This window comes from Strongylocentrotus purpuratus, unplaced genomic scaffold (assembly GCF_000002235.5).
Source record: "Strongylocentrotus purpuratus isolate Spur 01 unplaced genomic scaffold, Spur_5.0 spur5_scaffold_6, whole genome shotgun sequence".
Lineage (NCBI taxonomy): Eukaryota > Metazoa > Echinodermata > Echinoidea > Camarodonta > Strongylocentrotidae > Strongylocentrotus > Strongylocentrotus purpuratus.
This window is the reverse complement of record NW_022145612.1, coordinates 6,688,846-6,833,024: the sequence shown is the minus strand read 5'-3', so window position 1 is coordinate 6,833,024 and position 144,179 is coordinate 6,688,846. Positions and strand designations below refer to the sequence as shown.

General features: G+C 36.9%; 2 protein-coding genes and 1 long non-coding RNA gene across 4 annotated transcripts; 2 read left to right on the top strand and 1 right to left on the bottom strand.

Moving 5' to 3' along the window:
* The first annotated feature begins 64,087 nt into the window (after nt 1-64,087).
* LOC580620 (cytochrome P450 3A56) lies at nt 64,088-75,153 on the top strand. The gene is made up of 13 exons (XM_780668.5): nt 64,088-64,371; nt 66,405-66,498; nt 66,898-66,950; nt 67,428-67,524; nt 68,053-68,169; nt 68,638-68,726; nt 69,138-69,283; nt 69,958-70,088; nt 71,816-72,001; nt 72,690-72,910; nt 73,189-73,326; nt 74,006-74,168; nt 74,801-75,153. Exons 1-13 carry the CDS (start codon nt 64,301-64,303, stop codon nt 74,873-74,875), a joined length of 1,581 nt encoding a protein of 526 aa, XP_785761.4. The 5' UTR covers nt 64,088-64,300; the 3' UTR covers nt 74,876-75,153.
* Nucleotides 75,154-82,776: 7,623 nt separating this feature from the next.
* On the bottom strand, nt 82,777-143,755 carry LOC580556 (ETS translocation variant 1). Of its 2 annotated transcripts, none has more exons than XM_780608.5 (12): nt 143,229-143,755; nt 142,853-142,949; nt 134,605-134,652; nt 130,050-130,112; nt 100,773-100,994; nt 100,096-100,537; nt 99,427-99,662; nt 92,940-93,011; nt 91,060-91,131; nt 90,059-90,222; nt 89,233-89,493; nt 82,777-88,636 (listed from the first exon to the last, which is right to left on the bottom strand). In XM_780608.5, the coding sequence occupies exons 1-12, from the start codon at nt 143,301-143,303 to the stop codon at nt 88,481-88,483; spliced, it is 1,908 nt and encodes a 635-aa protein (XP_785701.4). In that variant the 5' UTR covers nt 143,304-143,755; the 3' UTR covers nt 82,777-88,480. The 2 variants fall into 2 exon arrangements, with proteins under 2 accessions (XP_785701.4, XP_030829346.1); XM_030973486.1 differs by having other exon boundaries at nt 99,427-99,665; nt 143,229-143,752.
* Nucleotides 126,919-129,489, top strand: LOC115919492. Its single transcript, XR_004061876.1, has 2 exons — nt 126,919-128,190; nt 129,168-129,489. It is a non-coding gene; the product is annotated as an uncharacterized LOC115919492 (long non-coding RNA).
* Nucleotides 143,756-144,179: the final 424 nt, after the last annotated feature.

Sequence of the window (144,179 nt, the reverse complement as noted above, 5' to 3'; positions counted from 1 at the left end):
CTGAAGAATCTTTCGAATCTTTTTCAGGAAGAGCTTTTAATTCAGAAATTCTTGTTTCATACTTTAATCATTAGCCTACATGTACATGAACTTCCTGAAACTAATTTTGCCACTATTTATTTATATGAAACACATGATTAATTTTGAGATCTACATTACAACATAAAAACCAAGGAAGGCATGCTTTTCATTTTCACCTGGTATTTTTAGAAAACTTCAGGAAATCAAAATGTTAGATTGAGCTTCAACAAATACCCTCACAGTAAATCACAGTACAGAAAATATGACAAATTAATGGTACTAATTAAAATTTGAAAACACGAATTTGCAGTGCCATAAATAAATTTCTTTCTTTGAAACATATGTTAATACTGTCTAGACAGATGACTAGATTTTTACATCTTTTATTTCCCAAATGTATACATAACTTTGTCATAATCCTAAATGTATTTTTGTTCCTCTGTAACATTGAAGCTTCTCTGTGATTGTGGTTGAGTGTGTGATTTTCTTTAACAAGGTTTCTAAAATCATCCCCAAACCTCAAGGAAAGAATAACCGAGGGAGGGGAAAAAAGGCAAGCATGAGAAAAAGTATGGAAGAAAAATTGTGGAGATTTTTGAAAGCATATAATCATCTTTCTCAATCAAGCCAGTGCCATAGTTCTGTAAGCACTAGCAGCCCGAGGCCTTACCTACTGTTAAGCATGCCACGGCGATCTCACTCTTTTTTACAAGAGACTTTGGTTTTGTTTGAGTTTCAATAGGCATTGTGTGTCTTGTGGTAGTCTTGAAAGAATCTATGGCTCTGTGTACTAAGGATATGCAGGGTTAAATGCTCACCTTTTTTTTTTATCCCCCTTGCTCGTTTTTTCCTTTCTCCCTTCTCTGTCTGTCTCTCTGTCTCTGTCTCTCTCTCTCTCTCTCTCTCACCTCTCTGCATTCCCATTTATTCTCATGTGTAGATTACATGAGATAAAAACTCAGTCATCTTCAACCCTTTTTCTTTTACAGAATAAGGCCAAAATGGATTGAGAAAATCACACAGACCTTAAAATTTTGTTGGTAAAGTTCTCACTGCATTGAAAAGACAATTGGAGATATTTTTCAACAATAACAGCATATGTTGAACTGTACAGAGTACCATTGAGCTGTGCCTCGCCATGGAGAAGAATATCAATTTTCTCATGGTATTTATTTCTGCCCCATCATGTTTAAAAACTTGAAAAAAACATGTAATACAATTAGGCCTACATATATGTGAAGTAGCCCAGGGTATTTTAGTACTGTTTACAACTAAATTGTAAATGCCTAAATTTGTGTAGGTGCCAATATTTACTAGTGCTGCATCAGTAGGTATACTGCACAACAGTGTCAAGTTCCATACAATACTTATGCAACACAGTACACATGTGTCTTTTGTAAACAAAACAGAGAATAGCACTGAATTCCAATATATTTCTATCTGTAGTTCAAAATCATATTCTGCATACAGGTGTAATTAGAACATTTTCAAAGAAAACTATTTACATGTATGTGCTGTCTGCTGTGTCTCAAAATGACTTGCATGTTTGGAGTTCAACTCACAAAAGTACTTCAGCGAGTGTTTGACAAAATCTATCAGCTAGTGCTACAGAAGTATATGTAATTACAGGAAATAGTTATGATTGTGTCTATCTGCCCAGTAATATTTTAAACATTGAAAAAAAAAAAAAACAATGATCAAACTTTTAAAAAGTATGCCTCCTGCACTACCTCTTGGATAGTGGTGGCAGAAATATCATGACATAATTATATTGTGCACTTACTGAAGATCTGTAGATATATCATAATATGTTCAGCTCACAAATTGGCAATTCCTTATTCTAATATTAAAGAGTATGAAATATGTTACTAATAAGGATATTTAGATAACATATCTTTTTTAAGAACAATTTTCTACACTGACTTGACCACTTTTGGAAATTTCCCACAAAATATCATGTAGGACTATAATTTTATGCTATCCTCTCATATGCCACATGAAGTCCTTCACAGCTATTTGAACATTTCAGGAGCCTTCAAACATACGTACTGCTGGCATGCATGTTTTCACTAATCCCTCTTTGAAGGAATGCATTAAATCTCAACACACCTTATGCTTATCTCTAGAACCAAGATGGGGTCTGAAGAAGAAAGGGAGATAGCTCAGTTGAAAACCTGCATGGAAAAGAATGAGCGAATCACCCCCCCCCCCCCCCCCCCCCCAATCTTCTCCCCTTCTCCCTTCTCTCTCTTTAACTTATATTTGAAAAGAGTGGTGTTTGAAAGGCTTCTGAATAGGAGAGAATACTCTTCAATGGATTGGTCTTTGTTGACATGCCCACAGGGTGTGAGTATACGGTTTTAGTAGTATGAACATCGTTCTACAGCCTTGCACTGCGTTTCGTTTCTTTTTTTAAAGAGGAAGAGAAGCCCCTTAAAAAGAAGGGGAAAGAATCCCGGCTATTGGACCTTGGGTGAGCTGAGCGGCTGCGCTGAGCTGCGGCTCGCTCGATAGGCCTACAAATCAGTGTCTGCGGCCGGTGTACTGAATCCGGCCGAGCTCCATTCGGTTGAAACTACTCCAGATTATTGAAAACCTACATGTATGAATTTAAACGATCACTGACGAAAATGTTTTCATCTTCTTCATTATTTGTGTTTTTGTTTTCCTAAACAAACTCACCTCGTGCGATGATACCGCTGATAGGACCTTCAATATTATCCATTCTGTCATTGGAATCGGTTACTCTCCTAGTGTCCGATTCTTCCCTCACAGGTGGCTCTTCAATTCCTACAAGAGTTCTTGTCGAATCCTCTGAATTATCACTTCTATGTCCTGTCCCGTCGAGTAGGGGGACTGGATCCTCGACGACATACACTCCTACAACGCTGAGCAAAATCTGCGACCAGATCATCCAAACTAACATCCATACTTCCAGTGGGTAACGCATTTTGAAAACGCGAACATTTGCGATTGTTCACGCACGGCGTGGCAACAAATTTTTCCAACTTTCAACGATCACACACATCGAAGTATAAACCGTCCACGGTAATCGACCATCCTCGATCAAAATTCTCCCAGATTTTTAATTTTCACAAGTAGTTCCAAGATAAAAGGCTTTACTCGCGAGCATAGATTCAGGAATCGTGTAATATACCTGTACCTCACAGCGCATTCAATGTGCAACTGCATGCGTATCGCTCCAGCAAATACAAATGGCAAAAAAAAAAAATCAGTGTTTGATGGGGGCGGGGCTACACCGACTTTTTACTATGCCGCTCACAGTGCCAATCAAAAAATTTCGCGCGGCTCCGCGAGCTTGAGAGACCACACCTCTTTCTACACGGTTGACCAATCAGGCATGCACTTCTATTCAGCTCTTGCAAAATAAACTTCAACGTAGTAGTAAACTTCTTTCTCGTAATTCTTCTGAATGTTGGTGATTTATAACGACAGTCATTTAAAAAAAAAATCTTATCTATATTCAGAATTTTGAAATAAAACTTACATCAACTTCGGTTGCACGTGTGAGCAATATCTTTGTTTAGAAATTTGTTATATTTGAGAGTCGTAACGTATCAATCATTATCATTGTAATTAGGATGCACTGAGTTTTCATCATCAAATTCATGGCTAAGTGAAACATTCAAATTGATCAATTTTTTTATTTTATAACGTATTATTCTTAATCTTCACAAACATGACTAGAAGAAACACTATGGAATATTGTAAATGGAGTGCCATACTTGTTAAAATATGCATTCTCTCACTCTTTCGTTATCTCTGTCTCTGTCTCTCTCTCTCTCTCTCATCTGTCTCTCGTTCCATATGTCCCCCCCCCCCCTCTCTTTGTTTTTCTTTCAATCTCTCTCTCCACCCCCCCCCCTCCCTCTCTCTCTCTCTCTCTCTCTCTTCCCTTTTTATTTCGTTACGTGCTAGAAACACAGTGGCATTATATGCAAATAAGTCTACCCTATAGGTATGGACATTTATTAATTATCATGATTATCATTCTCGTTCTTCTTCTTTTTCTTTCTTCTTCTTCTTCTTCTTCTTCTTCTTCTTCTTCTTCTTCTTCCTGTTCTTCTTCTAGTTCTTCTTGTTCTTCTTTTTCTTCTTTTTCATGATATTATTATTATTATCTTCATCATCATCAGTGTTATCATTAGTGCTAAATATTAATTGTTATGAGGGGCCAGAACAGTAGGCCTACGTTTCCAATTCTCTCTCTCTCTCTCTCTCTCTCTCTCTCTTTCTTTTTTTGGTTCTTTTCCATTCTTCTTTTTTTCTTCCTGGGGTTTCATTACTCGATCACTGTACATCACAGCAGATTTTAACATCTCCACACCACTAACCTTTCAATAATATAACACGTTACTTAATCACGGGGTGTCGAACTCACAATGGGACTTCTTCAGAAATAATCTGAACAGGAATTTAATCATCTCAAGATAAGGATTAAGCTTCTACTAGATAGGAGAAAAACTGAAAGATTGGTTGGATTTAAGTCTGATCTGTTTCTAAGAAGAATTTCCTCACCTTCTTATTGGTCAGTGACCCCCTTTCCACCCCGAAAAGCTGTTAAGTGACGTACCCACACGCCAGATTGCCGTATTGAAATTGGTTATTCAAAGACGACGTTGCGTATGGAATGCCATGATATTATTTAGGTGTATATTTTGGTCGGTATAAGGAAGGGGCAGCTCCCCCTTCCCTCAATCTTTCGTGAAGATTGGTCAATGATTCCATGACTATAATATTCTTTCTCATAATATTATCGCCGTTCCCAATGGACGACACGTTTTTGTAAGAAGTAAATGTGGTCATCGTGAAATTTCCCAACCGAATTTTATTGCGTACTTTTAAAAAGTAAAAAAATAAAAACAAACACACTTTTATTTTTTAGACATGTTTATTACTTTTATAAATCTTGTCCCCCAAAAAACACTTGACCGGGGTAGGGGGTATAAGCGACTATCAAACATAATTCTGATCTCAATATGAAATAAATCTGTCGAAAAAATAAAAGATAGTCTGTTCGTGATGGTTTTGTAATTCGATTGATTATATCCTGCTCTGTTGCCAGAGTCCCCCCAGGAAGCTAGTAACTAGCTTGAAGTTTTGTTAACCTGTTCGAGAAGAAAGGAAGAGAGGGGCAATGAAGTAGGATGGGGTCAATGTCGTGCCTTACATGTCGGTTTTAAGATATTACAAACAGGCCAACCGAGGGAGGGGTGTCTCGAATTATATCGAAATAAGTTAATAAGCTGTTTTTATTACTATAATCTGATAATAAATCGGGTGTCAACTTTTCTGTTCTTGTTGTCGTTGTTGTTCTTGGTTTTCTTAAGCTTACTTAAAGTTGCATGGGTCTATGTCAGTTTGTGCTCGTGGAATAAGCATGCCGACATCATGACTGTGTACGCGTCGAGAGGGCAACGCGCTTCAAATTAACGCGTGTATTTGTTTATAACCTAGATGTTTGAACTTCGCTCTTTTAAAGGGAAACACGAATCATTAAAACGAATCCTTAGTCATGTTATTCATGTTCACGATTCTAGTATATTTTATGCCACTGTCAGTCAGTAAGTTAGAAGAAGGACAAAAAAATAGATGAAGATAAAGAAGAAAAAGAAGAAAAATAAAACAAAAAGAACAAAAGAAAAAAAGAAAAGGAAGGTCCTCATTTTTTTGTCAACATGCAACCCTTTTTGCTCCTGATTAAATAAACTTGAGTTCTGGTAAATGTAGAAAACAATTTCTCACAGAATCCAACGAAAATTACACTGAATGTTCAAGATTATAAATAAATGACATGTGCCAAACAATATTTTTTTAGAAAATGTATAGTGGCTGAGTATGAGCTTAAGAAAAGGAAATCCGGGTAGGTAGGCTCGACACCATGTGCAAATGTGAGTTGTAGTTTTTATCGAAGATGATGCCCAGTAAGTTTCTGTGCGTTTGTTTTTATTTCACTGGTTCAAACAACAAATCTACTGCAAGATAAACAATCCAGAATAAATCATAGCAATTTTCTCTCATAAAATGATTCCCATGCCAGAGCTGATAATTGGTTAAAACATTGCAAGAGCTGATACGATCGCGATTTGATTATTCTTTGAATCTCAGGAGTACAAGGATAAATTAACTTTTTGAAAAATTAAAATTAATTTCAGAACCACGTAGGAACATACGAACGCCGAAAGTACCAATTTACCATGTCAAATCATGCACGCGTTGACATTCCTGTTAATTAATAATTTCCATTTAGGATGTTCATCGCTGGCATTGAAATAATGCTGCATCATCCCTGTGAGATGATTAGGAAACAATGTGGGAGCACCGGTAGATTGGTGAAGCCGTGAGGGGTAGTATTTCTCATAGAAAGAAAAGAAGAAAGGAAGGATAGGTAAGGCAATGTGAACAGAAGATGATAGAACCCTTTTTTCACAACCTTCCCCAACCCATGGACGTTTTTTAAATTTCATTCACCCGGTAAGGCAGGTGGCATACCCCCCCCCCCCCCCCCCCCCCCCCACCCCCATCACCAGTGCCGTTTCAAGATTCACGATATGCCATGAATTACTATACTTACAATCTATTCTATATACCGCGCTATGCCTCCATGATATGTCAGCATTCAGTGACCAGTGACGAAATACAAACATCCACTCTATATAGTTTATCACTTTGACAAGGCAAATGCAATGTTTCCTTTTTAATGTGCTTTACTATGGAAAATCCACTATTAGTTATTCAGGCTCATACAAGTGAATAAATCTTATTTGGTTAGCAAAGCCTAAAGCTTATAAACACTAAGTCCCTGGTAATGATTAATTATGACATGCCTTATGAATTAAAATCATCCTATAACCAGGGCCGTAGCCAGAGTTTGATGTTTGGGGGGGGGGGGGGCACATAATATGTAATTGATCGACGTCCTGGGGAGAGGTCTAAAAAAAATTAAATCGATCCTGGAAATTTTTTGGGGGGTACGTGCCCCCCCCCCCCCCCCCCCCCCCCCGTGGCTACGGGCCTGCCTATAACAAAACGGAATTATACAAGCGTTCAGATTACATACATCACACTGTCTAAATAACTGAAGCGGTAATGTCAACCAATCTATAAAGCTCGAGTTCTAAATAGTCGAATCAAGTCTAATATATAGGGATCGATTGCCCTGATTCCATCTTAGTTTTTTATTTTGAGTCGAGTCGAGTCAGCTAGAAAATTACTCGAGTCTGACTCTGAGCTTGCCGAATAACCGAGTCCAATGTCGAGTCATCTAGGATTGGGCCATGGGCTGAGTCCCTATAGTCTAGTCTATTAAAGTGCGTTACTGTGACTTGAACTGAGCCGACTTAGCCATGAAATGATGACTCCAGATCGACTCAAGTTGAGTCCCTGTCTTTTATGCAACGAATTCCCAATTCTAGTCAAACCATCAGGCAATGGCAGAGGTCGACTTGTGTCTCTTTGGTTGAGACTAAAGTCGAATCGGATTATAGATAAAATAAATTAATCGAGTTTGAATTTGACATATTCCTTTATCGAGTCATTAAAAAGTGTTGCATACAATAGAGTCCCGAGTCAAGTCAAGTCAAGTCAACATTTAGGGTGCCGAGTCCCGACTCCCGAATCCCGAGTCACCTCTCTCTTATGTCAATGACTCGAGTCAAGTGAACTCACAAATGACTCGATTCTGACACGAGTTGAGTCGCTGTCTCGGTCAGGATTTTATACAGTCGAGTCCTAAATCAAGGTATGTCAAAAATCTACTTCGAATTAAAAAAAAAAAGGACTTGAGTTTGACTCGACAAAGTCCTTGTTTCAAGTTAGGTCGACCCTGGACATCTACTACCCGGATAACCACCCCCAGTCAACTGCCCCCTAGGACAACTACCCCCTAGGGCAACAACCCTCTAGGACGACTACACCCGGGACAACTACCGCCAGACAACTACCCCTAGGACAACTACCCCCCGAACAATTACCCCCTAGGATCGTTGTCCGGGGGTAGTTGTCCTAGAGAATGATTGCCGTAGGGTGTAGTTGTTTGGGGTAATTGTCCGAGTGGTAGTTGTCCGGGGATAGTTGTCCGGGGGTAGTTGTCCTAGGGTAGTGTACTGGGGGGAGTTGTCCGGGGGAGTTGTCCCAGGGGTTAGTCGTCCTAGAGGGTGGTTGCCATAGGTGGGTAGGTGTCCTAGAACCGCCCCTTACACCTATTAAAGATTATAATACTGTTTTAAGTTATTACATTCCTATCTCAAGCCCCGCAGGAATAGGTGATAAACTGCGAAAATAATAATAGTGTGTATGACATTTTCTTTTTTTGATGTTATTCTTTGCATAAAATTAAAATACTTTCCTATATAAAGATACTCATGTTCACACTGAAAAATATAACCTTTGAAGAGAAGCAGCTTACTATAGTCAAGCTATTTATCAGCGGCTTCCACGAACACTGTGCTAATCACCTAACGGTCGCCCCACGTATGTCACAGAATCAAAGAAGTCAATGACCGTTCCCGTTATAATGCGTATAGCTGTCAAATGTAATCCTCAAGCATAATCATGTCAAATAAAACATCTATTATCTTCTTGGACCATTCTACATGTCATTCACCGAGATGGACTTTAACTCATAGGCGTAAGGGCATGGTTTTATGTTAAAAAAAGGGGGCGTATGTCTCCTGCCCAAATCTATTCACTTGCATTTTGTTTTAATGTGAGAAATTGAAGCGAGCGAGCACAACAATAAACGTAAGAGGGGATATTGTTGTTGTTTTTCCATCAAAATACACAGACAGATAAGATAATGAAAATACGGGCACCTTACTGCCCAATATATTGTTCCCTGTGGTTTTTCTCCCTTTTTTTTCACAAAACCATTATAAAATTATGAACACTAAAATTGAAGACAATGACTTATATATTTCATTTGTATCGAAGCTACTGTGTATTTTTTTAGATAGATTTCAATTTCATGTCCTGGGGAAATGTTAGCGTTACTAATGATGACTTGATAGTATGAGTTGCTTTTGCCATTAATCTAAAGTTCCCTCGCCTTTCAAACGTGAAAAGTGCTTCAAGTGCCCGGATCGATTATATGCGACTTTGTTTCATAATTACACTCTCAAAATAATATAATTTCACAGTGACGATGGCTCCAGATGGCTCTAAAATACTAATGAAACAACACTTCACTCTTAAACCTACAACTTCCTCTTATTTTATCGTAATTTGTATCTTTTTTTTCTATTTACTGCCGTGGGATTTTTGTTTAAGTGACGGAAAAGGGCCATTATTCAAAATGATATAACACTTCCAGCTAAATCTGCTCTGTCAAATAATTCCCTGTGAGATCTGTGTTGATTTTTCCGGTTTTTAACTGCTTCCAGTTACTGTACAAAGTCTTTGCTGACCTGTAAAATGTAGGCTGCATCGCGTGAAGTGGGCGTTGCCAACTTGCCAGTACCATGCGGTACTACATAGCTATACATATCATAACGAATTTTTACGAATTATGAATTATGGTAGTAGAGTATAATATAAGACTATACCTATACGCTTAAATAATCCTAATTTTTTATTTGATTTTGTAAGCAAACGATATGTCAGACAACGATTCGAATACTAAAGAATGACCTGTAATACTCTTCTTCCCCTTGTTATTATCTTTACTATTATCATTCTGACACTACTACTACTGCTAATCCGCATCCACGCTGTTCTTCTTCGTCTCCTTTTTTTTGGGGGGGGGGCATAGGAATGTAAAATGAATATTATACATATGAGAGAATAAAGAACATCAAGTAAAGGGAGAGTGGAGAAGAGGTTGCATCATTTTCATTTCATGTTGCGTTTCCCCATTCCCTTACTTTATTTCTCCCCCCCCCCCCCGTCCCCATTTTGTCTTTACCATTCGACATACCCTGGGGTGTGTCACAAAGATCCTAAGTTGAACTTATCTCTAAGTTGGACTTAATGATTATGGATAGCCGTTAGCATCTTTGAAAATATTTTGTAAAAGTTATTTTAAAAGGCATAAAATGTTGATTCAAATCACTCATACTTTCTATTATCAAGATGATTTCATGTTCTTGATGTGGAATTTATGAAAAGACTAAAATGCTTGAATTTTTGCTTTTGAATATATTTTATTTTAAGGCTACAAATGGCTCACCATAATTTTCAAGTCTAACTTGGAGTTAAGTTCGACTTAGAATCTTTATGAAACACCCCACAGGTGCATTTTGAGGCTACGGCATTGCTTCCAAGTTAATGCTTCTGGAAGAGACTCCTGGATATGTTTTAATTGAATACTTATTATAATAATTGTGTGGACTGCTTGCGTGGAAGCAGCGAAATTAGTTCTTTTCGTAATGTGTCAAGTATTTTGATTGACGGCTTGATCGGTATATGGAGAGGGACTACAAAGCGTTTCAACCTGCAGAGCACAGCTTGGCTTTGTTTGCACCGTTTCACAATCCTTTGTTTCATTATTTATCGAGCACCGTTATGGATGACATGTGGAGAGGAGAGAATAGACAGGGAGATCGAGACAGACAGGGAGAGAAAGAGAGAGAGAGAGAGAGAGAGAGAAGGTGTAGGAGGAAAGACAGAGACAGATATAGAGAGAGAAGAAAAAAGTAGAGAGAGAGTGTTGATTAGGGCGCGTTCATGCTTGATTTTGGGCGCGTTCATGCTTGATTTTGACGGCCAGAATCAGGCATCTGTTACGCGTTTAGTTTAAAACACGCTTGCGTTCATGCTCACTTTTGTAGAATCACCGAAAAACGGCGATCATGATCGCCGATCGTAAACTCACAAAAAGATGCGTTTACAATTTGTAAACGCGTTTAAATGGGGTCAACGCACTGACCTCTAGTGGGTCTACGTAGCATGCGCACACAGGTTTGCGAATCCAGCTGAAGGCCACCCAAGGAGAATTGCCTGGAGACATCGTGGAACTGCGATCACGATGAGCGTTTACGATGAGCGTTTCAGATCGCTCATTCTGCCTTCAAAATTTAAGCATGAACGCAGCCTATGACGGCCAGAATCAGGCATCTGTTACGCGTTTAGTTTAAAACACGCTTGCGTTCATGCTCACTTTTGTAGAATCACCGAAAAACGGCGATCACGATCGCCGATCGTAAACTCACAAAAAGATGCGTTTACAATTTGTAAACGCGTTTAAATGGGGTCAACGCACTGACCTCTAGTGGGTCTACGTAGCATGCACAGTGAAGGTTTGCGAATCCAGCTGGAAGACCAATTAAGGCCACACACTGAGAATTGCCTGGGGGAGCCAGAGAAGTAAGCATGAACAGTGCATCGTGGAACTGCGATCACGATGAGCGTTTACGATGAGCGTTTCAGATCGCTCAATCTGCCTTCAAAATTTAAGCATGAACGCAGCCTAAGATTACAGAGAGTGAGACAGAGGGAAACAGAGAGAGAGAGAGAAAGAGGGGGAAACAGAGAGTGAGAGAGAGAGAGAGAGAGAGAGAGAAGGGGGAGAGTAGAGTACAGAGAGATACCTGATGAGTTTAATTTTAATTTTTATGTCCTTGTTTTTCACTCCATGATCTACTTTTTCGGGCAAGCATCGCTAATCATTAAGAAAGAAAAGTTTATGATTAACAGAAAATTAATTCGATTGAAAAAAAATCCCGATTATTATGTCAAATTTAATGATGAGTATAAATTAGACGCTGTATAAAGAAGTTTATATCTCTCAACGAACTGTAAATGATAATGACAAAATTAAAATATGATGACTGTATGGAATAAGTTTTGTTCAAATCTGGTAGCAGTTTTAGGCACTCGTGGTCGCACTGACGATGAGGACTTGGATTTTCACTATCCACCGAATGGAGATGTCTTATCAACTTCAGCATCAATATTATCATCACTATCATCATCACAATCATTATCAGCATCACAATTATTAGGGCAGCATCATCACCATCACTGATCATTAGCAGCAGCCTTCATGTAGTCGCCGTCATTGTCAACATTGGCATCGAGTTTATCCGCGAAAAAATTGCTGTTCCTAACTTGGGCAGGTTTTGGTATTATCATTTTTTTTATAAATGTTTTTTGTTTATTGTATTTTATTTTAACTGTGCATCCTTTTTTCTGTATATGGAAGTAAGACATGACTTTAGCTCCTATATCAGCCAAACTCTGTGAACGATGTATTGTCCCTTGCCAGAACTACACACAGCCTTACATGGGAATTCATGGACTACGTCATAACTTGTGTTGTCTCGCCCGTCAAGGGGCATTTCCGTCACAAACTAACTTGAGACACAATGTGTGCATCCCCGATTCCCCTTCCAAGAACGGTCTCTAGTTAGTGGCGTAGCAGTATCCAGATATTATGGGGGCACTGATCTTACTAGGCTGATAAAACACGAATCAACGACGCTAATTAGGGCAGGGGGACATCTTCTTTTCACGTCACGTCTCTCCCTTCCCTTTCCTTTTTTTCAAATTTAATCCAATTTCTTTTCTTTTTTTAATATCCGATTGGCCTTGTGCCCCCGTGCCCCATGTAGCTACGCCATTTACTAAGTCACGATATTGTAGTGTTCTTTTATGCGTTCTCTTTTACGTCGAGATCTTGAAAAAGAGAAATATTATACACGTATAGGATGATGTACAAACATAATCATTTAAATGTGAGGACTCATATAAGAGAGCTTAATGGCACCCTTCCCCCATTGTATGGCAAAAGTGGAAGGGAGAGAGGGGGATGGGGAGAGATGGGGAGGGTAAGATGGGGAAAGGGAGATGGGGAGGGATAGAGTGTGAAGAAGGGGGTTGGGAAGAAGGGGGTATAACAAAGGACGGAAGAAGACGACACGAACACTCCAGGATCGACTCTCCCCTTCTCGGTAGCAACGTTCCTTCGCGTTTTAATTACCTATCGGTGCCCCTCCTAATAACTCTCTTTTCACATTTTTTAAATATTTTTTAAGTACGCTTTATAAAGGCTCTTGGCAGAAAGAAAAACGTATCAATACGATTTTAAAGAAATTGTTAACATGGTGTTTGTTTACATTGATTTTTTTGATATTCCAATTACTTTAGATGAACACCACGTCAGAGCCATATATATATTATGTTAACCAGTACCTCTGAAGTTGTGGAAGGTTCAGGAAATCGCAAACTTGTACAAAATTTCAGTCATGCTTACACGCACGTATGCATGGTGTAGTTCATCATGTCACATCAGCAATACAAATTAAAGTGGTTTCTCGAGTCTGTTGAAATGACGATCTGATTCGAAACCGGACTCCGACATACGTGGGGTATGTTGATTTATATTCCCTTCTTAATTTAGTTGATGATTACCTATCGAAAACTGAAAATAAAAGCAAAACTATATAGCTGCTAAATCACGATCGGTGTAGAATACACGTGCGACTTTGAACGAACACACGCATATACATCGTTGCTGTTTCCGTCAAGTAGGCATCATTTAAAAAAAAAACTTGTCTAAAAAGGAAGGCACGCATCGACACAAACATTAAAAGCATTGTATCTATCTTTTTTCGAGTCTTAGTACCAAAGAATTTATACTATAGATTGTTTTTACGGCGTTGCATCAGCAAGGAAAATTCATCCGAGAAAAAAAATGAAAATTGTTTGTGGCTTTTGTAATTATTGTCCAGTATATATTTACTTTGGCATTACATTGTGAATCGTTTTATTAAAACAAGTGTGTTTAATATCACGTTTATATGATGAAGGAGTAAAATGGGGATCTCCATCTTGAAATAATATTACTATTACTATAAGCAAAATTAATTTCCAATGAAATTGTACATTTTGCTTAGCCTAAATCAGTGTTTTTCAACCGGGGTGACGCAAGACATCTCTAGGGGTGCGAGAGAAATTTAGCTATACTTTTTTTTTCTCGTGAAAACCAAATATTAGAAACCACTAGACTATGTAATATCATGAAGAAATTACATTCATAGTGAAATAAAGTGTCTTTCTTCATCGTTTGCTTCTCTTTTTCTAAACAATTACAATGTAAAGCGCTTAAAAACTTAGTATTAAAGATAAACTTGAGTTCTGGTTTATATAGAAAATAAATTCTCACAGAATCCAACGAGACTTGCACTGAATGTTTAGATTACAAATAAATGACATGTGCTAAACAATTTTGGTAGAAACTGTAAAGTGGCTGAGTAATGAGCATAGAAAGATGAGGAAATCCGGATAAGTAGGCCCGACACACTGTGCTTATATTACACAGGTCAGTATGCGCATGCAAATTGTTTTTATCGAAGATATAATGCCCAGAATAAGTTTTTGTGCGTTCGTTTTTATTTCACTGGCTCAAACAACCAATCTACTGCAGGATTTATACGATGTACAATATATCTTATATATTTTATTTTGCCGTTCAACTTTAACCACGCTCGTTCTCTTCACTCACTTGTAACATTTAGAAACAGGGTAATTCTGTGCAACGAGATGCCTAATTATATCCTCATATTAGTGTATAATTATAGGTGACCGAATACATCAGGTATGATTTCAGCATTCATGTATATTCGGCGGCGAGGTGCCCTTTATTTGTTACTGTTAAATTTTAGAAAGAAATCCGTACGTGTGTACATGGCACTTGACGAATGCCAGAGTGATGATAAATGAATCTTCTATGATGTATTTGGGATTGGGGTGCCGCAAAACTGTATATTTCTAAAAGATGAAAACGCTGGACTCACTAACGTAAATGGCCATGCCGTTTTGCCCTTGTTTCATCAAAGTCCTTGATCATAATTTTAAATGTAAAAGATCACGATAGAACGCTGTCTTTTTGTCTTCGTTGAATGACATTCTAATAACCTTCATTACATCATCGAAGCGGTTGAAACGTCATGTTTATCCCTTGTTATAAGATGATACACGATGTATGATAACAGTAAGGATGTTACAAGGCTGTAGTAGATCACTTGTTATGACGATCATGCTTAAAGCTAAAATGCAAAGTGGTCAATTGATATTTTGTCCTACAAATTCATGTTAAATCATGTAAATGATAAATAAAGAAATTCGGGGAATAAGAGCAGAGTCATTTTCAAATTAAGGAAAATCAATAATTGATAACTCGGACAATCAGCAGAGTATATTATACAAGTGAAGAGAAAATACCTTGTCTTTGTTTGACCCTGATAGCCCTATATCACAATAAAATGCATTACACTTAGTGAAGTTATCAATTTAACATGTCTCCTAAAGGAATATCCGTTTATGGACTCCAGTCTGAGGGTCTATCATGCATACATGTTACCTCGCATGCAAATTAGCACATTGCCCTTGACACGTGACAGATATTCGTAAGAGTTTTTTTCTTATTATGTTGACACATTGACACATATTATTTTTCGACAGAAAGATAAATATTGACCAAATATCATAACATAATTACCAATACAGCGGATATGTCATAAGCTGCATGTAATAAAAGTAATTATAGGAATGAATCGGCTTTTTGGCACTCAATTTTTTACTGTTAATTGCTTTCGATAGGTTTGTTACTGGAACAAACAATTATTATAGTAGTAGTACAAGTCATGTACATGTGTAACTCTATATCATTTTTGGTTAATTTTAATGGTAACCTTTGCAAATAGCTGATTCTACCTTTATATTTCTGATGAGTGGTTGAGAGACATAGTTAACCATCCACAGGATGTTTCGAGTTATGATCGGGGTAGGGGTAGAAGGCCAATAAACCACCGGTCTTACTCCGCACCCTATAGAGGGGCGTAGCCCTAAAGGGAGAGGGGGCACTTCCGCTCCCCCTAGACACTGCCCCTCGGTTAATACCTATCGAGACATTCAGATTATGGAAGCACGTGTAACATGTGTGTGCCATTTTAATTAATCTGGAATTTGTGATGATTTCACGAGCACTTCACATCAATTTGCATACTGTTTCATAACATGTTGCATAAATCATTTTCATATCATGCGAATCCTTCAATATCAGCTTGCATGATTGTAATCAGGAAATAATCATTTTGAAGTGATATATGAACGAACGCATTGACTAATTTACCCTATTCCATTCAAATCAGGCCCTGATATTTGTGTGACTATAGTTCGTGATGCTAATATAACATTATGATACAATAAGTGTATTTTGAATCGTCATTTGCTCATAAAAACAAAAAATTAAGGGATCTTAATTGGTATCAATATCCTCATCAGGAAAATGCACTAATATCCTCCTCATTTTCTTTTTCGACGCTCCCTTGTTTCATAGTTCCTTCGCTATACCCCCACTTCATACCCCTCCGAGGATTTGGACAAAGTGATTTTCTCGCACTTGCATCCGGTCAAAATAACCTATTAGTGGGACTACATACATTACCTAATCGGGCAAGGAAAAACACGTGTAACACGTATGCCAAAATACGTCAGAACTTGTTATGATCACATTATTTTCTAAAGTCATTAACGTCAATGTCCAAGAGACCTTTCAACGTGTTTAATTCTTACTAAGAAATGTCTGAGTTAAATTATGTTGTTTTCTACATCTCTGTTTTCTTTCCCTAAGGATATAATTAAATTAAGTCAGTTCATTGGGTAATAGATACCTTCCTCTTTCGAATGTTACATTGGTACACCTTGTAACTTTTTCGAACAATCAATGTTGTTTGCAAAAACACGATTTCTCATTTTGTGAATTCAAAGAACGTGCGATACATTGATTTTTTTTTTTTTGGGGGGGGGGGGAGGAGGAAGCCATAGCAAATGTGCCCACAAAATTGAGTATAGGCCTACTTTGGGCCTCTGCAACATGAATACAAAATAATGGTCTCCCACGCTAACCTCTCTATTTAGTGCTGATATTTGGTCAAAATTTTGTGAAATTATGTGTCCTATGACTGTGCACAAAAACGTTAGGAGAAAAATTGTGAAATGTTACGTTGGAAAATGTCTTTATCATTCTTAATTACGTTTAAACAATAAGACAATAGGCCTGTACATCCCAACCAGTGCTTTAATTCACAAACAGTTTACTTAAGCAGATAGTCTTTTTCAACTTAATATTTGTTCTAATTCGTCACAATGTAAATTTCTCCGTAAAGGTTTCAATACTGTGACAACGTTGATTCACTTTCACGTCCTTGTTTTCTTCATATCCCAGACGGTTGCGCCTTGTGCATTTTTTGGTATATTAATCACGTCTTTCTGACTTACAATGAAATGATCCCTGTTTACCTAACTACGTGGACTATATGCAATAAACTGCAAAAAAGAAACCCTACAAGCAATCAACCCTTTCAAAGGGAATCGTCCGATCAATCCATAATTACCCAACCACGATACTTAATTAGTCTTATTTTATTTCAATGACATCTAGGCCTATATGAATACGCCTGAATTCCCTCTTTGCTCAGCATAAACCTAGTTTCTGTGGCACAGTTTTTAGCCACATGCGTATACCAGTACAAATTGGACAGTCAAGTTTTCATACGTCTCTAACATCGAATCTCAATTCACCATTTCTAAATGGTGAGCCTACTCTCCTACAAACGTGATGTACGCCTGTACCGAGTCTAGATGAAAAAGGCCAATTCTGTCTTTCCCGTGATTAGTTTACCTACTCAATACGACTTTACTTGAGTGTCAGCAGTGATGGTTCTCTTTAGGAGACAGTGGAGACATAAAATATCGTTTGCAACCTTGCAAAAGTGAAAGCGTGGAGTAATATTATGCCGTAGACCATCCAAGTATGATAAATCACGCATTGAATGGCAATATACTACGCATCACACTCAACCGTTTCCTCCTCTCACGCCGATCGATTAATTATTACATTTTTATAAAATATTATTTGACCTCAAAAATCCTACAAATCTTCTTCTAAGTAAGAGCTCCTTTCCTTCAACCACCATTAAAGTATAAAGAAAATATCATTAAAGAATGAAAAGTGACAGTAAGCAGCGTAAAAGCAACAAATTCATGATTAACTTTACCCCTGGTTTGTTTTGATATCTTTATATCACTATTAGTCTAGACCTTTATCACCCCCTAGCTCATCGTGATGATAAGAGTAACAAAACCGGATATTTCGTTTCCTCAATAAATATCTCATCGGATCCGGATCCCGGATATCCACTGGACATGATTAGGAAAGAGTTTTTCCGGTTTTGTTTTTCCCTCCCATAGTGAGTAAAAAAAAAACTTTCCTTTTTCTAGCAATAATAGAAGGAATTTTTTTTATTGAGAATTGTGGCCGAATAGAGGTAGGCCTAATTGAATTGGCAATGCAGTCGCGATATCAAACTGCAAGGTAATATGACATAAAGATGAAGGAGAAAGAAACGAAGTTGGAACCGACCAAACACTTTAAGAGAGAAGAAACGGAAACGTTGCCAACTGAAATATCAGTTTTTTTAAAAATCCACATTATCGAATGTTTAGGATCATGTCAATTTATCATATCATATTAAAATTGTGAAAATATTTTATCATAAATAAAGTCGACCTTACTTAAATTCACCTTCTGCTTTCAACCAATTATCCTTATCTAAGTTCATGGTATTGAATTTGGGGTATAATATGAATAGCTATTTAGAACAAAAAACATTTATTGCACTATAGTGAACACAGCATACGCTCAAACTTCTTAAAGGGTGCCGAGTTAAGGATAGGATTATGTAATACTCCCATTGTAATGCGTTTATTTAAATTGTATCATATAATTTATTTTTTTATACTCAATTTTCCTTTGTCATAGGCCTATGATTTCTTGGTAAATCAAAATAAAATTCCAAGTTCCAATTCAGTCAAAATCTCAGAAAGTAATTATTCGAAACGCAATATCGGGAGTAGAAATTCAACGTTATACTTTTCGGGCGGAAAAGCTGCTATATATAATTGCATGGTATCGGGTCATCACTGGAAACCTGTCTTTAGTACAAGCTATATACAGTCATGGACTGTAAATCACTAAATCTCCCTCTTTATGAAATCGGTTTAGGGAATTAGCTGTATTTGGGCCATTGTATAGCTGAGTCAAATCTACTTTTTCAGTGTGGATTGTGGAGGGAATAATCCCTCGAGATGTTCACAATACAACGTCAATGAAGAGACAAACCGATTAGCTTATTCTTGCACTATTTCGTAAAGGGGATCACCCTTGAGGGTCACAGAAGAAAGTGGGTCTGTAATAGTCTATGAGAGAAAAAAATCTTCTTTCATTTTCTTTCCCACAAAAAAATAAAAGATAATTAAGAGTTTTTATTCTATTGACCATCTTTCGAATTTAGGCGCCTAACATGCCGAATGTTATTACTTTCAATGTCTCTTTCTCCTTTTGTATGAGCTATGTTTCGTCAAGAAATGAAATAAAGAAAAGAAATATGTGTGCACGATTGTTGAAGACACCATCCACTTAAGGAATATAAATCACACAAATCTAAAACACGTGTAGATCGCAAGATTATCAGCATTAAGATCCTAATACTATTATCGCGAAAATGAAGGATAGAGAGAAGACAAAGAGAAAAAAAAGTATCAGATTTAATGCACAAGGATATCTCTAATGGTTTTGCTCTCCCAACACTCTTTATCTCCCTTCTTAACTCCATTAATCTCTAAAATCTTCCCATTATGTTGAAAATTAAATAATTTTATTCCGACAGTGTTGTTCGGAGAAAAGGTTTGGCCGTCAGTTTTTATCATGATATTATCGCTTTTGTTCAATTCCTCGAATTTAGCAATATCGATATAAGCTATTGAAAACCAAAAGAATCGCATTTTATTGATTGAAGTGTTAATCATTGAATTGTGATTTGTCACTCTTTGCCATGTTCTCTTGATTTTCCTCTTTGTTTGTGATAACTCTCATTTTGTTCATGTCTAATGTGTGTATTCCATTGTCTTCTCTCCCTCTTTCGTGATTATCGCTCTCTCTCTCTCTCTCTCTCTATTTATCTATCAATCTTACTCTCTTATCTCTCTATCTCTTTCACTCTCTCTCTCTTGCTTTCTATTTCTCTCTCTCTCTCTCTCTCTCTCTCCCCCTTTCTCTCATATTCATGTCAATCTTATCACTATAGAAGTGAATCTGAATTTATAGAGCTTCTGTCCACGAAACAATCCATTTCTTTCATAATCTTCAAGTCGGTGATGTTCGATTCTGTTTATCATATTTCAGGGTGCAAAAAAAAGTGTCGACATGTCCAAATGAACAAATATTAGAAAAATACATATTACAACAGAGAAATGGGAGAGGAGGAGCATCTATAGTAGGAGGGATGGAAGGAGGGGTGAAGGAGAAAGACATAGATAGGGGTTATTAAAAAAAAGCCCCTAGAATCGCGGTTTAGTGCCATAAACCCATCCTTGTCAAAAGAGAAAGTATGAGTGAGCAAAAGAATCGTGTAAACCGTGATCCGATTATTAGCTTGATCGGTTTATCATCCATATCCTTTGCTTATAGACCTTTCTTTGTTCCAATACAAGGGTCAAAGAAAGGTAGACAAAACCTAAATCCAGATTAGTAATATCAGATCAGTATTATCATCAATACAAGGAACAGCCTAAGTTCAGTCAGATTTTCTTTTACGATTTTGGCAGATTTGAGGAGAGTTAAACTTGTAAGCCGATCGGATAACCCTCGATATAATTATCTTCTGTTCTTACTTCTACGGTCTTTGTTCATATCATTTTCTTTGATATACTCCCTTTTCTCAATTCTCTTTTTTCTTTCAGTCTTTTCTCCCCCCCCCCCTTCTTTTCTTTCCTTTTTCAATACATTGCGTTTTAGGTAGAAATGGCATCTCGACGCCACGTAGCAGTTTGAAATCCTTCAAACTGCCTTCAAGATATTTTTCTCTTTTTATCATCTCTCTTCCTCCCCCTCCCCCTCCCCTCCCCTTTAAAGTTTTTTGAATTAATATAACGAAAATGATTCAATTTACATTACATTTGAGGTCAGTAACTATAAAGTAATATGGACAATATATCATTTCATTTCTTTTCTACAACAATTCCAAACCTATACAGTTTGAAGATGTATAGGTATAGATTGGTGTAAGTTTAGGCTTTGTGGACAGCCCAATAAACAGAACACCAAAATGTAACCTCTTTTGGGAGTGTATTTTAAGTGATTTTAAAGTACAGTGCCCTTTGAACTAGATTTAAACGTTATCGACACGTGCCTTCATTTAAACAAAAAAGGTACTCCTGTTCACGTTTTTATCTAACCTAAAAACCACCGGTTTATCACGCGACTGGAGTAACGTGATTCCACTTACCTCTGTAAATCAAGTGTTTATTACCAAATTACCACTTGACCAAGCAACGATTTTTTTGTCAGTTAACCGATGGTGGCGATAAATACGTAATTATTTGGTCTTGTAAGCACCTTTATTGATTGGTTTCACATGTTATCCAAGGTTGATGGTAATAATCACGGTACTTACACCGGCTAATCGTCTTATTGTTCTGTCCGTGAATCTCTGGTTATATTCAACTAGTAATTCTGAGGTGTCTTACACACCACTTTAAAAGGTTTCAAAGTTACCATAAATTTATTGGTTATGATCACGTGGCTCAAGCTGATTACTAATCTAAGCTGTGAAAACGTGATATGTAGGTGTGAAAATTAGTAATTATCAAGTGTTTTAAAACACCTTTTTAAATGGTAGTCAAAGTTGCCATAAGTTCCGCGGTGATGATCTCGTGACTCGAACGGATTATTGATCTAAGCTGGTCATACGTGACTTTTAGGTGTGAAAAATTAGTCATTATTAGGTGTCTTAAAACACCTATTTAAATGGTTTCAAAGTTACCATACTTTTCTTGGTGATGATCACGTAGTTAAAACTGATTACTTATCTAAGCTGTGATTCCGTGATATTTAGGTGTGAAAAATTAGTCATTATTAGGTGTCTTAAAACACCTATTTAAATGGTAGTCAAAGTTGCCAGCAGTTCCGCGGTCATGATCTCGTGACTCAAACGGAATCTTAATCTAAGCAGGGCATACGTGACTTTTAGGTGTGAAAAATTAGTCATTATAAGGTGTCTTAAAACACCTATTTAAATGGAAGTCAAAGTTGCCATAAGTTCCGCGGTGATGATCTCGTGACTCAAACGGATTATTAATCTAAGCTGGGTATTCCGTGTTTTTCATGTGTGAAAATGAGTTATTCTTGGGTGTCTTGATGGTTTCACAGTTACCATTTAAGTTCCGTGGTGATAATCCCGTGACTTTTGGCATATTTCTATTTTCACCAGTTGATAACTGACTGTTGGCATATTTTCATTGCACCAGTTGATAACTGGAGTGTGCATATTTCCAGTTGTACCAGTTGATGACTGAGCGTTGGCATATTTCGAGTTGACCCAGCTGACACCAATTCATTTGCACATTGAATATGGGGTGCGTGCAGATCTATGTTTTTTAAACAATTTATCTGAATTTACAGCATATTTGTTAATTACTGATGATTTAGTTATATGCAATTCATTTCGAAAATACTACAAATATAAATTACCAGTTATTAGGACATTTCGCTACTTCGTATAAATAGTTAAACATGAATAAGGGAAACATTAACTGTGAACTAAAATAATTTCAATAAAGTACAAGTATACGAAATTTTTTCGATTAATTCAATTACGTAAGTCTACCTATTACCAATGCCCTTACATTGGAAATACAGACGTACCAGTATTGAAGTATTGTTGCTGTTCAACTGGTTGGAAGTTTTACCAAATGGTTCTAATGGCTCAGCTAGATCAGTTGAATTATAACTGGCCTGGATCAACTGGATCATTTAGTCCATTTCAATTTCCAGGGTTACCAGTTGGCATTAAATGGTTCATCAACTGGACCAGTTGCAACTAGCTTTCTCTTCTGGGATGTTTGCACCCACCCCCCCCCCCCCACCCCCCCCCCCCCCCCCCCACCCAACCCCCTCTAATCCCAAACTGCTTCCGGCGCGCCTGGACGTAATTATGGAAGATCCAAGACACGATGTTCAGAAACGGGATGAGAACGTCATTATTTTGGTTCATTTATTGTGTAACATTTGCGTAATTATTGGGTTGAACGCGGGTTACAGTAACATACTTCCTCTTCGACGTAAATTTCACGTGAATGAAGAACATGATTCATCTCAAGTCAGCCTCGTAATATTCACGTGAATTTCACGCAGATATTTTGACTAAAACTATCACTAACGCTTCACGTGTTTCTGTGACGCGATAATTTCGTGTATGAAGATGTAATTTCATAACCAAACGAACACGGGAGTATTAGGTTTACAAACCATGGTCTCCAAGGTAGGGATAATCACGTTATTACAATGGTGATATTGCAGTGACAATTGCGTGATTTAGTGTACGTGTGTTTCAAGTTACCTAATGCAATAAACGTATTAACACATTTACGTAAATGTCCGGTGTTTGAAGAACGTAACTCTCCTCAAGTCGATACCTTGATATTGACGTGATTTTCACGTGATTTTGTTTATTGGGAGCGGAGCAATCGTCACCCGAGCATGTGTCTTCGAACCGATTGCGTAATCAAAGACGGATGCATGATACTGTACCGCTATATAAATCACATGAACGCACTTACATGACGGGTTCATCTTTAAACCCAAGTAATCAAGCATCAAATGGATTAAGTATATACGATCTCATTTTAGCTTATATTCTCTTTACCTTTGAATCCGGAGGAGGAAATTGGACACTAAGACCCATTGACTATATTTACGAAACCTCAATACCGCAAGGTTTAATCCAACGTCATCGGAAAACAATCGATCTGACGCGATGGATTAAAACCGACTAATTGACATCCGAATTATTGTGACTGAAAATGAAATGTACGAGTCTTGTCGACAATTTTTTTTTCTTTCTTTCTTTCTTCATTTTTGTTGTTGTAGTTGTCGTTATTTTTAATTAGGTGAACACTTTTTATAAAAATGTGGTCTAATGCCCCCTTGCCATATAGGCTGAATGGCGATTGCCGAAATATTCGCAATAATTTCCCGCCAAAATTTTGTGCCAATAAAATATCGACTTTGTCAATTTGGTGAACCTTTTCCTCTCACATGATGTGTTCATTCGATTTCATCTCCTCTCATTCGAATCATTGGTTTTCATGAGGACAGTTTAAAGGTGGGTGACGACATGCGAACTAGTACTGCATTACAAAACAAAATCTTCTTTATCGTGTTCGCTAAAGACATGGATGAAAGATATATCACCAAACATTGTGATGATGTAGGCGGATAGGTGTGTCCAAATTTCACTTGCCAAACCAAGGTGGCGTAGTTATTGTTGTTGTTTTTTTTATGGGTGGGGGCGGGGCTTGTGTCGTGAGGCGGTTTTATGAGAGGAGTGTAATGTGAGAGAACTAAATCAAGTAGGATGAGGGTTTGGGAAGGGATTTTCATGTTGCAGTTTCATCTCTTTCTTTCTCTTTATCATTTTCCGTCTTAAACGTTTCTGTTTTCTTTCTTTTGGTACCCATAGATGGCACTTAACCCTGGCTCCTCGTATCTGCAACACGGGCCATTTCCCTTTTCCATCCCTCCAAATGAGAAAAGGACATCTACATGTATATGTAAGGTATTGAAAGCGTAATGTTCATGCTTAATGATGTTATAATTACCTCCCCCCCCCCTTTCATCTGACACCATAATGATTTTACCGACGTTGGTATCTACAGACATTAGCTATTACCAGCGCTTTTCAACCCATGTGCCGCGGTACACTGAGGTACAGCAAGACATCTTTAAGGGTGCCGCGAGAGATTTGTGGTGATGTACATGTATAAAGAAAATTATTATTTTGGACAAACGTCGATTTCATGAAAGCCAATTATTAGAAACCGCTAGAGTATGTAATTTTATGAGGAATTAGCATTTTGAACATAATAAAGTGTCTTTTTTCATCGCTCGCTCGTATACTTTAGAACCATGATGATTTCTGGCAGCGTAGTGCTTGAATACCTCCATATTTGAGCAAAGAGGTGCCCGAATAGCCTTATATGTGTCTGTGTAAATAAATGTTATATCTTTTGTATCGAAATTACATTTCTTTTACCACGCTCGATCGCTTCACTTGCTCGCAACATTTCAAAACAGGATAATTCTGTGCAATGAGTTGGCCGAATATACATTCGTGCTTTGAATTAACCGCACAAAATGATTGTTGTACTCGTGTATTTGGCAGCGAGGTTCCCGTACACTCAATTTTATATTTTTATCTAGTGTGCTGATTCCTAGTATAAACTAAAATGTTATCATATTAAATGTGTCATTATTTTTTTGCTCGCTCGCAAAATTTAAAAACAAATGTTGTGTGTACATCGCACTTGACGAGTGCCAGAGTGATGTAAAATGAATATCCTGCTTATAAATTTGGGATTGGGGTAACACGGAACCTTCTATTACTTAAAAGGGTGCCGTGACTTAAAAAAGGTTGATCAAAGCTGGGCTAAACCATTTATTCTTTATTTCATTTGGGAAGCAGTACCAAATTAACATCAGTAGGTAAGTGTTACCATAAATATGTAATCATGGTTATGTCATTCAATTCATAACAAAACGTGGGAAAGCTATGGAACCATTTCATATAAGTATCGTATGAGGTTCTAACCACACAAGGCCAACAACGGCAACAGCAGCACCAACAATTCATTGAATTGTTATAATCCACCTGCAGACAACTTTACGATTCCTCCTCTATTTCAATGGTGTGTTTATAATGACATATCTGATGCATGCCATATAGAATCGCGCCAAATTCTCAGTCATGTGGATCGGTTTGGAACCCATATTAACATTGACATTGCACGTTTCATTCAGGATAAACCCAGTCGTATAACGCACTGATAAGCCAGTCACACCGCCAAACCGGCACCAAACCGAGTGGCAGTCGTTTTTCCGAAGTCTCATAATACCGAAACCAAATTGTCCATACCAAGAGGTTCATATTTCTGCAATGCTGCATTTTTCCGAAGGAACGTTTATCGGAAGGTTCATAATTCCGACAATTAAATAAGGCTTAATATTCCGAAGGTTTTTATTTTTGTTTTCATAGGTTTTTATTTTTGTTTTCATAGGTTTTTATTCATTTCTCTCATTAAGAAACTTGTACATAATTTATAACATTGTATACAAAATAACAAAATAATCTTCACATAGGTCTAAATAAGTTTGCAAGTGAACTTTTACATTTACATACAAGGTTACAAATAAAGTTACACATTTACAGATGAAAAATATACACATAAACAATATTATATTTTCACATTTAAAAAAAAATCGCAAATAAAGTTTGTACTATTTCCTAAACCTGTTTGCTAATGAATCTCAAATTATTTCTTTTCTTTTCTACAATATTTTGTTTTCCTCTTAAATTTTCTTCAGAGAGAGAAAAAAAGAAGGGTTATGATGAAAAACGATTCTTGTGTTGGAGACATAACATAGTCACAATGTCCTATTTTTGAAACCTTAGCCTTTCTTTTTTCATTATATCTAAATACAATTTGATGCACCTGTGTTTCTGGTATGTATGTTAAAGGTAAAGACCAGTATTGGAAACGCCCCAATTTCAAAAAATGAAATGGAAGCTCTCATTACCAATCATGTGAAAGAATATGTTTTGACTAATACATGATGATAACAAATTTGCCGGGAAACCGCCTACTAATTCATATATTTGGTAAATTTGTTTCTCTCATGGTCTGTGGGAGATATAGGGTAGTCCCATATACATCTTTCTGTGTATAGTGCTTGTAACTTTACGAAGAATGGGCCAAATTTCTTATCATTTTGATGATTCCAGAACCTTGCAGATGCTAGATGCTAGATGATCAACCTTTTCTGATCGATTCCACAACGTTTCTTTCACAATGCAATCGCATGACCATAACTGGTCTTTACCTTCAAAGGTAGTACAAAGTTTTGGGAAATTTTGAAAATTGGGTGGATAGTGATTTTTTACAATTTTGATATATTTGGATGCCCCCGTGGATATATTATAAGCGCTAGAAAATTTAGCCCCTAAAAGACTTCTGCTTTCGAGAAAAATAGAATATACAAATTTACCGGTGCTCCCGGTAAATTTTGATAAATTTCAAATAGCGCCTACGGCCGTACAATGGTAGCTGCGACCATGAAAATCTCAGAATATGTAGTTGTGATATATAATTTCCAAACGGGAATAGCTAATCGGTCGATTTTAGTCAAGAAACATTGTTTTATAGCTTAATTAATATCTTGACCTTGAGAGGGAGGTATACAACATAACGAGTTTATTATTAACAATTTCATAACTGTAGACTCGATTTCAACCGCGACAACGATCATTGAATATTGTAAGATCGTATATGCTTCCAATGTGTTCATTTGAACCAAATTCATGACCCCATACCAAAACTTTGTATTACCTTTAATGCAAGTGTATGATGTGACTTCAAAATCACAATTGTTGTTGAACGAGGTCGGGGTTACACTGTTGTGGCTCGATCGAATTCAAAGTGACATATTGGGAATAAGAAATTCAGATTTCTACGTGAGCTTATGCGAATTGAGTCTTCTTCTTTATTTTTGGTTCTTCTTTTTTGGTGGAGGGAGGGAAGGGCATCTATCAAAGATAGGGCACCGTTCCCGATATGTGACGACAGTGACGTATGGCGAGAGTTACTATATAGATATACTAATATGAGATAACTGGAGGGAGCGGGACCATGTAGTGAGGGAGGTTGGTGAAGGGGATCGTCACTGTGTAATGACGCAGATATGTTAAATCTTATGCATATTAGAACTGGATATTAATAAGGAAAAGAAGAAGAGAAATGGAAGATGTGGAGGTACCATGATGTAGTGATTCATTCACGTGACACTCAATCCATGGGTTTGAATTCCATCCCGGTACTAAAGTCATTTGGAGAAAAAAACAGTTATCCTCAATTTACCACTCTCCACCCAGATGCGAATGGGTACCTGGTCATTGCTAGGGTAATAATGAATTCAGGGTCCGCAGGAAGAGCAGTAGTGGTACTGATGTCGCTACCCTAGACCAAATGAATCTTAATTAAGAATGTATAGAAGAGAAAGAATAACAGTAATAACGTCATGTGTGTTAGCGTTAGCTTGGGCTCATTCCACACATCCCCCTTTCTTTCTTTTCCTTTTTTTTCTTCTGTTGGCCTTGTACCTAATACCAGACCCAAATTTACATTTTTATGACTTCAAAAGCCAAAATGTAAGAGATCACATACAATGATCAATCATTTACACAAAAGTGACATTAAAGTGTTTCCGAGAAAAAGTGAACTGGAGCAGAAATAAGTGAATATTGGCAAGTCAGTTTGGGGGACAGCATGAAAGAATATTTAAATCATGCGCAGTGGTTAGTGACTGCTGCTGAGGCTACAAGATTAAACATATAATAGAACACGAAGGCATAGGAATGTAACTCATACCATCGGCTGCCCTCTAGAAGATCGATACTGCCATTAAAAGTACTTAGCTCTTATAGCGGGCAGCCGATGACTTACAAGCTGATAGGATAGAAAAGTAGCACAATTTACAGGTAAGATTACAGGTCATATATAAACTGTTGCTTCACTCGGTGATATTACTTACCACTAAATAAAAAAATCAACGCACTTACTGCAATTAAAGCACTGAATTAATTAAGTATTTAAAGCGTTGACGAAGGACATATATTAATGTCGGTTGAAGACCGAAGAACGCGGCTTTAACAGTAACAGCCCAAAATGATTATGAAGAGGAGATGGGGGTTGCCATGACAACACCAAACACCTGAGCGAGCTCTGGTTCCCACGGATGTAACGATCCGTACCATTCCATCCCGTCACACACGATGTCTTCCATTGTCACCGACATGAACCTGAAGGCTTAAAACCATCCTTTTCCTCTTTTTCCCCTCTCTCCCTCCCCTCTTTGCTTTCCATAGACCCATAACCATGATGATTGGTGAGTAAGCCCCGCCGGTTAAAGGTGGGATATATTGATTTGATAATATCGAAATCAGTGCAGTGTCTTCCATTATGGTGAAATAGCACATAGTTTCATCCGATTCTTTTATTTTCAAATCAACTGCACAAACTGCCAGAAATGGAGCTTTCCAGGATTGGACCCAAATCAAATCAAATCAAATCAAACTAGAAACCGGATTGTCATCATGGCAAAATTCAATTTTCTCTCTAGGAAGTCGGATGGCAATTAACCATTTCCCCTTTCAAATCTACCCTTCTCAAATAACTAAATTTCAAACCCATTAAAATTCTATAATATTGAATCAGGCGTTTGCACCTTACACGACAGTGTGACAAAGTACCGTCATCATATGGTTTTCTGGATGACAAAGAAACAAGTACACATCTGGCTAGGATTAATCTACATCTCAAGATGAAAAAGAAGAAAATAGCAAACGGAAAAGTGGTGTATGAAAAGATGATGTAACAGAGGACATTTAATGCCCCAATATTTCCTTAGAGATGATGGAACAAAAACATCACTGATAAATCATTTTTTCCTTTGATATTTCGTACATCCCATTCCTGATTCAAGACTCCTCATGAGTGACAAAAGGAAATTACTTCGTACCGATGGAAAATTTTGAAGCGCACCTGTAGAAAACGAACAATTTTCTTAAGCAAATTATCACCGGTCCGTAATGAAGACTCATTGTAAGCAGCCATTGGCCCGTGTGACGAGACAGAGCATGATCCCTCAAATGAAACCCATCTCATGTCACATGAGCATGAATATGGTCCCGTCAGATACAAATAAAATGTTTATCCCCAACCAAATCCCCTTCATAATTACGCTTTAGGAGAGAGAGCGATGGAGTGGAAAGGAAACAATACACGAGGATGTAAACATGACTTTTCTAATTCAGGGCTAAACAAATCGATATATTTCATTTAAGATCTGCATTGCGCTTTTATAATTAGCTCTTTCACATAAATATTCCAGTAATATCAACATAATGGTTTATTGTCCTTGGTGTGTGATTTTTTTCTTCTTCAATGCAGAAAGTCAACTTATGTCTATGCTAGCCTATAAACGGAAGAAAAAAATATCTTTACAAAGTTTGTCTTTGGTATACATTTCAGAGCTTTACGCTTAGGTGAGATCCTATTAACCACATAGAGTTTTGATATTCTTTGTCGCAAATCACTCTTCTGGAAGAGAGCTTCGTGGCTCGTCTTTAATAGACTAATATATACTCCACCTTGTTTGCAGACGGATTATGTCACTATATATAAACACGGGAACTTGTATATGGATTTGAAAAGAGGGGGTGTGGGAATTCGGGAGCTAGAAATAGGTAAATGAAAGTTTACTTTCCATATTTAGTTAAAACCGCATTTGAACTGTATGTGATACTAAAAAACAATGATATTGCTTTTCTGTCTAATGATACTAATGTCATCATCGCATTCATCAGCAGCAGCTTAACAACCGTATTCAACAAATAAAAACGAAAACTGTATTGAATCAGCATCTCCGTTGCCATCATAGGTGTTATACACTTACATGCCATAACCACCACCACCACCACCACCACCACCACCACCAAAACCACAACCAAAATCACCATCACCATCGCTACCATTGCCACTTTCATTACCACTATCAACACCACCATTATCATCCCCATAACAAACACTACCACATCCGTCACCACCACCACCACCACCACCACCACCACCAACACCCTAGCGCCATCACCACTACCACCACCTCCACCACAAGAATCCCCATTATCACCACCAGAATTACCACCACCATCAAATACCACACCACCACCGCCACCACAGACCACACCACCACAGACCACATATACTTCCAGAACCTTATGAAATCTGTTTATTTACCATCATTCTCTTTATGATCAACACGTGATCGGTGTTACCACCAGCATGCGGTCGTGGCGTCACGGTCTTATCACGTGGTCACTACACGGGAGGCGCCATTATTTTGATATTAAACAGTATGGATGGCGCCCTAAGTAAACACGTGTATGGTCAAAGAAGGAAAAGCACACAAATTGGTTATCATAGTCATGGGTCGAACTTGTTCCAAATAAAATTTATTATTTTGATGTGCATAAATATCAATAGTATAACAGCTCCTATATTCGTTTTATCTCATGGTTGACACTTGCAAAGTTCTGAAAAAGATCATTATCCTTTTCTGACGCAGAGTTGTGACTTCTAAGACATTATAATCGTTCAGATACCACCATAACCAATACAAACTTCACCCCGTTAAATTTGCTGAGTTCATAAATCGTAATTTCTGTCATCATCAGCATCTTTCATATTTTTGCAACAAGTAGCACTCGCTTTACTGGAAGTATCAGCGTCTGATCACGTGGTTGATATATGCATGTACGGAAGACGCCGTTTCTGTAGATGGCGCCGTATGTACATGTGTATCTAAAGATAAGATGACACACACATCGATTTAATTTGTACGCCAAGTATGGTCTTGATCGAAATTCTGTTCTATATATTATAGATGCTTAAGATGTTTATGTATTTATTTATTTATGCATGCATGTTCAAAATTGCAAAGTTCTGAAGTCAACATTTAGAGACAGTGTTGTATGTTTTAGACACAGAACTCATGTCTTCTAATTATGTTATTATGCACAAGTTACCACCAGCACCACCAACATCATCTTGAATTTACTTCATTTACAAACATACAAACATAATTCTTATCATCACCATCAATACGTTTGCCCCCATTAACATCAATACTTGCAGCATCAGCGTCTTATCACGTGTTAGCTACATACATTTGATGGAAGAAGCCATTTCTATTGAAGGCGTAGTATGTAGATATTTGAATACAGAATATCAGATTATACACAAGTCGGCTAACTTTTATAATGATTATATCCTACAAAAATAATATATCCTTCATGAATTTCAAGGTGCCATAATCATCCCCTATATTCTCTACTCGTAATTGTCATCGTCGTATCGATATGTTTTGCCGTCAGTACTAAACGTATCAATGGCGACATCAGAGTCTTATCACGTGGTCACTGTACGTCGAAGGCGCCGTTTGTTACTAAAAAGTGTCAATTGTACCATATACAGTGCGTCCCAGAAAGTAATGTTTGCATTTCAATGATTTTATCAAACGAATTCGTTCCACTATGTCTTGCTGTATGTCGTAACAACAAAGAAGACGAAAGACTTCATGCAACGAAAGGCAGCCAATGAAAACGAATTCGTTTAGTAAAATTATGGAAATGCAAGCAATACTTTAAACAAACAGAACTTTGTTATTCCTGGCTCATTTCTCCTGATTGAGGTGTCATATGAAAGGGTAAAAAATGAACTTTCTGGAAATGTGATTTTCTCTTTGAAATTCAGATACCGTTCGCCAAATGACTTTTTGGTACCTTTTCTTCAAGTTGATTTTAATCAGTCATGCGTAAAATATATGCATCATATGAGGTGTCATTTATTAACTATAATTGTGATTAAGTTATGATAAAACATCTACAATTCTCGGTTTCGTTTTTTCTGGGACGCACTTTATAAACATCGTAAAAATGATGGGATACACAAACCGATTAAAATTTGAACACATCCCTAATAAATCGTTACATTTCCTGTATGTCTTGGGCTTATTATCCATGTTATCCTGCTAGATTCTTATGACTTCCTTTTTAATATACATGTACGAATAACGTTCGGAGGGGAAGATATTGGACAATTATAAAAAGTGTTTTTGACAAAGAAAATGTGTTGTAAATTTGAAATGTTTGTGATTCGTCGTATAACATCACGTCAACAACTGTTGTAAAAACCCTCGTTAAAAATCGGTATACCAGACAAGCAATGAACCCCGATCCAGGGTAATTCCTAAACAGATAAAGTGTGGGAACCAGATGAAACATATATTATGATGATGACAGACCGGTGATCTTTAGCTCACCTCTCTTCTTTTGAGTTCATCCATCATACTCAAAGAGAAGAAGAAAAGACTCCGGTACGACAATAGAAGAAGATAATAACAGGTAGGCTATACTCCTCACGATAGTTCTAAGCGACGGCACCCCCGTCACCCAAAACAATATCACGGCGGACTATCAATAGGAGGATTGCTTTATGATTGATATTTCAAGCTTAAGCTCTCCACAAAAGCATCACAATGATGAGAATGGATGCATGCCCCCCTGCTGAAGTTGTAATTGATACGCGCAGTCGTGATAGCTCCATGCTCCCATTGTAGATCAAGGTATATCTCTGAAAGGGGGACCACCCTCGGCTCGTAGGGGGTTAACAAGAGAGCGTGAGATACCTGTCTCTCTATCACTCCATCATCTTGTTACTAGCATTCCTTCTTTTATGTTGGATGATGCCAAGGTAAAGTATACGGACGGAGGGGGATGGAAAGGGGGAGACTTTATGAGCAGTAATGTACCAATTTACATTCGAAGTTTTTGTTCATTAATGTGCCAGAGTACGTGCAGGCATTGTCACGACATTTGTCGGTACACGGTGCGCCATAACAAATTAAATGATCCTAATGGATAATTTGATACAAATTAAAAACATCATTATAACGTTATTGGTAAATGATGGTTTTCAAATTGTATACAAATACAATTGAGGAGGATGACAGGGATCTATTAAAATCCCTATGTCGATTTATTCCAACTTATCAACTGTAAAGTGGAAAAGTATTCATAAATTAGAACCCTCAAAAATGTAATATTTGTATTCCTCATCAAACAAAGGATTTTAATGTATTCCAGGTTTTGGAAGAATGTGAAGAATAAGAAAATCACAACGTATCCGTATGAAATAGACCCGTCAAATTGTGGCAAACTCGTTATCAAAACAGTCAGGGCCTTATCCGCAATCTGTATATTTCAGACAGGTTAGTGTTGTTTAGTTTACATATATATTTTTTCATATACCGTGTATATTATGATTGTGATAAAACCAACCCCCTGCATCGCGGCCTAACCCAGGAGGTCGGCCTAATGACAATCAAATGTGTGAAAAACATGCCTAATTCGTCAACTCATCTTCATCTCAATTAATAAGGGTAAAAGTCACGAATGGATAGTCATATGATCTAATTTAGATAATAGAGGTTTTATAAGCGCCGTCAGTCTTTATTTTTGAGCTCGGCCTCCTTTCTTGCTCTTCAGTGTGTAACGGCGGCAATTTCATAAGTGACCGAGAAACGCCTGCTTTGTGCATGCTTTGGGGAACGTAGGAAGTACACATGATGCGTTTAGATAGGCCTTCTTTGTGAAAGAGATTAATAAAAGCCCCAGGCCTAAAATTGGGAAATAATAGACTCATCATATTCAAAGTATTTATAAATTAAGCATGAATTCATGCATTAACTTAATCCCTCGAGAAAGAGTATATCTTTCAAAGGTTGACAAGGGCGCCAACTCGTTGCAAAGCCATTTTATCTTTAGAAAAGGAAAGAAATTTCACAGTGTTCAGTGAAATTAGAAATCAATAAACTGGTTTGCTACATTGATATCTGAATTTAGGTTTGCGACTATCAGAAATCGTTTTAACAACAATTATAATTGAAATATCTATTATATATCAATCAATTTCTCTGAAATATTATTGGTGTTCTACCAGAGAGGGCTGGGGTTGCAGCCTGCCCCACCAATTCCTACAAATATCTGTATCCCCACCACCACACGATTGAGCAGAGAGGTATTTTTTCAAAATGTGTATACATTACCGAGTATATTTTAATGACAAAGTTATATTGTCAAAATCAAGATATTTTTTTTTATCGCTCGCTTTGCTATTACGCAAAATGTGGAAACAGGAAAGATGATAATTACAGCAGCCCCTAAGTAAAATTGTGCCAGTAGGAATGAAAAGCCTACTCATCAATGAACCCTTAATATTTCAAGGTCGGAAAGGTATGGGATACGAAGGGAGTTAACTAAACGATGAAATCATTTGTCATCCTTCCCACCAAAAAAAATCTATAATTAGGAAGCGGTTCTGGATCATTTGTGCAGGCATGATGCACGAGTGATAACTGGTTCTTTGCCTTTGAACCTCGCCCCCATGAAAAGATCTTGATCCACCCATCACTCTATTATACCAGACAGCTAAGGTCTAGAGGTGGTAGAGAGGGGCGATGGTACAATGACAAACAATAGTTAATGAGGGATTAGTGTCGAGAATGCACTTATCCAAACTTGGATCCTCTCCTTTTTTTCAGTTCATATTCAGGTGTTTTATTCACAGATTGTATCTTTCTGATTATACTTCTATTCTATCAGTGCTTTCCTTGATCGGAATGTTAAAGAAAAGTCGAGTTTTGGGGAAGGAGAACAATAATTTGTGAGCTTTTTTCTTTTTTTATTTAGTGTGGAAGAGTATCATAGAAAATATGTCCCCTGAAAAGGATGGCACTTCAAATGCCCTCATACTCATAATATGGCACGTTAACATATAAGGTTGCGGACAACACATTCATGCTATACATTTTTATGTAGTCCCATAAGCACATTTCTGTGTAAACTGCATGTGACTCTTTTGTGGCAATTTCCTATCATTTTGATGGTTCCAAAACTTCAGTGTACGCCAACATGATCAACCTTTTCCAGTCACTTCCACACCATTTCTTCCACAAATTATTTGCTTGACGAGAACTCGACGTTACCTTTAAGGTCTGTTATTAATCTCCATTTATGATATATGAATGGTGAATACCGAGATGGGAGAGATAGGACACGAAGCGAGCCATTCAACATGCCCGTTATCATGACCTAACATATTACATTTCAACTCTTTAGCAATCTATATTGATTCGTTCAATCATATTCATTCAAAATGACAAGATCAGTTGTAGATGCTTCAAGTAAAATAATTTTTTGTTTGTAGCTCAAATTAAAAAAAACTACACAATTTATAAGTTTTTGTGTGCGGGTAATTGTATTTTGTATTGAGGATCAAATAACCAAATTGAGGAAGAATGTTTGAACTAAACAATTTTTCTACTTAATTAAGAATGACCCTTCTTGATTGTGTTTTTATATTGTCCCATTGTTATCAAAAGATACGTTTCCCAGATAGTTTGATCTTGCATCCATAATTTCAAATAGATTTTAGATGCAAAACCTGAAAGGTCCACCCCCCCCCCCCCAACAACCAAAAATTAAGGTAATCGCTCATTGCTAACTCTGACGATGTTTACTGCGCTGTAACCTTAACAAACAGTACATGTACAACTGTTTGCTTGTTTTATACGTACCGGTCGCACGTCGGAATTTACATCCTGGTCCAGAAAATTGGTAAGCTGTCATCAATTTCTAAAATATAATATGAATCTACCCCCCCCCCCCCCCCCCCACCCCCCCCCCCCCAAAAAAAAAATGTAGATACTCTCAATTATCAAGCGTAACCATGCGAGGATAATCATTGGGGTGGGATCATCCTGTAAATAGAATGCTAAAAAATTAGCCGATCAATTTTCCAACTGGTCTGCCAAATTAAAAAGCTATCCGAACGTTGTGATTCTTCACCCCCCCCCCCCACAAAGCTTGAGACCCTCTGAAGCCATGTATCATTCCGAATTTATTTCGTGGGATGAGTTGTCTGCTATTCTCTTCTCGCGCTCTTTTAATGGGAAAGTTCATTCGCCGCAGAGAGAGAGAGAGAGAGAGCAAAGTTTACTACCTAACCGCATGTTTGAACTGGGCACTGTGACACAAAAGTTGGCTTCAATACAGTCAAGCGTATATAAAAAGCTATGGTATACCTTAACTTGCTGCACTTTATCGTATCTTACCATGCAATTTATCTATCTGTAACATAAAATTTATATATATTGCATAATTATGATTGACAAAGTATACGATTATTTTGAAGGAGATAGTACGATTGAGCCTTAATATATATAGGGAGATAAAATTAATCGTAACAGTGGCGGCGCAAGGATATTTCCGGAGGGGGGGGGGGTCAAACAGTTCTAAAAACATGATGTATGATATGGGGAAAATAATATATTTAATAACAGTTTATGGGGGTTTAATGTTCATAAAATCAGGAGGAGGCAAAAGCCACTGACTCCTCTACTGGCACAGAAATAAGGCATATGTCGGGTGACTAAATTACGTTGAATAAACAAGATTATCGCTCTTTTCTGGTTTCATTCCCACAACCAAGTAGTGATATTATGCATATCTTTTCCAGAAATCAGATTAGTTTACATGATAAAATGAGAGAACAGTATGTAATCACCAATGATTCAGACATAATGAAACGTGGTAATCTGGAAAGTTAATGATAGTTAACTAAGTTTAGTGTAAATGGGAATGCTTTCCTAACTACATATTGGTCACCGATAAAGTGAATCATATTGCCCAATGTTCTCTAACAATATAAGGGTTAAGTTATCATTTAACTAGAAATCCCGTGCGATTAATGATATAGATGAAATAAGGAAGATACCAATATCAATATGTCTTTTTTGTCTTCTCGATTATTTTGCTAAATCATTTAACTTTACAAAAATGTTCTCAAATCTTGCATTCTCGATAATAATTGCTGGTCGACTTTAATTAGAAACTTATTCCAGGTAGGACTATGTTACATCATTTTACATCCTATAAATAAACTGGAAAGAGCATGCCTTACAATCGTACCATGGCATAGGCTCCAGCCCGTCTACTCAAGAGAAACCATTAATGGGCGCACTACTTCATACCGTAATATTGGCCGCTGTAAACGTTTTAAACATCGTTTTAGAAGCGGGGAAAGATTTAAAGGAGATCAGTAAAGATTTTTTTTCCTTTTTTCGGGGGGGGGGGGGTCGATGCTGGTATATATTATGTTCAAAACATCAGCTTTAATTGCTGCATCTTTACAACAGATATTTCAACTTTAAATGTCAAAAGTGCACTCCTGGCGTGAGCGACTTTAAGTGGACGCGCTTGCATAAAGTTTAGCACGCATGCCATTCTAATTCCGTCCAGACCTTGATTTATAATTATTTTATTATTTTTATTATCAATTTCATTCTACATTTGTCAGCGATAATCATTGAAATGTCTCACATAAAACTAAGCGAATGATTCATGCATGTCTCATAATTACCTTCACATGAGTGGTATACATCATCTATTTTCGTAACTGGCTTTCTTTGATATTATTTTAGACAGTCACGTACACACGAAACCCTTTAATAATTTCTTTGTCTATTCAGAAACCTCGTACATTTTCATTTAAAAATCTGCATTTAAAGGGGCACGTTCCCGTCAGTGTAGCTATCGCTGCTCTAGTCATCGCCATCTTGGTTCCGAAGATCGACTTCTAATTTGCATACAGCTGTCAATCAAAGTACGCGCGGCCTGGCCTGCCTTCGCCAAGCCAGCTGATCGCTGCCGATCGTGACGTCACGAAAGTGGGTAGAAACAGCAGCCGAATCTTAGAGCCGAACTACGATTGGTATTACTTCGGCACATGTATGCGATAATCGGCATTGTGCGGGCATTCGGAACATGCCATCTGCGTAAGAGCCGTATTCTGTTGGTGTCAATAGGCAGCTAGCACCGTCCGCCAGCGGGTACGTATTTTGAACGCCCTCTGGAATACGGGGAACATGCCCCTTTAATACGCAGTGGGAAGATTGTGAAACGTCCTACCATTGTAACTGTGTTGACACAAGCTATTATACGCCAGTCAACTGGAGGCACTTAATGACACCAATATTAAGGCCATACAAAGGACTCTTAGAATAGAACGGTATGAAATGGATTATTCCTTCAAGCGAAACTGAAGATTATTTAGTTTCTTTTCATCATTTGTATTGAGTCTTTTTCTTTCAGAGCCATTCTCCATTTTACAACGCAGAAGTATGAATAATACATGTAGAAATGGAAAGAAAACGAATATGAATAATGGAAAAGTAAAGAATAGGGCCATCATTTTCTTTGCTTCTGGATGCTCCTATAATAGAAGATGACTATGAATCAGTGGGAGATACACTTCAAAGGGAAGTAATCCGAACTTTTGGGGAATAGTAGAAAAGTTTGACAATAGAGAAAGAACGTGAGTGGGAAGCCGCTATTGTGGTCGAGTGGTTGTATGTTCAGTCAGGGGAGACGTAGCGAGTCCTAGAGCCTTTTATACCTTGGCCTTGGTGATGATAATGCAAAGGTCAGCTTCATAATTTCTCCTTCACACGTGATTCCAAGAACAAGTGGGCATTTTGATGATAAATCGGATAAAAATGAAGAAACCGTGCGAAAGGCTGTTTTTAAAAACGAAAGAAGAATTACCTTTAGATGGAATTTTGTGAAATATTCTGAACATATTTCTTAAGATAATGACGTTCTTTCAAAAATACCTATCTTTTTAGATATATATCAGTATTCAAACGATTCTAAAGGAAATTTTAGGAGATATCTTTATATCTAGGGTTGATTCCTTACAAGCCTTTTGGTGCTTTTATGATTACGCCACTTTTATTTGCAATACTAAATTGTCATTGATTTTATATGTGTTTTTTTACAGTGGGAAACGAATTATTTTTATTTAATTTTAAATATGATATCCGAATTAAATCAGTACCATTCTCATCCTTCTTAGAACTTATATAATAAATGCTTTTAATGTTTAAAGATAAAGATGAGTTCTGGTCATGCGATTGCGTTGTGAAAGAAACGTTGTGGAATCGATCAGAAAAGGTTGATCATCTAGCATATAAGTATTGGTGTGTACTGCAAGGTTCTTGAATCATCAAAAGAAATTTATCCCAGTCTTGGTAAAGTTACAAGCACTGTACACAGAAATATGTACTACATGAACATGTGGCATAAAAATTCGTCCCGATTAGTATGCTGTTACATGCCATATTTAGAATATTAAGGCAATTGAAGAGCCATGCTTTTCAGGGAACATTTTGTATCTGATGTTCTTCCACACTTGCATATTAACAATGATAACGCTCACAAATAATTTTTCACCTCTTCCCAGAACTCAACCTTCTCTTTAATCCAGGATTTTAGAAATATGGGGTGGGAATCGACGGAGCGTGGGAGATGTATTTTAAGGAGAAGCATTTATAACTTATATGGATGGAATTAGAACCATTATCCTTTTAACCTTCTTATAATTCTCTTTCTGTTGTTGGTTGTCCCTCATAATCTACACCCATGGGGTACACTCTCTAATCAGTAATCACCTAACAAAGAAATTCGATTTAGACATAATTATTTGTTTAATCCTTTTTCTAAGGCCTTTCTTTTTATTCATGATTATTGTTGATTTCTAGTATAATTCCTGTCAAATTAATATCCTCTACTTATCCAGACAGTTTTTATTTTCTAGTATTCCACTTCGAAGATAATTACCTCATAATGCATAATACCAAATCCAGAATTAGGATCGGAATAAAGGCACAAATTAAACATTTCAATATTAACATCGAAATGTCATGGCATGAGAAACTAGAATATTGTACAATAAAAAGAATATCTTCTTAAATAATCGCAAAAGATATCTAAACAAATGTGAGTCTAGGCATTTCTTAGTAACAGTAGAGCTTTGTTGTGCCTGTCACACATTCTTACACATCATTAAGTGTCAACATTAACTATTTTCTTTCCTTTTCTTTTTCCTTTCTTTCCTTCTTTCTTTCTTGCCCCCTTTTTTTTCTTTGTAAAATATTTTGTAAACGTCCCCAATAGAGAGGAGAAATTGTCCACCCCACCTCGATACTAAACCTTGACTTGGGTTAAATGTCCTCATTTATTCATAATTGCTCCAATAACAGAAGGCACATTCAAGTTTGTATATTTGTTTGCTTGTTTGTGTTAGCTCGTTTTTCACTTTCACTCGTTTGTTTTGTTTCAATTGATTTCATCCGCAACTGCTGTACCCAAATAGTTCTATTAGATGTTAGGTCCCCCTTTAACGCTCCTCCAGTTTCCTGCTTGCTACAATAACCACCTGTATGTTCACACCTCTGTTCAATTGGCACATGAGCTCAATGAGGCAAATATTGGACAGACAGTCAAAAGTGACAGAGATTTGCATTTGTTTCCTGCAGTAGGTCGTTGGCTTTCCCGGTGACGGGACTTTCCCCGAAATATTACAAATTATTGAGAAAAGTTTAACTGGGGTAGCGAATTCAATCGATTTTCGATGACCTAACTTCCGAGTTTAGGATCCACCGTAAGCTGAAAGAGAGTAATGGTTGAATCACTTTAGAGAGTATATGATACCTGTCACTATCAGTTCTTTGTTCAACACCGGTTCTTTGTTTCTGGTACAATTTATGTTATTGCACTCATAATGAAAGTTAGATACTACTACTTCTAAGTAAAAATCTAGAAGTGGCTGAATAATTCTACCTGAGTGTAATTGTCATTTCTTTTTTAAACATTATATTTAAGAGGTCATTGAACAATTATGTGAAACCAAGCATTTAATTCGTACTCCTACCATTTGAAGCCAACGTTGATTTAAAAAAGAACGACCTACCCCACCGCGTCCCGAGCCGCTGACATTAACAGTGAGACAATATTTTCTGTGTTTTCGACCTATAATATTTTATTTCTAGGGTGTAGACTAGGCACCTGATAATTGATAGTATCACTGATTACAGAGTGAGACTATTGATTTAAAAAGAAAGTATGGTAATAACCTTATAAATGCAAAAGAATGACAAAAGTGAGATTGATATAGGCTTGGGGTATATACAAGTTTAAGGTTTCAACAATAATATGTCCCACTATGACTCTAAAGCTCTCCTTGTCTTTGAGGGCGCCATTCCCCTCAAAATGGCGGTCCTCCTCTATGTATGAAGGATTTAAAATGCTAGTCAATTGTATGGTGGCCCTGAAGGGACATCGCGAATAGACTAAATCGTGAAAAATATGCGATAAAATTCACGATATCGTCAATTTTATCGCATATTTTTCACGAAGAAATTCACGAAATTGACGATATCGTGAACTTTATCGTGAACTTTTCACGATGAAATTGACGATATCGTGAATTTTATCGTGAAAAGTTCACGATATAACGTTCACGATATCGTGTACTCTATCGTGTACTCTATCGTGTACTCTCCTGACGGGCGCTTCGTAAACAAAACCAGCCCTAGCTGGGGGAGACAGAGAGAAGGAAAAAAGGGAAAGGGAAAGAGAAGATAAAAGGAAAGAAAGAATAATAAGAAGAAAAGAGGGAAACGGGGGGGGGGCGAAGGGCTCTTGCCTCCTCCTCACTCCCCCCCCCCCCCCGCCAAAAAATAAATAAGGAGAGAGAGAAGGGAAAGGGAAAGGGAAAGAAAATATAAAAGGAAAGAAAGAAGAGGAAGAAGGAAAGAGGGAAACGGGGGAAGGGCGAAAGGCTCTGACCTCCCCCCCCCCCCCCCCCCAAAAAATAAATAAGAGAGAGAGAGAGAGAGAGAAGGGAAAGGGAAAGAAAAAAGAGGAATAAGAGGGAAACAGGGGAAGGGCGAAGGGCTCTTGCCTCCTCCCCCCCCCCCGCCAAAAATAAATAAGAGAGAGAGAAGGGAAAGGGAAAGAAAATATAAAAGGAAAGGAAGAAGAATAAGAAAAAAAAGAGGGGATCTTGCCTCCTCCCCCCCTCCCGCGCCAACAAATAAATAGGAGAGAGAGAGAGAGAGAGATAGAGAGAAGGGAAAGGGAAAGGAAAAGAAAATATAAAAGGAAAGAAAGAAGAAGAAGACGGAAAGAGGGAAACGGGGGAAGGGCGAAAGGCTCTTACCTCCCCCCCCCCCCCCCCCCGCGCCAAAAAAATAAATAAGAGAGAGAGAGAGAGAGAGAGAGAAGGGAAAGGGAAAGAAAAAAGAGGAATAAGAGGGAAACAGGGGAAGGGCGAAGGGCTCTTGCCTCCTCCCCCCCCCCCCGCCCAAAAAATAAATAAGAGAGAGAGAGAGAGAGAGAAGGGAAAGGGAAAGAGAATAAAAAAGGAAAGGAAGAAGAATAAGAAGAAAAGAGGGGCTCTTGCCTCCTCCCCCCTCCCGCGCCAACAAATAAATAGGAGAGAGAGAGAGAGATAGAAAGAAGGGAAAGGGAAAAGGAAAGAAAATATAAAAGGAAAGAAAGAAGAAGAAGAGGGAAAGAGGGAAACGGGGGAAGGGCGAAAGGCTCTTACCTCCCCCCCCCCCCCCCCCCCCCCCCGCGCCAAAAAAATAAATAAGAGAGAGAGAGAGAGAGAGAGAGAAGGGAAAGGGAAAGAAAAAAGAGGAATAAGAGGGAAACAGGGGAAGGGCGAAGGGCTCTTGCCTCCTCCCCCCCCCCCGCCCAAAAAATAAATAAGAGAGAGAGAGAGAGAGAAGGGAAAGGGAAAGAGAATAAAAAAGGAAAGGAAGAAGAATAAGAAGAAAAGAGGGGCTCTTGCCTCCTCCCCCTCCCGCGCCAACAAATAAATAGGAGAGAGAGAGAGAGATAGAGAGAAGGGAAAGGGAAAAGGAAAGAAAATATAAAAGGAAAGAAAGAAGAAGAAGACGGAAAGAGGGAAACGGGGGAAGGGCGAAAGGCTCTTACCTCCCCCTCCCCCCTCCCGCCATAAAGGAAAAGAGAAGGGAGAGGGAAAGAAAATATAAAAGGAAAGAAAGAATAGGAAAAAGAATAAGAAAAGAGGGAAACAGGGGCGAAGGGCTCTTGCCTCCTTTCTTTTCTTTCTTTTCCTTTCTTTCCTATTCTCCCTCTTTTTCGTTTTTCTCTTTCCCTTTCCTTCTCTCTCTCTCTCTCTCTTATTTATTTTTTGGCGGGGGGCGGGGGGACGAGGCAAAAGCCCTTTGCCCCCGTTTCCCTCTTTTCTTCTTCTTCCTCTTCTTTCTTTCCTTTTATCTTCTCTTTCCCTTTCCCTTTCCCTTCTCTCTCTCTCTCTGATTTATTTTTTGGCGGGGGGGGGGGAGGGGGGGCAAGAGTCCTTCGCCCTTCCCCCGTTTTCCTCTTTTCTTCTTCTTCCTCTTCTTTCTTTCCTTTTATCTTCTCTTTCCCTTTCCCTTTCCCTTCTCTCTCTCTCTCTGATTTATTTTTTGGCGGGGAGAGGGGGGGGGGGGAGTGAGGAGGAGGCAAGAGCCCTTCGCCCCCCCCCCCCGTTTCCCTCTTTTCTTCTTATTATTCTTTCTTTCCTTTTATCTTCTCTTTCCCTTTCCCTTTTTTCCTTCTCTCTGTCTCCCCCAGCTAGGGCTGGTTTTGTTTACGAAGCGCCCGTCAGGAGAGTACACGATAGAGTACACGATAGAGTACACGATAAAATTGACGATATCGTGAACTTTATATCGTGAACTTTTCACGATAAAATTCACGATATCGTCAATTTCATCGTGAAAAGTTCACGATAAAGTTCACGATATCGTCAATTTCGTGAATTTCTTCGTGAAAAATACGCGATAAAATTGACGATATCGTGAATTTTATCGCATATTTTTCACGATTTAGTCTATTCGCGATGTCCCTTCAGGGCCACCATACAATTGCTCATCATTTTTGCATATGCATTCTTTTCTTCTTTTTTTTTTAATGTGGGGGGAAATGTGAAAATACCCAAGGTTTGGCTAATATAAAAGAAGATAAGTACTGAGAAAGAATAATGCTCATTGTGAGTATGGCTGATTTGTATACTAATATTGCACAATCATGTATTGGGGACCAAGGACAAAGGTTCTGTTATAATGTTATACGCAATTCTACAGAAAATCTTTAGATATAATAACAAGTAATGCCGGCTTCCAAACCATATCGGTCTGTATTCTAATGATTCAATTAAACCTGATCTTAGATCTATATAAGATCATGTATTTAACAAAGCTTAAATTAGAACTCTGATGACAGACTATAACCTTCTTTTTTATGCCAGAATTTTAATCAAAATTTTAAACTCAGCATCAGGTTTAAATTATTAGAATCAATACATTTTAGTTAAATTCAGTAGAATACTGGCCACGAGTATACATAGAAGTTTTATTAGATCAGCATTCATAAAAATGATTTATATGAAGATTCATTATTTAAGTTAAAAATTAAAACAATTATTATAGAATTCATTAGCTGTTAGTCAATAACTTCACACCCTATTTTAGGGTCTTCTATATTACAGTTTTTATTTTTGTTTCCATTTCCCAGAAAGAATGAAGTTAATCTTAATGATATAAAAATGACAACGCTTTGTGCCTGAATGGAACATAAAAGATGAATAACGGAATTTGTATTGGATTTGTAATATTATAAATATGTAAATATCGATCAAAATATATCATGATTTAAAATGCATAATTGATTAGTGAAATTGGAAGAACCGAACCTCAGCAGTGAGAATATGAGACGGGCATGATATGATGAATGATTCTCGTCTTATGAAGATGTGAAAGTCGAATCCTAATAATACCCCAGTCAGACCTCAAAACCACCTCCGAACCGATCTATATTTGGTCCTGGTTGTAATGTAATTTACTGTTCGGTCTGTGGTCGGTCTTGTGACGGTCTCGTGTCAGTCTCGTTGGTGTGTCTGGCGTATTAAGCAACACAAAAGAACATCTCTTGGCATCACATCTTACAAAAGGAAACCATCTTATAATTACAGACCTTAACCGAACATGAGAGGCTTCCTGCTTGTTCTATTTTAAAGGTATCTCTTTGTGTTTCGGGGAAAAATAGCCTACACCTGACTTGGCTTCGACCTGTACACGCCTAGGGGATGATTAAAATGAAAAAATAATGATCACTTCCTTTGAAGGCGAATGCAAGATCGCAAGTGCTGTAAGAAATACAAGGATTGTTTAATTCAATTAATGGAAAACGAAGAGGTTGAGAGCGGTAAAGATTTGTTTCGACTTGAGGATACAGTCATGTGCATCCACGTGTTACGTAATACTGTCTCTATTGGTGAAGGATCGTCGCATGTTCAACATGTGTCGTTGGATATTTATCGTGGATATTTCCAACGCTTGAGAACAAAGTTTGGGATTAGAAAGGAGGAACCATGACACAGCAAACCAATGTTTAATAGAAGAGGAAAGGAGGTAGAAAGAAAGCGAGGAAGAGAGGAACTATGGGAGGGAGGGATGGACGGATGAACGTAGGGAGGGAGAGACGGAGGAATGCAGGGACTGAGGGATGGACCAAGGGAGAGCCGGAGGACAGAAGGAAGTAGGGAGGGAGGGAGGGAGGCAGGGAGGGAGGGAGGCAGGGATGCAGGGACTGAGGGATGGACTAAGGGGGACGGAGGGAATGATGGACGGCGGGTTTGGACGGAGGGATAGAGGGACGGTGGGACTGACAGAGGGATGAATGAAGGGGTGGATGTAGGGATGGGCGGAGTTATGGAGAGTGTGAGGGGAGAGGGTGGGAGCGGATGAGAGGGGGAAGAGAGAGAGAGGGATTACGAGGGAGCGGTTTCGGAGGAGAGAGGTAGGAAGATAAAATGGAGTCGTAAAAACATAGACAAATTATGTTGTCATTACTGGTTTGTGATTGGAGGGAGGACTGACGCTGGGGAAAGAAATTATGAATACATCTGTTTTTCTTCGTCATTAACCGTAGTTACTCTTCACCTAAACTAAATTTAACTTCCGTAAAAGGGAAAAACGTTGGCAACGATGGTCAATTAATTTATTGCTGTACGGTTACTGACCTCCGAAGATGTGTTATATGCCAACTCATTCCTGTTACAAAAATAGTGGATAATGTTTCTCAGTTCATGTATTATATACTGAGCGTATTATATATACCCAACTTTGGAAGCTCATAATTAAAAAGTCATAATCAATGTGACATTGAAGTCTATTTTATGTAACTTGTTTTTCTGTCTAATGATACCATATTCAAAGTTTATGACCATCAAAATCTCCTCGTACCAAGTTTGGGATGATGCACCAAAAACGGTCAGGTCATAAGCATGTGTTACTTTGGTCTCAAATCTTGTTAGACGTTCTTGTTGGAAAATCTGCTTCATGCTTCAGCCCAGTGCTCTATTCTTTAAAGTGATCCAATGTATCTAAAACCTTTATAATTATGACTTCTATTTCACTTCTCACTTGTCCATTTTTATGCTTCAGGTACATGAGGTGTTTTTCTCGAACATCACAAGTCGAACTTAGAGGTTGATACTTCAAAGATTTAGAAAATGCAAGAAAGAAAGTTATGATGATAACTACCAAAGATATTGAAAGTAGGCTTTCATGAAAAAGGTAGCATCTCAAGTAGCTCTGCCTACTTTGAATGACTCAATGACAAGGCTTACCTTTAATAAACAAGTGATTAGAGAGAAGTTTTAATCAATGTTTGCCAGTTTGCTCATTTAAATATATATCATTTTTTAATTGTCAATTCCTAATTTCAACTTAACTTTTACTTTATTTTATTTCATTTTATATATGTATTTATTAATTATTTATATATTATGTTGTTCATCATGCTCGTTATGATTATTTTCATAATATTTTATTCAATTGATTTTAAATCCGCTCTTCTTTTACTGTTGTAATTGTTTAATTTGTATTGCGTCTTAATTTGAATTGTATATTATTTTGTATGAGATTTTTATTATGTATGTACGGACTTGCTGAAGAACAGCCATTGGCTGAAGCAAGTGATCCGTGTTGAAATAAAATAAAATGAAATGAAATGAAATGAAATGGTACAAGAGGATTTTGACAACACTCTTTGAAAAGGCCACTGCTCAGTCGTCTGTGATAGCAAAGTTATGAATAAGGTATCATTAGACAGAATATTAGTTACTCTTTAAAATGAAATATAATTCAAGGTCTCACAGTTATAACTTCTAAATGGCAAACTACCAAATGATGGTATATTGTGGGTTTTTATAACGCACTGTTTATACCCATCCACGTAACATGGTCATAATACAATTTTAATCAAAACAAAATAGGATTATATTTTGTCCCTTCCGATATTGCTTTCAATATCAAAATATTGTAGAAACATTATTATATATTCTTAATGTAAAGTATGAACTTATCCTAGAAACAATTCATATATTGATCTCATAAATGAAATCAATGTATACCGTAAGGACTGGATTCACGGAGTATCTCCAATCTAAAATAAAAATGATGCATGTTTTGTGAGCGCCGAAAGAAAATAATCTTAAAATATATTTATACCGCGAGATATTCATGGTCAATATTCTTAAAAAAACCCTGATATTTAACGGTGAATATATAGTTTGGGGCTAAGGTTCTGCATTTTGTGAGGAGAGGATCCAGTATTATCTGAAAGAGGGTGAGGGGGTCATTCCCCCTCAGGAAGTAATGTTCCCATGTCATTTCTAGACTCACTCACTCACGCCGTTCCTCTCTAGACACGGTTTTCAGAAGTGTAATCATCCAAAAACTCGCTGCCCCCTCCCCCGCCCCTGCTTTTCAGCTGCTAAAGAGTTGCTTTCCATTCATTCATATTAATTATATTTTAAATGTCAGCACCCCTACATATTTGAAGAAAGTTCGTACATTTACTCTGAAATAGATAGATTCCTATGTCTCGTTCATCTTGTTCATCAACACATTTCCGGCTCGAGTAAAACTTAAGTTTAACCAGCTTGACAATTCGCGGATTATTAAAAAAAAAGAATCCCTAAGTCGTCCGTCCGTCCGACACCCTATTTCAGCTCCTCCTTCCGTATGGATTCATTTAATCCTTCAGCCTGTCACCTTTAATACATAACAATCAAACTACCTCATCAAATCTTTCTCAATACCTTGCTTGTATCGCTTCCTTTTCTGTTAACACGTCCAATTCTTTTCTTCTTCCAGTCGCCTGTGCTTCGTAATTAGTTCGAATTTTCACTCGAGTGGTCAAAACATCATTCTCTTCACTACAAAACACCTTGCTATTTTCCCTTTTTTTTTTAACCAAAGTATTTTCTTTTTTACAGTAAGCTCTCCAAGAATTTCAAGAGAAAGAGAAGCAAATCCTAGCTAAGGCTTATTTTGTAGATTGTTTTTAATGTGATAAACATAGAATAAGTGATGAAAATGAAGAATCAAGGTTTGTTGGTGTCTATCGTTGGCGGGTTACCGATGTGAATTGGGATTATTACATGATTATAAGGAACTATTCCTTGTTATGTGGACAATACCTCTGGATGAAGTTGAACAAATACAGTTCACACCTTCCTTTTTCGTTTTCTTCGGTTAACTCAAGAAGAGTTCAGGGGCTGGATCTGTGAATATCATATTTAGATTTCAAAACAAAAAGGGCCCACGAGTAATCCCTTGTCAATTCCATGAACTTTGATTAAAAACTTCAAATTTGCTGTTTCTTATTAGGAATGCAATTATGAAAACCCAGATGTAACTGAAATATGTAAACCAATTGTCGCAAGACGATTGCTGTTGTATAAAAATCCCATCCTCTATTTCCAATTCTGTCAGTTTCTCTTCCCTTTTCACTTTTTTTAATGTATGTCATTTAAATGTCACTTTCTTGCATATGGATGTTTATATGTAAGCTTTAATTTCTTGTTATTTTCCTTTCTGTTGTAAGTTCTACATTACGATTGTCTATTATGTACATTTTGTATAATATTTGTATATGTATATATATATATATATATATATATATATATATATATATATATATATATATATATATTGTTTGCATAGCTCTTATCCGGGGCCCTCAATGTCAGCATCTTTTTAAAGGGATCGTTTAACAATGTTAAATCTGAGATACACGGCCTACGTGTTATCAGTGTCTGTGATATGGTGTAATATTAAAGCCCTACAAAATATTGCGCTTCAAAATGATCAAGAAGTGCCTCAAAAAGTTTTTTTTTAAATAAATGACCAGTTTTACCATATTCGTTTTCCCCAATAGACTGTAGTGTTATGAAGTCATGGGGTTCCTGACTGACCTAAAGGTATATAATTATCATTGCAGCATGAGCTAAATCCAGAATTTTGTTTCAGAATCTGTCGGAGACAAAGTTACCGGATCCCTTTAACTGAAGAGGCAACCCTGTTTGAATAAAACTGAACATAAATATGAATAAATATATCATTGGTAAAGATCGTTCTTATTGTTTTATAGATTAGTACTCTATATCAATGGCTATTCATATTCATTTTCCCTTAAGTACTTCTGTAAAATCGTAGAACTCTACACAAAGTATGGGTTATTTGGTGAATACGTTTACTTGGTCCCCATTGCCTATATACCAGTCAGTTCTCTTTTGTTCTCGCATTCCCAAGCACATGCATAAGTATCTTAATAAGGCGCCCGTTTTGACAAATGATTTTACTTATTTCACAAAGAACTTTTTGTCATCTACAAACAAAAAAGGTCGTAACAGAGGAATTGAGCTTTTAAACTCCGAATATCACAAGCAGAATAATCTTTAAAAATAAGGCCATCGCCACCGGTTGACCTAGGGATTAAAAAACGGAAATTTACCCTGAAATTCCTTCTCTATTATTTTGTTTCCAAATTTTGCTGGTGCCATATGGATCAGGAATAAGTGTCATCTTCACAGTCGTATCTTGTCTTCATTGATGTCTTTTCTTCTCTTTTTCTTCTTGATCTGCTTCATCAACGTCGCTCCAATGCTTTCCATTCTCATCGGAATAAAATGATTAACCGACCATTTTCCCATAGATAAAGGCAGGAATGTTGTTTATTTCTCCACAACAATACGAAGTATTGTCGCCGGTTTGTTTTCTTCTGTGGGAGAAGGAAAAAAGGTTCCTTCGAACCGAGTTGGTAAGATGCGTGACAGTTGAAACCTTACAAGAGCGTGCAGGTTTTGTCACTTTCAGTTAGATCACTAGTGAAAGCGGGGGGGGGGGGGGGGCTATACGTTTTACATGCATCATGCTTTGTCAGTTGTAAAAGAAAAGAGTTAGAACACAAAAAGAAGGCTTCAAATTTGAAAAAACCTGTTGAAACCTGTTGTTCGGACTTTTTGTTAATAACAAATTATTATGCATTGTGGTATTTCCAGTACAAGGTGGTCCCGGAGCATCCCCCCCTATAAATCTGGGGATACGCCACTTGGGTATCGCGAAATGAGCGTTTGCATATCCAGAGCTTAAAGGGTATGACTGGGTGATACATTCTACCACAATAGTTCCTTGGAAAATCAGCGTGTTCATAAATATTTTTCCGTTGTGAGTAAAACAAAAAAAATATATACATACATACAAATAAACAATATTTGTCAGGGCCGTATTTAAAGGACATATTTTCTACAAAATTATTGAACAATTATTATTTGGAAATTGTTATTGTTGAGCACATAAAGTATACCAATTGGGTGTCAAGGTGTTGTGGAAAAGGGGCAATTATGCCCACAACCTAAATCTGTAGCCGTTTCTAGCGCTCTCTCTCTCTCTCTCTCTCTCTCTCTCTCTCTTTCTCTCTCTCTGCCCCCCTTCTCCCTCCCCCTCTCTGCCCCTCCCCTCACTATATATATATATATATATATATATATATATATATATATATATATATATATATATATGAATATCTCTCTCTCTCTGGTGATACATGTGAAACATAATACGCTGAGCTTATCAACAAACTCACATTCGTTATGATTACTTGTATAAAATGTACAAATAAATATCTATAATTTATATAAGGGCTACGTTTACGCCTATAACATTTATATGTTCGTTGATTTCCTGACGTAGCAGAAGTTAGATTAGCTTCCATTCTGTATTTCAAAGTACAATACCTCTAGAATCATTATAGAGGCACGATGAGGAATCCAAGAAACGAGTGTTTTAAATTTGAATACATCGGTCTCTGTTTATTTTCATGATCAAACTGACTCGTCGCGGTGACGAAATGACATTGAAAAGTGACGTCAAGCATTCCGCTTGGTATGAAAGACAACACTTGAAGTTCGAGTTCAGACCAGAAATTAACACTCTCTGGACAATGTCACCTTCAGTAAAACAACTTAAGGGGTTGCAATCGCAAGGAGAAATCGGACTATTTCCCATGACAAAACGTCTGATATTGTCATGATTGTTGTCCGAGAAAGTGCAGAAACTTCAATCATTCTGTTGCATATTTTTTCACACGTAGCAACAGCATGAATCTCACCCGTCACCTCCCCTCTGTGCATTTTACATTCACAGTTGGACTGAAAGAAATATAGCGATTGCTTTAAAGAAGGTGTTTCGTGGGCGGAATGCTTGAAAAGAAAGAACAAGATTTGCTTCACTTACAAAGAAAAAGAAAACAGATGTAGTTGTGCGCTCTTCGTTATTTTCGTCACCCCGAGTATGCACGGTACAAGGTAGACATACCAACACCTGTGTGGCGGAGGCCGTACAGGTGTGTGCGAACTAAACGCACCTGTATATTTATATAACATTCTCTCTCTCTCTCTCTCTCTTTCTCTCTCTCTCTTCCTCCCCCCTCCTATTTCTTCATTGCATTTACTCCAAGGCTTTAAATAGATTTGTTTTTCCTGTCTTCCTTGTCTTCTTTCACATGCGTGCTCATTTTCTTCAATTCTCAATTCATTCTTCTTGAGACTGCATTGGGGAAAGAGATAATTAGAAGGAGTGGGAGGGGTAGGTTGGAGAGCCATGATCATGTTGTTTAAATTATCCGCGTTCATCAGAAAGAATATACTCTAGTATTTACAAGTTAAGGTATTCCTGACATAGAACCAAAACATTAAGAGAAGTTTATAAACATGCTGACGCATTGTCGTGTATACCAGAAAATGTATTCGTTATGTTCTCTCGGGAAAACGAGGTTTTATTTGTGATTTTGCTTTTCATGCATGTGACAAAGAGAAGCAAACGGCTACCATTTAATATTTATATTGTCAGTGTGATATAAGTGGGGGCAAGGAAAACCTGAGGCACACTCTAAAATAAACATCAGAATCGAGTTAGGAAATAAAGTACGATTTTCGATAAATCTACTTTTCTGTCATTTAAATGACGGTTTGTGTATAGGCGATAAGAAAAGCCGGCGAAAAATGGAATTTTGTTTTGTAGTAATCTAAAAGCCATTTTTTTTTCTTCAGAAATGTTCCCGTCACAATTGCTGTAAAATAAGGTGCAAGGTTCTTTCCCTCAATGTATTACGATTCTTGATGTGTGAAATTAATTGGGCACAGGTTAACAGTAGTACTTTTATAGTTGAAGCATATGAGCGTTTCTGATTGTAATACACGGTCGTTCTGCTTACACAAAGGCGTTTTTGTTGAACATTCAATCTGTCAATGTTTACGCTGAGTCATGGGTGCTTTGCTCGCCATCCATCATTGTGTATACATAAAAAATAGCTACCAAACACGAGAATAAGTATCATAACGAAGTTATTCATCAACATTTAGAAGAAATAATCACAAAATTAGAGGCAGTAATGTTTGGTTGGATTTGGTGATGTGCGGCATGGTGTTCGGCACGTGAGTAGCTCCCTTCACCTGTCACATGATGGACGGATGGCCAGCCATAGCATGAAGGGGGCAAGTCAAGAAGAGAGCGCAAGAAATTGACACGATGTGAGAAAGAGAGCTTGACATACCGGGCATTCTTCTCTAGCTGCCCATCAAAGTAAGGTGACTTTTATGAGCTGTCGATCGAGCCCATTGTATTGTTACCGCGTCGATCCCAGGCGACATGTTTGCCCTGGAGGCCAAGGGGAGCCAGCCTACAGAGTCCCGCCGGCTGAATTAAGGGGGGCTCCAAAAGGACCTGTTTGTTTTGGTTGTGTAAATCTGTTATGCCCCCCACTCAACCGGTGCCTTGAAAACCTATTTTCTTTATATCACTTCGTTGAGAAAATGTCCATTCACGGTACAACAATACCTGCAGTTGTTTTATAAGAGCACGTGTGGATGGGTGTAAAAGAGGGGCAACCCCTTTCACATACAGTCATCTCTCTCCGCCCCTGGTTGGTGTCGAACAGCAGGGTACTCGACGAGTTTGTTCACAATTAGAGGACAATACACCTTGAGAGCTTCGGAATGCGTACCCGACGAGGACCTGAGCTGTCAATCAAATCTTCTGACAGTGATTCATACGGTCTACAGGGGATCAAACGGCCCAATAGATGTCCGATTTTGACTTTCTAATCCCAGCTCGTGCCCACGTCGTTGGCGCAAGTCCGGTCCCGAGGTGCAGGGGCCTGGGCTCTAGAGCCATCCCGCTTAAAAGTGCAGGGATTTGCGTGTCAACACCCTTGTTCGACAGAACTACTTTAAGCGGTGTACAAATGCAACAATTCTGCCGAGCAAAAATGAAAGTGATAAAAAGTGACATTTTAACTAAAGTGAGGATAATTCGACTTTACTCCCGTCAACACTAAACGCTACTTTTGACCGAGTGTTTTGAATGAGCGTTCGTGAGGGACGTTTGGACGTTGACGTGCAAAGTGCAAGTCACCTTTCTGTCAAACACTTCTGAAATTGCCATGAAAAAAGATCCCGTTATATGTGGTGTTTCTTTAGTGCTTTTCAACTTTTTTCTTTCTCATTTTCCTTCTTAGCTATACATTGTATTATATTCTCAATTCTCTATTTATCTTATTACAACAGATGAAACAAAGAGGCCCAGATTAGATGGTAATTATCATGACTGAGTGTTAAGACTTAAAATCGGAAATACCCCCCCCCCCCCCAATAAAAAATAAAATAAAATAAAATAAATAAATAAATAAAATAAATAAATAAAAATATAAAAAAATAATAAATAAATAAAATAAAAAATAAATAAAAAATAAATAATGCCAAGCTTCTAGTTCATTTTTTGTGTAGAAAGGAGATGTTGACCATAGTGCTCTTTGGTGGCATATTTAATAAATTATCTTGATGAAGTTAATAGCAATGTCGTCCTAATTATAATTCTGTTTGGGCATAAAATTCTCCCTCCCATATTATAATTAAGCTATAAAACTATGAGATAGCAACCAAAGCTCACAATTTTGTTTTAAAGTTATAAAATGACGCTCATATCGACAAGACACCGGGATATCATTTCTTGGATTTAAAAAATGCATTGTTTGAACGTTTTTGTACAAGCGTATTAGTGCATGTAACAACAATTTGTAGCCATGATACTCATCCCCTCAAAAAACGAAGAAAGGGAGAAACGGATAGGATTTTAAAGTAAAAGTATTAGATTTTCCATTTATATATATATATATATATATATATATGTCCCCTTATGCTTCATTCACGATATTGGGAAAGAGAGGGCACTTTCAAATGTTATGTATAAACTCGAACTCCAAGAAGTCGAGCAAATGGAATTTCTTCTACAATTAACCAATAGTTTTGTAAGCTCTCAAAAGCAATTCGACACATCTTTCACAATTTAGTTAATAAATCAAAAGATACCATACACTCCGTAGCTTCAGCAAGCATTTGCTCCTAAAGTCAAACAACAGGCAAGAGAGCTGAAAGTTAGATCAATGGTTGTAATAAAAATTACCCCCATCCCTCCTCTTCTTTCTACGCCCCCTGGCATTACTCTACCTAACGTTTTCCAACCGTTTGAAATAATTGGACTATATCCAGAACACTTCTTATATCGACGATTGTGTGTTTTACTGTACATGACCTTTAAACAATACTTTAAACAGTTCTTTTTATTATTTTTGCAAGTATATAGAAGAACTTACGTTTCAGATTGACGGACGGACTCTAAGTCAACATCAAACCCTGATTCGCTGCTGGGGATATTTGAAGAAATTCTACCTTTTTTATATTCTTTTCTTTCCAGATTAAACTTCTACGGACAATGTCAACTTTGAGATAAAGTTCGCACAATGTCACCTCTAAGTGTGTAACACCATTGAGCAAAGTGACTGCCAATACATGACAATCAAAAGTGGGTTTACAGAAAGAAAGAATTTAAGTGGAAAGTGGATAAGGATAGATGTGTGGATTTTGGGAGGGGTGTGTGCATGTGTGCATGTGATTCTGTATAAGACAGAGGGAGAGGGAGAAAGAGAGAGAGAGAGAGAGAGAGAGAGCAAGAGACAGACAGAAAGACAGAGACAGAGAAAGATAGACAGAGGGACAGAGAGAGAGAGAAAGAAAGAGAGAGGGAGAGAGAAAAAGAAAGGGGTGGTGTAAGTAAAACAAAATGCTTATCCACTTTTTGCTTATAAAGTAACACATTCTGTTAATTTGACTAATAGCAAGACTGCGATCTTTTGTACAAATTTCAAACTAGTTATGTCCTCATAGGATTCTCAAATAATATTTTGCTGTGTCTAATCAGTATCATGCACAATAACTGTTCGACTGTCTCAAAATTATTAATGATATAAAATGATAGGAAACTTCAAATAATAAGTCATTTTAAAAATTACATCTCGCTTTTTCAAGCGAGGAAAATGGAATTCTTTGGAGAAACCATGGGCATCCCTTTTTTTTTTCAAGAGACCTTAATTCAGAGTAGGTTTTTCTTTCCTGTATAATATTATGAGAGTTAATGGTCGATTATTTATTTATTATTAGGCGCGATGTCTCAATGGTAGAGCAGTGGTCTCGTAAGGGAGGTCCCTGCAGTTCAAAACCAAGTCAATGCGCTCGTGCACTCATTACCAAGTCCATCGGAGAGGACTTAAAGCCGTCGGTCCCCTGGTTGCTTACTTACAAACATACAATGCTTTCCTAGCAGTCAGGTAAAAATAAAAGTCATCAAACTTAACTTGACATCTTAACTTATCTGCTTAATGCAGAGAGGAGCATTACAATGGGCAAGACAATGAAATAACAATTGTGCATTAAAGTGTTGAGGCAAAAACAATTTACAGGGTGAAACAGGATTGGAAACAGAAAGAAATCGCAGGAAAATCTTGATGCAATTTAGAACAGGCACGTGTGCGACAGAAGTATACTTCTCTCTTGAAACGCGTTGTATTTGTTCACTCTCCAGCTAACCCTGCAACTCTCCCAATCAATTCCAAATGGAACCATGTTTGGGTAGCTACAGGGAACAGTCGAGAATTGGAACGTTCAACTAGAAAATATTTACCTAAGATGATTTTATATAATGTTATCTTTCACGGTCATTAGACGGAGAAACAGCCAACTTCTGCCGGACTATTGGAGTCAGGTCACGCGTGAAATGCAGTGACAGTTGAAAAGGAGTTTTTCGTCTTTTGCCCCCGTCAGTGCCAGTGGACGATGGATGAAGTAAAGAGCTTATTCAGATCCTTCCATCAGTTTGGAAGAGTGACAGTTTTGATTGATATTTTATTTTTGAACCCTAGAGGATGAGTTTGTTTTTAAAGGACCAATGTGTTGCAAGAAAAAAGAAAAGAAAAAACAAATGACAAAATAAAGAAAAAAAGGTAAAAAACCAAATATTTCACTAGCAAAGTAAAACTTCTTTTTGACAACCGGATTCACTACTTCGTGGACATACTTTCCTTTATAATTTATATAAAAGAGAAATTAAAAACAAAGTTTTAGAACATTCACATTTCAAAATACATGAAAACATACAGCGTGTATATACGTCTTATATACGAAAGGTCTTATAATTACATGGGGGATGTGCCCCCATCTCCCCCTTTGGAATCCAAGTGACATAGCTTTCATATGACTCCACTTGTCAACAAAATGTCCCCCCCCCCCCCACACACACACCTCTTTAAAGTGATTATGTGAGTAGGAAGGCATTGACATTTTTCCTTTTTCTAATTGTCGTTCTTTTATTGCGACTATTAAATATATTCATTAATATATCTATTTTTGTTTTGCTTGTCAGCATTGTGTTGTTGTCGAATGTTATGTTCCTCTTCAAAAGGGAAAAGCAAAAAAAAAAAGTCTGTTTGGATCCGCGATTTCACACAAATTTGAAAGCATTGAACGACAAGATCTTTATTTGAAATGACCATAAACCTACAGTAACAACAAGAGTATGGTTCAGTTTCTCGGAATGTAATGTAAACATCGCGAATGTACTTCCTAAGAAAAAAATAATATAACATGACATCGACACGAAGTCATTTTTCAAATGCTCCTTTTTTTAAAAAGTTGAATTCATAATTAATTTTTTTAATATAAAACATTTCCACTGATGTAACAAACTGAATCTGTCATGTTCAGGAATCAATCAATAAAATTGTAATATCATTAAATAACCTTTGATGTCTTCTGGGTGAATAATCTTATTTCTTAGGCCGTCGTAAAACCTCACTCTGTCGAAGCTGATGTTGCTCATAAACAGACGGAGATGGCGCCATTTCATTATCGTCAACAAAACTCTCCATATCCAGTTTCCGAAATCACAGTCCATCCGATCGTTTGATGTCTCGATGTTTGATAGCAACATGTATGGCATCGGATTAGACAGTTGGTAGAAAGCAAAGTTTCCTCTTTCTATCCGGGAAATAGATTCTTAAAAGAATCATTCTTTTTCATCAATTTAGAAATAGATTACTTGTGGTACTTGTGCCGTCGTCAGAAATAGCTCTCACAGATGCGATGCATGCATTATTATGCGTTTAATTTTCAAAATGTAAAACAATGATAGCTCAATTACTGATTGCATTCAAAGTTATTTTCAAAAATTACTAAATGTTTTGCTCGACGGCACAGCAGAGCTAATGTAGGTGTAGTGATTCGTCTAGTTTCATTTCCAGTCAATTGCTCAAACCACTCGACTTCGACACGTCTACAACCCCCCCCCCCCCCAAAAAAAAGGTGATTGCCTTTGAAAAACTCTCATACAAATTTCTGATGCAACAATTTTGTGTAGTCCCGTTTGTTGGGCCACATTTCTGTGGTTCTGACGAAAGGGTCGATTTTTATTTTCTTTAAATAAGTTTGAAGACTTAAAAACTTTATCATACGCAATCATTCCTATAACCTAAGTAATTATTATAAATAATCAACCAGTACGAAAAACTTAATCAATTAACAACTTCTTTCATAGTGCAATTGCATGACAAGTTATTCAACATCACTTTAAAATCGAGATTGGGCTGTCAACATCATCAATCTCGAGTGAAGTTGTATATTTTGTTTGCCACCGCGGCGACTTGGTGAACATGTCAGATCATGATACGGATACACTATCCGATCGAACCGACACATTGGATATAATGGATACAAACAAGCCGATCATTAGGATATCCGATATCAAAACAACTTGATGATCTTGACAGAGCGACAGTGCCAATCAGAGATTGACGTTTTAACGTTAGTAAAGAGAAGACAGTTCGGAAAATATCATCTGATTCCTTTATAATATTCCCTTCTAACTGTAACCAGTTGGATTTTTAAAAAGAATCGGGAATACTAAGGGTACGTTTATGCTCAACTTTTTCTGGCCAGAATGAGGCATTTGTTACGCGTTTAGTGATTGCATGATTGCGTCCTTTCTCATTTTTGTAGAATCACAGAAAAACGGCGATCGTAATCGCCGATCGTAAACTCACAAAAAGGTGCGTTTTGGATCGGCGAAAATTCTGCAAAATCAGCGATTATGGGGAAGCATAAACGCACAATCATTTGTAAACGCGTTTAAATGACGTCATCATAATCGTGTTTCCGGTTCATGTGAAAATCTATTACTAGCAGGACCCTTGAATTCACGGGATGGGGGGGGGGGGTATTGGTATTGGTATTGGTATTGGTATTGGTATTTATTTTCCATCACAATATTAAAAACAATACAAAGAAAATGCATGTACATAGTAAAACTCAATAATATAGTGAATGGCTGGATAGCCCATTCAGCTTTGTTAATGGATAATAATAGATATAATGTGCTAACGAAAATAAACTTTATTTTTTTAAAAGATAATTTCTATGTAAGATGATATATTGTCAATATATATTCTTTTTTGTCTATTTTGAGATTATTGATTTTCTTCTATTTTTCAAATTGTATTTCTCTTGTTTGTGTACTTTTATTCTTTTACTTCTTCTTTTTATTTTACGCATATCGCACAGTGCGCCAAAACTTGACCTGCCCACCCGGGGTCAACGTAGGATGCGAATCCAGATAGGTATACAGAGCTCGAATTGGCATGGAGAAGGGAGCAGAAACAGCACAACGTGGAACTGCGATTACGATGAGCGTTTCAAATCGCTCATTCTGCCTACAAAATTGAGCATAACAGAAATAAAAGACAAAATAGGAAACAATGATAGAGAGAGAGAGAGAGAGAGAGAGAGAGAGAGAGATGGAGGATGGGAGAGAGGAGGGGAGAGTCTGGAAATCAAGGGGAGAGGGGTATTACATAGAGTGGAAGTCGGAGAGAGAGAGAGAGAGAGAGAGATGGAGAGAGAGAGAGAGAGAGAGAGAGAGAGAGGGAGAGAAAAGGAGAGAGGGGAGAGACAGATTTGGAGAGAGAAACGTTGAAAGAAGAAGGAGAGAGAGAGAGAGGGGATAAACAGATTGGGAGAGAAAAGGGAGAGACAGATTGGGAGAAAGGCGAAGAGGAGAAAGAGAGGGTGGGAGAACCAGATTGGGAGAGAGAAACGAGAAAGAGGAGAGCGAGAAAGGAGAGAGAAAGGGACATTAGGAGAGAGAAATAGAGAGGGTCAGACAGATTGGGATAGAAAGAGGAAAGAGAGGGGAGAGACAGATTTGGAGGGAGAAAGGAGGAAAATTTCGAGAGAAGGGGAGAGAGAGTGGTGGGATATTAGGAGAAAGAGGAGAGATAGAGAGAGATGGGAAGAAATAGAGAGAGAATAAAAGGGTGTGATAGGAGGGGGGCAAATGGCAACAAGAAGCACAAAAAGAAGTAATTGATTGGTAATGAGAGAAGAAGAAAATCAACAATTGAGCTAAATTCAATGTATTTGTATTTCTTTGTGATTTGTTGTCTATATTTGTCTGAATTGAAATTGTAGACATGATGTTTAGGAGCCACCATACTCTACTGCTCTCTATTAACATATCCTCTCTTCACCTTCTTTTCCCCCTTTCTCTCACTCCTTTTTAAAAATCATTGTTGGCCTACCGTATTTATTTGCTGTTGGCAACTAAATCAATGAAACAAATTAAGTCCACATGGTACCAATTTTTGATTGTTACTGTTTCATAACTTCCTCTAGTGATCTGATTGTCCTCAAACAATAATAATGATAGTGAATGAATAACATGTATATTGCAAGTTTGCAACCTCAGTAGCATTCCAATGTCAAGCGCATCAATGCCCTCTTCTTGCTGAAAACAATAACAAGTGAGACTTTAGACACATTGAATAAGTATAGGTGTAGGGCCTGCAATTATAAGACTATGAATCTGGACTGAGTATGAGATACCAGCTGGCAGGCGCGTACGCAGGGGGGGGGGTCAATTTTTTTTGTGTTAGTGTGTTTTGGAGGGGGGGGGACCTTAATTTTTTATTTTTTTTAATAAAAGAAATTTAAAAAATAAATTAAAATTGTGCTAATGGGTGACAAAAAAAGGCGACCTTAACCCCCCCCCCCCCCCCCCCCCCAACACAACGAAATATCGATCGGCCAAATTTTCAAATTTTCGGGACAAAAAAAATGTGCTCTTAGGCATAGGTATATGTCAAATTTTTACGTTTACGTGTCCCTTAGGAGCCACCATACATTTATAACGCGCCTAACACATTGTTTCTAGGCGCTGTGGTGCTGTTGTCCCATCAGCCATTAAGTGAAGCAATGTCCATACCCGAAATAAAAGCCGGACGAAAGCACCACGATTACACAATATTATTCAGTACAAAATTACAGTATGTTACGCTATGTTACGTTACAAAATTACATTTTGTTACAGATAAATGAATAAATCAACTTAATCTAACTTAAATTGTGCTAAAAATGACTTATTTCATAACAAATAGTAGTACGACATCATTTATTTATTTGACATGTTTAGAGAAGACAAAATTCATGATAATGATTTGCTTACTTTGTCAACCCTCCTGTTTGATGTTTTCGATAAGTTACAGCCAGCCTTACTTTTGTCATGTGTACATTTGCAATATTTGTTTGTTATATAATTGTAAAAATGCAAAAGAAAAAGAAAATCAAACAGAAATAATTAAATCAAATCAAATCAAATTAAATCAAATCAAACAGATGGGTTTTTAACATAACTTTGAAAGTGGATATAGAAGGAGCATTTTGGTTGTAGGACGGGAGGCTATTCCAGTAGGTACTTATCGAAACGGAAATGACATTTATTAGGAAAGAAACGGCGCTCGATCGTGGCAAAGTAGGGCAATTATAAGAGCCTTCAGAGGTGAAAATGGCACTTCAATTAGTTCAAGTTCAATTAAGTTTATTCATTTCCATAAAAATCACATTACAAAAAACACATACATTTGCAAAAGGTACTGTAAAAAACATGCAAAAACTTTCACTATAATATACATAAGTACATTAAAATATTAAACAATAATGGAAAAAGGTAAGTTATAAAAACCTAAATAAATGAGTTTGCCGAGATATCTCCCCCAAAATAATTAAACAAATCGTGATGAACATAATAAAGATTTGAAATTACATAAACTTATTTTGCCCGAAAGAAAACTCGTAAACAACAGAAAAAAAGAAAACAAAAAACATACAAGCCCTACAAAATCACTGACATACACACATTATATATCAAGTGGAAAAGTATTCTGCCCTAATCACATGTTATTAGATGCTGCTTTACACTTCTTGTAAAGCCATTGTTATTCATTATAGATGTTATGTTATTTGGCAAAGTATTCCATATTGTTGGTGCTTTATGTCTGAAAGAAAATAATAAATACGATTTTTCAATAACCCATAGATAGTATTTATTTCTATTCCTTGTATTATAAGTATGAATTGTATTATTGAGTGAAAGCATATTGTTAAGTGAACTGGGCAAAAAACCTTGATTGTGTTTAAATAATAAAATGAATATGCAATATTTTTTTAATTGATACACATCAAGGAACTTGAGATTTATTAATAAGTATAGTCTAGTATTGGCACGATAAGCAAATTCCAACCACTTTCTTTTGTAACAAAAAAAGAGAGTTCAATTTTGACTTGTAGGTATTTGCCCAAACAGTATTACAATATGTCAAATATGGTAAAATAAATGTATTGTACAACAATATCAATATGCTTTGAGGTAATACTGTGCGGAGTTTTCCAACGATACCAACACTCTTTGACACTTTATTAGTTATGGTCAGTCCAATGACATACTTTTATTAATGAAAACGCCTAAAAATTTAACAGTGTGGACTCTTTGGATAATTTTATCATTCGTTGATATTTTTGAATGTTTAGAAATGTTGGAATGAATATGTGATTTTCTATTGTAAAAATATATTAAATTGGACTTTTCAGTATTTAAAGACAATCTATTACTATTAAACCAGTGTGACACGTTGGTCAATTTATTGTTCAAATCATCATTAATTGATGAATGAATAATTATCTGTTGAGTAAAGAATGTTGGTATCGTCGGCAAACGATATATACTTCAATTGACTTGAGCAATTGGGAAGATCATTTATATATAATAAAAATAACAATAACTTCTTGCACCTGAAAAGGGACACTCGACAGAAATGAAAAGAGACACTTGTGAGAATGGAAATGGGGAATCTGTTGGAGGAGAAGGGCACGTATCAGATTTTGATAGGGGCATTTATCAGATGTTAAAAGGGGCATTTTGAAAAGAGGGAGGGGCTCATATAAAAAAGGAAAAGGGGCACTTATCCGAAGGAAATATGGTACTTATTAGAAAGGAAAAGGGGCACGTGTCAAAATAAAAAGGGCAAAAATATCAGAGGTAAAAAGGGGAATTTCTCGCAACTGAAAAGACGTGACTCACCGGAGATGAAAAGAGGGGAAAAGGACAGTTATCAGAAAAGAAAAGGGGCACTTGTCCTATGTAAAAGGGGGCTTTTTGTGGGTACCTGGAGTACGTGCCGCTTTTGGCATAATGGGCAAAAAATGAGAGAAAACATGTCATTTCAGCAACATTTGTAAATCACTGTCGGTAACGAATTAGAAATAAACCACTTTTGGAGGTCAACTGCCCCCACCCCATCAGTACGCCGGTTGCTATAGCACAACGTAGTTTCTACTGTAGACCCTAGGGAGTTGTGAGAACTGTCACAACTTCCACGTAGACCTCTGAGTCAATACAATTATTTATAGTCATAACGTAATCTTGTGCAGTGTATATAGACTCTAATCTCATCTTCATCCAGGGGAGAATTGTATCAGTCGTCTGTCGAGCCAAGAAGTTCTTGGTCGAGCTGATCAATATTACTTGAATACGAATCCAACCGCCTTCATCATGGCGTTTACTATTCTGGGGTTTACCGTTTCATGGCCTTTGGTTGGTACATTAGTAGCCATCATTGTTGGGTAAGTAATTATTGCTTAATTTGTTCTGTATAGTGATAAGTGGTGCCATATATAATTACTATAGCACTGGAGCTCGCTGGAGAGTCCAATTTATCATAGTAGTAGTAGTATAGTAGTAGTACTCGGCCGTTTATATAGGCTACTGTAGTACGAATATACGTACTGCGATCAGGGAGGTGAGACAAACCTAGCTGCAACAGTAAAGAGAGACAAATAAGCTATGCTTCCTGTCAGTATACCCAAAGTTAGACCGAATTTTTCTGTCTCTTTCGTTCGTTAGCCTCTGATTTGGGTAGGTCGGCTCTACCCAAATCAGAGGCTAACGAACGAAAGAGACAGAAAAATTCGGTCTAACCCAAAGTAAGTAAGTAATAGTGCTACCATCAATCATACTACTGTACTGGTAATGTCATGCAGACAGTAGCTAGTGGTCAGGACGTTAAATTTCAATCCATGTTCCTTTGAATGCGAAGCAAAGTATACAAGCACTAATTTTCCTTTCGCCAGTGCCATGCACTAGCACAATCCTAGTTGTTACTCCTTGCCATTATATACCTACTGTATAGTTTACTGTGTAAAGGGGCCCCGTTCACAAGCTGTGCTTCACTGGGGCCCCAAACCTATCATTCTTGTGTTCCTTGCTGTTATATCTTGTACCATTGTTTATGTTTGATTTGGTTTGAATAAACTTGAACTTGAACTTGAACTTGAACTTGAACATGTTTAAGGTGCCAGGTGGCAGAGGTAAAACAGGTAGGCCCATAGGCATAACAAAGGGGGTGCAAATGTGTCTATTGTAAGATAAAAAAAATGCAAAAATTTCTCCTACACCTTATGTAATGACTAATATCCTCCCCTCCCCTCCTATACCCAGTAAAATACTAGTGACAGGCCTGTACAAGTGCCTTTTGTCTGAATGCGTACTTGCCCTTTTTTATTCTAATAAAGTATAAATGTCAGACTCAGAGGTAAAAAAATTGATCCCTACATAAACATGATAAAAGTTACTAAAGAAAATCATTTTATGAAGGTCAAATGAAAGACACTACTATAAATCATGGTAAAAAATAATGATGAGAGTGACAATGATAATGACAATGACAATAATTATAATAAGAAGAAGAAGAAGTAGAAGAAGGAGAATACAGTTAATAATAATAATTCAAAAATGATTATTAATAATAATAATACCAATAATGAAAATAATGATATGTTGATTGATGATGATGTGGGGAATGATAATGGTATTGATGACAATTATTATAACAATAATGATGATGAATAACAAATATTAGGCCTGGAATGTCATGCCAAAATCAATTTCATTGACTGGAGTGTGGCACTCGAGAATAATCTTAAAGCATATTATGGGTGAGATATTTCTCAATAAAGAGAGATTCTGGGAGAATTTGCTGAGAGAACATTGATAAATGAGAATTCATGTGTGACTAGCAACCACAGATTAAGCAATTTGACCCAAGGTTGATTAATCCTGTGATCATTTGTAGAATTAATGAGATAAAGTCTACACTGATATCAATCAAACTAGTATGTATGGTCCTGGTAGGCCTACACTTATTACATGTCACTAACAAAAATTGAAGTTCAATGGAGAAAAAAAATGTATGAGCAAAATTATGAAGTCAATAATTGGTAAGTGATGAAATGACAATCAAATTACAACGCACATACTCGAAATGAAAAATAATTTGCTCCAACCTATAAATTATAATCCTTTTCATCAGTTTAATTTATTTGTTAGGTTTTCATACAGTATTCTAAGCTGACATGTCACATACCGGTACTCTTATAGCAGTGGTCTTGTACCTCTTGAAACCTCCTGCCAACTCCACTGATTACATAACATCTACAAATATTTATTTACTTGCTTAGCATTCAGGTAAAAATTAACCCGGTGCTCCTGATAAGTATTGATTCTTTCATATAGTAAGATCCTAGATGTATAACAAAGAATGATTTTTTGTCATGTACATGTAGCATGTTTTAACTTCCTCTTATTCTTTTAATCCAAGGTATGAAATTTGGCATATGACATATTTCAAACGGAAAGGAATCAAGGGGCCAAATCCTTTTCCTGTTGTGGGCAACTCGATTGATTTGTTTCAAGTAAGTATATGGAGAAACAGTGGTTGAAACTTGAAATATATTACTGTAGGCTTGAATACAATAATTTGTTACAATAGAGCTCTGTCTGAAGGTAAAGGCATAATAATAACAAAAATAATAATGTTTAATTTTCTTGAAACCCTTGTTATGTCGTAGTCATTATGTGCAAAACAAGTGACAAGAGAGCTGAAATGATCTTTCTTTTAAATGAGTAAATTAATTACTGAGCTTGAACTTTGTTGGAAGAGATCAGTTGTGATGACAGCTGAAGCAGGTTCATATTGATTGATAACATGTAGAAGGTAATAGTGTTATGAGAAATCTGACAAGTCTGACATATACGAATAAGTGAGAGTTACAATTCCCATTCATTTGAATCTACTGTGTTTTATTTCACAGGGAATTCATTGGAAGACTCAAGAATATGTCAAAAAGTATGGAAATGTCTTTGGGTAAGTATATTTGTTTTCTTTTACAAATATTGCTAGAGGTGAATCTATATCAGGGAGCTTCCCCTTATAAGAAAAGGATCAACATGAAATACAAGCCTATATTTTTGGAATATGTGTGAAAATAGATTTTTTTTTTTTTTTTTTTCGGGAGGGGGGGGGGGGAGATTATTAAACTTTTTGGAGGAGGGGATATTTTCTTTGTGTCTCAACATCCCCCCGCCCCCGCCCCCACCCCCTCTCAGACGATCTGGAGAAGGCTAATAGGATTGGACAATCCTGGATCTGCCCCTGATATAACTGTAGTTCCTGTAGGCATGGTATAACATTTTGTTTTAAAAATTGCATAAGTGAGAACAAATGCATTTGTCAAAATGTTAATTTTTTCTAACAACCCTTCTTACCAATATTAACATATCTAGTGTCTGTTATCTAAAGTCCATCGAATGTTATAATGGTCTTCACATTTCACATTTTCAGCTTGTTCATGCTTTCGTCGCCTGTGTTCGTCATAAGTGACCTTGAAATGGTGAAGGATATCACAGTCAAGAGTTTCAGCAAATTCATGAACCACAAGGTAACTTTATAGAATGGAACCTCTTCATGTAGGCCTACAGCTTGGAAGACTAATGGTCATAGTCAAGTTACGTCGTCTGAAATTCTGTGAGACAATTCCCTCACTTTTACCATAATGATGCAAGGTGATGATGATGATGATGAACAGCATTTGTATGGCGATATGTCTGTTTCAAAAAACATTCAAAGGTGGTTGAATTTGTTTTCAAAACTGACTTCATATAGAAGAACTTACCTTTTTTTTGTGGTTAGAAATTCATGCTATGGAACTTTTATGAGTTTTGCTCAATCTGTACCAATTTCTTTCTTCTCCTTCTTTTAGTTCTTAATTTTCTATCACTTTTCCTTTTATTTCTTTTAGAACAACTAGAATGGATTATTTTTGGTATAGGAATTATTCAGCCTGCTTGGAAAACATCATTTGGTAATATATTGCTCGGATTACAAAACTAATAAATTAGCTTGATGATGTCATTGATTTAATATTTGAATAATTCCATCTTAAAATGATTCATGTTTCTTCTTTCAGACATTTGTGTTGAAGTCTCGGCCATTTGACAAGGTATTAACGAGCCTTAAAGATCAGCACTGGAAGGATGTGAGAAATGTCATTACACCATCCTTCAGCGCAGTCAAGATGAAACAGGTATCTTTTCATGGAATAACATATATGGTACAACGAAAATCTGCTGTAAAGCGTATCTGATACAGAATTATTTCTAGCCTACGTCTGTCTATACAGAAACTGTTTCTAAAGTGTTTTGTGGTCATCAATTTGGAATAAAATAAAGAAACATTATTCAATTGTCATATCACATGATGTTTTAATTCTAATACTATTTATTAATGTAATAAATGGGCAAAGGCAAATTATAGGTTTTTTCAGACCCAACTCCTGCCTCTGATCATGAAAAAGAAAATGACACAAGGTCAGTGTGTGCAGATGTGCATTATTCATCTGAATTTTGTAGAGAATGTATGAGGAAATGGAACGCATGACACACTTAGTTCCTATTGGAAGTTGAATTAAATTTATGATATGATCGTGGCATATAGATCTGTAAAACATCCTTTATATTGTGTACGTTTTATCTTTGTGAATTCCATCGTGCAGCTGTCGGTATTACTCAATGAATCCAGTGACACTTTGGTGAAAAACTTTGGAGTAATTCAGGAGAAGGAGGGCAAGGTGAAAGTATTTGAGTAAGCTCGTGATAAATCATTGTAATGTGAAACCTTCAATAGTCCATCTCAATTGAAAATCAACTTTTTCGTTGCATATTATGCTTCCAAACAGCACCAAATTTGTTGAAATGAAGAGTTTGTGATTCTTTAATGTTCAAGTTTAAACAAAAGTTGATGATTTTGATACTCTGTTTAGCTCTATAGCTGGACTCAGAACTAGCTCGACTTGCCAGTTTGAGAAATTGGTGATACAATCGGAGGGCTTGACACAATTCAACAGAGCTGTCATCCACTAGCCAGATATACATGTAGTACAAGTATTTAAGTTATGTTATTTAAGTCCAATTGTAACTTGTCATAACCAAGTTTTAGTCCCTATGAAATTAAGTAGGGTTTCTCACTTTCCCATTTTTTTTGTTCTTTCTCTAGTTTATTTGAAGCCTTCACAATGGATGGAATTGCCAAGTGTGGATTTGGAATACAAGTAGATTCACAGAACGACCCCAGTGATCCTTTTGTCACCAATGCTAAGGACTTGATGAAGAACACGTTCTCTTTGAAGTTTCTGATTGCTGGTGAGTTGAAATAGCATCGTAATTAAACCAACTTCAGCTGGGATGAAAAGTATTGACTCTGAATAGCTCATTCTTTAATGTAATGAATTATTGAAATCAAAAGAAAATGTTTGGCCCAGAACACATGGTACAGTACACAAGAAGACCTTGTGTAGTCATATGTGGACACCCTTATCCTCTGAGACAGGGCAACTGATTTTCATGTATATTCATCATGCATCCTAGTGCAATCAAATATGATTTAGTACCCCGCATTTGTTAAGCTTATGATAGATTTTCTTTATCATTAGATTTCTTTTTTGTTATTTCAAGTAACATTGCCTTAATGACTTTTATTTGGTATATGTTATGCTAAATTGAGGGTATATCTTTGGTGATTACAGAGTCTACTCTATATTGTGAAAAAAAAAGGGATGGGTGAATAATTTACTTTGAATCGATCACTGATCATCCGCGGTAGATGTGCCATCATATTCAAAGTTCCTTTATAATGACAAGTTATTGCCATGGGGTGCATTTTTCATATTGCAAACATTTTCTTTTTTGGAGCACATAGAAATATTTGAAATTACCAACAGTTGAATTGAGTGTTATTATTCAAAATTGAATGCTGTAGATATTGCTTTCGTTTTAATCATGATAGTGATCCCATGGTGTTTGTTTCTTTTTGTCAGCAACATTCCCTGGAATTGGCAAAATAATGGATTACTATGGAGTCAGCACAATATCACCTAAAATTGCGAGCTTTTTCCTATCTGTGGTTGATCAAGCTATCGCTGCTCGCAAGGAGAGTGGGGGCTCAAAGGTATCTACCGGTATCTGTATGGTATATCTGTAAAGCGCTTAGACACATCATTGATGTATTAAGCGCTATAAAAAAGCTGAATATTGTTATTATCACTAGAACTTGGTAAGGACGAACTGCCTCTTGATAGATTTACACGTCCGTGATAGAATGGGTTTTGTTCTGTAAATAGTTGTACTTTAACTTGAAACAGCATATTTTTTTTAATTTGTTAAATTGATGAAGAATTTGCAAAGATGGGTCTTACAGTTATAGTTGTGTTTTAAATCTGATTAGCTAATACAATTTCTGTATGTAGTTCAGATTGTTATAGTGCATTCATAAGACCATAAGGAAGTGCCAATGGCATGTTTTCTTGGTTAATCAGTAAACACCACTGTGCTTCCACTGTGGTGATGTATCGATAAAGCTTATAACTCTCATACTAGATATACTAGGTTCACTCCTTGCTTGGTGCTTACACAAATTCCTTGGACAAGGTGTTTTGCCCTCATTTGTCCCTTTCTTCTCAATTCAATACTTATTTCAGAAATAAAAGTATTTTACTCAGTTTGGGGAATAGATCAAATACTTAACCACAATTTGTTATTCAGTTCAATCTTTTGGCTAAGCTTACCGTACATACTCTTTTTAAAGTTGAAGACAGCTCCCAAGCAGACTTGAGCCTAGTATTTTGGAGGCCTTGGTTAGCAGGGTTATGGTTTTCATACGCAGTCATCAAAAGCTGTGCACAATTATATTACCATTCATTTATGATGCATTAATTGTGCATTATTTTGGATCAACCATGTGACATCACAATGCTAATCAATAAGTAGTTTGCCTTAAAGTCGGCTTGCTAAAGTAAAAATGCTTCTATGTGGTGTTTATATGAAATGAGTCATTTTACTTAAGTCCCGGTCCCACTGCACTTACGGATGCAAAGAGGATGTAAAACGTAAACAAATCTTGCCATCCGTTGGAAAACGCTACGCATCTGTTGTGTACTCATTACATACGTGTTTCATACGCTCTATCCATCCAGCATCCGTCCACTGTGATTTCATCCGCGCAAAAGTTTTGAGCTGCACAAAACTTTTAGAACAGATGAACTTCCGCCGTGTACAATGAAAATCCGTGACAAATATGAGCAACAAACGTTCTATGTTCGTTATCATCCGTTAAACGTCCGCTGTATCCTCTCTGCATCCTCTGGGCATCCTGGCAGCTCACATCCGCTGCAGCTGAAAACGGAAAGAGGGAGGAAAGATAAGGTACATGGAACGTCTATACATCGTTAGTAGCATGGAAATAGAAAGGATGTAAGCGTATGCATCTCGTATATGAAATATTCAAAGCTGTCATCCACTTCCATCCGCTTTCATCCGCTAGGCTTTCGCGCGATGAACATCCGTTTAACATCCCCGCTACATACTACCCACGTCCGTTATTTTTCTATCTGTTTTCGCAAATTTTCGCAAATTTTGTCCATTTCTGGAGCGGATGAAAATGGATGGAGCCACACCCAAAATTTTGGTCGTCCGCTGTGTCCGTTATGCATACGTTTTGTGTTCATCGGCCAGTGGGACCGGGCCATTAGCTGTACCAATGCTAAGCAAATACTAGCTTCATCCACGTATTGAATATGGCCCAGGTATTTCCAGTGCTTTCCTCGTATATTGATACAGGGCCCCTTGGTCGAGCAGTTTTTATAACTGTCCTTGAATTATGTTATGTCCTATTAATAGATGAAAGACTTCCTTCAGCTCATGTTGAATGCAGCACAGGAGAACAAATCAGAGAAAGACAAACCGCAGGACGAGAAAGTAGAAGGTGATCTTCATGCTTTGATCGAAGACCAGGACAACAAAAGCTACTTTGATTTGAAGAAGAGTAAAAAGACAACTCTCACAAAGGATGAGATATACGGACAGGTATGAGTGTATCATGCTATAATTCTCCATCAATTAATATAGTCCATACAAAATCTTTCAGAAAAATCATTTTCCGATTATTTGCATATTTATATTTATCAAGTCAGTCTTGTTTCAATATATTTTTCTACTTTTTAAATACTAAAGATACCTTCGGACTGTTCTTCCAATTGTATTGTAAAGTCAGATCATAGTGAGCTTCTAGGGGGGAATTACACCATCAACCAGTTCTCCCAGATGGCAAAATGATAACTCCTTCTGTTGTGTTTTATAACTGACCGGTCTTTTGTAATGCACTTTAATATATCTGAGAAGATTCCATCCTGGGAGGAACGTTTATCAAAATAAAGTGCTCTCCGAACCAAATTAAATGCTCTCTTTATATATAAAGAGCCCCAAAAATTGCATAGAGTTCAACGCGAAACAAAATAAAAAAGTGTTATTTTCATGCAAGCAAGCTTGGAATGTAGCCCCCGAAATTTTTAAAGTATTTTTTTTCAGTGCCATGCACTCAGTTGTTCTAAGGACTCTTTGCTTTGTGAGATATTTACTTTATATATAGTCATTTAGAATTCTACCTAGTCTGCTATGAGTGAACTATATAACACATTACACATAGAAACTCCCCAAATTGGCACTTAAATGCAAAATAGCGTATTTTAGCTCTCTCCTTTGCCTCATTTACTAGGCTATAATCTTCTTTCTGGCTGGGTATGCAACCATCCACACAACGCTTGGTTTCGTGACCTATTGCCTGGCTACTAATCCTGAGGTTCAAGACAAACTCATTGAAGAAATTGATAACGAAACTCCGACTAGAGACGACGTTGGCTATAACTCCATTGCAAAGATGTCCTATTTGGACAACGTTGTTTGTGAGATTCTTCGGCTCTATCCTGCATCCGTTCTGTGAGTATTATAGAAAAATATAAACTACTTTGAGAATTAAACTATGATTAAATCTACAAAGTCAACGTAACAACAGTAGTGCTGTATAGTTGGCAAAATAGAAATAGGATAGCTCCTTCAAGGTACCCATTACACCTGGGTGGAGTGGTAAATGTACATTAGATTATTGTCTTATCGCAGGACATTAGTGCCATTGCAGGGAATTGAACCCTGCACCTTGTGATCTCTAGTTTATTGATGTATCCACTATACCTGCATTACCTCTATTCCTATTTCAGAGTTGAACGACAGTGTAATGAAACCCATGTCTGCAATGGCATCACCATCCCTAAAGATAGTCAAGTCATGTTCCCTGTCTTTGCCATCCATCGTGACCCTGCACTCTGGCCCGATCCAGAGAAGTTTGACCCTGAAAGGTAAGATTTTTAACTAGATGTGCATGTAGAGCAGGTTACTAGACCTTGGTGGAGAGGAGGTAACTAGGGGGAAGTTAGAGAGAGAGATTCTGTCATTCAGTTGGGAAATTTCCTGACTTTCCATGCACTGGTCTATGTAGATTCAAGGTTTGTTATAATCAAGAGGGTTGAATTTAAAGAATGTGAATAGATTTTGTAAGTACTTCATGACATTTTGCTCATACTTTATACCTACTGCAAAGATCCTGAGTCACTTTTTACACTTGAGGTGACATATAGGGTTTGGTTGTAGAGGTTGATGGGGGTTATTTTTGGGGTTAATGTATCTGGACTTGTGAGTCTGAGGTAATCTGAATTCAACCTATTCACTAACTGCATTTAATGGCTGTAAACAAGTAGCATAGCCATCACCAGTAAAGAAGAGATAGTTATCTGGCCATAAGCCATGCTCGTACATAGATCATATTCATGGAGCCCTGAAAATAATTCCCTCCCGTAAAGATTGTATGTGTGGGAGAAGCTATTTGTAGCTCCGTGAATTGACCTATGAGCAAGCATGCGTGTGTTTGTGTTTGTGTTTGTGTGTGTGTGTGTCACAACTATCTCTCTACTCTAGCTATGAGCACACCTATCATTGGGTGTTGAGAACAATCTCAATGTATTCATCTCCATTATGTAGGTTCACTAAGGAGAACCGGGAGGGGCGTCACCCCTTGGCCTGGATGCCATTTGGTGCTGGTCCTAGGAACTGCATCGGGATGAGGTTTGCTTTGATGGAGATCAAGATGGCCACCGTTCGTCTTCTCCAGAAGTACCGCTTTGAGACCTGCCCAGAGACTCCGGTAGGATACAACCTCACTTTCATGCCTCGTTCAGCTCAGACTCATTCAGAAATCAATCTTTTTACAAGTACAGTGTATAAGTGGCAAAGTGGAGATGTAAATGAGATAGATCCTAGTGTACTTCATTAATAATAATAATAATAATACACAACATTTATTAGGCGCTTAATACAGGTGTTTCTAAGCACACCATTGTCTGACTAAAAATTACCAACCAAAGCTGAAAATAAACACACAAAATATAAATCTGTTCTTTATTCAATAAATCATGCATATATAATAATAAAAATGAGATCAAACATAAGGTGAGACATATGATCAAACATAAGATCAAACAAACAAGGAATAAGATGGTGTGCACCTCTTTTGACCGACCCTCAACTGCAGAATATTATTCATATTAGCTCTGTGTTATGAGGTACACCGTAAATGTGAAGTGCACAATATTTATTTCTTGTTAATATACCACAGCAATTTATGGAGGCAGGTTACTGCCTTGAAGGTTGCAGTTAATTTGTATGCAGATTATATAGATGACCAGACTCTGTTATAGTTACAGGTAGTTCATGGTCATACTGTTTAAGTTTTATTTTGTCTTCCTCCTCTTCCTCTCTCCCTCCTTTATTGCTCAGATCCCCGTGAAATTTGCCAAAATGGGCCTCAAACCTGACGATGATTTGTATCTTCGTGTTGTGGAGAGAAGCTAGACCAAAGGAACAAGACTGAAATTTCAAGGGTCAGGATATGGTTAAAGGATAAATGAATTAGCTTTGATTCTTTAAATTGGCAGCACATATTCTTGTACTGTTTCTTCAACATGAAAAGAAAGATATTTTATTGTAATCAAAACTCATTTCAAAGAAAAGTATAGCAATACAGAAATGTGCAGATGTCACAATTATAATAGTCATAACCAGGTCCATGAGCCTATTCGGTTTCCAGACAGGTTTGCACAATAAAACATGGGATATAATTACCATAAATGATTTTTTATTTTATTTTTTTAAATTTTAAATTTTTTTTTTTTATATATATATTTTTTTATAAATATTTTTAATTCCCAATTCTTATAGAATTTATGTTTTGTATTCAAAGTGCCAATTCAGTGTTTTGATTTTATTTTCTATTTGAAGTCCCATGTATCAGCACATTTGTTTGTCAATTTAACAGAAAAGGGGGAAATGTGATTCTGCCTTTTCAGGTGATAATGTGAAGTTTAATATGCTAAACCAGTTTGGAACTTTATGTACTGAACAGGATGACATGTATTGATCTGATCACCCAAGTATTCTGCTAGTGGGGATGATTTTGTGTATGATAGAAGATACTTAGTGCCAAGCAATTTACACTTTAATACTGTGGTATACTGGTGAAGGCCTGTGACGCTCTTCCAAAAGTTCCAGGGTTTCATCCTTGCCCGGTTCTTACGTCCTTCTCAACTCAGGAGTATTAAGTTAACCTGGCAATAATGGGGTAATAATAATTCAAGGGCCTACAAGAAAAGTAGAACTGACGTTGTCCAGGGTAATTGAAACCAGATTATTCTTATTAAGATATCTGTATGAAATCTTGTACTTTGAAAAACAAAATTACTTCCTAAATCTTTTGTGTCAGGCTCTGTAAATTCTGTTCCTTTTGATGACCACATAAAGTATCAAAAAAGTATCTTTTTAAATCAAAACCTTTCTGATGTAAAAAAAAAGCTACATTTGATAAATGTTATACAAAGAACTATTCATGTACTTGATTATTGCTATTTTGTCAGTTTTGATCTTGTAACTTTTGTATGATAGTGAAAATTTCATAAGGAAATCATAGTGCTCTGTGTCATCCATTATTAAATTAGCTACATGTATATGAATGAACCACATGTGGTATATTTGTTTCTACTTCTATTTTTTGTGCTTATTGTAGCCATATTGATCATCATATGATGTATATATGCAAAGTAGATAGCAATGGATAGATATTAAGGTAAAATACATAATGGTCTTATGTAAATAAAGTCATATGGTCTGAATAGGTATTTTATCAATCAATTTACAAGGGAGTTGTTCCAATATTAGATTTCATTTCTTACAAAGAAGCATCGGAACCTATGACTGTAAAATTTCACACACAAGATCTGAATGATAAATTTTAAACACTTGCCAAGGTTCATGGAGTTTGCACGAATCTACAAAAAGGACTTACTGCCTTTATGTCTTTGTCTATTCATGTATGTGTAGTAGATTATTTTCACAATTTCATTGCATTCATTTAGGTTTTAGCACTGTGCGTTAAAGTAGCATTGATTTTTAGAAGTAATTCTTATAGCTTGAAGCTATAATCCTCACATAGGCCTAAAGATGTATTTGAAAATTCCATATGAAAGTCTAAACTTCTTAAAGTGTGTGCATTCAATCATTGGTAAATCACTTTATTGATTCACCTTTTTTGTTAAAGTGGTGTTCCTGTAAAATATATTGAAGTCACAAATCAAATGAAGGTTAACAACTTGATACTAAGTACCGTTACTGTATATTGAATTGCCTTCTTTCTTGCATAATTACCTGGGCATTTTTTGCATTCGACCTTGGTATGCTGGGGATGCACTTCATCAAATGTGGATTGAAAAGTTTGATGAAATAGTGGAAGGGGACATGTTGATACCCCCTCAAAACTGGATTAATGTGTTACATATTTATAAGGTTCCCTTTGGGTTATATGATGACTTGATTTACATGTACTGAGCAAGTGAGCAACATTTCACACTTTGCATAGGCTACATGCCGAAAGCCTCTAGCTGGCTGTGTATTATGTATTGCCTTTTTCATGGACTATGGACTATAGAGCAGGGGTCGATCAAATGATATCAAATGTAAAAACAATCAGGACATCATATTTTGCCCCCATGCAAACCAAGGTCAATGTCCATGTTAAAATTAAAATGTTATCTTGTTTGATTTGTAATATTTATTAAATGTCATCTTAAGACTTTAAGTGTGCATTAGTAACGTTCAATTAATGTACTTGATTGTATATAACATAACAAAATTAATTAAATTTATTTTTCTATGAAGGCAAAATTTTCACCAAAGATGTAAACAAAAGAAATCTTGGGGGGGGGGGGGGGGAAGAGCACAATTTTTTTTTTTTTTTTTTGTGTCCCAAAATTTGGACGATCGTTATTTCGTTTCGTTGGGGGGGGGGGTAAGGTCAGCTTTTTTGGGTCACCCATTACCACAATTTCATTTTTATTTTTTTATTTTTGTATACAAAAAAAAGGGGGGTTTCCTCCAAAACACACACATACAAAAAGTTCAAGGGGGGGGGTTCAACCCCCAAAAGCCCCCCCCCCCTGTGTACCCGCCTGATTTATACCATATCTAAGCATCTTAAGATTAATTGTCCAATAAATGGAACTTCCAAAAGTCAATTAGTTGTCAAAATGGTACAAAAAAGCTCTTCAACACATATTTGGCTATATTAGAATCTTCTCATATTCTGAACATATCACTAAAACATACACTCCACACGCAAAGAATGACACTTTTCTTAAGAGTAGAGGAATCCTTGCATTCAGCATGTCATGACACCAACTGAATGAAAGCTATATGCAGAGTGGCAGTACCTACTGTTTTACTGCCAATCCACTGCATACTCCAAGCAATGATCATTCATATACTGTATCTAGTGGAATTCTACACAAGATGGCCTTTTTAGTCATTGGAAAATTGAAAATACTTTTTTTTATCTTGCCTGGTTTTACAATAATATGTGTATTTTATCCATTTATTTTCATTTTGCTTCTTACATTTTTCATTGTATGAAATTGTAGATGTCAACACCATTGAGAGCTGGGTTGTGAAGTACAGACAACTCCTATAAATGATTTTATATTTTAGAATTGGTTAATTAAAATAATGAAAAGAAATGGCCACTCGATGACTCGGGTCCAGCTAATTATGAATCAGGTTCGTTTTCCCAGTAATATGTCCACCTAATCAGGAATATAATCTTCTCATTATGACACAGAGGGTAAAGATCCATGGATTTAGTTAGCTTGAGAGCACATTATGTTCTACATCACTTGATTACACAATAAGGATGATTCATACGATGGATGGATGACCGGGGGGGGGGGGGGGGAGGAGAGCAGAGATTCCCAACTCCATGTCATTCAGGAATTGATTGAAGAAATAAAACTGGTGCATAGATCAATGAACTGAGAGAAAGAGATATATTATACAGAGACAGCAAGAGAGAGAGACAAAGAGAGAGACAGAGAGAGGCAGAGAGATAGAGAGAGAGAGAGAGGTGGGGTGGAGGAGACGTACAGACAACGGTGTAGAGAGAGAGGAGAGGGGAAGGAAAGAGAGAGAGAGAGAGTGGCAGGTTATTGTTTTTGTCCTTGATAATGAACAGACATTATGTTATAACATAGGGTACAAGGTTACGGGTGTTACTTAAAGCATTAATTTACAAATTATATGTTCCGTAAAAACACACGAAAACTTTGATATTGGCTTAAACAAATTAATTAAAGGAATTATGTTTGCCAAAATAAAAGGAAGACCATTATTACAATGCATTTTTACGATCACTTGACGGAGCTCCGGCGATGGTTCCTTTTCCTCTCATAAAACAAAAAAAAATGTGACCTCTTCTGTCAACTTGAGGTCATCCAGTTTATGAAAAACATGGTTTTAGAATCCAGGTGCATTTTGGATGAAAACACAAAACGTAACACAAATATATGTGTTACTAAAATTTAAAGAAATGAATCTTTGACATTTCCATTTTTAATCCAATTTTCCAATTTTCCATCTCAAATTCCTCTAAATAACTTGAACCTTACATTCACTATTAACATGATGGACAAAGAAAGAGGACAACATATACAGTTCCTCAGGTAGACAAAGGAACATCCCTTCACTGCTATTATGTAAAAATGTGTAGAGCAGGTGTCACATGCATATTCACCTGTTCTACACATTTTTACATAATAGCAGTGAAGGGATGTTCCTTTGTCTACCTGAGGAACTGTATATTTTGTCCTCTTTCTTTGTCCGTCATATTCATAGTGAATATTGCTATACCCCCTTCCTCTTCTACTTCAAAATCACACGAGTATAAGATATTTTTTAGGCCAACAGACAATTTTCGTAATGTAATCAAAATAATGCATATGACAATCTTTGTTAAGTGCATTATACAAATTATTTCATTCATACAAATAAATGTATTTCAATAGTCAGAATGTAAATTGCGTACATTAGTTGGACATTCGGGGTAGGACAAACATTATGGCTTGTCCTACCTTACAACACGTAATGTATGCAATTCGCATTCTGACTATTTCAATACAATTATTCGTAACAGGTGAATGAAATAATTTGTAACCAGGCGTTGATAGATTTATGCAATAATTTGATTACTTTACGAAATGGCCTATTGTACACTGGGTGACGTGTTACAAACATTCACGTACCCTGTCCAAATTTTAAAAGCACTGCATTGTCTTGAGACGGACAGACATCAAAGTTTACACCGAGGCTTGAAAGTGGGACCAATCAGACTCCACAGGGTATACATCAAAAGAAAAGGGCCGAAAGAAAGACCGCAACTGATTAAATGAAGATTCTACACAAGTGCTATGCAGCGGTGTATCCAGAATGGAGGGAGTGGGAGGGGAAGGGGAGGGGGGAAGGGGAGGGGCGAGGGAATTGAATGTACCTGGGTTACTCGCGGGCAGTAGAGACTTGCTGAAAAATTTCATAGGAGTTAACTGTTAAACCGGGAGTAGGGCTTGCTGTGTATGCCAATAGGCATGGGCGGGGGGGGGGGGGGGGGGAGTTAAATATAATGGCAGTTACCACCACCTCATAACTATTCGGGCAACGAGACGTCAGGATTACTCCATTTTCGGTGCAAGGTGCCAGAATATTAAATGTGCATACCTTTTGGGGGGGTATTTTAATTGCAAGATTACATTTTTATCATATTTATAATAAAGAGTCACTTGCTAAAAGAATATTTCATATTTAGAAACAGGAACGTTGATGAATCGCTGTAAGATGCGTCAATTCTACCCCCTCACCCTTCAGCGAAAATATGCTGGTAAAATTATGCATACGCTATACCAGTTAATTTGTTTACCATCTGGAAATATTCAATAATTAAGTACACTTAAAGGTAATACAAAGTTTTGGTATGGGGTCATGAATTTGGTTCAAATAATCATATTGGAAGCGTATGTGATCCTACAATATTCAATGATCGTTGTCGCGGTTGAAATCGAGTCTAAAGTCATGAAATCCTGAATAATAAACTCTTTATGTTGTATAGCTCCCTCTCGAGATTGATATTACTTTAGCTTTAAAACAATGTTGTATCGACTAAAATCGACCGATTTTCTATTCCCGTTCGGAAATTATATATCAGAAATGCATATTCCGAGATTGTCATGGTCGCAGCTACTATATGGCAGCTATTGTATGGGCGTAGGCGCTATTTTTTAATTTCTCGAAATCCTTAGCGTTTTAGGGCCCAATTTTACAAAGTTGCTTATTCTAACACTAGGTTTCACAACGGTAATGCAAATATTAAATTTCATAATCCAATCCTGTTGAAATGTTACCAAAACTTTGTATTACTTTTAGTTTTAAGCATTTTGAGCGGGAGTATTTTCGTATAGAATATATTATTTATTTTGGCAAAGGTAGACATTGTAGGCCTATTGTGTATTTCTATATTCTTCTCGTCGTTTGTTTAAACAGCATTTAGCATATTGTACTATAATGTTGTGGCATGTATAGATGCGGAATGGAACATTCAAGTAAAACAATATGGGGTCGACCTTTAATTCAAGCATGATATATTTTTATTTTCATAATAGCTTATCTTTTTAAAATTTAAACGCAATGGAAAAAGGAGGTAAGTGATGAAATTTCTTCTCAAACCCCACCGCTGTATCAAGCATAATGTGTACATTTTCAATTGAAAAAAAACATTTAGTCATTTTACTATGACATGATGCCGTTTTTAGCATGACAATTTTATTGGTTGTCTCAGAGAAGCCTCTGTGTGCCTAATCACCATAATAAGCTTACAATGGTACGATTGTCAGACAATGAAGCGCCGCTGAAAGCAGCCGTCGGGTCGGGCTGACAGACCCCTTCTCGTCTGTCTGTATCATACTACAAAATACACACAAACTTGTTATTAATCCACCCGTTAATCCACTTGTCTACTAGACATTCTCGTCCAGACAAACATTCCACAAATATTTGTTGACAAACTTGTCCGCAGCATCATAACAATAGGCAGCGGGTGCGTTCTGTGAGCACAACCGACGCGCGCATTGCTGCAGACAGCAATAACAAAAGCGTGGCGGGAGAAATCCCGTTCGGGCTGAAATGTATGGATGTGAACGAGCTCGACCGGCATTTGAAGCACGTGGACATAATGCCGGGGAAGGTAGTAGAATCATCAAACAAAAACAAATTCTTCTTCGTTATCTTATCAATAGGGTTGGAGACCGGAGTCTATGTTCGCACACAGGAGGCGTAGCATGTTTGCATAAATTTTCATTCCGTGACAGAGACTCGACGGCTAGAAAACAAAAAAGAAAGAATGCAGATAATACTATCAAATGAATATGCATGATGAAGGCGTGTCCACTTCATGTCAATCTACGGAGATTGACTGATTGATTGACGGTAAGAACACACCCAGAACGTGTTTTTCATTGGTTCAAAGTTGAAACGCTTAACAGTGATGAACAAATGAGGGAGCCAGACCACTTTTAGGTCTGGTACGCACATTCAGCTCAGCACAGCTATTTTTTAGAGAGGTTAGTTTAGCAACAGTTTGCGTCAGTCATATTGGGTCTTTCTGAAGAATGCCTACCGGTACTAAGATGAACTTCCCGAACTAATTGCTAACACAGAAGAAAACTAGAATTTTGTAATACAAAATTACGGGACATCATTTATTTTGTTTTATTAACACATGAACAAATCTCTAGAAAAGCGATTTTGTTTACTGAAGGGAATACCGTATTCCTATAGGAGGCAAAACAATAGCTATCTTTTACCTAAACTCTCATTAAGGACTTTTAAAAATTAATTGGCTCGGTAACTGTTTACCCTGATAAGATTGCATCCTTATCTGACATAAACAAAATATCAAGTCAATACAAAAGCTGACTAGTGGATGATTAATCATTTCTCATTTTGAAATGCATCGAGACGAAATGATATCTAATGTATACAAATATAATAAACAAATTATTAAACAAATCGTCTGCTTAGAGCCAGGAGGACATTAATTCATGGCCTACTTTAAAAGAGAGTAAATGCCCTTGTGTCTCCAAACAGAAAACTTTGTTAAACTGTCAGTTAAAGAAATTATAACCATCATCACACACACAAAGTGCACGCCACAACAATCAGATACAAACCTGTATTGACTCAAGTCACGGATTTACACAAAAAACGTTGTAGAAAAAAAATGACGAAAGCCATACATTCACATGATCAACCTCAACATGACCATATTCAGATCTCGTAACCCTTTCATACAACATCAGAAGGAAAATAAAGAAACATGTTACCACACAATGTTGCTATGTACAAAACCACTGTGATTTAATGAGAAAAGCAACGACTACCCAAAACATAGAAATTTGCCATGCTTATGTTATCCAAGAAATCAATGGCATTATCAAGTGGAAAACTTCTCTCAAAACCGTTATACATCTTTATAAAAAAACTATTATTCTTGAGGTAAAATTATGATATTAGAATCAAGCTTTTCATAACAAAGTCATACGAAAGTCCCTAAGATATGTTCCGGATAATTTTTAAATGTTATCCTCTTTTTAAGTTTCATGTACAGACTAACAACGGTCCTAAAGGCTACCTCTTCTGAGAAGGAAATGCATTCAAATGTTTAAATGTTTCTTGATTGCCGCATCAAATGCAAACTTCCTAGCAAATGTCAATTTCTAAGATATTTGAAACTGCAAGGTATAGTTAAGTTGTCTGAAGTATAGTAAAATTCTTTGGATCAAAGGTAAATTTCTGAAAGTATGCTTATCTATGCCACTACTATATTCTTCTTAAGCAGTGAACATTAAAAGCTTAAAGTTATACAGATATATTCTTCAATTTAATGTAGATTTCTTTTTTTCTGTTCCCAACAGATTAAGAATAGGTGAATGAAATCATTTGGTAGTATATCTAAGCCTCTGGAGAGAGAAGAGATAAACTGAAAGTGACAGCAAAATGAAATGACTGGGAACACCAAAGCAGAACATTCAATTGAAGATTTGCAAATTGATTTCTGCATTGAGTTGTCTTCATACTATCATACCAAGGAAAACCCAAATGAAAATAAGAATCAGTAACCAATATATTTGGTACAAATTCCTGTTATTCAATACTTCTAGCCAATACATGACATAAACTGCTGAGTATCATATTCATAATAAAATTGCAGCACTTCTTTCGTAAGAAAACACTTTTTGGGATCTTAAAATCATCTTGCAGCTTAACTTGAATCAAATGACTACCACTCACTTAAGCAACTATTGTTACTTTGGTTTACTTGAGAGAAGAAGAGACAAAATGGATACAGAAATACCAGGCAACCTGCAGCAATCTAAAGTGATATTTTTATAATGTTTTCTTGGGGGTGGTCACCTTGACTTTTTTGAATTGACATGAGCTTCAACCGACATTGCAATAGGAGAGAATCTAGAATAAAGGGGAAACATATCACCCAAGAATTAATACATTTCATTAAGCAGAAGTGACCAACACAATTATAATAATTACCCCCTCCCCCATCACTGCTTTTTTATGTTTGAATCCACATGTGCAAATATTACATAGTTTGTAAATAAAAGTATACAATAAAAGAGGAATAAAAGAGCTTTGAAATATTATTTTCTTTAAGATATTAGTTTGCTGGACTAACCTTCTAGATGTTGAGTAATAATTGGACCCACTAGCATCCCAGAAGACCTTAGTCAAGTTAACTCAAGACATATTTATAGCAAATGAAATGTGTAACATCTTTAAAAGATCTTAAAATTTCTTTCTACATAGTACAACCAATGTACCACTGTTGTTGCTATTTACAAATTCTCCAAATCAAGTAATCAAACAAATTAAAATTCATCTTTGAATTATGTAAGTACAACTCTTGTTCAAGAACAAAACATAATGAAGGTATGAAAATGTACAATGCGATTATATGAGAAAAACATGAGGGGGAAAGGATATCAGCTGTTCTGATTTTGTACAACAAATTCCTGAAAATTTGTTAGCTTGAATAGATATGAATCACATAAATCTAAACAAAGTCGCCAAACAAATTTTTTGGTCATCATTAGAATTTACTTTCGTACTCAAACTCCTTAAAAAATGGACAAACATTACACTTTAGTTCAAAAATTAAATATATATCATATATTTTTAATTCACAACGTTGTCCTTGAAAGTTTATAGCCGGGTTAAGGAATTAAAACTATCAAGAAGAGCTTGTATTTAAATTAAACTATGCTCATGTACTGTATATATCATTTTATCAAAACAGATAGTAAAAGTATTATGAATCAAATTCTTTACTTCAGGTAAAATTCACTGATTTAAGGGCAAGATCTTAAATTTAACTTCTTTAAAAAAAGTCCCTTTAAAACTTATCCTTTACATTTTAAAAATAATTACCTAAAGATCAACAACAAAACTTCTATGCTGACTTGGTTCCTTTCCATTTTCCCCAATGCAGAAAATTTCTCCTTAAAACCAAGGTGAGATGACATTTTAACATTTACTTTAAAAAAAAACTTAATTTCACTCATTCAGAACAATGATTAATAAGTGCAACACTTTAAATTCTCCTTAGTGATGTGAAAGTGACAATTCTGTACAATAATTAAAATATGCATACAAACTATATGAATACTCTGATACAATTCACTACTTTTATCAGTTTAGTGACCCAACAAGACATACAATGTACATCAATCATTTTATATGCAGTAAAAAATAAGAGAGAGAGAGAAACATAAAGCAATATCTTCAGCTTTCCGTACACTACACCTGTACAAAGTCCTGAAACACAGTATGTAAAAATAAGTCCAACTTTTCCTTTCATGTTCCTACAAAAAACATGGATGATTTTTCATCATTATAATTCTGCTCACTGATAAGATATAAAAGTAGATATTTTCTGTCTTTCTAGTACTTTCTGCTTGTAGATATAACTCTCCACTTGTTAATTGTTATCTCTGTCATCTAGATTTTGTATTCTCATAGATAATTAGAAGAAAAAAATCACAAGTTTTCTTTTTCAGGCACTGATCAGTTGACACTTTTCATGAAAAAATATGTACAAAAATGAAGCAATTGAGAAGATCCTTCCCACTCGTGTATGTCTACATCTTTCAACTTTCCTGAAGATAATACTTCTAAAATATATGCACAACTGGTATGTTATACATGTACACTGCTTTATACCACCATCTGCTTGAAAACATAAAGACTGCTCTTTTTAAAATTCTATTTCTATAAATGTTACTCTCAAATACAAGAGTGCACTTTGAAACATTTGGAGGACAAACGCAAAAACCTGATGTAATCAAATTCAGTGGTAAACAAGTTTGGTAAAACAATCTCCACACATCCCAGCCTGACTTATCTCAGGTGTATTACAAGTAAACTCATACCCAATGCTTGCATTCATCGCAAGTTGAAATATACAGAATTCCATTCCTATAAAGCCATTTAACAATATAGAATACAGTGACCAGGGCCCAGATTAATAAAACCTTACTAAGCAAATTGTCAACCAATTACATATGCTATAGTTAGTTAACACCTAGCCCTTGTATGGTTTTTATGAATATGAGCCCAGGTCTCAAACCAAAAGTTTAAATTTGTTATCAATCAGTAACGTAGGAATCAAGAGCATCTCAAACTTCAATCCACCGTCATACTAGTCTGCTAATTGAACTGAATTTAAGCACATTTTTCTGAACTTTTCTCACATGAGAACCCCATGTTTTCATTCCCATTTTGCTCGGTTGCCGTGAGAAAAGATGTTAAGCATGCATCATGCCTTTAGGCTTGTTCTGATAATGGGGTAAACCCCTTAAATGTGCATAGAATGGGTTGTTAGTGATAGATATAATCACAACCATATGTTTTTCAAGTGTATTTATGAACAATCACTTATCTTGAACCCATCCTGAAATTAACATTAATCCTTTCCTGGTTTCACAAGTACAAGAATAAATGTGAAAAAGATACTTAATATTGTTAAAAAAGGTATAACAAAATGTAATATGAAGTATATACACGTGCTTGGCAGTGGTGAAAAATGAGTAACAGTTCTCTTGTTCCGTAAAAATAATGATGCTTAAAACCAGCTTGTAAGGACATACTCGTACACATTTTTAAAAAATGAATGTAAAAATACAAATCGTAATTTCCAAACATGTATAATTATGGTAACTGTGAAAATTCTTTTGAAATGTAAACTCTGATTTTGTGTTTCAAGCACATCCATACATGTAACACTTTCCACCATTCAAGTCAAGTTTTATATAGAGAATTTAAAGCTTAAAAACAAGATCTTGAACTTAGATCAATACTTTTATCACATGATACATTTCTTCCTGCATCAATCTGCATCTGTAGCATGCAAACACTATTTCAAAGCTTTAAGTGATTTAAATCTCTTCCTATGTTCAAACTGTGAACAGTTAAGAAACAGAAGGCAAAAAATGAAATTAAAATGAGTACTTGTCAAGCTGCTGGTATTTTACAGAGTAATGACTGAAAATGTGAATAAATTGCATTCATATATTAACACAACATACTGATACTACAATTAACATGCCAATGACAATACCTGATATTTATGTTATATAAACATCGAAACACATTTATCACATATCACAATAAATCTGACACACAGTTGAATATTCACAAGTCATGCAAAAAACTTTGACACTTCCCCCACATACGATTATTTCTGATAAACTTGACAAATATCTGTATGAAATATACTTTGTTCTCTTAAAAAAATACAAAATTACCAATCTTCGATAAGGTCTATGTTGTACTGGTAAAAAATAATTGACTTTCCCTAATCCGCAGAGTAAGCCTCTAAACATGTACGGTACTGATGTCATTTTTCGCCTAGGTAGAACTGAAAGTTATCTGTACTGAGAGATCAAATAGTACTACTGATATGAGTGAAAAACCTTTCTAATGACAGTAAAAGATAAGGCTATCATATATTTCTCTTAATCCTTACAAATAAGTTTCATCAAATCATGCACAAGATATATATTCAGATGATGCAAGACGCTTGCATGGTGTAAAGTCCAGCAACTATCAATACTGTGATACCAAAAGCCAAACATCAAGGTTATACCAAATCACATCAGACAAAAAAATCAAACAATCATCACTTTTTAAAAAACATATTTTTCATCTTTTGCTAGAGGTCGCCAACTAGCATGAATTCGATCGACATAATATGACTTTCAAAAGCAGCTGCAAGATTTAAAAACTTCATTATTTTAGGGTTTAAAGACCAAAAGTATATTTTGTGTGAAAAGCAAGAGCTGAGAAGGTTTTTTCCCTCAAAACCAACCTGGTGTACTTTGCTGGAGCGTAATAACAAATTGTGCCACAATTTTTGAGCAACTTTACTTTGGTAACCTCTGGTCATGTTAAAAATGAGTTCATATATTCCAAAATTGTTCGGTAATTTCTTAAAACCGCAAAAAGTGAATATTTGTTAGCCTTGTATCATTTTGACAGCAATGCTTATTGAGCAACAGACATGCATGAGTATGATGGTGAAACTAGTCTTCTATTTTATTCACTTAAATCTTTGATTTTTAGAAGGAAACATGTTTTGAGTACATCTTCCATGTGTGTCCCCCATGGGTGATAAGAGTTGGTATATCTTCAAGCCTTTAATAACCATATCATGAATTGTGTGCCATCAAGCGCTGTCAAAACACATGGATGTTAAAGCACTTCCACAGTATTTACATCATTTCCTCTTAATCTGATGCAAAACGTTAATTTATTTTGAAAATCACTTACTTTATACCATCTCAATTGAAGTGAATGAACAACGCAAGCCATTCAAAAGTTCAAACTTTTGCACAACATAATCTACTATAGTACAAGGAATTTTTTATAATCTCTGTGTGTACAAAAAAGGTTTCAAAATCCATCCTGCGAGGCTCAATTGAGCGGGAGGTAGGAGCGCCACTTTGAGGAGGGGGAACGATGTGTTCAGTAGACGCAGCCTTCAGAGAATGACTTGGTCATGCAGGGGTTAGCATGGCTGAGGTCAGGGACAAAGAGGTCACAGTTTTCGCTGCTCGGCGTTCTGCTAGGAGGCTGAGGAGGGGGGTGGGTCAGGACGCCCGGTTCCTCTTTGGGATGGATCTGCAGGAGAGCAAAGAAAGAGAGTATTAAAGGTGATACATCTGTGAACATAGCAAAACCAAATTATTTATAAAATCAAATGACAGGCAAAATACTTGCTTAGGCAATTGTGATCACGAGGTAAGATTTTTAATGATAGCAGAAAATACTGTTCAATGATTCTTTACTTGATTAGGAAAAATCTTGGGCAGGGGGAAGGAGGAATGATGTTAAAGATTGACATCTACCCTTTATTGGGGGAGGGGGAGGTGAAGAAGGAGAAGGAAAGGGAAGATGAGGAGAATGGCAGGTTTGGGTGATACAAATCTGGATAACTATCAGTCTCTCCTAAATTTTATGTGTTCAGAGGAAGGGGATGGTGATGGTAAGCAAAGCTCCCAGTATTTTCTTATTAAAACTATTTCAGTTCAAATGGAGGACAAGGGGGAGAGGTGGTGGTGATAAAAATCTCAATAACTAACATTCTTATTCAATCTTCGTCCAATGGAGGGGGGGGGGGGGTAATGTTTATCTTGACAACTATCAGGCTCATCTAATCTTAATCCATACTATTTGTTATGGAGGGGGGCCCTGGTGATGCTAAGCTTGCTACCTACCGGTCTCATCTGAGAAGGCCTGGGAGGAGGGGGCTGCCTTTGGTCATGAGGAGGGGGCAGGGAGACCCTAAGCTGGGTGTGGAGACCGTCTGGAAACGCCATGATGAATAGAGCTTCTGGGTCGCAAACAAACTTGTAGACATAGCGCTCCCCCGCAACCTTCTGCATGATGCCCTTCTCGTAATAGTAACGCAGGGATCGGGACAGCTTATCGTAATTCATGGCAGGTCGGTTCTTCTGAATGCCCCATCGTCTTGCAACCTAGTGAAAGAGAGAGAGCATAAAAATAAAGTCCAAGTTTTTTGGATGACCTATGAACTGATGTGAAAAGGATGGTGTAGGGCAACCTAGGACCAATTATGTCCAGCAATAAGCTGTCACAAGGTAAAGTGATGGGCTACACAATACACTCAGCACCTCTACAGTCTAAATAGCACTAAATTTCAATTTTCATAGAAACTCATGGCTTTGCATTTTCATCTTTACTAGTTCATGCATTCCTATTAAAAAGTATCCTTGAATTTGGTCGCTTACAATTCTGTTCTTGTTGCAAATTCATGCAATCACTTTTGATCACTTCTCCGGGCTAACTCAGCCAAGTTAGCTTGGATCCAAGGACTGAAATGGAATGGTTTTGTAAATTAAGTGAAAAATTAAGGCAACTAGTCATGATGACCATGTAAAGTTGCATTGACCTGATGAAGAAAAGAAACCCTGTTTAATCCAATGATTGCAACTTTCCATTAATTTTTTTTCTGGTTGAAACTGAGTAGGGTTTTACAAATGCTTAGGTGGATGGCCATCACAGTATGAATATATTTAATACCTCTTCTGGGTCTATGAGTTTGAACTCCAGGCCCCGCCCAGTCCAGGCTATGAAGGCCCCGTTGGACTGGTCTTCAAGGAGAGTTACAAGGAACTGCCAGAGTTGAAGGGAGCCACGTCTGTGGTAGAGAGGCCCTTCTCGCACCACCTCATGCCTCGGCTCATCTGGTTTAAATAAAGAAAACAAGTAAATCAATTCTGATTAGTGTGGTTTTTGTTTAGCGCTGTTGCTGGCAAGCCCTATACCAACTCTAAAAAGGATGTTAGCATAAACACATGCCACAAAGCAACTTCTGGTAACCTTTTCCATGGTTTTGATTGCTCTACATATAATTAAAAAAGTGAAATTGGATGTTAACTACCTATTTGAATAGCTTTGTATGAAATTATGAAATAAGTACATATTTCAGAAGATATGGTACAATTTAAGTTACATTCGTAAAAGTCCATTCTCAAAAGGCCATTAAGCCTGTAACAAATGATTGAACAAGCTCCACCTTTTTTTCAAAGATTCTTGAATCAAAGCGAATCTGAGGCTTAAAGAGAAGGTTGAGTTCTGGGAAGAGGTGAACAATAATTTGTGAACTTTATCATTCTTATTATGCAAGTGTGGAAGAACATCAGATGAGACATGTTCCCTGAAAAGCATGGCTCTTCAAATGCCTTCATATTCTAAATATGTCATGTTCATCGTAAAACTCGGGGGGTAGGTTTTTTACGCCACATGTTCGTGTAGTCCCATATACATCTTTCTGTGTACAGTGCTTGGAACTTTACCAAGACTTGGCCAAATTTCTTATCATTTTGATGATTCCAGAACCTTGCAATACACACAAATTCTTATATGCTAGATGATCAACCTTTTCTGGTCGATTCCACACCGTTTCTTTCACAATGCAATCGCATGACCAGAACTCAACTTCATCTTTAATGTATAATAAAATATATCTTCATTGGAGAAGTAAAGAAATTTATGGAATCATTTCCTACATGTATACTCACTGTGTTGTTCTTGAGCCTTTTCCGGTACGCTTGCATCATCATAGAACGCCCTGCCGCATTCCACTTGCCCGCCTGCACAAGACGATACACATAAAATCAATCAGACATTGGCTTCATTGTGAAGCAGTATAAATCATTTTAAACCACATTCAAGGGAAGATATCATTGGAAATCAGCTTCATTCCCTATTTCTTGGAATACAGAACTATATCACACAGAAAACAAACTTTCAATTTATACCTCCTATCATTCAAGCAATAGCCAATGTCAACGTCAAAACAAAAAGAAAAGTTATAAGAATAATGAGTAGATACTAGATATTCTCATGAAATCAAGATGAAAAATTGTGTGGGAATATTAAAAGATGGTAAATTTTCCTCTATTCTAAATATAAATACTATGAATAATTATATAATAACAACTACTTTTCCAACATTTCAAAATAGATTACGTATGGAATAGAGAAGAACATTAAATGCTGAACAATGAATCTTAATTGACCTGGATTTGAATCAATTGTAAAGCTTGTATTGAGGACTAGTATTGTGCAAGTGTGCAACGTACCTGTACACATGTACATAAAACTTCTGTTGAGAGCCAGAAGGGCATAAACATTGTGTTATATAATACCAGTTAATGCCCTTCTGTGAGTCAGAGAAAAATTCTACAGAATTCTTAAAACTATCAAAAGAAAAAAGTGGAGGACTGAGCAAAATATCATAACAAAATAATAAAACTGGTAAAATGCATCTACATTAAATCCTCCTGACTTGATGACCTACTGAAATGCCACATACAAACGATTGCAAACACAGGTAAAATTGATCAAAATAATAGCACAATCTAAACGAAAGTAACTGCAAATATTGCCAGCACTGAGTGAATTCCAGTATTATCATAAACCTTTTGACACAAGATTGCTTAGAATGGATGGTAATTATCACGATAGAATTTACTTTCTGATTTAAGAAGAGGAGAATTGAATGCAAATCTATACAGTTACACTATTCTAATTTTGAACACTGCTTGACATTTGTATCTGTGAGTATAGGAAAAGGCACAGCTCTATTTTTAGAACCGTTGATAATTTACACGACCTGTAGTTGATATGAGGTCCATTCACACATAAGAGAAAGTGAGATTTGTAATGTGATTCAAATCTCACTGTATTTGCATTCACATATGGAATATATAAGGATTTCAATTTTTGTCTTGAACTGCCACTGATGTAGCACAAATTGGAAGGTGCTCGCTCCTACAAATAAAAAATACCTTTTCACTGTTTCAAAGTTTAAATGAAACATAGGATATCTAAACACAATAATTCCCGATAAAGATGATATATTGTTTCAAATTTAATAACATAAACCCATTTAAAAGTTATGAGTGAATGTTCTATGCATACAAATAAATAAAATGTATAAGTTAATCTCTGAATTCTGGTCTTGGAATTGACATGCAGTATATTGTGTGGCTCACCGAATAATAAGCACACTATACATCCTTGAATTCAAATTCAATTTTTTGTTGTTGCAAGAAACCATCTATGCTGTGCATATAGGTAGGGACTATTGGCATATTTCGCAACTTCCTCAACTATCATAGAGCTTTTACCAACAATTTTAAAGCAGATCTCACTGATTTGAAGTCTTGGAACAGCTAGTGTAAGATTTTTGTACTGTTCAAAGTTTCATCAATCTGTTCCTCTGATTTTTAAGCTCTTCTTCTATGTAAAGGAGCTATAAAGATTGGATTTCCCTTGATATCTACTCATGGTCTGTAAACACAGATTTAAAGACTGTCCGTTGAGAGCCAGAAGGACATTAGAGTCTGGTTTAACGCCCTTCTAGTTCAGAGCAGACAAGGTACGATTGGCTTACCTTCCTCCTTGCAGTGGCGTTGCATGAACATCTCCTGACGGGGGAAGCCATTCCCAAAGGATCGGGGTACCTCTGTATGGGGCGACATGACATGAGAGTACAGTGATAAGTTATGTGAGTCAGCTGAACTGGTTTGGTAACATGGCGACCGGTTATAAGATTCCATTGACTTTGTAGTCTCGTAGTTGTAATCGTATTTTCTTATCACAGGCAAAATCAGCAAATAAGGATACTCTAGGCTAGCATTCAAAACAGATCATGATTGAGGTGCTTTAAACCATAAAGAAAATGACTGCATATGTGTGTACTCTAGTTGTTTTGGTACTTTGTTTAAAAATAAGATACAAGAGCACAGTAGAAATGCACATGGCCAAGATCTAGACTTCACCTAGAATCATTTCTCCCAGTTATAATCTCCTCTATATAGGTGTTCTAGCAACAGCAACTTGAAAGGAGGTAGCGATGTTTACTGAGGTTTAACTGCTGGACGGAAAAATAAATGTGGAACCTTGAGGGATGCTTCAAAAACAGTTTCAAAGAAAAGGATGGCTTGAACTTGAGAGCAAATTATGGAATTAATTCCAAACAAATGAACTGATTGGTTACCAAGCGTCAACACTCCCCTGGGTGGAGCAGCACAACTAATCAAAACTTTCATTATGACAGGAAATTAAAACAAATATGGATTCCATCCTGTTTTTGTTTTCTTACAAAAATTAGGTGTGTGTAGGATGCTAATAGCTTGTTTCCTCTACGATGAAATGACCTTAATTGATTTATATTTCCACTCATCAAGTTACGATTGCATACATGAGGTATATCCCATCAAAACACGATGATGCCCCACTCATGATGTGGTGATATGATCCTAGGCAGATAGATAATGAGAAGACATCTCTTCAATCCAACACAGAAATGACAGGAGTTAAACCCACTAACATTGGAACTCCATGTAGTTGCAGGTCGCTAGTAAGTTTGTGTAACTTATCACTAGTGAATCCATTGACATGAGATACATAATTATTATTCAAGTATAGACCCCTTGGTAAAGTACCGGTCAACAGGTGTCCAAAATTCATTTTCCAGTGCTATGCATCCAAGACGTGTTAAATAAGAAGTCATTAAGTCATCCAAGACGGAAAGACGGAGGGACCACTTGGCTGGAGCAATGCATTACAGCTCCCTCCACTGTCATGTATGCTCATCTTCTGATATTCATCAACTATTTAATCAAAATCTACCAGGAAGATATCAAGGTAAAAAAAAAACACTGCAACCAATCTACTAATACTCGGCTTCAAAGAACTATTTTCAGTAGATTTATTTTATTAATGGTGGGTAAGGTAATGTAGAGCTTATATTTGAACAGTTCCACATCATCCATAGATTTCTTCATCTTGCATGATAACTGAAATCAAAAGGATGATGCCCTTCAGAGCAGAGTTTCTCTATGTTACGGAGAAGGCTATTATACTTCCTTCCGTATCTCACATTCAAGTCGTGATCGTATCGCAAAACTCTGAATTCATTCACCTCTAGTGTTTGTAGCAGTATGGAGTGCTACTGCCTTAAGGTCATTCTATGGAGCAAACCTGCATGATTAGCTGCAGATTGTTAATTCCTACTACTGAACGTTTCCATTTCCTGCAAGGCATCCATTGATTTCCTTTATTGTCAAGGAAACGCTACTTATTCAGCTGGAATGTGAATGTTGTAGTATTCATGTGTGTGATACACATTTGGTTTTGATTCTGTTTCCCGGAAGCATCATATCTATCATCTACATAAGGGTACAGAGAGATAGTGCATGAGGATTTACTATCATCTCATTTAATCACTATCCTATTAAAGATCGTTCACAAATGGCATGGTAAACTACTGTAGCAAAATACACCTATATCATGTACCGGTATAAAGAAACTGAAGAAAAAAAAAATTCCATTTGTTATCATTAATAACGGTCTGTTGTCACTTAAACATTAAAGGTAAAGACCAGTATTGGAAACGCCCCAATTTCAAAAAATGAAATGGAAGCTCTCATTACCAATCATGTGAAAGAGTATGTTTTGACTAATACATGATGATAAAAAATTTGCCGGGAAACCGCCTACTAATTCATATATTTGGTAAATTTGTTTGTCTCATGGTCTGTGAGAGATATAGGGTAGTCCCATATACCTCTTTCTGTGTATAGTGCTTGTAACTTTACGAAGAATGGGCCAAATTTCTTATCATTTTGATGATTCCAGAACCTTGCAGATGCTAGATGCTAGATGATCAACCTTTTCTGATCGATTCCACAATGTTTCTTTCACAATGCAATCGCATGACCATAACTGGTCTTTACCTTTAAGATTATCTTTAATTATACATCTAGCATTGAATCTGAACAATGTAAAGTCCCTTTAAATATGAATACTTATTTCGAAGATGACAGTGGGATACAACCTACAACTTGAGACATATCCACTAGGATATTTTTCATAACTGACATGAAAGTACTAATTATGAAAAAGCTCAAAAAACATTTTCATCTTTTCCAGAATTTAACCTCCTTTTAAAAGCCAAGTGACCAAATGTTATCCTCTACATCCTGTCAAAACAGTATCAACCTACACAATATTAATTGCCTGTTCTTGATAATCAGCAGAAACTTGGATAATTATCAATAACATATTCCTGTCTTTAAGGAGATTAAAATTCCTGTAACATGCAGCCCCAAAATAACAACCAGCGTAAACAAGCAAATTAATACACAAAAAAGAAAAATGCAATCATTTCATCTCAGATTTTGTTTGCTTCTTGCAATACATACATTGCAAATGCATATATACAAAAAAGCAATTGTTTTTTTAGGTTTTCCTTGTACTTTATATTCAAAGAAAATTATGTCAATGCAAAGGCAACAAATATGAAAAAAAATATTAAAGCCACTGGCCCACTGCAAGGCTTTTGCTAGTTTTAGGTGCATCACAATTTAGATGGAGAGAGAGAAAAGGGAGAGAGAGAAATGCGAGAGAGAGAGAGAGAGAGAGAGAGAGAGAGAGAGAGAGAGAGGGAGGAAGAGCGAGAGAGAGAGAGAGATACCCTTTTCTAACTGCACTGATTTTCATCGGATGCTTTCGGACGCATCCGATGAAAGTGCCAGTTAGAAAGCAACAGAGGAGAAAAAGGCGATTAAATAGCCGATGAAAAGAAGAGAAATAGGCAATTAAATTCTCCTGCTCTAGAGCAGGAGAAATTCTCATTCTATCGGTGTGACACCGATGAAACGTGCAGTTAGAAAACGTTCGGGAGAAAAGGGCGATTAAAACAGCGATTAAAATGGTCAAAGGTGGCAGTATACGCGCGCTTTAACGTAACCAGCTGTGTTTGTTGACTTATGGTTGAACAAGCTGCATGTTAGCTAGATGGAGCGCGGGCTTAATAATTACGTAATAATTCTTCACTTCCGGCAAGGGCTCGCCACAGCGAGTGAATTTTACCGGCAGTTAGAAACCGACATTGGGAAAACTGCGGTTTCACCTTTGTTTACATAAGGAAAATTCAATCGATATTTTCATCGGTGTGACTCCGATAGAGTGCAGTTAGAAAAGGGTAAGAGAGAGAGAGAAAGGGGTAAGGGAGAGGGGGAAGAGGGGAGAGGGGAAGGGGGAAGAGGGGAGAAGGGGAAGAGGGGAGAGGGGGAAGAGGGGAGAGGGGGAAGAGGGGAGAGGGGGAAGAGGGGGAAGAGGGGAGAGGGGGAAGAGGGGAGAGGGGGAAGAGGGGAGAGGGGGAAGAGGGGAGAGGGGGAAGAGGGGAGAGGGGGAAGAGGGGAGAGGGGGAAGAGGGGAGAGGGGAAGGGGGAAGAGGGGAGAGGGGGAAGAGGGGAGAGGGGGAAGAGGGGAGAGGGGGAAGAGGGGAATAGGGGAGAGGGGGAGGGGGAGGAGAGGGGGGGGAGGGGGAGGGAGATGTGTGTAGGCATTTGAGAGATTTTAGTCCAATCAATATTTTTTCTTCTTCTTGATCCTCCCTTGAAACTTAATCCTAACTTCCTTCTTAAGTCAAGGATTAGCGAGAATGAATTTCATGCCCACTGCCCAGGAAATTAAATTCATTTACCTAACTATTTATATATAGGTAGGCCTAATTAAATCATATTAAAGGGTGATCCTACATTTCCTCCAACAACAATTTCTTCAGGCTTTAATTCATAAGAGGTTTAGGGTAAGGGTTGTAAAACTGAGTTTGATGTTAAGTTTAGGCAGGGTTAGCAAATTTTAAACACTGTATTGTTAAATGATTTTAAAACGTCTTTATCACCGCTTATTTTTCCTTCTTTTAAGATATTTTTTATTAAAAACACCCCTTAGACATATGTATGATAAAAATAATGTATATGTTTCTGCACTTTTTTTACAACAATTTTCTTACATAAATAAGTTATTTTTTGGGTGGCATTTACAAGATTCCACAATTGTTCATTATAGTACAAGTGAAAAAAATCCACCTTTTTACCTCTGCACGGACAAAAAAAAGGTATTAAAAAAGTCAATGTCGTTTACTAACCATCAATCAAAGTAGAACATTTAAAGTGACATTGGACATTTTAAACAGGTGCAATAGGTACCATTTGAGTCCAGATTTTTCTCAACAAATAACCTTCCTACTCGACTGCTAATGCTAATATCCATCAAACCCAAATTGGCAAATTCTGTGATTTATCTAGTGAACACTTCTCCCATTTTGTTATGTACCATTTCTCAGAAGAAAAAAATTGTGTGCACTTGTGCTCTACATATATTAACTGACACATGTTTTTACTTGCCCTTCTAATTAAAACATTTATGTATTCATTGACAACCAAGAAAATGGGAGTCTATGAAATTTGTACTCCCTGTAATAATTAGAAAAATAGGAAAGGTGCTCACAAGGAAAATAAAGAGTTGCCAATTTGCATTTAATTGATTAGAACTTTAAAAACTCAAAACCTTCCTCTCTCTCTCTCCCTGATTCTCCTCAAAGTTCCACTAATTCTCTCCTCTTTTTTATGCTTTCATTACAACCAGACTATCAGGGTGAACTCTACCTTGTCATTACCCAAAGCTCTTAAGAGACAAAACATCTGAGGTGTGCTCCACATAATAGACTTCCTGTTGGACTATACAATTGCAGGCTTGCTTGGAGCAGACCACAAATGAAAGGGCTTTTATCTTTGGAAAATCTCCTTTGGAACTGACATTGTTCCTGTTCCACTTCAAAGGTCCTGAAACTAATTACATGACAAAAGACTGGAAAGAAGGGGTGGAAAGTTCTTCCAATTTCATAAGAGTATAATGATAAGCAACAAAAGACTGTGAAGGGCAATGACGTCAAGTGATGACAACCTTCATGTGATGAAAAACTTCATAAATTTATAATGCTCTCACCTTCAAGTACCAAAATCATGGAAACTATACCAAGTAAAGTTACAAACATGTCATGACAAATTGCAGTTTTAACATATTATGTCGAACTGATGAAGATCTTCAAAAGGTAAAAAGCCTTCAATTGTTTTTTTGAAGTACCTCTCACAGTCACCTCACATAGTGAATTTGAAAGAAGATTTTTCACAAGTTTTTGAGAAGAGAAGAGTTACGATAAAATGTGATATAATAATAATAATAATAATATCCACACCTTTCACACTTATACCATACTTTAATAACAATTTTACATTATCACAGAAAATTTCTAAATATGTGCAAACTCTATCTTACTCTATCATACAAAATTCAAGTTTCAAAATAAAATTTAAGTCTATAAAAGAGAAGACAAGAGTTTTTAACAACTGAACAACCATAATTCAAAGCAGGCAAAGGTGAAGTATTGAATAGCTCCACCTCAGTTACAATTTGGCCAATGTCAACTTAGAAAACAAACATCTGTCTACAATGTCAGCATGGTAACTTGTGATATGACATTTGCTAGCCTCAAGAAAAAGAATGAAGATCAAGCTCCTTCAAAACTACCAACTGAAAATCATATTGAAAATATGTCAATTACATGACAATTTAAGCATTGGGTCATATCATTTAAGCTTAAATTCCAAATATTACTGATTATTTGACATAAGTAATATTTTCTAATTTACTTTAAATTTTGCGAACTGAAATTACTGAAAAGGGGGGCTCATATCTCACTTTAAAAAATTACTTTTGAATTAAATATTGGTTCAAGGTCAAATTAAAAATCTTCATTGAAGCATGAAGAAAAAAGTTTCAACCATTAAATGTGAGTCAAAATAAATTTGTTTAAAAATAAATTGTGAATTCTATAAAGGTCATTTTGTTTTCATTGTTTTATTTATCTGCTAAAACTCGAATCGCTTTAAGTATCTGTAATCTTGTTTAGATAAATGAAATTCATTCACTAAGCTTTGTCATTATTTGCAATCTTGCCTAACATAGGAGTAGACTATATCATGTTTGCAATATAGTGCATATTGTAACAAAGAGAGTTCTCTTACCGGCTTCATAGCCATAGTCCACAGGCTCCTGCTTCACGATAGTCTCCCTGAACCGTGTTTGATTGAATCCCACTCGGTTCTTGAACGGGAGGAACACCGGCTCAGAGTTCTGACGCTGGAATGGATGTGGTCCTCCACCACCACCACCACCACCAGATTCAGCTGCTGAGTTCCCTGCAGCACCCATCGGATGGGCCAGGTTGCCAAAACAGGGCTCGGAGGTCTGCCTCTGGAACCTACTATGAAATTATTTCAGAAAATTTCATGATCACTCATAATTTCAAAGCAGCTTGGTAACAAAATTTCACAAGAAAGATTCCTACTTTAGAACTAATTATCATGGGCTTCAAAATTGAATATCAAATAGACAAATTCAAATTTCAATAACTACCCCTGCCTTCCCTGTTACTGATTTACAGCTTTTAAAAATCATAGTTCAACACTTGCAGTGCTCTGGGCTTGGAGGCGAACGGCACTCAAACATCAGAATGATAAACCCCAACAAATTTTGATAGTAATTTTGTTATTAGCACTCAGTAGAATCCCGTTGTATATGACACATTCATGAAATGATTCCCTTACAAATACAGAAGTATACGTTTGGAGCCCTGCAGTAGAGACCAAATGATGAAGATACTCTTCCTCTTAATTAAAATAAGGACTGCTTACCTCTTATCCAGGAAGAAGCCAGGACCAGGACCTGGTCCATGTGCCCTGAAGTGATTGCTACTTGGCCCAAACCCGCTTCCGCCCGGTAACAGCGGCTCCTTGAATGTCACCATCTGACACATGGACGGCCCCTGCGGCGTCGTTGGCGATGAGATGCTGCTGCCATTGTTGTTGGTGTCATTGTTGGACTTGTTGCAGCTACTACTGCACATGGATGGCCCCGGATGCTCCTGCTTGATGATGCGGTTCATGTTGAGGTCGATAGAGGGGGATGCCATGGCTCTTTGGGCCATATCCACCATCCCTGATGAGTTACTCTTGGTGGAACCCTTGGCATTGCCAGTGGTGCTCTTTGTAGATGATGCGTTGCCCTTAGTAACAGGAGAGCTCTGTGGTGCCACTGCATCTGAGCAGGCGCTCCCTGGTGGACTGGGATGATCATCTGTAAACAAATATATATATTCAAGAATTAAAACTTCTGTTTAAAATATATGACTTTAAACATCTTCATGATTTAGAACCACTTTCTAATCAATTTCTCAATGAGCCACAAAATCACTGTCAGCTGTTTTGGGGTCTCTTATCAGCTTCTTTTTGGCACTTTTCTGCCATCAGTGCGAACTAAAGTACAATATGAAAATAATAAAGGGCTATAAAATGTAAAGTTGTAAACTCACCTGTACTGCTAGGAGATGGTGCAGGGATGACCAAAGAGAGTCCATCCAGTTTACTGAAGGGGTTGTCCACCAGCACCTGTTCCCCGTAAGCAAACTTCTGCTCAAATTTGTCAAAATCAAAATGGCGGTGGCTGGTGCTGGCCGCTGGTGATTTCATGTGCGCGCATGGTTTGTGGTATCCAGGACTCCTGGGTTCGGGCTTAATCTTGATGCTCAAGGGTACTGTGGATGAGATGAGAGAAATGCAAACAATTGGAATGAAATCTTCAACATTAATATCATGGATGCCAGTGTCTTCAGAAGACAGATTCACAAACTGACATTGGCTTAAATCTGCAGGGAGGTTACCTCAGCCAATACCAGCATTCCTTCATCCGCTGAGCGCCAAAAAGGCGGTAACATAGAAACTTCAACAAAGAGTTATCAAACTTCTGGCTCTTAACGGACAATTTGATGATGGATTCATAGACCTGCTCTATATCTGTAAATGATGTGTAGTGAAGGATTTTTCTTCAGAAAATCAACTTAGAATATGAGGGAATCAAAAATGGATACCGGTACATTCTTAGATGGTGAATTACTCCAGCCACAATACAGCATACATACTTCCCAGTTAAAATATATAGGGAATAAAGGAATCCATGACATTTGCTCCGGCGACAATTGCTCCGCTGTAAATTTCATACACTAATCGAATGGCTAACTTCAACCCTGGATTCAACACTATACCCTACCCTAAACCTAACCCTAAACCTAACATAAAACCCTATTGAAACCCTAACCCTAACCCTACATCTTAGACGAAATAAAGCCCGGAGCAATTGTCGCAGGAGCAAATGTCGTGTCACCAGAATAAAGATATCAAGAAATGAAGAAATAAATAAATAGGACTAATACGGTACATATAAATGGGGAAACTGGTAAAAGAGGGACATCCCTGTACATAATGACTACATGTATGTACCGGTATTACAAGCAATACAGATAGAGCAACCTAGAATCCTGCCAGTGATTGAGCATAGATGCCAAGCTTGAGCACACAATTCACACCAAACCAAACGGCTCTTCGGTTCAAAGCCAATCGCTTGTTAAAAACTGGTTGCTTACTGTCATCATCGAAGAACATGGCCAATGATCACACCTTACTATCCTCTGGGACTGTCTGAGATCTTTGGGGAAATCGCCTGGCCTTTTCAACTAAAAATCTTCCATAAGACTTACATGTACCAGGTACACATGTATATGCCTATCCCTTTCATAAAATGGGGATTGCATTTCGATTATCAATGGTAACACAGACTATTTTGGAAGAATGATATGGCAAAAGGCTGTGGACCACCATTTGTGTAATTAACTGGGAGTAGACTCCTACTTTACATCTAAGAAAAATTGTTCAGTGTGATCAGACGAAGTACGGTACACCTTTACAAAGAGCAATTTCTTAAAGCAGCACCCTTGTAACCAAAACAGAGGTTAAATTCCAGGATGCACGCATTATATACACTTCTCACGTTTTCTCACATGAAGTGCAAGTTAAGGTTAAATTTCAATTAACGGGTATTCCAAATGGCTTCACAGAAGATGGCTAATCCAAAGCTTTGATGACTTACATCTAGACAGCCCTCTCATACAGACAGCCACTTGACCATAGCCAGAGCACTCTGGTGCTCTTATTCCCACTTATTTTTCCACTAATATACCTCAAGCAAGTTATGATATGCCACCGTGATACTCAACTTCAGGTAGGATATACATGAAGTAAACAGAATATCTGCTTGGACTCTGGAGCCAGAAAGTCATTAACTCTGTGTAACATGATGTGAGGTAATGCCCTTCTGACTCTTAACAGATGAGAAATCTTATCTGTTTCCATATCTTCATTGCGCATCTTGTCTTTCGGCTTCCTCCTTGCTCTGGTTCATGGAATATAAGCTGCTGCATTAAGGGTGAGAGTGAAGTCTGTACCGGCATGGATACAGATACCTTGCGTTACTTTCAATTTTAGACCTTGCATTAATGGTGAAAGTGAACGCTGTGGATGGATATGGATACACTGTGCTGCTTTCTTTACCATGTTTGTTTTGCACACATGTATTGATAACGATACACCAGCTTTTTGTTGTTGCATCTCGCTTTACAAGATATGGTGCAACAGAGCCTCCCCAAATGCATGTATTGAAGTGTTCATGTATGGCTAACGAATATCACTCGTGGAGTTAAAGCTTATTTTAGTGCAGAGCTTTTTGCTTATGAATTATTGAAAGGAAATCAGTATAAACCAGTTCCGTTTCCAAGAAAATGACTCTAGAATACAGCGAAAAGCAATGGCCTGCTCTTTAATAAGCCTTTCCATTAAGAAAAAAAAACTTGTCTGTACATTTCATATTCACCAAAAACTGTGCTGACCCTTTGTTCATATCTGTAGCCTGACTGAATTATCTAGAAATAATAATGAATTACCAATCTCTAATTCTCAGCAGTAACATCCAAAGTGGATAAACATAGCCTACTTTAAATGAAGTACAATGAAAACCTCAGACAAAATTTGATGTTATTTGTCGAGTGGAAAAAGGATGAGAAAGAGAGGGAAAGAGAAAGAGAGAGAGAGGGAAAGAGAAAGAAAGAGAGAGAGAGAGAGCAAGAGAAAGAGAGAGAGGGAAAAGTGAGAGAGAAAAGAGAGAGAGAGAGAGAGAGAGAGAGAGAGAGAGAGAGAATAGAAAGGGGGAGATTGGAAAGAGCAAGCGAGAATAGATGCCTGCCTGTTTGGAAAGAAAGAGAGATTACAAGCAGATCTCACTTTCTGATACCAGGATATTTTTCCACTGTCTGTCATGTCACTGCTTCAAAAATGGTATGCAACGCTGTGACACTGACAGTCATCTGGATGAAGTGCTAGACCTATAAAGCCAAGCTTGACCTTGCATGACCTTTGAAAGTGAAATACTTCCTGTTTGGAGTGTCATGTTACCAAGGGTTCTAGTCTAGCCAAAGAAGGCCACTTTCTGCAGGTTATGGAGTGTACGAGGGGCCCTTCTATCGGCATAAAGAATGATCATTTCCAAAGGCATTTCACATCTATATATATATATATATATACATGTAAACATCTTAAATATTGCTTTTAGTTATCAGTTACTGTGACTGAATATTATTTTTTTTTCTTCATGTATATGCGTCAGTAGACAACAGATGCATAGTACATAAAACTAAGCTTACTGGTTTTCTTCTGAACTAATAATATATAATGAGACACAATATATGAATTACATTTTAAAGGTTAATATAATCTATTTGGTTTAAAATTAAAACTGATCATTATGTCCATTCTTGTCAAATCATCAAAAACCAGTGCATTTTACCAGTTATAGCTTTGAAGCTTGCTAAACAAAGGACAGTGTTATTATTCATTATCTTGCTTGCCAAATTTATCTTCTATGAATCTTTCAAGAAAATGACAGAAGGCTCATTTTGATTGTAGAGTCAGCGGTCTTGTGCTGACATAATTATGGCTGATTAGCCAATGAAAGTAAAACCAACCCAGGTATTTGTTATTATTAATAAAGGAGAAGATGGACAAGCAAGGATAATATTAAAAGAGATGGAAAGATTGAAGAGATGGATAGATAGAAGAAGGGACCATTGCAATCTGATGCGACGGATGTCTTGATAGGAGTGTGAAGTACGCTCGACCCCTGCTCGAAATGAAAAACATCCTCCCAGCCTGGTGACATGAAACGACAAACGGTGAATAAATCAGCGCACTTATTGCGCCCTGTCGAGCTCCCCTCTGTGAATGCTAACTAGGCTATAAGTGCCGCATATCGACTGTTTCATTATGGTGAAGGGTGGGACAGCTAGTAGGAATCTTCTTCTATGCCTGCTCTTTTAATTTTGTATTTATCTGTTAAGATTTAAAGAGTATCATAGAAGGAAGAAGTGATGATAAGAATGAGATTTGATAATGAAGGCCTTCGTGACTTTCATGTATTTCAAAAGACAGAATTGTGTTATTTATCTACATGTAATCATGTATAGTGAAAGAAAATAACTGACCAATTGTTATTGAGATTTATGGATAAAACAAATAAATAACTGAATACATGCTTACAATAATTGACAACCATTAAAATTGCAGGATTACTGAGAATTCCATAAATTATTAAAATGAAATGGAACCAATTTCTAAACCTACTGAGTAATTCATCTCTCAACATCTTTAATCAGTCCTATCTGACTGATAGGAGTAACCAGTACTTACAAATCTATTTTATCAATTGAATTTTGTTATCATACCATGTTTATGATCAGTTACAAGTTAACATTTTGTATTCATAATATTTGTTTCTCATCTTATTTATGTGTGCAATATATTTGTACTTATCATGTCTGTAAAATTCTATATGCATTGTGTTTATTGTGCATGGCCCTTAGTTTGTTAACTAAAAAGGCAACTCCACTTAAATAATACTGTAAATGAAATGAATAAGTACAGTAAATAAAGAAAGCAAGAAATAAAGAGATCATGAATACGCACTTACAAAAGGTAATGTTCACCTCAGTAGTGATAATAATCATCTAAAAATTTGTCAAGCCTCCTCATTTTCAATCCATGTTTGAATTTGTAATGCAAAAAAATGCAAATATCTTTGAAAAATGAATCAGGTAATATTGGTGACTGCACTTTAGGTTTGAAAGAGGAACCCTTTCATACCCTGAGTATCATTACCCAACCTAATGATTTAAAAGGGATCCAATATTACCAGTCCATTACATAGTCAAGTCCTCCTTGTTATATCCAATATCGCTTCAATCTACATCCAATAATGCTCATCACAATTCTTTTTTTATTGTTAGACTGTCATCTCTTTGCTCGGTAACTGTCAGACATGAAATATTAGGTCCACATCCAATGTGCAGACTGTCTGTCTGTTATGTATTTTCTTTTACGTAAGATCAGAGTGCTTTGTCTCAATGTTACTTCTTCCGACTATGCCCCCCCCCCCTCCCTCCCTTCGTAAATCATGCCCTCTTCCTCCTCTTCTTCCTCTTGCTCCCTCTCTTTCTGTTCTGTGCAGCCTTGTCTGGGGGACTGCAGGCCAGTCAGATCCATTAATCCATTCTGTACTCTAAACAACTACTAAAATCAAGTAAACCTTTTGGTGCATTCACACTTGCACCGTTTATTGTGAATATTGTAAAAGTTTTCTGTGGAAATGTCTAAAAGATGTCTTTGGAATGACTCCTGCATGAAACAAGGGAATTAAGTTGAAAAATATTGGAAATTTTCACACAACCCATTTACATAACATTCTTTTTGTGAATATGCTTTATTTTCTTGGTCCGTTTTGGCATATGTGGCTTATTAAAGAGTTTAGGGAGCAATCGCAGAAATCATCTGTTTGGAGCCAGAAGGGTATTAACACACATTAACACAGACTTAAGGATGAAAATGACCAGAACTATCCAGTGAATACAACATTTTGCTAAGAAAAAATGTTTTCTTTTTCTTTGTTTTCTGACTGTTATAAATGGAATATCACATATTCACATCTAGAGTTGGTAAATTCTTCTCAAAATTCTGTACAAAAATGGAAGATATTAATCAAAGTATATTGTAATTATCGTGATGAAGAACAAATGGGCACTTGCACATGATATTGCTAATAATTTACAACCATTGCTGACCATAAACCTGAGATGGCCTTAAAAATAGCTCGTATGTTTGTACCATTGCAGAATATCCAATATCTTACAAAGTGCTATAAATGACAGTGACTTGCCATAAATTGTAGGTAATTACAATTTTTTTACAAAAGTCAACCCACACTGTCCACACAAGTTCAAGGTAAGGTTCATTACTCTGAGTCAGCATTCATCTAGTTTCAGATTTTTCCCTTTTCATTTTCCCCAATAAAGTAGATTCCGGATTAATTTAACCACTGTGTCCTTGGCAAAGTAATAGATCAAACAGGACAGGAGTGCAAATATCTATTGTGAAATAATGAAATGATTTGATGAGCCCTCAGCTTACACAGCTATATGTTCAATATACCTCGGCCTTGACAGATAACAAGTGTGTACTGTAAATAAAGTGGTTTACCACCAAATTTCTTGGTTAAGGCATTGTTTAACAATGCCAAATCTGAGATTCATGGCCCTACATGTTATCAGTGTCTGTGATATGGTGTAATATGGAAGCCCTAAAACAAAAAGCACTTCGTGAAGTACTTCGAAAAGGTAACAATCTTTGATTGACCATTTTTACCATACCGGTACTTATTTTCCCCAATAATCTGCAATGTTCTAAAATACCGTTGGGAAAACGATTTTTGAAATTTCAAATTCCAATCATAAATATCTTGATAATCAAACTGGATTGGCTTGTAAAAGTCATGGGATTCATTTCTGACCTAAAGGTTTATAACTATGATTGCAGTATGAGCTAAATCCAGGATTTTGTTTAAAATCAGAGGCAATGTTTCCCAATACCTTTAAGGAGAACATTATTACAACTGATCCATTTTGAAGAGCATTGCATGCCTGGAAATATATATTATTAAATAAATAGCATTTTAACACAAGGTTATTTGTTAAGAAGAATATTTATTACAATTTTGCGTCGAACTTGTAAGTAATGTACTGTACAACATAATTTGAGACATGACCCCAAATTAATACATGTACATGTATGTACATGTATACAGAGGTATACATTGGTATTGTCATTACTAAAAATGCTGGCGCTATGGTTGACACACCCTTTTGTGTTTTTAAAGAGCTTTTCCACTTTAATAGAAACACCAAGTACTTCATGCTAACCTTAAATATGAAAGGAACTTAATTAAGAACCACTAATCTCTTCTTTAATCCCTTTACTCTATGAGTAGCATCAATCAATAGAAACATAAGCTTAATGAAGCAAATTATATGTACAATCCCCTACTGACAATCAAATGTCAAATATTGAAGACTGGAGATCATCTGCATGGGGGTCATACATATATTGAAGATGCTAATGAAATCCAAATTATTTTTTTTAATAGATTTTCACAAAAATTCTAGTTTGTGTAAAAATATAATAAAAAACATAAGATACGTGTAACAATACAATACATTTATCTCAGAAAGAAGAAATATCAACAAATTTACAAAGCTGTTAATGTGCCACTTAAAACACAGGTGACATTGCTCAATTCTACATAGATAGCATTGAAAATTTTAATGTACACTTGTAACTGTCACGAACACACAAAAGATGATACCCCCCAGCAGTACAATCTAAAGATATACTCATCATATTGGTAATTGTTTTCTTTTCTAGGTCGGGTTCAATGTATAGGTTATTTTTTTATTATATCAATCAATGACGGAGAAAGAAAATCAATTATTTTCTAGCATACGATCTATCATAAAAAAAGACTATGATAAGGCTTCTGCGATAGCACTCAGTCTCAGGGCAAGGACTTTTTATTTCTGGATATATAAATAATGGAGAGGTTTTAAAAGGAACAAATTATATATTCTATTTAGAAATAATTTATTCTCTCTTTATATCCTTCATTTTCTTCAAAACACTTTTTCCCACTCAGCAGCATATCGGGTTTCAGCCTTTGGCTTTTATCTAAAATAATTGCAATATTTATATATGAATATCATATTCACATTTGGCATATATTTTTAAATGACTGTAAGCTACACATGCAATTTGTAATCAATTCTTAATTCAAGTCAGAGCTGAATACAAGTCGAAGCTAATATCATTTTATGAAGTGGAGGGGATAAAATGGGAACGTTATCTCTTTTCCGATAGAGCTACATGTGCATGTACCTTCTTCAGTTCTTGCAAAACTTCATGCATATTGTACTTGAAAACAAAAGATTAAAGTATAGTATATTCTAGCTCTAGCCAAACAATATCTGTGCAAATACATTGTGAAGAGCCTTTTTCTTCAGGGCATAATTATTTTTTCTTTGAGAATCCTTACAACAACAAAAATATTATACATTTCAAATTCAGTTGTTTTTTGTTTTTTAATCTAAAGATGATGTAAATTGTCTACCAAGAACCAAAAGAGGATGAACGTGTTTAAATTAAAAGTACATGGGTTAAATTCCTTCTGACTTTGAGCAGACAAAAACAAAAATGATACCTTCAGAATGTGTATACATGTGTGCATTGATCATTATATGCTAGCAGATGGGGGCAACAGGAGGGCAAAAAATCAAAGGCCAACAAAACAAAAACAAAAAATAATTTCTCACAATCATGAATACAAACAAGATTTTCCCAGGAGTGTGGTAAAAGGGCAGAATAAATGAATCTCAAAAATGTAGGCCTTGGCTAGGCAACGTCTCTAGAGAAATGGTGGTATTGATTTGAGCATTACGTAGTTTCAGAGGCCCAAAATAATAATGCTCCAATGAATAGTGAATTCTGTTTTTAGAAACACATTTAAAAAATGTTGATGATGAATCCTTCCTGACTTATCAGGTCAAGTACGAATAGGAGCAGATTGAAATGTCTGCTTTTACAGGCTTTCCATAGACATTTACAATTTTAGAAAATACAATCGTTTCAGCATCATAATCTACTAGGAGATGATACACTACCACAATGCAGAACGTTTTGAATACAATAGCCCTCATGTACATGTACAAATCATTTATGAGGCTGGCCGGGCCAGGTACATGCCCACTCTGAGAAGTATCTACACTGTATGACATGCTTGAAGTTGTTTTCTGTAGATGTGCTGTATATTAAAATCAAAGCATTATGTCACAAATAATATGATACAAATTTCTTTAGAATTAACCCACTACTGCACATGAATATTTCAACTAAAAACCAATTCTAACTTTGTAAAATTGCTTATATATCATGGACAAACCTTTGTTTAGTTGTAGGGGTAAAGGTAAAGACCAGTATTGAAAACGCCCCAATTTCAAAAAATGAAATGGAAGCTCTTATTACCAATGATGTGAAAGAATATTTTTTGACTAATACATGATAACAAATTTGCTGGGAAACCGCCTACTAATTGATATATTTGGTAAATTAGTTTATCTATTGGTATATGAGAGATAAACGCACGTGTCGCGCACGTGTGCGTAGTCCCATATACATCTTTCTGTGTACAGTGCTTGTAACTTTACGCAGACCGGGCCAAATTTCTTATCATTTTGATGATTCCAGAACTTGCAGTACACACCCATACTTATATGCTAGATGATCAACCTTTTCTGATTGATTCCACAACATTTCTTTCACAATGCAATCGCATGACCATAACTGGTCTTTATGTTTGAGAAAAAATGTCAAATTGTTAACATGGATTTGATTCTTTTATCTTCTTAATATGCATAAAGCACCAAGTAGTATGTTGATCTAACATGGACTTCAGTTTGCATATGTCATAGTCCACCAAAACTACTAATATGTTTGTCTTTCTAACTGTTTCCGCTCGAGCAATACAGCTTATCGGAAATGGCCTTGTTTGAACAAATCTTACTTCAATGCTTTTAAACCAAACAAGAAATATCTTTATTTGAGCAGATCTCAAAAATATTGACACTAATGCAGGTGCACCTAAAAGATACAAAGTTTTGTTCAAATATTCTTGGACAAATGCACACAAGTCACACGGTCAAAATATCAAAATATTTATGAACTACAAAAATAATTTTCTTGTAAGTTGTGTCCCCCCCCTCCCCTCTCTTCTACAAATATATCCATCCATTTCCTCTATCTCATACTCACTCTCACCAGCTGACACTACCTCCCTTGTTTAAAAATATATAATGATAGATATTTAGACAAAAATTGAAGAAGTGGAAGCATCTGAACTCTGAAGTACTTACACTGTATCTGATTTTTAAACTTTTTTTCATTTCTACATTGTAAGTGACATCCCACATACAGTTTTGAATAGCCCAATAACTCATTGGCCAAACATTGTTTTGTCAGCTTTTTATGGAATGGATTACATCAAGATAAATTTGTCAGCTGCTTCAAAATTGCACAAGGCCTTTTTCTTCCTTGTATTCCTTTGACAAATTGCCTGGAATTTTTTAAAAATCGATGAAAAGGGGAAGAAGCCAAAAGTATCGACAATCTTTTTTTATATGAAATTATTAGTATGTCTTCTTGAAGTGTCTGATAACATGATCAGCAAAAAACAACAATGTATCTGGAGGCTTTACGGTCTTCTCAGAAATTACTATTTACTGCTTGTTCTATCAAATAAGTAATGATTACTAAATTGATTATATATGCACACTGCATATATCATCATATAGAATTTTCCAGGTTACATGTAGCTTAGGGCAATAGGCTTGCAACTCATGAATTATGAAAACTTTCAAAAAAACAGATTACGTGTGTGATGGAAAAGGGAGCAAGCTGAACATATTTCTATTCTGAACTGATTGATGGATATGAACGAGAGAGACTAAAGAAAACATAGATGACCATACACAGAATAGCATGTGTAATTTAGTAACAAAAATTTAAGGCTGGGCAGAATGAAATGCCCAAGTTGAACCGTTGTCTTTGTGGCGAGTTCATTTTACACCAATATTATCTCTCCCCTCCGAAGGAAGTTGAAGAGTGCATTCAATTCATTATATGCACTGGTGGTGACGTAAATGCATCAATTAGAAGTGGGGCGTTAAGGAGGGCACAGGGAGACAAAATACTTGCGCAAGAGAAGGGACGGTCACTGTCATGGCGGTCGATAAATACCAGTCTAAACCATGCCAAGCGTGGTGGAGAGACAGGAGGCTAGTTCAACCTTGCAGTGGATTTTTACAGGACTCGTTCACATTTGTGTACCTTCTGGGATATTTCAATCCATATAGATCCCATTGTCAATGCCTACTAATGTGCCATGTGCTACAATAACAACACGCTTTGTCACTTGGAATTTCCTGAATCGATCTTTCTTAATTGATTTTGGCACAGTGCAGAGCACTACCTATACATTAATCTATTTAGTAGCATAATTATTTTTCAGATGGTTCAGATTGTTTCAGAATGTGTCTACACCCAGAACTTCTTCATAGAGATTTTTTTCTTTCTTTTTGGTTGAAAATGGGGAGGAGGGGGAGGGGATCAGTATTCAACATAATCTCAGAAGAGACATGTGAATTGAGGATCTGGGAAAACTTATTTTTGTATAGAAATATAATATATCATGAATAATATATAATACACATGAATATACAAACAGGTGAAACAGTCATAACATTCTATATTCTCTTATTATTTATATTCTTGTATTTAGTTCCCTCCTCTCCTTTACTCTGAATTGTCCCCTAAAAACCAGGATCCCTGTCTTTGCATCATTCCTAATGAACATTAGTCAGCTTGTACTTGGTAATGGATCTAACTCCTGCTTGAATGGTAGAATGCTTTCTTTTTGCTTAATGGAAATCCTATGACCTGCTCCTGAACCTGCTCCTGAACCATGAAGACAAAAATTGCTTGAATTATATATGAGCAAAAACAAAGCTGCTAATATATGGAAAAGGGGAAAACAGCAAATATTCTTTATTTGAGTATAATTTCTCAACTCACTTCATAGAAATTGCCTAAAGGGTATTGTTTGACTTATTTAACGCTATGACGCAAATTCAAATGAAAGATATAAATATCAAGATAACATAGGCTAGCAAAAGCAAATGTATTAGATATATCTTTATAAAAAAGTTAAATTAACATATTTTGATAAGATTCTTTTTTCATAGGAAGCTTAACATAGCTTAACTAATAACAATGAATTATATTTATATTGTGATATTTAAAAACATCCCTTTGAATTAAGTTTGCAGTACAAATCGTATCTATCTGAAATAACAATAGCTTAGTACAGGATTTTATGCCAGAATAATGCATGCATTTTTGTTGCACCTCACACCCTGCTCATGTATTTATGTTTATCAACTTTACCCATGTGCATTTCAGTAGAATATCAGTTTAGTGAAACATTCCTAGTTCTAAAATGTGTGAAGCTATTCTTTTAAAAATTAATGAATTTAAAATGCATGTGATATAGGTAGCAAAGAAAGGGTCTGGCTTCAACAATAATATATACCATTTCAACCAAGAAACAAACAAACAAACACAAATATACATGCTCTATATGTAGACTGTAATATGATCCATTGCAGAATTGTCAGTAACAGCATAAGTGCATTTGACATCTAACATCCATCAATTGGACAAAATTGAAATATGGAGGAGAAAACGAGCACCATCACTAAAAAGCTTTATTTTCATTAGGGTGAAGTAGCATTCTGATTGGAACCAACTGGTTTAAGCATCCAACATTGATGTGGAATTTCATTATGATCTTATCCATGCTAACTCCTTCTTGTGGGCTCACTGGCTTATTCAAAATGGCAACTTTAATGAGAGCCAATTTCATGGATGGGTTTACGAACAGAGACGTTGTGTATTACGCTCTCTATCTCTACATGCACGTATTTCAATTTTAGAGGCATTTTGTCTGAGACTTTGAGCCTTAGAAGAGATTTATCTTAAATATTATGCACATGTCAGTTAATCTATAGCACTATATCCAGTTGCAATGTATTCCCATCTGATGATATAAATGCAAAATATGATGTTATATCCCAGTTGAATAAATCAATCAAATTAAGTGAACAAGAAACTTTTTTAAAGCTGTTTAATGGCAGACATTTTCACAGCAAAAATCATTTGCTTATCGCACAATATTTTTTACTAGTAATTCAATCATTTTGTAGCATGTATAGAAAATTTAAGACAGTTTCTTGTAAATGACCATCTCATATTTCTAGTTTTACATGATGTAAACCAATCCATGGTCTAAACTACATTTTTGGCAATGAAAATTTAATTTAATCCATGGTAATTGTTGTTATCAGCAATATTGTGACTTTGTGTAATGGCTTTTTTCACGTGAATGAAATGACTTGTAGCTCGAGTGACAAGAACCATGAGGCGTAAACAGACAAGGAAGCAGAGGAAAATATTGAGTGAAAACCAAACACCCCCACATAACGAAATAAAATGCTTGAATAGCTTGGTTGAAGTTCAAGATAAGGAGACAGGTATGTTGAGATCGTCCCTGACAGTGACAGAAGAGGCAGCAAATAGAGCAAGTCAAGAAGTAGTCTTTATTGGCAGACCCTAACTCAGTATACAGTCAAGTGTATCTTGGATGTGTACTACATCCAATCCTTTAATGAAGCTTACATTTGACAGAAAATGATGCATCTCATTCATGATGTGGCTTTGAAAATGATCCCAGGGGAACACATTCTATCACATACCATCGCAAAGTCTGTTACTTGTACCAAGCAGGATGTAGGATTAGGATTACAGTGTGTCTATTAAAGCCCCTTGCTTGTATATGTAGTAAAACACACATGCTACTACTAGTGCTAGTTAAGAACATAGGGATAACATGGTAAAGTGCATTTTAATATACTCTGTAGTAATGTAAAACTGAAAAAAATCTGAATGAATAGCAAGTAAGGTTTAACAACTTAAAAAATTAAAACAAATATAAAGGGAAACAAACTCATGGTATATTCAATGTATATATACTCTGAGGTAAATATGTTATAATATTTGACATGCATTATGCTTATGTAATTTGATTTTCGCCATGGTGGTTTGCTTGAGATGATTTATCTATCATGTATTCATGACACTTTTGTCTGAATATTCAGACTATTCGCTTGGCAGCTGTTTACCATCAGCCCCCATACAGCCAATTTAACCTCAGGCATGTGGAAGTTTTCCATTATCATGGCATGAACCCTCATGTAAAAAGAACCCATACACAAATGACCTCATATGAATACATTCAAAGTTTACTCTACCCCCCCCCCCCCCCCCTCCAGCCAACAACCCTTGTAATAAAGTAAGACCATTCTGCATTTCTTCAAAATTATGACTTCTATCGCATTTTAAAATGAAGCCTTTTCACTCATGTACTGTAGGTCTGCCTCGTGCTTCTACTGTATGTCAAACTCTAGAAAGCAAACTTTCAGATGATAAACAAACATGTTTGGCCTAGTCAACACTGCCTCTCAATTCACATGGGATATCTACAAAACCAACCAACAATTTGTAGATATTCATTATTTTGAGAAGAGTACCTTGTACTTTTGGGAGAGAAATAGTTTCCTTTTAATAAACTATCAGGCAAGATTTTTTTATGAAATATTGATATTATAAAGGACCCCTGAAATTGATTCTGTTTGAACATGACTGATTTTTAAAGCTAATTAAGTGACAGAACAGTCTTTTTGGAAGAAAAGCAGCCTAAAATAATTGTTAAATTGTTTATCTTGAAGTAAATTGATGTTGTTGATCAGTAAAATGCAAACAAACTGAAAATAATCTGGTGGAAATCACTCTTCAAAAACCATGCATTATATTGACTGTATGACTAGTAAATGCAATCAAATAGACCATATTCTTAAAGTAATCAAGTTTAATGCATTATGTAAGCCTATGTTAAACTACTGTATTGTATACCAATCACCAAAAGATATTGTGTTCTGTATGATTTTTAAACATTCTAGCTGTGTGACTGGAACACTTGAAAAACAAATCTGGGTGTTTGATTTTGGTCAGAATTCAGCCACTAATGATCAAAGCAAACCATTTACTAATTGTCAGATTGAGGCTTGAGTAAATGACCGTTGTTTGTCAAAAATCTTATCTACAGTACTGCTTGCTTCTGGCTGTCAGGTATGAGCTTATACTGCTCGAAGAGATTATGAGAATAGCCATCAGAAACAGTAACAATAAATCTACTCTGTAAACAAAAATAAGGAACCTTCCATCAATGGGTTTACTCTATGTATTATATTTCCAGTGTGAGCCTGAATGGATTATCATTTACTGACTTGGTATGGAGTTAGAGTCTACATGTTACCCCCCCCCCCCCTCTCCAGACCCCTGCCATTTAAACTAAACAATTCATTGTATACATGTAGCTACGAGAATACTGTAATATAAGAAATCATTTCCTTTTCTAGTCTAAACATCATAATGACACATCGTGTCGCAAAATGCATGTTTGAGCATTGTCTGATTTGTCTCAAATGAAAAATGGATGATGGATCGTGGTCCACTTTTAATGTGAATGCTGTATTATTAAAAAGCCATATAACTGGATGAGACTTATTAGTGCGCATTGACGATTGGCAAATTGTGTACATTTTGTACGCTGACACACACAAGTGACACAACATATCATTATCAGCTGATTTTTTCAAACAAGATTCGTCCATGATGTTCTGTACAATACTTTATCAAATGTAAATACCTTTTTTTTGCTAAACAATGATTATTTATACGATTTTTCTATGAGCGTATCGTATAAGTTTCCTGCAATGTGAACAGACTAATATCAGATGATTATCTGGCATTATTGACTGCCCTATTAATTAGGAAGATCGGCATGGGCAATCAGTTGGGGTAATCTGGCCAATGTAAGAGCTGGCTATTGCAATTGACCTTTGACCAAGCTCAAGTTTGAAGTAAACTCCGCATGTGAATTTTTATGAGATAGAACAAATATTGTGTAATGTGTAGACCATTCATGTGATCTTTAAACCCATTAACAGAGTAAACTGTCACTGCAAAGATACATCTTGCTCAAGTTTGAATAGTCCTACTCGCGTGAACTTTAGATTCTAGCATGGGAAAACCCGGTAAAAGTTGCATCAGATTAAATACATGTTTGTATTAGGCACAGTGAGAAGAATCATTAAAATTCAAGCTATGGTACATTGTGCATTGACAAATTGTAAGGACTATAATGATACATGCTTTACATGTACGTATAAAACTAAGGAGCACTCGCAATATAAATCAACGTTCTTTGTCAGATTCAAGCATAACATCAATTTTTTTACATTATTGAAGCTATTGAACCATCAAACATAAATTAATATCTATGGGACTCTTCTGATTATTTATCTTGGCTCATGTCCAAATCAGTCAGGCTTATTTACTTAGTCAGTGTCACCACCGGTATCTCAGGATGTAATAACAACAAAAAAACCCAAAAGGGGAAAACGGATATCCACTTCTGCTCAGGAAACTCGGGTGAGAAGAACAGGTTAAAAGAACAACTTTCATTTTAACCAAATTTATTCAAAATGCCACAAAGAGGGGAGATATATTGGGTGTAGAAGTACAGTAGTTTCCTCTTTAGTGCTTGTCTAGTCACATGATGCTTTGAATTTGTTTTTGAATTGTCGCTGTAATGTGATTTCAATTCATTGTCATCTCCCCCAAACAGCTCAGTCTGGTGGGATCAATTTTACACTTAAGATTCATTAAGGGCCTTCTTTTTCCCCTTTACTGTACTTACAGTATGATTACTTTACCTATCCTATCTGTTTTGTATATGTTGTGCAATCATCTTTGTTCATTTGTAATTGTGTTATTGTGAAGGTTGCTATTGGTACTGGTAGCTGGTTTATGATGAAAAACAACTTTTCCTCTCTATGCATTTGATAATCTCTCATCATTGATCGAGTGGGTTGAATAAAGCGGGGATCTATACTGCTTCTTCCAGGTCTATATAAATGGAGAATGTGGCTTACCTCATAGCCCTATTACAAAGCCCAAATCTATTATTCAATCAAGACCCAGTCAGATCCAATTCAAGCATGCCAAATAAATTGTTTCCTCTTTCGCTCCCTTATTCATCACGAAAGAAGAATAGAAGCCCTCCCGCCCCCCCCCCCCCCCCCACAACCAGTTATCGCAAAAACATCCGATTTCTTAATGGCACTGGGTAAACACATTCAGGTCTGGAGGTCAATTCTTGATAGTCTCCTCATACAGACCCATGACTACTCCGTGCGTAACCAATGATTTATGAACATTTCATTATCAAAACTTTTCAAGCCCTAAGGTATGCCTATCATATCCATGAAATAAATATACGGCATTTATACTTCAAACTGTTTAGTGGCGAAAGCTGAGATCATTTATCTTTAAACTTCAATCACCCTAAAAAGGGGGATTCTCCTTATCTTATCAAGGAAAAGGTAAATAATTAGGCCCATGTCAAATAAATGAGATATTTTAATCTTATAACCCAGCTTTCTTATTCCAATCAGGTAGAAATCTGTACAAAATAAGGTATCTACATGTATACTAGGTACATGTGTAATATAATTTATGCATGCACAGTAGGTCTCTTTTCTCCAAACTCTGTACATGTACAATGTCTTTCGAAAATCAAATATCAGAAATTGAGCATGAAAAAACATGAAATAAAATAGACAGTAATTTACTGACTGTCATCAAAAAGAAACATTATACATGTACACCATGATTTATCAATGCACATCATGTGCAATACTGCAATGTTTGAATGAATCCAAATATCCTTTGGTGACAAAACAAAACAAAACACTTGAGTCTGCTTGTATTTGAAAAAAAGACAGAGAATGTTGTTTGAATGAAGGCAGCCACTTATTTCAGTTCAACTTTGTTTATGGCACTTTTATCATGTCACTGACATTACATCACTCAGGAAGGTCAACATATAAAACAAGTGCAGGTACCAGCTGGCTTGAATATATCACTGATTCAAGACTGGTCTTTGGGCCGGTCTTCATTAGCCCTGAGTTTTAAAACAGAGCCAACAATCTGAGGAAATTGACGTAATCGCAACTAGCATCTTTCAAACTACCTTGAGCCTACCCGTACTCACATTGGAGCCAGAAGGGCATTAACACATTCATACTTTAACACAGAGTTGACGCCCTTCTGACACTGAACAGATGATATTCATGTAACCCCCATAAAAATGGCAGTTACTAAAGTCATATTTTGTTATTTATTCTTTTCCTATCTCTCTCTCTCTCTCTCTCTCTCTTTCTCTCTCTTGTCTCTCTCTCTCTCTCTCTCTCTCTTTGTATCCATTCATTTCATCTCATACTTCTAAGAAACAAACTCTGCTTTGTGCTCCTTATGCAGTTTAGTGCAATATAGGTTTGTTCTCACCCAGATTATTTTCTTCTCCCAGTTTAAGAACTCTTGCTGGTAGATAACTTATTTGCTAGAGCTTTGACCATCAATAACACTGGACACAGTGTTTGGGATTATATTGTCTCCCACAGAATTCGGTGCCCTTTCCCCTTTGTCTATTCCCTTTAATAGGACCCTCTTTACTTAAGTGGTGTTTGCAGGTAGATTGTGTCCCTTCAGGATGTTGCTACTGTTAATCTCTGTATTCAGGATAGGTATAGTTTTAAGTGGTTGTACTAAGAAAAGACGAGCTTTAAGACCATGCTGTAGAGAGCTGGCTTGGAGTATTGGGTTTGAGACAAAGGATGAGTCATTTTAGTTAAGGATGCAAGCTTGGTCCTATCACATGATGTTAGGTAACCAATAAGAAGTCTAGTTGGAAGGAAGGGTAATGTGGGTCTGGACAGTTTAATAAAACTTTGAAACTTTAAGTTTCCAGCTCATTCTCTGCCCAGCTGCCATTGCTTCGAACACTGCCCTGTATATATTCAATCTCCATGTTGGAGCATGTGCTACTAAATATATCTGTAGCCTCTACCTGATTTTCTTCTTCAATATATATATATATATACAAAACGTATATATCAACTTTACCTTCTTCAAGTTTCTCAAAGTTTTGAGAGAGTTTCCTGTGTTATATTTGATTGGGCATTTCATCCAACTTCAACCTTTTTGAGTTGCATGGTTATCATCCCAGTTCCTGATTTTATATTGCAAGCAAGTGTTGGCTCTTTTACTAGGTAAGAACACTATATTTTGCTATGTATGTTTTCATTACTCTGTTGTATGAAGTGTGTATATCATGATGATATCTATATTTTGCTTGTATGACTCTGAGTGTAGTTTGAGACTGTAGCATACATTATATAACCTTTTTAATTCAGATGTGTGTTATACAAGATTGATTCTTTCTGCTGATCAAACAATTCAGTTAAATGAGAAGAAAAGATTATTATGGGAGATTATTTTGCAGTTATTATACTGCATAGCATGCAAGCCCTAAAATAGCCCATGCTGAAAGATAATTGGCTTTTATTTAGGGTAATGGCAACTCGTGCTAGAGGTCATTGAACTCTCACTAAATTTGGTGGTTTGAGATACTTGGTTGTAGATAAGATTTACTAACCTTATCTACTGATTTACTGGTAATGTGTATTTGCTGTTCATTATGGTTATGCGCAGCGTGGAGCATTATTATGCATATTCATTTGCTGGACTTTTCCATTAATTGTAAAAGTCAAATGTTATTTTGGCAAATTCTAAATCAAGCGATATGGTCAGGTCAATCAGATAGATCGAGCTATCTATCTGTGGCATCCCTATCGCATTCATTATAGCTCATAATGATATGAATGAAAACTCTACTGAACAGTTGGTGCATTATGCTATCTTCATTGCATGCAATTATTGTGATGTATACATATTTTATTTATATTTACTAACGTGGTATAAGTACTATTTTGAAAAGGATTGTATCATGTTAATCATGAATTAAACTAAGTTATAAGTATAACTGAGTAAATTAAGTTGACAGAATCGCATTGATTCTTCCAAAGTTAATTAGATAAATCAAGAGGCAAACTGTCATTCTTTTCTAAATTTAATCTATTGAGGGACGAGCTTGTTATATATATATATATATATATATATATATTTATCTTTCCCTCTCTTAAGGAATGTTTTATTAGAAGAGTTCTGTTTATTATGCTCTTTTACTAGGGTCTTTTAATTGATGAATCTCATCGAGCTTCAAGCTATCGTTCGACCTGTTCTTGTTTTCTGCGTGCTGCGACGTCCTCTTCGACGACACAGAGACGCCGGATATTGATCGACCGCGTATCGCGAGCGAGCTTATGAACATTTAATAATTTGGTCACTTAAATATTTAGATAACAGCTGTTCTAGTTATAAGTTATAATACCTTATAATGTTATAGATGTAAGATGTGGAAGTTTTGTTTATTTCAATGTTTACTTGATTTGCAGTTGTTATTGACAACGAGCTAATAAAGGCATTGCCAGGTTATTTTGTTAAAACGTAACCTCAAGTGTGATTTCTTTATTTATGGACCTGGGAAATTGTGACATTCGGGTTACATAAATTGGGGGCTTGTCCGGGAGCTAAATTTGCATATATGCATAATTAATATTCCTTATTTGATAGATACTTTATAATTACCTTGTAATTAATTAATATTCTCCGATTATTAAGTTTTAATTGCTAGTGTAAGCAATTAGTATTATACATTGTTGAAGGCATTGTACATGTCTTTGTCATTATAGTTAAGAGTTTAAGAGCCAACACTTGCACAAGTTAGTAGAAGCAATGGCAGCGAACAGTTTGAAAGAATTTGGGCAGGAGTGGTGCAAGGAGGAGGGAATAACGGCAGATAATGCCCTCCTACTTGTGACACCAACTATGGCAATGCCTGATGAGGTATTTGCCCTGGCAATTTCGGATCGATTTCCCACGTTAAGTGGCATACTCAGAAAGAATGAGCCAACTAATAATGAAACATTGATACTTTGTATGTTTGAGGGAGCCTCTCCCGTTGTAGGTGTAGGGAGGGAGATACACATTTCCGTAGATGGAGACACTGTGTGCCATGTAGTTAGGTTAGAAGAGAGCGACCCCTCCAAAGTAGGTAGGATAACCATTAAGGACCTGAAGGATAGTGGGTTGGTAGACGAATGGATGAAAGCTAAGGGGGCCACAGTGCTTAAGGAAGAGGTTTCCAAGAAAGAAAATGTTTCCCGTAGCCATAGCCCAGCCACAAATTACTCAGATCGGGAAGTCCCTTCATTGTCTGCGTCATTATCAAAATGCGCGCTTACAATAAATTACAGACAATTGCGCTGTTTCTCAGGAGCGAGGAACCCCGCGCGCGATGAGGACACATATCCTTTGTGGATAGAGCACGTTGAGGGCCAGATGGATGAGTGGCGGGATCTTGGAGACGGCGAGTGCCGAAAGCGCATTCGCGAGGCGCTGCGCCCTCCTGCGTCGAGCATCATTACTGACCTCCGTCGTGAGTTTCCCCAAGCAGACTCATATGAGTACCTCAAGGCTTTAGATTTGGCCTACGGGGATACAAACACTGATGATGAGCTGTTCGTCAAATTCCATAACACCACACAGCTCGAGGGCGAGCGACCCTCTGAGTATCTTTCTCGCCTGCAGGAGATACTGAGACAGGTAGTGAGGCGTGGAGTAATCAAGCCGGCAGACTCCAATCGGGTAAGATTGAAACGGTTTATCAGGGGCGTCTTGTATAATGAGATGCTCCTGGTCAAGTTACATCTCCGTGATAAATTAATCCACCCTCCTTCATTTCTGCAGTTATTATCCTCTGTAAGGAAGCAGGAGGTAGAAGACTCCATGAAGGCCAGCCTCACTCGGCCGAAACAAACAGTAGACCAAGGTAAGCGTGCCGCTGCACATAACTGTGTGGAGGCCCCAGTTCAAATTTCCCAGGCTTCTACCCCCTCTGAATCCACCCCTCCCAAGCAGACTCCTCCCAGGTCGCACAGCAACACATCTGAGGTCATTTGCTTCAAGTGTGGGGAGGTAGGGCATATTAGTAAAATATGCAACAGCCCAGCTGCCCCTGAAATTATCAGCAAGAAGTTGATCCAGTTCATTTCTAGGCAAGCAGGAAAACGCCAAAGGACGCCAGGTAAGGAGAGACCAGGAGTCCACCTAAGTACTGCACCCCAACAAGTATGCGATGTTCCTCCAGGACTGGTTGGGGACAGTATCACCCAAAAGTGCTGGGTGGATGGGATAGAGACTACTTCCCTCATAGATAGCGGCTCTCAGGTCACACTCATTCAAAAGAGCTTATTTGCTAAGCTAGATCGAGAGTTGCATCCTATGAGGGATCTAGTGCTCTATCATGGCGGTGACGGAACTCTACCTTACTTAGGCTATGCCTATGTTAATATTGGATTTGAAAAGACCTTTAGCGGGACAGGAACCCAGTTCAGTACTCTAGCCCTAGTAGTGCCGGATGCTCAGCATCAAAGAACCCATTCAGTGGTTATAGGGACAAATTCCGGTCTTTTCCGAAATTGCTTTGAGTCCTGTAAGAGGTTAGCTGGGGTTCGATTTGCACAAACTTTGCAAATCAGTCCTGTGTGTAAGGATATCTATTCTTCTCTCTCTAAGAAACAGACACTCCCCGCCGACGGTAAACTCGGCACCATCAGATCAAGAAAGAAACATGAAATTCATATTCCACCTCATAGCAGTCATACCATAATAGGTCAATGTAGAAACACACTCCGAGCACCAGCGACTGCGGTCATTGAGTCCCATTCCCCAACTAGGTTAGCAAAGGGCTTAGAAGTGATACCCTCGGTGGTTGACGTCCCTGGGGAAGCCTTTTGTAAGGTCGAAGTTCTACTTGTCAATAAGAGCTCAAAGCAAATCACCATCCCTGGGAACTGCCCACTGGCTGATCTATTCATCCCAGAGTGGTGCCGCCAACCTCCCAATCAGGGTTCTACTAATGCCATCCATGCATCATCTTCTGCTACCAGCGCAGAAATGGGCACCACCATTCCACATGATATCGATGTTGCGGACCTCCCTATCAGTTGGGGCCCCATAACCCCTGAATGGAAGGAACGCCTTCTACATCAGTGTAGGCGGAGGAAAACTGTGTTCTCCAGGCATGACTTTGACCTGGGATGTTCTGCCTATGCTGAACATCAGATCAACGTCAACGACAGCACGCCATTCAGGGAGAGATCTAGGAGGGTAGCCCCTTCAGACTTGAAGGATCTGCAACAACATCTGCAGCAGCTACTTGACCACAAAGTAATCAAAGAGTCTCGAAGTCCATACGCTTCTCCAATTGTTCTTGTTCGCAAGAAAAATGGGAGTTTGAGAATGTGCGTAGACTACCGCACCCTCAATTCACGCACAATTCCTGACCAGTATGCAGTCCCTCTGATTCAGGAGGCCATTGATTGCCTTAATGGAAACAAATGGTTCTCGGTGATAGACCTGAAGTCAGGTTTTTACCAGATCCCCATGCGTGAAGAGGACAAAGAAAAGACAGCCTTCATCTGTCCTCTAGGTTTCTACCAGTTCGAGCGCATGCCCCAGGGTGTGAAAGGGGCACCAGCCACTTTCCAACGTTTGATGGAGAAGTGCATGTCAGGTTTAAACATGATGGAGGTGCTTGTGTACATGGACGACCTCATCATTTTCTCTAAAACGCTGGAAGAGATGGAGGAGCGCCTGGGTAGAGTGCTTGATCGGATGCATGAATTTGGCTTGAAGGCATCCCCTGAGAAGTGTCAATTCTGTTGTGAGTCGGTCAAGTATCTAGGTCATGTAGTCTCGGCAGAGGGAGTACAGACAGACCCAGACAAGGTAGCAGACCTCGCAACGTGGCCTAGACCAGAAACTATCAGGCAAGTGAAGTCTTTCTTAGGATTTGCAGGATACTATCGGCGATTCATCAAGGACTACTCCAAGATATCACGCCCACTTAATGTTCTCACTATTGGGTGTGTATACCCAAAGAAGAGAGGGCAGCCACCTCCAAAGAGGCAGCCTGACCCTAATGCCAGACGAGCTAATGATTCCATTAGTGACCTCTGGACAAGTGAGTGTGAGGATGCGTTCCAAACACTCAAGAAACTACTTGTTTCTGCCCCAGTGCTTGCCTTCGCAGACCTGTCACAACCCTTTGTTTTGCATGTTGATGCGAGTCGTGACGGTCTGGGTGGCGTCCTATACCAGGAGCATGAAGGGAAGCTCCGCCCAGTTGCATACGGCAGCCGAGGCTTATCAGCAAGTGAGAAGAACTACCCGGCACACAAGCTGGAGTTCTTAGCCCTTAAGTGGGCAGTTACAGACAAGTTCCGGGACTATTTGTACGGAGCTAAGGGTACACGGATTATGACAGATAATAATCCGCTTACTTATATACTAAGCTCAGCCAAACTCGATGCCACAGGCCATCGGTGGTTGGCTGCACTTTCATGCTTCGACTTCTCTATCCACTATAAGCCAGGTAAGGCAAATATTGAGGCTGACGCATTGTCACGCAAGCCTCAAAACCCTGCCTTGGATGAGGAATACGAACAGCGCCAAAAGTGGAAGCTAAGTGACCTGGAGGCACGGCTCAGGGATGATGTCGATGTAACCTGCCCTCAGGAAGCCATAAGTGCCCTGTACCAGCGGTACGACGCTGTCCCCAAGACGGAAGTAAGTACCACGCCTCGGGTCACCCATAAGCATGGACCTATGATAGAGACCCTTTGTGCTAGTGCCGAGTCCATTCCCAGTCTGTATGCAAAAGGCTCAGACCTGAACAAGGTAGACTGGTCTCAGGCACAAAAAGCAGACCAAATCGTGAACCTGGTCCGGAGTCATGTGGAGCAAGGTAAGAAGCCTTCTTCGTTGGATGGTGTACATCATGATGCTAAGCTCATGCTCCGTGAATTTGATAGGCTCGTGCTGAGGCAAGGCATCCTCTATAGGTCTTTCTTAGATTCTCTCGGGAAGACTCATTATCAGCTCGTCTTGCCCTCAAGTAGCCGGAGGCAAGCTATGAGAGGCATTCATGATGAGGTGGGTCATCTCGGCATCGAGAGATCGATAGCCTTTGCTAGGGACAGGTTCTACTGGCCCAAAATGAGTGCCGAAATAACGGAGTGGGTGAAGCACTGTCCCCGTTGCGTGGCAAGAAAATCACATCAGCACCCATCAGCACCACTGGTTAGTATCAAGACGACGAGTCCGTTGGAGCTGGTCTGCATGGACTTTCTGTCCTTAGAGCCAGACCGCTCTAACAAAAAGTCAATACTAGTGGTAACTGACCACTACACTCGCTATGCGCAAGCTTTCCCAACAAAAGACCAAACCGCTAAGACTGTGGCTAAGGTCTTATGGGAGAACTTTTTCGTACATTATGGCCTGCCTCAACGCCTTCACTCCGATCAGGGCAGAGACTTTGAGAGCAAAGTCATATATGAACTGACCAGGCTCCTTGGAGTCCAAAAGTCAAGGACCACCCCATATCATCCTCAAGGTGACCCCCAACCCGAAAGGTTCAACCGAACTTTACTAGGTATGCTAGGGACCCTTGAGGAAGAGAAGAAACAAAACTGGAGCAAGTACGTAAGTGCATTAGTGCATGCGTACAATTGCTCAAAGCATGATAGCACTGGTTTTTCCCCATACCTGTTGATGTTTGGTAGGGAAGCTAGACTGCCTGTTGATTTGCGCTTTGGCACGAGTCCGGACAACCATAGTGGCACGGATCACGTTCAGTATGTCCAGGGACTTCGTGAACAACTCACCCGTGCTTACAAGCTTGCATCTGAGGCGTCAGACAAGTCAGCCGAGGCCAACAAGAGAAGGTATGATGCTAAGGTGCGAGAAAATGATCTCCAGACAGGAGACAGAGTGCTTGTGAGAAATGTCGGTCTGACTGGCAAGCATAAGCTAGCCGACAAGTGGTTTCGAGAGCCACAAATTGTTGTACGGCGTATCAACCCAGACATGCCTGTTTATAAGGTAAAGCCGGAGAATGGAGAAGGTCGAGAACGTACCCTCCATAGAAATCTCCTCCTGCCAATAGAGTATTTTAATGAGACCGTTTCCCCTAATGTGGAAAGAGTCCGTAAAGGTCCATCACATCGGACTAGATCCAAACAGGTTCTAGCCGCCGAACCGAGTCACTCAAGTGATGAACCTGTCTCGGATGATGAGGGTGTCGCTCTGCTTTTCCCAGAGATGCCAATGTCCCAACTCAATACCCTACCTGCCCCTGGCCTCCGTGTGGATGCCCCTGAGTTTGTCCCAGATAGGGTAAGGCCCATTCCTGAGATCCCATCCCCAATTATAGTGGAAGATGGAAGTGATGAAGGAAGTATCCGAGATGGCAGTCCAGCACTAAGTATGATTGAACCTATGTCCCTAGAAAGTGATGAAGAAGTATTATTTCCCTTGAATGAATTTCCTGAACTGATAGAGCCCCAACAAAGGACCGAGGAAGTAGGTTATGGGGACCAGATTCTGAGGAGGGAGAATATGGATAGCGAAGAGATGGGTGCTGACCCCGTCGAGCAAATGGGTAATATATCTCTTGAGAATCCCTTTGTGTCTATCGATGTACCTGGTGTCTTACCAGGCACCGAACCTAGTGCTACAGACGCAGATTCTGAGCCGCAATCCATCCGACGCTCAACTCGCTCTTCCAAGCCGCCGCAGCGCATGGTATATCGTGATTTGGGCGATCCTACGACACGATCGGCTACCTCCTCTGGGTTATTTGCTAGGTTAAGGCTGAAGATTTTTGGATTTTAATTGGACTAACTTTTACCTTTTAGTTATGTTCCCAGAGAGAACAGGGTTTGAGGAGGGAGGATGTAACCCCCATAAAAATGGCAGTTACTAAAGTCATATTTTGTTATTTATTCTTTTCCTATCTCTCTCTCTCTCTCTCTCTCTCTTTCTCTCTCTTGTCTCTCTCTCTCTCTCTCTCTCTCTTTGTATCCATTCATTTCATCTCATACTTCTAAGAAACAAACTCTGCTTTGTGCTCCTTATGCAGTTTAGTGCAATATAGGTTTGTTCTCACCCAGATTATTTTCTTCTCCCAGTTTAAGAACTCTTGCTGGTAGATAACTTATTTGCTAGAGCTTTGACCATCAATAACACTGGACACAGTGTTTGGGATTATATTGTCTCCCACAGAATTCGGTGCCCTTTCCCCTTTGTCTATTCCCTTTAATAGGACCCTCTTTACTTAAGTGGTGTTTGCAGGTAGATTGTGTCCCTTCAGGATGTTGCTACTGTTAATCTCTGTATTCAGGATAGGTATAGTTTTAAGTGGTTGTACTAAGAAAAGACGAGCTTTAAGACCATGCTGTAGAGAGCTGGCTTGGAGTATTGGGTTTGAGACAAAGGATGAGTCATTTTAGTTAAGGATGCAAGCTTGGTCCTATCACATGATGTTAGGTAACCAATAAGAAGTCTAGTTGGAAGGAAGGGTAATGTGGGTCTGGACAGTTTAATAAAACTTTGAAACTTTAAGTTTCCAGCTCATTCTCTGCCCAGCTGCCATTGCTTCGAACACTGCCCTGTATATATTCAATCTCCATGTTGGAGCATGTGCTACTAAATATATCTGTAGCCTCTACCTGATTTTCTTCTTCAATATATATATATATATACAAAACGTATATATCAACTTTACCTTCTTCAAGTTTCTCAAAGTTTTGAGAGAGTTTCCTGTGTTATATTTGATTGGGCATTTCATCCAACTTCAACCTTTTTGAGTTGCATGGTTATCATCCCAGTTCCTGATTTTATATTGCAAGCAAGTGTTGGCTCTTTTACTAGGTAAGAACACTATATTTTGCTATGTATGTTTTCATTACTCTGTTGTATGAAGTGTGTATATCATGATGATATCTATATTTTGCTTGTATGACTCTGAGTGTAGTTTGAGACTGTAGCATACATTATATAACCTTTTTAATTCAGATGTGTGTTATACAAGATTGATTCTTTCTGCTGATCAAACAATTCAGTTAAATGAGAAGAAAAGATTATTATGGGAGATTATTTTGCAGTTATTATACTGCATAGCATGCAAGCCCTAAAATAGCCCATGCTGAAAGATAATTGGCTTTTATTTAGGGTAATGGCAACTCGTGCTAGAGGTCATTGAACTCTCACTAAATTTGGTGGTTTGAGATACTTGGTTGTAGATAAGATTTACTAACCTTATCTACTGATTTACTGGTAATGTGTATTTGCTGTTCATTATGGTTATGCGCAGCGTGGAGCATTATTATGCATATTCATTTGCTGGACTTTTCCATTAATTGTAAAAGTCAAATGTTATTTTGGCAAATTCTAAATCAAGCGATATGGTCAGGTCAATCAGATAGATCGAGCTATCTATCTGTGGCATCCCTATCGCATTCATTATAGCTCATAATGATATGAATGAAAACTCTACTGAACAGTTGGTGCATTATGCTATCTTCATTGCATGCAATTATTGTGATGTATACATATTTTATTTATATTTACTAACGTGGTATAAGTACTATTTTGAAAAGGATTGTATCATGTTAATCATGAATTAAACTAAGTTATAAGTATAACTGAGTAAATTAAGTTGACAGAATCGCATTGATTCTTCCAAAGTTAATTAGATAAATCAAGAGGCAAACTGTCATTCTTTTCTAAATTTAATCTATTGAGGGACGAGCTTGTTATATATATATATATATATATATATATTTATCTTTCCCTCTCTTAAGGAATGTTTTATTAGAAGAGTTCTGTTTATTATGCTCTTTTACTAGGGTCTTTTAATTGATGAATCTCATCGAGCTTCAAGCTATCGTTCGACCTGTTCTTGTTTTCTGCGTGCTGCGACGTCCTCTTCGACGACACAGAGACGCCGGATATTGATCGACCGCGTATCGCGAGCGAGCTTATGAACATTTAATAATTTGGTCACTTAAATATTTAGATAACAGCTGTTCTAGTTATAAGTTATAATACCTTATAATGTTATAGATGTAAGATGTGGAAGTTTTGTTTATTTCAATGTTTACTTGATTTGCAGTTGTTATTGACAACGAGCTAATAAAGGCATTGCCAGGTTATTTTGTTAAAACGTAACCTCAAGTGTGATTTCTTTATTTATGGACCTGGGAAATTGTGACATTCGGGTTACATTCATTTGGGAAAGCTTGGGCTATCTCAAGCTAGCTCTACTAGGGCTTGTTCTTGAAATACATTTAGTAGCCCATGATGCAGCTAATAAGTGGTTAGCAGGCAAATTTGCAAGTGTGAAATCCCTTTCAGATTATATCATATGCTCTGAACTTCCAGCAAATTCCTCAAGCAAGCAGGCTTTGCTCAACTCTAGCAATTGTTTTCTCAGAAGATCTGATCTATCTAAATCTCAACTCAGCTTGTTTAGCCTAATGGAAAAGTATCTTTTCAAACAAATAGGTAAGTTATAAATAACATCTTTGAAAAAACATGTACAAGGTGAACCGTTAATAAAAGGGTCAAGATGTATTTTAGCTATGTCCATAACTTGAAAATGACAGTCTTATAATATATATACAGAACTGTATACATTTATATCAAGTTACATGAAGTAAAATACACATTCCCCCACAAATTTATCAGGAATTGGTCTTCAAAAACAAAGCAATATTAGAAAGACTTACGATTCTCGGACTGGAAATCAGGCACATACTGTTCTGGTTCGGACTCTGGACCATAGCCGAAATCTACATCAAAGAGAATTAAAAAGAAAACATTCATTAAAACAATTAATATTCATAATGCCCTGCATGAAATTAAAACAAAATGAACACCAAGTATCTTGTAATGCTATTATGATTGTTAGGAAAATTCCATATAGGCCTACTTTCCTTGCGTTGAGAAACAGAGATAGATGATAAATAGACAATTGTGATGAATGGTAACCAAATCGAATATATAGATTATAGAATTTTGAATATTATCAAAGTCACACATGTTCCACAAATGAAAGTACTTTAGGTCTACAATTTTTTCAATATAAATAAATAAACTGATACACACTGCCATCATAAATGCTGAATTCCTATCATAATGTCCCTCTAAAACTTAAACCATATTTTTCTGACCTTCACCTGTCTCCGCTTAACATTTTATGTTAACATAAAATTCATAGAGGTTTATAGACCAAGACATTAAAGTCATGGATGTACTTCCATGGACCTACATGTACCCCCTTCAGTGGTTGGCTTAAGAGCAGGTTCAGACTTCACAAAAGTTATATGAAATTTGAAATTTGAAATTTGAAATTTGTATACAGAAAGGGGGACCAGGCGTTCTTCTCAATTCATTCAGATTTTTTTAGAGTGCTTGAATCCTGATTCTTGAACACATTTTCATTCAAAACGATACTCAAACATCAGTTTCGCAACACAATGTTTTGTTATACAGTGTTTTGTCAGAGAATGTTTTGTTTTGCTTAGCAGCTTTCAGACAATAAAAAAAGTACTAACATTACGGTAATCTTGGTAGTCTGAATGAGAGACGATGTCAAAATTTGAAAAATTGAAGTTACTACCCCACTTTGATAGTTGGCCTAACAACAAACGTTCTCATACAAATCATGAGCGATGATTATTTATGGGGTTGTTTGTCAAATATTCTTGATATGCACTGATAGGCAATGACTCCTCTGACAGGCACTGGCAAATAAAATGTGCAAAAATCTGCCATAAATCCTGCCTTGTGACAGCGATCAATTCATCAGTGAGGTGATTATCTGTTCAGAACCACAGAGATGCCCCTTTTTTTCTTTTTTTGAAAGAAACAAAAGAGAGCAAAGAAAAAAGGAATTGTATGAAAGAGGCATTGAAAGTTGAACAAAATATTAAAAGAGAGGGGGAGAAAAGAGAAATACTGAGAAGCAGCTGTGTTTGTGGGGTACGTGGAGGTCTCAATCAGGGACAAATAAAAGAAAAAGATGGTGAGAGAATGGGGGCAGGGAGGGGAGAGATAAAAAGAGGGATAGAAAGAGGGAGTGAAAGAAAGATCACAAGAGAGAGGGAGAGGGACAGAGACACATGCATATTAAACAAGAAGAGGCAAAGATGGATATGAAGAAGAGCGAGAGAGAGAAAATACACAGCAGGAATTAAAGAACTAGGCGATAGGATAACCAAGACAGAATACAGTCACACATCATTTGCAAGCAGGTCCAGTGAAATAAAGGGGAAAAGGGGGGGGGGGGGGGGGGGAGTTGACAGTTTCATAATTCAAATTGATCCACAATGATATTTCATCTAAGTCTACACTACGCAGTATAAAATACATATGAATAGGCCTCTATTTCAACTTGGATATGACGAAAGTCCATGCATCTATAAACCATTTAAAATCAGGTAAACCACAACAACCAAATTGACCACAGTAACTTACAGTCTCACCTAACCACATCATTAGTCCTTCAACTATAAGCTACATGTACCAGTAGGCCTACGTGTACATGTATTTCAGTATTCAGGACATTTTCTTGACTTCTGTACTTTCGTGAGATAAAGTACTTTGTACTTGGTTGGTTGGTCCTCTAAAACACTAGTCTGAATTTACTGGTTTTTCAGAACATTTTGTAAAATTGGATGCTACTTCAGAACAGTAATGTGAGGATTGGGTTCTATTTTGTTCCATACGTGTAGATGGTAGCAAATGGATGATTTGATTTGACAAATGTCGCCATTGATATTAATCTTATTCCTGGGCCTCATTGTACAAACAGTTTCTTTTACTCCTAATTCATCACTTACTTGTCAAAAGCAAAATCTCAATCAACAGAAAAATATTTTCCAAACTTACATGGAGTTATCATCTATTTAATAATCTTTTATACCGGTACATGTAGCATCACAAAAATTTCCTTTTATCCAGGATTCAATAACGGGGGAAAATATTCCCCACAGTGAGGGTTATATGAGTACAGTAACTGTTTATTACTTCCTTTTTATCTCAGAAGTTTCCAGCTTTTATCCAATAAGCAAGACAATCAAATCAATATACCCAAAAGAATAATAAAAAATAAAAAAAAACCTAGCAATGGAATATCATAATAGAAGAGTATGGCCACAGCATGATTGCCTCAGCTTTCAATAAATGTCGGCTAGGATGCATCTTTGACTCTTTGTACATTTATTTATTCTTTCCTTTTTCTTTCTCTGCCTGCTGCTTGATCGGTTGATTTCTAGTTCAATAATCACCTGCTGAGTGCAAAGCTAGCCACACCTTTACAATAAAATTAGGTTGAAAAAGGAAATGCTGGATATGTGACTATACACCACAAGTTTTTCCAATTGGGCAGTATTTCACTTGCTTTTTGAAGAAAAAAATGGTTAAGATGCAAAAGTCAGATGCGATAAACAAGAAAGCCTTATTATACTATTGCCTTATGGAGAAAATAATGAAGTTTTTGATGATTGAAAACTCTTTAGATTGATCATTATGTATTGATTACAACACATGATATTGAAGAAGGGTAATATTTACTCCTTTTTTAATACAGATATAAATTCTTTCGCTCTCCCACTATATTGATGAGTACATCATTGCTTACATTTTGTTGAAGAATGTTTTACTGTGAAGTTCAAAATAAAAACTCAAAAATATCAAAGTACACCTTCATAATACTGTAAACTATTCTTACTTTAGTCCAAATAGTTCTCAATTATTTGGTATCATAGATGAAAAGCACCTTTCTTACAAATCAGTAACACTAACAGTCTCTAAAAAATGGAGGGAACCAGAGAATGAGATTCCCATGAAGCCATTGCGAAACTTTGCACACATGTGTGCAATAAACAGTCTAGCCTTGCATTGTTGAGACCGTCCCTAAGCTGAAACTTCCTCCTGCCATTCATATGCAAAGCAGCTCCAGTGAGTTTGGGGTAAACAAGTTTTTCTTTGGATATGAAAATAGGGGATGCTGTCATAGAGCTCGCTCCATTGAATCAGAACTGAAAAGAGTTACTGGATCTCGATTCTCTCTCTCCCCTGTCTCTGTCTCTCCTTTTCTATTATATTCATAATTATTTCTGGATGTCTTATTCTTTTCGACTGGTGCCTCTATATTTTTCTACCTCCCACTTCAATGACATACCCCACCCTCCTCTCATATCCCATTAGAGATGAATGAATAGCTGTAAAAGATGGGTCTGCAATCTTGTGCTGTTTAATTAAAGGATACACAATTACAGGTCTACATTGTGTTTTACATACATGTAGTGTAAAACCATTTAAAAACTTTCATGAATTGTAATCTTTTTGTTAAAGGTAATACAAAGTGTTGGTATGGGGTCATGAATTTCGTTGAAATGAACATATTGGAAGCATATGCGATCCTACAATATTCAGAGATTGTTGCTGCGGTTGAAATCGAGTCTAAAGTTATGAAATTGTGAATAATAAACTCTTTATGTTGTATAGCTCCCTCCCAAGGTCATGATATTAAGTAAGCTATAAAACAATGCTTCGATACTACAATCGACCGATGAGCTATTTCCGTTTGGAAATTATATATCTCCAGTACAAAGACTGAGATTTTCATGGTCGCAGCTACAATTGTACGGCTGTAGGTGCTATTTGAAATTTATCAAAATTTACCGGGAGCACCGGTAAATTTTTATATTCAATTTTGCTCAAAAGCAGAAGTGTTTTAGGGGCTAAATTTTCTAGTGCTTATAATACATCCACAGGGGCATCCAAATATATCAAAATTGTAAAGAATCACTATCCACCCAATTTTCAAAATCTCCCAAAACTTTGTATTACTTTTAAGCTTTTGCAATTCAGTTGTGATTTGAGTGTTTTGCTCATCTTAACCAATCAGGAAATTCACGAACATTTCATGTACAGGAAAGTTTTTGGTTTCAAGTTTTTTAGTTTTGTATTTTTGACAAGATTCATTGATTAAGAAATATCTATAGGAGGTTAAGATACTAGCAAGTATCCATGTACATGATATCATTTCATAATATTGGGGACTATGTTTAAATTGGAAAAAAGTGACTACGGTACGGTACATGTGTAATTTCTAGAATATGAAGAAAGATTCACAAAATTTACAAAAGGTCTACAGGATACTTTTTCTCATCTGGGAGAAGAAGAACAAGTCAATAAATATTTGACATTGTACAAAATAATACACAAACATATAGAATGATAACATCATGAAAGATTTCATTGAAAAGAACTTACCATCAGCTAACCATTCTTCCTGTAATTGATCCAGATCATGGAATAATTCTGCATGGAAAAAGTAATCGAAATAATTTTAAAAAAGTTAATTCTTTTGAAATACAGTTACACGGTACATGAACATTCAGGATGTATCTACATGTAAGATATGTAAAGTCATAGAATTCATAGAAATGTTTGAGCTCTAGTGCTCTACGCAGAGCTAAGATGCATCATTTTATTCCTCTTTTTAACACATAGTGGCAGTGGCACAGCCACGTCAACCATAAATCTTAACTCATAAGAAATGTTGTCTATATAACCAAGAAAAGATTTATTAGCAGAAAAATTTACAACACAGCGTGAATACATATATAGGGGTGTATACATGTAGTATACTGTACAATGTTATTGCCAATTTTACATGTCTGCTTCTACTTGTATTGATTTGTAGTGGATATGCCTACATGTAAACGTATCGCACTCGAAGAAAAAGATTTTTAAAGATGTACAAAATCAATCAATAAGTAGGGCCTATTATTTGGTTCCTAGAAAGTTTCCTTACACACGCATGTGCACAACATGCTCATATTGTTCTTCTACAGACACAGATACTACACTTAATAAATGATATTTTACATGATACCATTTTATAATGTAGAAGAACTGCCTTGCCCCTTGGCACTTATACAGTGTAGAGTATATTTACAGCAGTATTCTGTGGTTTCCAACACTTTGTAAAAGCCCAAAGAAAATTATTCTTGATAAAAACTATCACCAAATCTCTCAAATCAATCTTGTTATTTTGAGACTGAAAATGAAAGACGAAGACACATTGTTTGTTATCTGAAGCCTATCAGAATGAGTTCGTTCACGATTGACTTTCTTTGTGGGGAATAAAAATGGCAGATAAAGACAAACAGCAAATCTTCCCTTTTAGTGCTTTACGTACCGTCTTTCCAGAGCATAAACTCCACAAACACTTGCTTACACAAGAAGCTTTTGTTAATACTGTTCAATCCTTGGGTATATGTATCATGTTTTGCTTTTATCAAAGAGAGCATCTCTACCCCTATGATTGGCCATACAATAGTGTCGTCCATTTAAAATTTCTTCTTCAAAGACATGGGAACAGTATCTTGTACCATGATCTTCATTTTCTTTTCAAAACGGCAGCCTTTTTACAGGTTTATTCCCCACAATTCAATGTATAATATAGCCACATAAAAGCTACATGGTATATACATGTACATATAAGGCTAAATTTACAATTACCTACATATCTTGATCGTGGATATATCTGTATTACGTATTGTGTACAACACATGGTCCCATACTCTACTGCCAATTTCCCTAATGTTACATACATGTACATACATTTGCACATGTAACCCTAAACCTAAAACTTTACTGCAACCCTACCTAACCCTGCATGTTAGAGTTAGACAAAATAAACACTCAAGAAAATGTCAGAAAACCACTTTGACTTTGTTGTAACTAAATATATTTGTAAATTTTTAATTAGAAAACCAAATTTAAAAGGTACCCCATCCTGGTATACGTACAGTACATACTGTACATTTGTACAAGTAGGTTTTGTTGGACAACTATTAAACATACACGTATGTACATACTTATTTTCTAATATGCAAGTACATGTACATGTATGTATATGTATGATCGTCATCCTACAAGACCTACATATTAGAAAATGGAGAACATAATTTTGAGCACGATATTGTGGACTCCGTCAGTGTAATAGAATCCAATACCCCTAGGGGGCTTTCAACGAGACTGTCCATCTGCATATTGCACTTGTCATGTTCATGTCCAGTATGTGGGTAATATAAAGAAGGGGCCCCGTCAACAACAACATGCAATAATTCAGGGTAGGCCGGCTAGCAGTGTACAAATGTCCCTTATAGAAGGCTAGCCACATAAAGTATAACTGGTCATAGTTTTCTTTTTTCTGTGACTTTCAAAGAGATGAGGCCACCAATGATGGCATGGAATAATTCAGGGAAACAGTGTACACATGCAGTGTCTATAAAAATGCAAATTAAAATGAGGACAGACAACGCTTGAATATCTTATGTCCTACAGTGTATGAATGTCGAAATAGTGTCCAAAGCAAGCATCGTCCAAAACTTTGATTTCTTTCCAAAATGTTAATGTGCATTCGTTATAGAATGACCATCACATTTATTAGTGTTCATACAACGTAGCTGTGTTGCTTCTTTTTTTAAAACTTTAACAAGATTTGTTACTTTACAATTTTACATACTACAATGGCTTTATTTTAGACAACAGACCAGTCCACAAAGTGACACTAAATCTACCTTATTCTACATGTACACTGCATAAAAATGAATATTTCATTATAAAACTGACAATTATTACAAAAAATCCAAAGATTCATTTCTGGTAATTGAATTGCTTTTCCTAATTTATGGCTGAAATAACTCTTGCTCGCGTACGATGCAGTCGATGGGCTTTTTCAACTAGTCAAATGTTACATTTTTTAAACCAAAATATATGCTCGAAATCAATTTTTCAATAATAACCGCAAGTACGCAACCCACATTCACACATGTATACCAGTATATTCAAAACTGTTCATTACAGACAAGGTCAAACTCAGACTATTTTACTAGACTATTTGCTTGATTTCCATAATTACTGAATTTTCTCATTTCCATAGGATCTATAGAGTCATGATACAGGAGCCACATGGTTCCAGCAGAAAATGGGTTTACTTAGCCTGTACATGAATTATGAATTTGCTACCAACCAAAATTGTTTGGCAAATATCTATTAGTTCTAACTATGAACATTTAGTGAAATTAGTGTTACTTTTTTTTCAACTGTGAAATCTTACTTTCTGTCTCATGATTACCTTTAACAATATTTTTTGTGGTTTGAGAGTTGAGAGTGAGTTGAGACAGTAAAAGATACCCTCATATCTGGTTTGTTTTATCCTTGCTCACATATCCTGTTATTGCAAAATTATGAAAATGATACAAAAAGCTGGTACATCAATTTCTATACATTATCCCAGTAAAAACATAAAGCAAATATATGAATCATAAATACCAATCGTTGCTTGGGTGCTAGCACTTCAAACATTCAAGTGATAGAATGCAAACCAATACCGGTAGTCATTTTTACTTGAAAAGTATTTCTTCTCTCAGGTACTGTATAACATCCCTAAAAGGGGTTTAGTCATTTTATACGTTGGAACAGATTGGAAAGACACTCAGTGTGATGTAGTACATCACATTGACATTACCGCTTCAGCCAATTTAAAGTGCCCATGCACACATGTATAGTGATTATAACTTTCAAAAATTCATAACTTTCTTATATTTAGTCAGATTTAATTGAAACTTTCATCAGTTTGCTTCTCTGATTTGTGTGCTTTTGTTTAGAGTAGTTGGCTATTTGGGTTGGATTTGCCTTTAAACCCTACTTACTTGTAAGGCAAAAGCTTAAACCGAGGTTCAAGTTTAAATTTGAGTAGAACTGTAGAACAAAGGCCTAAAAGTTTGAAATCTTGTACATCGCTTATTGGCTTATTTGTATTTGTATTTTTATTTATATCATCTACATAATGTAGATAATAGAACATGTAGGCCAATATGTACATGTAAACAGAGTTTACAACAATTACAAGTTTACAACAAACAACAAACAAATATATGGGGGCTTGCAGTCTATTGTATATGTGCATGTCTTGCTCAAGGGTCTATGGCGTATTAAATTCCTCTCCCATGCAAAACGCTACACAGGGTCCAACTCACTGCAATTAATTTGACGCATACACAGTCAGCACCATACATCTTGTCACAATGTGATACAACTTGTGCACTACACAAACCCTCCAGTACCAGTGTGTTTGCCGTCTCAATTAAATTATGCCTCCCATGTGTAGTGTTCAAAACTCATTTACCCCAAAATGGAGTTTATCTAATAATGATACTCTGTGGCGCATTGATTACGTCGCTGTCCGAGTGCATTGGACGATAATTTCTGCTTCACTTCTGGACATTTTGACCTACATGTATACAATGTCTGCGATAACAAATCATCATCCATCCATGTAGTAGCACTGTGCAAAGCTCTTAAAGGGTACTTGATGTACCTGTAACTGTAATTAATCATTCTGCCCTTTAATTACCAATCAGACTACCAATATATCAAATGTAAACAATCTCTCCATGGCATGTAAGCACTACAAGTGTATATATATGCACAATTGTACATGTACTGCATGGCAGTACTAACAAATTACAAGGCATAAAATAGCATGTAAGGGTTACATTTTTAGTTTAAATTCAGATTTCATTGTTGATCTGGTCATGTAACAATGTCTTTTTCTAAAAGGGATAATCCAAACACATACATGTACATGTAGATGTCTTCATGTATCTACATGTATGTACCCTTTTTTGCTTCAGGAATACTAGAAAAAAGGCTGTTTTTCTTTCCCAACATTTTTATAACATTACATTTCCTGGGGAAAAAATTTGCATAACACGCAAAAGGTCAAGTAGTGAAAGCTGTGAAACCGTAATGACCTAACAATGGAATTTGACAATTGTGCAATAATCTGCTGTTTGACGTAACAGATATTAATCAATTAAGTAAACAATAGATACCATGCCTGGCATTGTGCTGAAGAACGTACATGTAGGCAGTTGTTTGACCTCCCGTACATATGACAATTATGACTCATTGTTATTGCACTATTAAGTTGCAAAAATTAATGGATTATGCTTTCAAATTATAGAATAGAAGTAGTGACAATCCGCACAGCAAATAAGTTTGGAAATTAAATATGTAATTGAACATTGTAAATTTGCATTTACATTTAATAATATATATGGGTTTATTATGCACATCTTTACTTTGCTCTGCCTTGCAGTGGGGTTTAAAATAACAAACCCTGCATTTCTACAAGATTCAACTACATCAATAATTCAAAGAAAATACCAACCACTGTATGCCAAAGCGTAATTTCATTTCACTATCAATGGAAGTATATTCTGATGTGTTATTCAGATGATAATATTAAATATACTTGCATATGATTGTGATGGAGGAATACATGTACAGAACATGCCCTAAATTAATAATAAAAGGGCTATGTGAAAAATACTTTTTTGTTCCTTTTCTGATTTTCCATAGCAAATAATATTAAATTTTCTCAAAGTGATTGATCATTGATGTACATGTATACTACATGCATCTATGTTCCTTCTATTATTACTAGGAGCTTCAGCTTTTCTTTTCATATTTTAAAATGCTTACCAGAGCTACTATGCTCTCCATTCCTGTTCTTCTTTTCTATTTTTGTTTGTTTATTTTGCTTTACTTTTCACCATTCATAATAAGTTTTAGTTAACGTCAACAGGCATTTAAAACATTAAACATAGTCTCACTCTAATCGTTATAAGGATTGATATTCAATTTAAGCAGTTCTATAAAATCTTCATAAGTTCATAGCATCAAAATTCAATTTCCGCCATGTAATTCACGGAGCCTGAAAATTCCATACAAATTTTGAATACTCCTAGCGATATTGTGTTGACCCCAATAATTCAAAACGCAACCTGGAATACATAACCTATTGATTGTCCAGTTGATTTCTTTCACCATGGACACTCAATGTACAACACAGGTGCAGTTTCGTGGTGTCCAATACGGGCAAACATGTACTGTCAATCTGTGCGTTGATGTGTTCGTGTTATGATGAAATGATGGATCGGAATGTTGACAATGTCAAGATGACCCTAGCAGATGTCTGTTTTTAACTGAATCTTGGTTGTTGATTAGTTCTGAGCTTGGAAATGTAAAGGAAACTTTGACCATATCAATGCATTTATGTGTTGGCAGTAAAATACATATAAACAGTGTGTAACACTCTCTTGTGTAAACTCTCACCTCCCTGGCTACATGTACATTTGAGAAGTTTTGGTGTACTTTAAGTAATTTCTAGACAAAAACAGCCTTGAATAAATAGTAATTGGTGAATAAATAGTGATGGGTGGATAAATATGAATTAATCGTTGATTGGGTTAAGGATTCATGGATGCTAATTACTTTCCTGCCTTCTGAATATGACTAGCATTATTTTTGCCAAACCCATTCAAAATTGACAAATCTAAAACAATGAACAATGAAATTATCAGGAATACCTTTTAACAAAATGAATTAGGCCTACATCTAACAATGATAAAACAGCAGGACATTCACAAAAGCAAAAGTTCAAGAAAATACCAACATAAATCATCATTCTCTTTTTTGTTTTTGTTAAGACCTAGGCTACAATTGCCAGAGCTCACTGTTCATGCAAAAACCACCAAAGCCATAATTCAAAAATTATGACAAAATACAAATTGGCTGGCATTTGCAAGGCACTTGCATCCTTGGCATGGTAATGAATGAGTCATGATTTACATATGTACATGTATATTTGTATCGCTACATGCAAGCCCAGTCAAGAAGATTAACCCTGCGTTCAGCTAGATATGTTATACAACATAGCTAAACGATAAGAAATCGTCTTTTTTGCAGCATGAATGTCATGTACAGATACGTTGTATGGCAAAACGCCTGTTTGAGCATAGTTTCTAATGAAACATGATAAAGAATCGCAGTCCTGTTTTAGTCTAAACATCGTGCCGTACAAAAATTGTATAACTGGGTAAGTTATTGTGAACGTGCAGTGGTGATTGGTCACTTGTCATGTAAACTGACCTAATATGACGTTTATTTACAATATTTTTTTCTTGTCTGTACTGTAGTCTGTACTCTGTACGGCCCTTTCACAATACAATAATCCTTCAACGTTTCTTAATAAAAAAGTTCCTACAAATTTCCTCCAGTCTGAATGGGTTATGAATGCACAAAACTTGGCAAATCAGCGAACCACCAGATTCTTAGAATTGAGAATTATTGTCTGATTTGCTTGGTAGTAATTATAAAGTGCACAAATACAAATTGGTTTCAGCATACTAGTGTTGTGACATCTACATTGTATTTATGTCATTGGTACAATGTTTCTATAGAAACACTCCTTTAGAAATATATTTCCTCCTGGCAACAACAAATGAATACAAATAAAGGTCTGCATTGTGGTATTGTACATACAATGCATATTCACTTCTCAACATACAATGTCACAAGGAGAGAATATACAAAGAATATCCTGGGATTGAAGAAGGGCCTACAGTTATTGCCCCAAAACACACTTGAGCATCATGATGTAATGACGTGCATAATTCTTCAAGACCACATGTACATACATTAATTATGTGGAACATTTTAAGTCTTGTACACCGTTCAAAGTCCCAAACCCTTCTTATTCTGTAGAATTGGGGGGGGGGGGGGTGTCACTCGATTGGGCCATTGGGGTGACAAGTGCTGAGCTGCTGGCTTCCTACTCAACCCCCTTGTTGCCCCTTGTATAGATCTATGCTACTGTTTTTACACAAAAGATACACGAAAAGAACACAAGTATAGTAGACCAACAAAAGAGAAAAAAATCTCCAAACACTATTGATGACATGTCAATCCTGCTGTTCGCCTCTTCACACGTGTGCTACATGTATGTTACGAGTCACAACCATCAATACATCACACATCTTGTGGCTAATTAAGAGCGGTAGATACAATTTTAGGTTGATATTTTGAATTTTTTTTTAATATCATTTCTAATTTAAAAAATTGTAGGTTGAATATCCGACATGTATACAGGATAAAACCCATTACAAAAAAAGAGAGTAATGGAATATCTTCAACAATTATAAAACTCCAATAAAGGCAACAGGAACATATTAATTTCATGTACATCTTCAAAAGTGAAGAAAACTGAATCTTTTTATACTGGGTAACTTTCTGATGTCACTTTATGATCGAATAAATCCTCCTTCAAAAATAAAATATTCATTTCATACATGTAAATGTATTCACTAAGATGTATGTTGTTGTTGTTGTTGTCACAATGATAATCAAAGAAGAGGGGTATAATATACAATTTACTAGGTTGCTATTGCTATAAATACTTAGTAAATAGTTATACTTTACTTCCCTTTTTGTACCCAGTGTCAAATAAATCATGAATTAATTAAGTATGAATAATAAACAATCTTATTAATATAAATGTAATTTTAATCGAATTCCGTTTTTTCTTCTATTGTAACCCCCCCCCCCCCCTCCCCCCACCCCCCTCCTTGGACATATTGTTGCTAGGTTACATTTGGAATACCTTTTGAATCCTGATCCAAATCTCCCTTTGATTTTCCACATGATGCACCTTCTGGGCATGTTTCACAATCAGGGACTTCATCAACATCAGGAACAGTCTGAGAAAAAGAGAGAATCAAAAGGGAAAAGGAATGTATATTCATCTGTAACAAACATCAAACTATCATCATACACATGCATTATCATTTGGCAGAGGGACCCGACCCGTCCCGTCCCAAATCGGAAACGAATGTATCCGGTATGCAAATTAGGTCATTCATAAAGTTTGTACACTAGGAAGCCAGAGTGCAATATGGCTGCCTACGAAACCCTTATTTCAATGCCATAAACGCGATCGCGAAATGGGAATGGTGTCGAAAAATGAAAATTGTACATACCTGGGAATCTAGAAAGGGCACCTGCTGGTCATAAAATCCATCTGACTGGTCGTCAAAACTAGATGGCCTATACATTTTGGACGGACTTAGACGTATTTCCAGATTCTGAAGGAATTAACATCAATTTTGGCGTTGGAAAACGCTCGGAGATCCGAGCTTCTCACGTCGTGTGCGCTGTACGTTTACATGTGCGGTTTCCCCAAAACAGCTGACCGAAGATGCTGACAGCCCACGTAAATACACCAAAAATGTCTTTCTTCCCTCTTCCAAAACAATTATCCACAATGTTAGTCCATGTCGAACACTAGCCGGTTTAACACGTGAATAAGTCTCCAATACAAGATGGAAATCTTCCAACAATGTCACTCAAACGTTGTGACATAAATCGGACATCTCCATGCACTGCTGAGGAGCTTTTCACCTGTCGCCAGCTTTTCGCTGTTTAAAATTTTCGTGCACGGATAATATCGGTCGCACGAATTTGGTTGCACAGTACTATCGCGCGATACGTCCATGGGTACGGGTGCGCAGACCTATTGTGTTCTCTTTACAGGTGTATCAAGGAGAACAGAAAGATGCTTCTAGTAAAGGCTAGATCTGAATCTTCTCAGCAGATTCTCAGCTTGATCAAGTATTTTATACCTACTAGATAAGAATATACCATATTAGCAAGGTGAAAAGAAACTGCTACTTGAAATTAGATGATACACTCTTTGCTTTAGACTTTCATCAAAAACAGGAATATTTATATAAGGGGGGAATTTTATTAACCCCCTGTCCAGCGCTTTTGTCAGGATTATTAACAGTTTACACGTCATTCTTCAGAAGTAGAAGAAGGTAGTAGTCATGGTAATGATAAAAGTAGTAGTAGTAGTAGTTGTTGTAGTAGTAGCAGTAGTAGTAGCTAGTATATAATATCATTATAATGATAATAATTATTAGTTTTAAGTT

Bases quoted from the DNA above. Each gene is read 5' to 3' on its own strand.
- LOC580620 (XM_780668.5), top strand. From the start codon at position 64,301: ATGGCGTTTACTATTCTGGGGTTTACCGTTTCATGGCCTTTGGTTGGT. The intron at 68,170-68,637 runs GTATCTTTTCAT...TCCATCGTGCAG, and splicing joins GCGCAGTCAAGATGAAACAG to CTGTCGGTATTACTCAATGA. The intron at 69,284-69,957 runs GTGAGTTGAAAT...TCTTTTTGTCAG, and splicing joins TTTGAAGTTTCTGATTGCTG to CAACATTCCCTGGAATTGGC.
- LOC580556 (XM_030973486.1), bottom strand. From the start codon at position 143,303: ATGTATAGGCCATCTAGTTTTGACGACCAGTCAGATGGATTTTATGAC. The intron at 130,113-134,604 runs GTAAGTTCTTTT...TCTTTGATGTAG, and splicing joins GGAAGAATGGTTAGCTGATG to ATTTCGGCTATGGTCCAGAG. The intron at 100,995-130,049 runs GTAAGTCTTTCT...TCTCATCCACAG, and splicing joins TGATTTCCAGTCCGAGAATC to TACCCTTGAGCATCAAGATT.